A 135,245-nucleotide genomic window follows, 5' to 3' on the forward strand; every position below is an offset into this window, starting at 1 on the left:
TTGACTAGTAGTCCATTGTATGTGTATACCACATTTTCTTTATTCATTAATTAATGGATGCTTAGGTCATTTCCATATCTTGCCTATTGTGAATACTGCTGCAATGAACATAGGAGTGCTTATATCTCTTTGAGATCCTGATTTCAATTTTTTTGGTATATAATCAGAGGTGGAATTGCTGGATCATATGATAATTCTATTTTTAGAATTTTTGAGGAACCCCAATACTGTTTTCCATAGTGGCTGCACCATTTTGCATTCCTACCATCAGTGTGCAAGTGTTCTACTATTTCCTCCATATCCTCACCAACACTTTTCTTTTGTTTGTTTGTTTTTTAAGTTATCTCTACACCCAATGTGGGGCTTGAACTCATGACCCTGAGACCAAGAGTTACATGCTCCACAAACTGAGCCAGCCAGGTATTACCCCCCCTCCTTTTTTTTGATAATAGCTATCCTGACAAGTGTCAGCACCTGTTGAAAAGATTATCTTTGCCCCATTGTATTACATTTGCTCCTTTGTCAAAGATCAGTTGACTTGAGGCGCCTGGGTGGCTCAGTCAGTTAAGTGTCCAACTCTTGACTTTAGCTCAGGTCATGCTGTCAAGGTTGTGGGATCAAGCCTTGAGCCTCGAGCCACACTGGGCATTGAGCCTACTTATGATTCTCTCTCTCTCCCTCTCCTTCTGCCCCTCCCCCCTCTAAAAAAATCAGTTGTCTATATTTATGTGGGTGTATTTCTGAGCTCTCTCTTCTGTGCTGTTGATCTCTGTCTATTCTTTTGGCAATACCACACTGTCTTAAATACTGTAGTTTTACAGTAAGTTTTGAAGTTGGGTTGTATCAGTCCTCCTACTCTGTTCTCCTTCAATAGTGTGTTGGCTACTGTGGGTCTTTTGCCTCTCCATTATACATTTTACAATCAGTTTGTTGATATCCATGAAATAACTTGCTGGGATTTCTTTGTTTGGTTTAGATATCAGGATCAGAGTAATGCTGAACTCATAGAATATGTTGGGAAGTGTTCCTTCCTTGTGGTAGGTGGAATTCTAAGATGACCCCCAAGATTCTCAGTCCCTGGTATACACATACCTTCTCCTACTTACTTCATTAAACATGAATCCAGTTACTGTTGTGAAGGGATTTCGAAGATGTAACTGTCCAAAATCCAAAGCACTAGAAGCATTTGACACAGTTGCTGGCTCGAAGACCTGGAGGGCCACATGGCAAAGGATAGGGTGGCCTCTAGGAGATGAGAGCAGCCTCAGTTGATTGCCCACAAGAAAGTGGGATCCTCGGTCTCACAACTGCAAGGAACTCAATTTTGCCAACAAGAATGAGCTTGGAAACATTTTTCTCCAGAGCCTCCAGACAAGAATTTAGCATGGCCAGCATCTTGATTGCAGCCTTGTTACACCCTGAGCAGAGAGCCCAGTCACATCATGCTGGACTTCTGACCTACAGAAACTGAAATAATAAATAAATATTGATTGAAGCCATTAAGTTTATAGTAGTTTGTTATGCAGCAATAGAAAATTAATACATTCCTCTTCTATCTCCTGGAAAGTTTGTGTACAATTGCTATTATTTCTTCCCTGTTTGGTCAAATGGAATGGCCAGTGAAGCCATCTGGGCACGGAATTTTCTTTATGGAAACGAATGTTTTTAACTATGAAATAAATCTCTTTAAAAATATATGGTTATTCAGGTTGTATTTTTTCTGGAGTGAGTTTGATAGCTTGTATCTTTTAAGGAATGTGTAGATTTTATCTAAATTCCCAAATTTGTGAGCATAAAACTCTTTATAACGTCCTTTTCTTATTATCTCAATTTCTGTAGGATTTATAGTGGTGTCCCACATCTTATTCCTGATATTAGTCATTTGGGTCTTCTCTCTCTTTTCCCTCCTTGTTCTGGCTAGAGGTTTATCAATTTTATTGATCTTCTCAAAGAGTCAGCTTTTGGTTTCTTTGATTTTCTCTACTGTTTTTCTGTTTTCTACTTCAGTGATTCCTGCTCTTACCTTGTTATTTCCTTTCTTCTACTTATTTTGGGTTTAATTTCCTCATTTTATCATAATTTCTTAAACCGAGGTCATTGGTTTGAGACCATTCTTTTTTAATACATGCATTTAATGCTATATATTTCTTCCTAAGCATTGATTTTGCTGCATTCCATAAATTTTGATAAATTATAGTTTCATTTTAATTCCATTCAAAATACTTCCTAATTTTCATTATGATTTCTTCTTTGATTCCTGGTGTGCTGGTTGTCAATTTATTGCCTCTCAACTTCAAATTCACCCTTTCTGCCTGCTCTTTGACAATGGAGCATATTTTAACTATTTTTCCTTTGCCAGCTGACACTGAAGCTTTCTCAGTAGAGGGTGCTGGAGAGATATTGCAAGAGGAAAAGAGGCTTCCTTCCTGATTCCTGTGTGCTTGCTTGGCAGGCCCTTTCTGCATGGCTTTTTCTACATCAGACTCCTGCAGTGCTCACAATTTTTCCAGGGCCTGCTTCTTGCAGGGCATGGCGGCCAGTAGCACCCAGTGATCAGTAGCTTTTCCCTCCCCCTAGCACTTACCCTCAGGCACTTTGGTAGCAAGCTGAGTGCTTCTGGATCCTGCAGCTTCCCCAGGGCCTGGCTCCTTCCGTGCACAGAGGCCAGCAGCACTCAGTGAATCCCACGGCAGGCAGATTTCTGGCAAGTTCCAGAGAAAAGATTTCCAGCAAGTTCTACCAGTGTGGCACCACAATGAGTTCTCTGCCATTCAATGAGCTACAGTCATGCCTCTCCAACAAAATCTGGATCTCAGCCCCAGAGCATTGTATCTCAGCCTAGAGATAGCAACTACTTCTTATATCTGCTATTCCTATATTCTTTGGAGTTGTCTTTACATCTTCCTAGCCAACCTTTCATTATTCCAATCCCCTCTTACAGGTAATACTTTATATTAACTTTCCCTGTTACTGTGTATTACTGTGTCATTCCTCTGTCCAGATAGGACTCAGGCTGATGTAGAACTGCCGCCAAGAGTGGTCCCAGGAAATAGACCTGCAGAGATGAGACTTTGGGTTTGGTTTGTTCACACCTCTGGGCTTGAGCACAGTCCTTGCCAGTGAGAAATGGATGCTTGTAATCCATGGCATACGGTGGCATCACAATTAATCAAACTATGGTCGATTGTGTTGAAATGCCAACTGAAGCACATCCTTGGAAGCCTAAACGGCTGCTGCATTTGACCATTATGGCAGTAATCATAGCTATAAAGACTGTGATGTGGGATGGATTATTTTGAGTGCACTGAACACTTACAAAGAGAAAATGACAAGCTTAGGTCCATTAATTTCTCAGCTCAAGCCACAGTCTAAGAACCAGAGAGCTTTCATGATGCCTAAAGGATGCTCTTATTTATTGTAGCTATAAGGCTAATGTTGCTGAAAATCAAGTACAATATTTAATCGTATGGGTTGTTGAATTGCAGTGACAGTTGAATTCACAGTCTTGACAAGTTTCTCATGTGAAAGTTGGGGCACTGACTGGTAAAGAATGGGATCCTGAAACTTGGAATGGTAACATCAGTTTGGTTCCAGATGAAACTAACAATCTTAAACTACCAAGTCATCTGAGCCTCTCTTACTAATGGAAGTAGCTTGCCCTTCAGTGTCTTAGTCTAGCCTTTCTCTCCTTGAAAACACTGTAATAAACTCACCTGGTCCAGATGCCTTGAAAGCATATGACCATTCTCCTCAAGACCAAACACAACCACTACCTATTGCTGATAGAACCATAACTAAAGCCAAATCTTAGCACGTTCCAGGGGAACAAATGCACACTATGACTAAGGAAGAAACAGCTTATATACCTAAAGAATTGTAAGACTTTGCTAATATATATTGACAGAAACCTGGGAAATCTGCGCAGAGGCAGATTCTAAGGGTGTTCGATGAGGGATGGCAAAATTCATCGATATGGGTACACTTACTAGAAATTCTGGATTTAATGTGTCAGTACATGCAGCTGAAGGTGGCTCTAAGAGCTTACTTTGTTGATTGGCTGAAACTGGAACTCATTTGTGGCCCACATTAATGAAACTGAGATGCCGGAGGTGCCCTGGCATGATATGGAAGAGGGAATCCAAAAGCTTAGGGTGATAGGAATGCTAGACAAGATTTATAATGTATGACCTGTACACAATCCCCAACCAAGTTCCATGAAAAGGATCAGAAGACACCTCCTTCACATTAAGACATTAAGAAATCCATTAGTGAGAGGAGGACCTGCATCCTTGGAAGCTCTGTGGTTGTTTCCCTTTGCAGGCCAGGTATGACTTCAGGGGAAGAATGACCCTGACAACAATCCAGAGATCATCAGAGCTGCCTCTCTGATCATAGGCCCAGAGTACAAGGACCCTGGGGACAGAGTGGTTTCAAAGGAGAACCCCCCTCACATGGTGGTGGGTTCTGCTCCTCTACTCAGCACCGAGCTCCCCACCTACCCCAGGTATAGCTCTGGCAGCCCAGGATGGCATGGACTGCACCCAGCAGAGCCATGGGAACAAGGTGCCTCCACCCAGATTTCAATGGACCAGGTCTCTAGGCAAAGCTGCAGACTCAGGAGCGCCTGGGTGGCTCAGTCGGTTAAGTGTCTGCCTTCGGCTCAGGTCATGATCCCAGGGTCCTGGGATGGAGCCCCATGTCGGGCTCCCTGCTCAGCGGGAGCCTGCTTCTCCCTCTCCTCCCCACTTGTGCTCTCTCTCGCTATCTCTGTCACTATCTGTCTCTCTCTCCCAAATAAATAAATAAAATCTTAAAAAAAAAAAGCTGCAGACTCAGGACCCCAGCCAGGAAAGCCATGGGGTCCCAGCAGAGAACTGCCTGGGGGCCAGCTACCCAAAGCTTTAGGGATCCAACCCATGCCCAGCAAAGCTGTGGAGTAAGCCTGTCACCATGTGCCTCTCTCCAGTGTGTCTGGAAGGCAAGACATCCACCCCAGTGGGCCTGGGGGGCAGAGTGCCCAGCCAAAGAGGAAGACTCTTGAGCCTTAAGGTCTAATGGAATTTGCCCCATTGGATTTTGGACTTGCCTGGACCCTGACACTCTTTCCTTCTCTATTTCTCCCTTTTGTAATGGGAATGTCTATCCTATGTCTGTGCCAACATTATATTTTGCAAAGTACATGACCTGTTGGGTTCATAGCTGGAGAGCAATTTGCCTCAGGATGAATCATACCTTGAGTCTCACTCATATCTGATTTTTTAATTCTGTTCAGTTAAGCCACTGTATAGTAAGGGTATTATATAAGAAGGTATATTAGGGTTTTTTTTTTAATGTTTTATTTATTTATTCATGAGAGAGAGAGAGAGGCAGAGGCAGAGGGAGAAGCAGCCTCCCCACCTAGCAGGGAGCCCAATGTGGGACTTGATCCCAGGATCCTGGGATCATGACCTGAGCTGAAGACAGACACTTAACCATCTGAGCCACCCAGGTGCCCCTAAATCATTAGTTTTTAATGTAGTGTTCAATGATTCATTAGTTGCATTTAACACCCAGTGCTCATCACAACACGTGCCCTCCTCAATACCCATTAGCCGGCCACCCCATCCCCCCACCCCACCCCCTCTGAAACCTTCAGTTTGTTCCCCAGAGTCCATAGTCTCTCATGGTTCATATCTGATTTAGATAATATTTAGATGAGACTTCTAGATTTTAGAGTTGATGCTGGAACAAGTCAAGACTTTTGGGATTGTTGGGTTGGAATGAGTATATTTTGTATGTGAGAAGGACATGAATTTTGGGCGGTCAGGGGTAGAATGATATACCCTGAATGTATCCTCCAATTCATATGTTGAAACCTAACCCCCAGTGTGATGGTATTTGGAGGTGGGGCCTTTGGAAGGTGATTAGGTCACAAGGGTGGAGCCCTCAAGAATGGAATCAGTGCCCTTATGAAAAAGGCTCCAGAGAGATTTCTGCCCCTTCCACCATGTGAGGACACAGTAAGAAGACGGCCATCTATGAACGAGGAAGCAGGTCTCAACAGACACCAAATCTGCAGGTGCCTTGATCTTGGACTTCCCAGCCTCCAGAACTGTGAGAAGTAAATATTTATTTTTTTTTAAATAAACCACTCAGTCTATTATACTCTGTTAGGGCTGCCTGAACACACTAAGACAGGCTCCCTGTTTTCAATGGGGATGACAGATTCCCAGAGAAGCCGAGGCCAAGTGGCAACACTTAACTGCAAAAGACAAGGTAGGAACATCTACCATGAAGGGTAGCATGAATGTATAGGCAAACTGATCATGATGTCCCTAGCTATGAAATAAATGAATAGCTTACTACAATATTGCTAATCTATATAAGAAAGGTTCTAGATCTAGTAACCAGAAATCTGACTCAAGTCATCATAGTGGAGAGTCAACCTCTTGCTGTTTCCAGTCTCAAGTCAATTCGCAGACCCAGAGACCTTTGATTAAAGGGGAGGCCAGGTTCCCTTGAGGAAGGAACATGCATCATTGCTGCAAGAACATATTGCAAATCTTCTTCCAAACCTTCCCCAAAAGGACCTGTGGCCCTTTTAATAGAGTGAGTACCCACTGAGGAAAACGAAATACCCAGATTTTATGAGGATTCATAGGTACTGGCTCTGAATTGACACTAATTCCTGGAGACCCAAAATGCCACTGTGGCCCAACAGTCAAAGTGGGGGCTTTACTTTTACTTTACAAAGTGGTGGTCAGATGATAGAATTTTACCTCAGGTCTGATTCCCGTTGAGCCCAGTTGGTCTAGTAACCCACCTTGTGGTTATTTCCCCAGTTCTTAAATTATTATTGGAATAAAAATACTTAGAAACTGGCATAATCCCCACATCAGTTTGCTGATAATAATGAGGGCCATTATGGTAAGAAGGGGCTAAGTGAAAGTGAACTTTTTCTCGCTTCAAAGTTAGTAAACCAATGATAATGCAGAGATTAATGTTACCATAAAAGACTTTAAAAAGGAAATGTGGTGATAATTATCATGTTTCCCTTTAACTCACCAGTTTGGCCTATGCAGAAGTCAGCTGAATCTTGGATAATGACTGCAGACTATCATAAATTCAATCAGGTGGTGATCCAGTTGTAGCTGCTGTTCCAGATACAGTATATTTACTGGAACAATTCAATATAACTCCTGGAACTTGGTATGCAGGTATTGGCCTGGCTAATGACTTTTTCTCCATACTAAATTTCAAGGACTACCAGAAGCTATTTGCCTTAACTACCAAGAACACCAATATAACTTGGGGGCACCTGGCTGGCTTAGTTGGTAGAGCATGTGACTCTTGATCTCAAGGTTGTGAGTTCAAACCCCATGTTGGGAGTAGAGCCTACTTAAAAAAAAAAAAAAAAAGATCAACAGTATAACTTCAAAATGTTGCCTTAGGGATACACCAAATCTCCTGGTCTCTGCCATAATATAGTCTGCAGAGATCTTGATCATCTTGACACTCAACAAAACATCACACTAGGCTTCTATATTGATGAAAGGCTGATTCAATCTGGTGAAAAGGAAGTATCAAGTATCTTAGATGCCTTAGTAAGAATGACCCCAACAGAGCTCCATCCTGCCTTCTACTATGTGAGGTTACAGTAAGAAGAGAGCCATCAGTGAAGAAGCAGGCCCTTACCACACATCAGATCTGCCAATGCTGTGATCTTGGACTTCCAGCCTTCAGAAATGTGAGACATAAGTGTTTGTTGTTTATAAGTTACCCAGTCTGTGATATTTTGTTATAGTAGCCCAAATAGACTTAGATGCCGTGGTAGGCTTCTTTGGATTTTGGAAACAACACTTGAGTGTGCAACTTTGAACCATCTACAGAGTTGCCCACAAGGTTTCCAGTTTCCAATGGGACCAGAACTAGCTAAAGCTCTGCAGTTCAGACTTCAGTACAAGCTACTCTTCAACTGGGACCTTATGATCCAGCAGATCCATTGGCACTCGAAGTGTCTGTGACAAATAAGAATGCTGGATGAAGGTTCTGGCAAGCACTGATGAGAGAATCACAGTGTAAGCTGTTAGGATTTTAGAGCAAGTCTGTACCCTCTTTTGCAGATAACTATTCTCCTCTTGAGAAATAGATTCTGGCTTACTACTAGACCTTGGCAGAGACCAAACACCCAACTGTTAGGTATCAGGTAACCATACATCCTGAGAGTCCCACGTGGGTGAAAAAGACAAAAGTCTGACCCACATAGTCATATGGTTAGACATGCATAGCAGCAATTTATTATCACATGAAAAGAAACCAACTTGGGCAGGTCCAGAAGGTCCAAGCAAGTTATATGAGCAAGTGACTCAGACTCTTTTCACACCAAGTCCTGTAATATTGCCTCCTTTCCTTCAGTCCATGTCTATGGTATCATGGGGCATTCCTTATGATGAGTTGACTGAAAAAGACAAGACTCAAGCCTGGTTTATATATGGGCATGCATGATATGCTGATACCATTTGAAAGTGGAGATGTGCATTACAGACAGTGGTGAAGGAAAATCTTCTCCAGTGAGCAGAACACATAGTATATTTCGTTGTCTATTGTGTCTGGAGAGAGAAATAGCCAAAAGTATGGATCTACACTGATGCATGTGATCAGGGAGTTGGAAGGAATAGTACTGGAATATTAGTGACCAAGAAGCTAGGAAGAGAGAGGTGGATGGACATCTGGACACAGTGAAGATATGTGTATCCCATGTGAATGCCCACCAAAAGGCATTTACTGCAGAGGAGACTCTTGGCTCTGTGCACATCACTCAGCTTCTTTCACCAGCCACCCGTGTTTGGTAAAAGAAACAATGGGCCAGTGTACTAGTCTTCTTAGGCTATAATAACAAAACACCATAGACTGGATAGCTTAAACAACAGAAATTTATTTCTCACAGTTCTGGAGGCCGAGAAGTTCCAAAATCTGAGTGCAGGCAGATTTCATTCCTGTTGAAATCTCTCTCCATGCCTTGCAGACAGCCTTATTCTTTCTGTGTCCTCATATAACAGAGAGAGAAGGCTTTTTCACGTGTCTTTTAACAAGGGCACTGCTTCTACCATGATGGCTCCACCCTCATGACCTGATTACCTTCCAAAGGCCCCATCTCCAAATACCATCACACTGCGGGTTAGGGTTCCAACATATAAATTTTGAGGGACCCAATTCAGTCCATAGCAGCCCAGGAACAAAATGGTGGAGATGGAAACTATGCCTGGACTCAACAATATGGACTTCCCTTTACTGAGGATGGCTTGGTGAAGGCTGTTGCTGAATGCCTAACTGCCACCATACAGAGATGAAAATCGAGTCCCTGATATGGCACTATTCCTTGTGGGGACCAACCTGATGGCAGGTTGATTATATTGGACTGCTTCCATCATGAAGGGGGACAGAGATTCCTCTTTTATAGGAACAGACACATTTTCTAGATATGGTTTCCCTTTCCCACCCATAATGCTTGTGCCAACACCACCATCGGTGGACTCTTTTGCACAGCATTGCATCTGATCCAGAAACTCATTTCACAGCAAAGGAGGTGTAGCAATGGGTTCATGGCTATGGAAGTAACTGGTCTTACCACATACCACATCATCTGGAAACAGCTGGCCTAATTGAAAGTTGGCATGGCTTTGAAGACTCGGTTATAATGCTAGTTAAGGAACAACACCCTGAAAGGATGAGATTCTGTTTTATAGGATAGAGCATATACTTTGAATCAGAGACCATTATATGGTGCTAACTTCCCCCACACCCAGTTTAAATGGGCCCTGAAATCCAGGGGGAGGAGTAGGAATGGCACCTTTTACTATTACACCTAATAACCCACTCACAGAATTTTTGCTTCCCATCATGGCAACTTTGAGCTCTGCTAGTTTGGAAATCTATGTCCCTGTGATGGTTAATTTTATGTGTCAACCTGGCTGAGGCATGGCGTGCCCAGATATTTGACTAAATATTCTTCTGGGTGTGCCTATGAGAGTATTTCTGGATGAGATTAAGGTTTGAACTGGTAGACTGAGTAAAGTGGCCTCATCCAGTCCTTTGAAGGCCTGAATAGAACAAAAAGGCTGAGTAACAGAGAATTCACTCTTTCTCTGACTGGCTGTCTTTTAAACCAGGACATCAGTCTTCTCCTGCCTTCAGACTCAGATTCAGACTCAGACTCGAACTACACCATTGGCTCTCCTGGTTCTCAGGCCTTTGGACTGGGACTGGAACTATACCATTCACTCTATACTCTGTGTACTGTGTACTGTGTACTGTGTACTATATACTACACAATCTCTGCTGGCTACAGATCTCGGGAATTCTCACCCTCCCTAATCTCATGAGCCAACTCCTTGTAATTAATCTCTTTATATATAAGAATATCCTATTGGTTCTGTTTCTCTGAAGAACACTGACTAATACAGATTTTGGTGCCAGGAGTGGAGTTAGATGAACAGAATGTTAAGGCGGAGTTTTCTAAATTGGTTCTGGAGTTTCTGGAGTTGGCTCTCTAATCTGATTAAATTTAAAGATGCTAATGACTCAATTTCCAATATAAAGAGAGCACTGATAGAACATGGCCTGATCTGGCAATAGAGATACAGAAAATATATCCATTGGATACATCTAATCAACTTCTTATAAGAAAGAGCTCAGTGACAGTGTATATGATACTTTCAAACATTTTTAGAAAACAAATATAATGGGATTGGCCAGTTGCTCCTAATGTTGCTGGACAAAGTAGAGGAAGAAAAGGCCGAGCTCAGAGATTTGAATTCCCAGCTCAAGCACCACATAAATGACGTAAAATCTAGGTGTGCCTTGAAGAAGACCCCAATCTCCTGTAGCTGGAGAGCTGAGATTACTGAAAATCGACTGCAGTCTCATCCTACAATTGGCCAAATTATAGTGCAAATTGAACTTGCAACCTTGCAGGGTGTCTACTGTTAAAGGGTGGGCATTGATGGGAAAGGACTAGGGTCCTGTAAATTGGCATGGGTACATGTGAGAAGGCCCTAATGAAGCTGGAGACACTGTCCCTTAAATTTTGATGATTCTTTGCCAATGGAAGAAGCTTCTACCAGGCGGCACAACAATAGTTCTACTGAATTGGAAGCTGAGACATTTTGGACATTTTGGGCTCCTATGCCAGCGAAACTATAGGCAAATAAACATGGGGGGGGTGAGTTAATTCACTGGCTGGAATGATTGATTTTCATTACCAATGATTGAAATCAAGTTGCTGTTACATAATGGAGGCAAGGAAGACTATGCCTGCAACTCAGAGGATTATCTGGGGTGCCTCTTAGTACTACCATGCCCAATAGTAAAAGTTCATGGAGAACTAAAGCAACCCACAACAGACAGGATGATGTAGGACTCAGACCCTTTAGAAATGAAACTTTGGGTCACTCCATCAGAGTAAAAAAAGAGCACCTGAGGTGCTGGAATAAGGCAGAGGAAATACGGAATTGATAGTGGAAGAGGAAAGCCACAGATGGGAATTACATCAATTACAGAAATGAGTACCATTGTAGCTTTGCCTATTTTCGTTTTGCTTGTTATATTTGTGTTTATCTGTATATGCTAGCTATTTTCTTTTTCTCGCTCCTTCCCATTTTTATTTTATATACAAATAGCTGTTGGAAGTTAATCTTACAATTTAGTCTTCCAATATTAGAATGGCAGTGGGACTGTGACTAAATTGGAGGAATAATTAATATAGGCAACAATGGATACAATGACCCTTGGGACTGTATGTCTCATTTTGGGGAAAGAATGATAAATTCCTCTTTAAGAGAAGGAGAGCCATATATAGGTAGAACTAAAATTGTTTTGTTGTATAAGAATTTAAATATGTGTAGAGGGCTGCACATGTAAGCTGAGTAGTCAAGGGGTGGACTGTGCCACTTACTGATTTTTCCTCTTGGCTTCAAATTCACTCTATGCCCGCTCTGTGAAAATGGATCTGGCCCATTTAAATAGTTTTCCTTTGCCAGATGGCACTGAAGCTTTGCCAGTAGAGGGCACTGGAGACACTGCAAGGAGGAAAATGGTTCTGCTTCCTGATTCTGTTGTGCCCACTCAGCAGGCTCCTACAGCATACACAGCTTTCTCCAGCACCAGGGTGCCCCTAGATTCTCCAGTTCCTGGCTCCTGGAGTGCATGGTGACCACCAGCACCCAGCAGCCAGCAGCTTCTCCCTGAAATCCACCATCAGATGGGTTAGTAGCAGTTTGCTTCTGGCTTCTGAAGCACTCACAACTTCTTCATTTTCCAGTTCCTGAAATGCACAGCAGCCAGCAGTGCCCAGTGGCCAACGACTTCCCCTTGGCACCTTCCCTCAGGTAGTTTTGTAGCAGAGTGCCTCTGATGACACAGCTCCCCGTGAACAGCTTTCTTTGGCATCCTAGGGGGTGGCTTTCTGGCAAGTTCCACCATTCATTCAATGAGCCACAACTATATTCTCTCCCACAAGGACTGGATCTCAGCTCTGAGTTTTGGCGAGTGGAGTAGGGTCTTCCTTGGGTGTGGTATTTCAGCCATGCTCATGCTTTCCTCTACCTTCTCAAACATACGGATTATATTTATAATAGCTGTTTTAGTTATTTATCTAGTGTTCTATCATCTGGGTCATTTTTTAGGGATTATTTTTCTTCTCACTAGGGGTTGTATTTTCTGGCTTCTTTGCATGCCTGATAATCTTTTATTGGATGCCAGACGTTGTAAATTTTACCTTGTTGAGTGCAGAATTTTGGGGGGGGTACTTAAAACACTGTGTGTGTGAGCGGGGGAGTTCTGGGGCACAATTAATGTGATCCTTTTGAGGCTTGCTTTTAAGTTTCTTAAGCTGGACCTGAATGGTCTTTAGTTCAGAGCTAATTTGATAGTCTAGAGCTAATTTGGTACTGAGGCAACACCCTTCTGAGTTCTCTATTCAGTGCCTTGTAGATTTTTCCACTCAGACTGGTGTGGTGATGGACTACTACCTCTGAGGATTATTCCTCCTGATCCTTTTCAGTGGACTTTTCCTGGCCTCAGGCAGTTTCCTCACATACGTTTGCTGCTCAGTACTTGGTTGAAGACTTGAAGGGAACCCTCTGTAGATCTCCAGAGCTTTCTCTCTCTGTGAAGCTTCCTTCTCCATAGTACTCTGTCCTATTCTGAGAATTCTAGCTGTTGTGACCTCCACAAACTCTTACTATGTCTTTCAGGGATCATTTCTATAGTTTGTTACTATGTCTTCTAAACTCAAGGAGACCACCAGGTTCCTTTTGAGTCGCACCCCCCCACACACCCCACACAACACCTGGAAATTCTCTCCAGGCAGTCATATGGTTCACTCATCTGTTTGCCTTCTCTCTGGGATCATGGTCCCATCTGTCCTGCTGTCTAATGTCTAGTAACCATTGTTCCATATATCTTACCTGGTTTTTCAGTTGTTTAAGGCAGGAGAGTAAATCTAATCCCTGTTACATTATCATGGCTGTAAACAGAGGTCCCCAAACTCTCTTTTCTGACCCATCTGAGACATTGCCTTCTGCAACTCACAGTCATTACCAGAATCCGTACATCCTCAACCTCTTCGCTGAAGGTTGAATTCACCTTCTTGCTCCAAAGGGAACCTGAATCTTCCTGGACAATACTGTAGCTCGCTTAAGCAGTGAATTCTCTCCCATAGTTCTCATACCAGTAATTCAGGAGGCATAGGTGTCCTCCTTGAACTTCATGCACAACCCCAGACCATGCTCCTTCCCTCCTCAGGAAGTCCCCCAGCTCCTTTGAGGCACAAACATCAGGTTATATGGCCCTCTATGCATCTTTGTTACAGTCATCTACCAAGCTCCTCATCACCCCCCTTTGGGTTTTGAGGATTTTTTCCTGGATCACTGGATCACTGTGACTCTCTCCAATACCTCTCTTGTCCAGAATCTTGGTGATTTCAAAATCCAAATCGATGGTGGATTCAAAATACACATTCCAACCACCTAGCAATTTCCTGTGACATCAGCTGGGTGTCCTACGATTCAACTCAATTCTAACACTATCTACCTGCAGATAGTAGATCCCACAGGTTAGGGGCTCAGTCCTATAAGACTGCTCCACCCCTAAATTCAGATGCCAGTCGCAAGTCTAGGTTGTCACCTGTGCTTCTGACCAATAGGCCGTAGATATGAGAGTCTAATGACCCCCTCCTTGGGTTTGATTAACTTGCTAGAGTGGCTCACAGAACTCAGGGAAATATTTACTTATGTTTACCAGATGATGTGTAGGGCAAGGTAGGTGGGAAGAGGCACTGGGCTTCCATGTCCTCTCCACAGTTATGGCACTCTCTCAACACTTCCACACCTTGTTCATCAACCCAGACGCTCTCCAGACCTTGTACTTTGGGGATTTTATGGGGATTTCACCATGTAGGCACAGTCAATCATTAACTCCATTTTCAGCCCTTTTCCCTTTGCAAATGAATAGAGGGGTGGAGCTGAAAATTCCAAGTTTCTAATCATGGTTTGGTTTTTCTGGTGACCAGCCCTCATCCAGGAGCCATCCAGGAGCCCATCCAGAGTCACTTCACTAGAATAAAAGACACTCCTCCTATCACCCAGGAAATTACATGGGTTTCAGGAGGCCTGTGTCAGGAGCCAGGGACAGAGACCAATATATATTTTCTACTATCTCACAGACTTCAACGTATTTATTTGGAGGGGACACAGAAATTCAGTCTATAGCACAAAACAAGGAGGAAATACTCAAAATTACAGTCCTTGGTTCTGTAACTGGCCACATGGTTGTAGCTGGTATTTATAACCACCTTCTTCACCTACCTATTCCATATTCCCTCCCCTTGCCCTCAGCAAGCACCTCAACTGGTTGTGGTCCTTTACTGGTGGGGTGATCCAAACCTTCATTCCTGAAGGGTCTGGGCCATTAGTTGTCCTACCTGGATTGGGTTGTTGTAGTTATTCCATTGACCTTAATCACAGGGCCCTGTAACACTAAGAGATGCCCTAAGGGATCTTCCGTATTCCAGACACACTCTTCCTTATCTCTATTGTGGGGTAGCAGTCCAATTTCCCCTAGGTAGTCAGGATCAGTCACACAGCCAGTGCAGGACCTCCCTTCTTTACCTGTTGATTCAGAGGCATGGGCAGCCCAAAGGGGGCTGGGTGGCAGACTCAACTTCCAGTTCAATGGACTCATTATTGTGTCTCCTGGCAGAAGCATTTCACCTTTTGGAAACAAGACCTCTAGGCCTTCAGAGCATAACGTTATGGGAACAGGAAGCACCCTGTGGACCAGTCAAGTTGACTTATAAAATTAACCATCACACACTTCAACCCCATTAGCACCTTGAATTTATTGACTCTATTACCTTTTCACTGGTCCATACCTCTCTCATGTCCTCACTTCCCAATTTACCCAGCTTAAATTCTATGCTCCATAACTGTGTCCCTTTCTTACTTCGTTTAATTCACTCCAGCCTAGCTCCTAATGAAATCATGGACCCAAGCAGTGATCACTAATGGTTGTTACATCCCAAGAAAAGACACATTAGATATCATTGGTTGTGCATGATGATGTCCTCTTCTGTGTGCCTGTGTCTGACAGTGTTTTAAGAAAATTTCTATGGCTGGCTCAGTATATGTGACCCCAGTCTGCATGGTCCTCTGTTTCTCAGTACCTTTGTTTGTTGAGTGTGTACCTGTGTGACTGTGTCTACACAGATCTGGTTTGGTATCCCTGTATGTTAGCCTGTGTAGGCTCTGTCCATGTCAGTGTTCATGGGCTGTGTCTGTGCATGGCATGTGGGTCTCTATGTGACTTGTGTCTCTTTGTGAGTGACTGACAGTCACTATACTCGGTGTCCCTGGGTGACTGTGTCTGCATGTGTCTCTGTTTGCTGTTGCCATACATCAGAGTATGTGTGCTTGTATCTGTGTTTGTGTTGTGTGTATGTGTGTGTATGAGTAATGCATGGTCACTCTAGGTGGGTGTCTCTGGGTGATTCAGGGGCTGTGCCTGGCTGCCCCCTTTCTATGTATCTGTGCCTCTGACTGAAAAGAGAGGGTGGGGAGAGAGAGAGAGAGAGAGAGAGAGAGAGAGAGAGAGCAAGCAAAAAGACTCTGATCTAAAATTTTCTCCCCTCCCACTCTCATAGGCCAAGGTCACCATCTTGCAGCCTCAGGATATACTACAGGAGACAGGTGATCCACTGGGTGAGAAGCACCTGCCATCTGTACCCAAGGCTCTCCCCAGATGCAGGAGGGGCTTTCTCCCGGGAAGGAGAGAAGGAAAGAAAGGGGGAAGAAGATGAGGTGACCCCTTGGTATCCCCAAAGGGTCTAGGAATACTCCACCTCCCTGTCTACATTCCCTCCCTGACCCCCCATTCTAGCCCTGACTTACCCTCAAGTCTTAATTCTATTCTGACCCCATCCCCAGCAGATTCACTGAAATGCCATATACCCATACCTACCTCCTGTGCCCATGACCCTTCCCACCACCATCTGTACCTGCCCTGCTCCAGGAGAGCCTCTCCTCTCCTTCCTCCCTCTGTGCTACCAGACTGAGCCAAGCGGGAATGTGTGCCTGGCAAAAACCTGAGCCCCAAGCATTTCTGCCCTTATTGGATCCTAGTCACTAGCCAAGCTTATTTCCAACTCAAAACCTTTACACTGTCCTCTGCCTGGAATACCATTCCCCCAGATCAGTGCACAACTGGCTCCTTCAGGTCACCATTCCAGTCTAAGTTCATGTGTCACCTCAGAAAGGCCTTCTCTGATCACCACTGGTAAGTACCCTCCCTGCTTCATTTCCTTCAGGGCATTCATCACCACCTGACCTAATGTACTGACTTGTTTGTTTTCTGTTTGCTATCTCTGCCAGAATGGCAGCTTCCCTGGGGCAAGGGTTTAGGCCTATTTTGTTCACCAAGGTTTCCCCAGCACCTAGAATATATAGGTGCTCAATAAGGAATTGATGAATTAAAAGATCTCCTGGTGTTAGATGTGGGCCCTAATCGCCCCCAGCCCCCCACTGTGTGCCTCACTGCTAATGGCCCTAACAGAGGGCAGGACAGAGCTGGCTGAAGGTGAAGTCACAGAACCAGTTAGGTCAAGGGCACCAGGCCGGCCTGTACCTGGCAGTTCCGTGCTGGGCACACTCCCTGCACCCAGCCTTGGTTCCTAGGGATCTCACACCTGGGGAGCTGGTGCCCTAACCATGGCAGCTCAGATCAGCAACATGGAGATTTTGTCTAGCTGAGAAGCCTCTGGTGGCCTGGGGTAGGGGGCAGGCCCACAGTCCCTCTAGGGAGGGTAGCCCTGCCACCTCTCCTTCCCCCTGGCCCTGAAAGTGGCAGAGATGGAGGGCCTCTCAGAGTGCTCAGATGCCCACCCTGGCTCTGTGATGAACAACTGCATTCATTTATGGTTTATTCTTCCTAGGTTTCTTCTTTGCAAAAATAAGCAGATACAAGTCTATATTCTCCCTTTTTAAAGATTTTATTTATTTATTTAAGAGAGAGAGAGAGAGAAAATGCAAGCAGGGGGAGAGGGAGAGAATTTCAAGCAGACTCCACACTGAGCATGGATCCCAACAAGGGGCTCAACCTCACAACCCTGAGATCATGAGCTGAGCTGAAACCAAGAGTCAGTGACTTAACCGACTGAGCCACCCAGGTGACCCGATACATGTCTATATTCTTATTTCTTCTTTATTATAAAAAGATAACACTTTATTTTTATTTTTTTAAAGATTTTTATTTATTTATTTGAGAGAGTGTGTGCGCATGCGCGCGCACGAGTGGGGGGAGGGGCAGAGGGAGAGAAAGAAGGAGACTCCCCGCTGAGCAGGGACCCTGACAAGGGGCTCGATCCCAGGACCCTGGCATCATGACCTGAGCCAAAGGCAGATGCTTAATCGACTGAGCCACCCAGGTGCCCCAACACTTTCTTTTTAAAACCCAATAGATGAAATGGCCAATTCACCAAACCATCAAGCCTCCTAGAACCCAACTGATGAAAGCTAATTTACTGAAAAACCAATGTGCTGAATTCTTGAGAATTTGGGAAAATTTGAGTTCCACTCAAGTCCTGGGTGGTCAACCAAATCTAGGTCAATTCACTGCAGCTGTTCTGCTGCCAGAGGCAGCAGCATGGATGATCACAAACCAAATCTTGGGGGGGAGAAAACCCAGAAATGGGTTGTCCTGCTCACTTGGCAATTGGGCACCAGGGGAGGATCCCAGGCAGCAGAGTAGCTTCCTCCCATGGAGCCCAGAGCCAGGGTGAGGCAGGAGTCAGATAGTGAAGATGAGGGGGAGCAAGGTCCATCTCGAAGTCAAACTTTTCTAGATACTGAGAGCCATGAGCTGAGCCTCACCCCAAGAAAAGGCTCTAGTAATCTTAATGATCTCAGGTTTGACAATGAAGTCTTAGGTACGACACCAAAAGTACAGAAAACAAGAGACAAAATAGAAAAATTGGATTTCATCAAAATTCAAAACTTTTGTGCATCAAAGGACATTATCAAGACAATGAAAAGACAACCTACAGAACAGAGCAAAGTATTTATAAACCATATATCTAATATATATTCAAAATAAGTAAAGAACTCTTGCAACTCAACAAAAACAATCTGATTTTTTTTAAAGATTTTATTTATTTATTTTCACACAGAGAGAGAGACACAGAGAGAGAGGGAACACAAGCAGAGGGAGTGGGAGAGGGAGAAGCAGGCTTCCCGCTGAGCAGGGAGCCCGACGTGGGGCTCGATCCCAGGACCCTGGGATCACGGCCTGAGCTGAAGGCAGACACTTAACAACTGAGCCACCCAAGCGCCCCAACAATCTGATTTTTAAAGTGGGCAAAGAGCTTAAATAAATAGTTCTCCAGGGGCTCCTGGGTGGCTCAGTTGGTTAAGTGTCTGCCTTCGGCTCAGGTCATGATCCCAGGGTCCTGGGATTGAGTCCTGCATCAGGCTCCCTGCTCAGTGGGGAGCCTGCTTCTCCTCTCCCTCTGCTGCTTCTCCTGCTTGTGCTCTCTCTCTTCTCTCTCTCTGTCAAATAAATAAATAAGTAAATAAAATCTTAAAAAATATATTTCTCCATAGGTATACAAATGGCCAGGAAGCACATGAAAAGACGCTTAACCGCATTCATCATTAGGGAAATACAGATCAAACCCACAGTGAGGTACCATCCCCACTAGGATAACTGTAGTACAAACAAAGAAGCAAAATAAGTGTAGGCAAGGATGTGGAGAAATTGGAACCCTTGTGCACTGCTGGCGGGAATGAAAAATGGTTCAACCACTGTGGAAACTGTGGAAGTTCCCCAAAAACCTAAACAGAATTACCACAATTCCAGCAATTCCACTACTAGGTAGACACCCAAAAAAAGAACTGAAAACTGTTACTCAACAAATACATGTACACACACATTCACGGCATCACTACTGACAATCGCCAAAAGGTGGAAACAGCCCAGATGTCCATCAACAGATGAATATCGGATAAACAAATTGTGGTATAAACAGACAATGGAATATTATTCAGTCATAAGAAGGTATGAAGTACATGATACATGCTACAATGGGGATGAATCTTGGAAACATTATGTAATGTGAAAGTAGACTCAAAAGGTCACATACTGTATAAAAATCTAGAATAGGTATGGGGCGCCTGGGTGGCTCAGTCGTTAAGCATCTGCCTTTGGCTCAGGTCATGATCCCAGGGTCCTGGGATCGAGCCCTGCATCGGGCTCCCCGCTTGGTGGGAAGCCTGCTTCTCCCTCTCCCTCTGCTTGTGTTCCCTCTCTCACTGTGTCTCTCTCTGTCAAATAAATAAAATCTTTAAAAAAAAAATCTAGAATAGGTAAACCCATTGAGATAGAACACAGATTGGTGATTATCAGAGGCTGGGGATGGAATGGGGAGCGATTGCTTAATGGGTACAGGATTTCCTTTTGGGGGTGAGGGAAACGTTTTGGAGCTAGATAGAGGTAGTGACTATACAACATTGTGAATATACTAATTGCCACTGAATTGCTCACTTTATAATAATTTTATTACAAACTTTTAAAAAAAGGCAAAAAGGAAGAAGAAAGAGGAGAAAAAGAAGAAAGGGAAGGATCGGGGTGGATCCAAATCTTCTGGTGGGGCCTGGGAGAATGGGTTTTCCTTCAGACATTTTTTCCAGCTTTATTTTTTTAAGATTTATTTATTTATTTGAGAGAGAGAGAGAGAATGAGTGCAGGGGGAGGAACAGAGGGAGAGGAAGAGAGAAACTCAAGCAGACTCCATGCAGAGCAGGGAGCTGACACAAGGCTGGCTCCCAGGACCCTGAGATCACAACCTGAGCTGAAACCAAGACTCAGACACTTAACTGACTGAGCCACCCAGGTGCCCGTTTTCCAGCTTTATTGAGATATAATTGACATATAACACTGTAAGTTTAAGGTGTACGATGTATTGATTTGATACATATATACTGTTTGATACATATATACCTTATCACAATAAGGTTAGTTAATGCCTCCTTTACCTCATATAATTACCACTTTGTTGTTGTTGCTGTTGTCGTTGTGTTGTTATGATGAGGATATTAAGACACCATTCTCATAGCAACTTTCAAGTATACAATACAGTGTTACTAACTATAGTCACCAGACTGTACATTAGATCCCAGGAATTTATTCACCTTATAACTGAAAGGTTCTACCCTTTGACCTTTACACATTTTTATCACAGTAATTCATGAGCATAGGAATAAGTCCCATGATCCCAAAGGGCTTTTGGTGAAAAGCAAGATTTCTGTCTGCCCCTCCCCACCCCATACTGCAGCCCCATAGACAAGCACTTTTACCTCTTTGACTTCATTCTGATTTTAGTTCTTCCAGTGCTTAGAATTTTCAGAATATAGGTCTTTCACCTCTTTGGTTAAGTTTATTCCTAGGTATTTTATTATTTTGGGTGTAATTATAAATGGAATTGTTTTCTTAATTTCTCTTTTTTTAAGATTTTTTTTATTTTCAAGCAATATCTACATCCAATGTGGGGCTCAAACTCACAACCCTGAGATCAAGAGTTGCATGCTCTACTGATGAGCCAGCCAGGTGCCCCTTATTTTCTCTTCCTGATGCTTCATTATTAGCGTGTAGAAATGTAACAGATTTCTGTACATTGATCTTGTATCCTGTGACTTTACTGAATTCATTTATCAGTTCTAATAATTTTTTGGTGGAGTCTTTAGGGTTTTCTATATACTGTATCGTGTCATCTGCATACGGTGAAAGTTTTACTTCTTCCCTACCAATTTCGATGCCTTTTATTCCTTTTTCTTGTCTGATTGCTGTGGCTAGGACTTCTAGTACTATGCTGAATAAAGGTGGTGAGAGTGGACATCTTTGTCTTGTTCTTGACCCTAGGGGAAAAGCTCTCACAAACCCCTCAGTTTTTTAAAAGATTTAAGTAGGGCGCCTGGGTGGCTCAGTTGGTTAAGCGACTGCCTTCCGCTCAGGTCATGATCCTGGAGTCCCGGGATCGAGTCCCATGTCGGGCTCCTTGCTCAGCAGGGAGTCTGCTTCTCTCTCTGACCCTCTTCCCTCTCGTGCTATCTCTCATTCTCTCTCTCAAATAAATAAAATCTTTAAAAAAAAATAAAAGATTTAAGTAATCTCTACACTGAATGTGGGGCTTGAACTCATGAACCCAAGATCAAGAGTCCCATGGTCTTCCAACTTGAGCCAGCCAGGTGCCCCCAAAACCCCTCAGTTTTAATGCACATGTTATGAGAGTCCTGATTTATCAGTCATCTACCAACCCTCACATCTCTAGAATTTTAGTTCCTAGATTACTATCACTGTCTCCAATACCACCTCTCCCTTGAACCTTGATGATTTCATTCCTCCTTAAATGACCTTCCATCTTCACATAGAGACCTGGCCTCTCACTTTTTTGACCTTCTTTCCTCCAGTCATCTTCCCATCCACTCACATCCATAAAAATAACCTTGACATTGTTACCCAAACTGGAACAAGTACAGTATTAAGTTCATGCATCCCACTCTCAGACAACTTCTTCCTGTTGTTTCAGCTCATTCTCTCTAGTACCCCAACTATAATAATCACCACACCCTAAGAAACAGACAGTGAAACACCCTAAAGGCTTTGCACCCATGGAACAGACACCTAGGCATATGAGAGACAACTTGCCATGGAAACATCACCCCAAATCATTCTGACTTCAAATTCTGACACAGATCTATGAAAATCTCAGAAACCTCCTACATGGACAGAACTCCCAAAACTCAGGTATGTCACAGACTGGACACAAATCTCCAAAAGCATCAGAAACTTCACACCCTGGGACACAGACCACTCCCAAAAGTACAGGGATTTCACAACCTGGGACACAGACCCCACAACAGCACAGATCTCATCCTCTGTAACATATCTGCAAATAACTTAGATACCTCATACATCAGATACATATCCCTTAAAAGTTCTGAGACTTCAAACCCTGACACAAACCTGCCCAAACCTCAGAGACCTCAAAACCTAGAAGGAGACTCCCCAATCTTCTCAGACACCTCACACACCAGGCATGAATGCTCAAAGGGCTCAGAGGCACCACACACCAGACCTAAACATCTTAAAAACTATGTACTCTGAAACACAGACCCACAAAAAGCTCATAAACCACATATGGTGGGCACAGACTCCCAAAAGCCGATACAACTCATGCTATGGACACAGAATCCCAAACCAATTTTAGACTTTACACCTTGGGACACAGAAACCCTGAAAGAATGCAAACATCAGATCCTAGAACAAGAAACTTTAAATCAGCTCAAAGATTATCATTAGATGGCCCATCTCCACAAAGGCATAATAGAGAATTTAACACCTAGAGACACCACCCTACAAAGAGTTCAGAGACCACACATGCTGAAAAAGATCCCACAAGAGAGACATCTCATTCTATGATAAAATCACCCAAACAGCCTTAGATACCACACATGTAGGGATATAGACCCACAAAGTGCTTGGGTGCTATCATCTCAGACAGAAACCCAGACAGCTGAGTGACCTCACATTCTGGATGTAGGTACTAAATCAGCTCAGAGGCCTGAAACATACCTCTGAACAGTAATCAGGAATGAAAACCTTGGGGCGTCTGGGTGGCTCAGTTGGTTAAGCATCTGCCTTCAGCTCAGGTCCTGATCCCAGGGTCCTGGGATCGAGCCCCACATCGGGCTCCCTCAGCCGGGGAGTCTGTTTCTCCCTCTCCCTTCCCCCACTCATGCTCTCTCTCACTTGTTCTTTCTCTTAAATAAATAAAATCTTTAAAAATAAAAATAAAAAATAAAAAAAGGAATGAAAACCTTAAAATGCCAGAGCCTCCACACTCAGGGACACAGACCCACAGAATATTAAATCTTCACCATCAGGGAGAGTCTCACAAAGGTTGAGAGTCCCCGCACCCTGGATAGCAGAAACACAAAGAGCTCAGAGGCCTTGTATCCAGGCAGAAAATAAACAAATCACCTTGAAGAATTCATAACCTAGAAAACAGGGTACCAAAAAACTTAAGAGACCTCACACCTGGGACACAGGCCACAGAAGAGCTCAGAGATTTCACTCCGTGGAACAAAGACTCAAATAACTCAGATACCATACACCATGGTATAGAGACTCTACAGATTAGACTACAGATGAAAGATATCACAACTTGGATAAAGTCCCTCAAGCAGCTCAGACACCTCATACCCTCATACACAGAACACCCAGTTATCACCATATGCTAAGATGCCTCCATCAGCCTTTGAGATTTCACAACTTGGAAGAAAGAGTCCCAAAATTACTTGTCCATTTAATATCCTGCAAAGAGACACTAAAAAGCTCAATGACCTCGCATTTTGGACATAGTTGCTAAATCACCTCAGAAACCTGTCACAAAGCTAAACACACCTTGGAATAGCAACATGGCCTTAAATCCAAGGAGAGAACATTCAGAGATGTTTACAGTGAGGGATGCTGACCCTCAAAACATCAAGTACTTCACAATAATGGAAACGGACTCAAAGATTTCAGAGAATTCATGCTACAGTCAAAAGTAAACCAGCTCAGAGATTGCACATACCAGGAAGTATGAGATGTCACACATTGAGAAGTAGAACCCCCCAAGGTTTCAGAAGCCTCATAGCCTGAGGCATTCTGAAACTCGGATTCCCAAATATCCCCAGGAGTTCACAGCCCCGAACAAAGAAGCACAAACATCTCAGTGACCTTACATTTGTGACACAGACTCCCAAACACATCCAGAACCTCATGCCATGGGTCAGCAACCCCAAATAGCTCAGCAACCCCAAATATCTAGAAACATAGACCCAAAATACTCAAAGTCTTCACATATTGGGAAACAGAACCCCAAACAGTTCACAGACCCCAAACTCTAGGACACAAATCCCCCAAAGAACTATGAGCTCTCATACTAGGCTTAATATTTAAGGGACCAAAGAGAAGCCTCACACTGCCCCCTACAGATAAAGGACACAGTCTAGGTGGTCTGGCCTTGTGGCTGTTGTCTCCCTCCTCCAGCTCTGGGGGCAGGGAGGGAGCTTTCTCTGAATTCTGCGTTATCCTTCTTGTGAGACCCTAGTGGAGTTCCTGGAGTAAAAGCCTGCACTCACTCCACAAGCTTCACAGTCTCCTTCCAGTTGGTCTCCAGCAATTTGTCAAAATTTCTTTTAATGTTCTTCTTAGCTCACTTAGCTCACTTAGCACCCAGTGGCTTCCTACTCAGGTGAACAAATGCTCTGGTCTTATGTCTCCCTGGGGGCAACTTGTTTCTCTCCAGATTTCAGGATAGCCATCTCTCCTGTGATCTCAGTTCTCTGATGAGTTTACATAGTCTTCAATTTGCTCCTATCTTTCTTGTAAGGATGGGAGTTTTTTTCTGCAGTTCTTGACATGTCCAAGTTGAAACCAAACGTCTTTTATTTTTTATCTTAAAAACTTTCCTTCTTTCAATTTATTTTTTTAAAGATGTATTTATTTGAGAGAAAGAGAAAGAGAGTGCAAGCTGGGAGAGGGGCAGAGGAAGAGGAAGAGAATCTCAAGCAGATGCCCCACTGAGCTTGAAGCCCCACGGAGGGCTCAATCCCTGAGCCCAGGTCAGATGCTTAACCAACTGAGTCACCCAGGTGCCCCTCCTCCTTTTCAATTTAAAAAAGGAGGGTGGAGGGCTTCGGAGGCTGACTCAGTTAGTGGAGCATGTGACTCTTGATCTCAGGGCTGTGGGTTTGAGCCCCACGTTGGGTGTAGAGATTACTTAAAAATAAAATAAAATAAAACTCTCCTCCTTTTTATGTATTTCTCTTAAGCCATTATCTGTTGTGTTTCTTTGCTCTGGTGGTCCTTCTAGTTTAGTCATTTCTTTTTTTTTTTTTAAAGATTTTATTTATTTATTTGAGAGAGAGAGAGAATGAGAGATACAGAGCACGAGAAGGAAGAGGGTCAGAGGGAGAAGCAGACTCCCTGCTGAGCGGTGAGCCCGATGCGGGACTCGATCCCGGGACTCCAGGATCATGACCTGAGCCGAAGGCAGTCGCTTAACCAACTGAGCCACCCAGGCGCCCTCTAGTTTAGTCATTTCTGAAATAATTTTGTTCAGTTGGGGTGCCTGGGTGGCTCGGATGGTTAAGCATCTGCCTTTGGCTCAGGTCATGATCTCGGGGTCCTGGGACTGAGCCCCGCATCAGGCTCCCTGCTCAGCGGGGAGTCTGCTTCTCCCTCTCCCTTTGCCCCTCCCCCTGCTTGGGCTCTCTTTCTCTCAGATGAATAAAATCTTTTTTTAAAAAAAAAGAAATAATTTTGGGGCGCCTGAGTGGCTCAGGCGTTAAGCGTCTGCCTTCGGCTCAGGTCATGATCCCAGGGTCCTGGGATTGAGCCCCGCATCGGGCTCCCTGCTCGGCGGGAAGCCTGCTTCTCCCTTTCCCACTCCCCCTGCTTGTGTTCCCTCTCTCGCTGTTTGTTTCTCTCTCTGTCAAACAAATAAATAAAATCTAAAAAAAAAAAAAAAGAAAAGAAATATTTTTGTTTTGTTTCTAATTCTTTCTTGAATTCTACTATCTCATTTCTGAATTTTTCTCATTCTGATTTATACTGTTCTTTCATATCTTGTATTATTTCTTAATCTATTAGCTCATTTGGAAATACTAAGATGGAGTTTTCATTTGTTTTATAGGCACGTCTTTCTGGCATTCTCTCATTGCCTATAGGGACGTTATTCTGCTCCTTATCCTCTTTCTTCTTCCGATAAATTTACACGGGATTTGACCTCCATTCTTTCATACGGAATTAATTTTCTTGAATGTTTAGAAGGGAGGCATGGTTCAAGATAACTTTTCTAACTTCATAGCTCTATAGCTCCCTCTTCTGTTTTTGTAAAGAGCTCAAAACTGTGGGAGCTGGCTTTTGGAGGTATTGGGGCTTCTGTTCTCCCTCACTTTTACGTGGAGCTTCTTCTTTCCTTTACTCCTAATTTTTACTCCAGGTGTTAGTAATTTGAATTCTCACTCCACCCCCACCCTCCCAATCAGTCCTACTAGGAGTTTTCCTATTTCATTGACCTTTAAGGGGTTCCTGGCTGGCTTGGTCCATAGAGCACGCAACTCTTGATCTCAGGGTTGTAAGTTCCAGGCCCATGTTGGGTGTAGAGAGTACTTAAAAATAAAATCTTTAAAAAAAAAAAAGAAGAGGTAAGAAAGAAGAAAAAAGAAGTAGGATTCAAAAAGTTACTTGGTAAAAAATAAGTTCAACTATATTAATAATTTTGATACTTTAAACAATAAAATAAGGGGTGCCTGGGTGGTTCAGTCAGTTAAATGTCCAACTCTTGATTTTAGCTCCGTTCAGGATCTCAGGGTCAGGGATTGAGCCCCGCCTTGGGCTCTGGGCTGGGTGTGGAGCCTGCTTAAGATTTTCTCTCTCTCCCGGGCGCCTGGGTGGCTCAGTTGGTTGAGCGACTGCCTTCGGCTCAGGTCATGATCCTGGAGTCCCGGGATCGAGTCCCACATCGGGCTCCCTGCTCAGCGGGGAGTCTGCTTCTCCCTCTGACCCTCTTTCCTCTCGAGCTCTCTATCTCTCATTCTCTCTCTCTCAAATAAATAAATAAAAAATCTTAAAAAAAAAGATTTTCTCTCTCTCCCTCCCCTCCCCCCGCTCTCTCTATTATTAAAATAAAATAATTAGTAAAACTTGTTTCATAAAAAAAGTGCCAACATACTGTCATATGCTGCAGGTAGGAATGGTAAATAGTACAAGACCTGTGGAGGACAATTTGGCAATATCTATTGAAATTACAAATGCACATATACCCCTTGACACAGTAATTCCATTTCTGTGGCTATGCAAAATAATGCACATACAAGATTATTTATTACAGCATTTTTATAGTTAGAAACTGGAAACAACCCAAGATTAAGTAAATTATGGTACATGAACACAAACATGTTAAGAAGCTGCAAAAAAAGAATGAGGAAGCTGTCTGTGCAGTGATATGTATAGATTTCTAGGATATTTAGTTAATAAAGCAAGATGCAATGCCGTATATCTAGTGTGCTACCTTTTGCGTAAGAGAGAGGGGGGCGTATACATTTGTATTGCTTGTATGTGCATAAAGATATTCTGGATGGATACACACTAAACTAATAAAGATGGTTACAGAAGAAAACCCAAGTTCTTTGGCCTGGAATACAAGTCCTTCTAGGATATGCTTTGAAGCCAGACTGCCTGACACTTCTTTTAGTATACAAGACTTTGGTCAAATTAATGTTTCCTCATCTGAAGCATAAGGATAATAGTACCTATACTCACAGGGTTGTGAGGATTAAATGGATTAATACACATAAAGTGTCTGGCACATAGTTAACATGCAATAAACATTAGCTAATTTATCATCTCTGTTGTCTGGCTCTAGCCTAACTTTCCATCCGTATACTGAACAGCTCCCTTACGATTCTCAAGCCCAGCTGCATAGTAGGATCACCCGGAAGACCTTTTAAAAAATACTGAAAAAATACTCTTTGCAGATGACATGATACTATATATAGAAAAGCCTAAAGACTCCACCAAAAACTATTAGAACTGATAAGTGAATTCAGTAAAGTCACAGGATACAAGATCAATGCACAGAAATCTGTCACATTTCTACACACTATAATGAAGCAGCCGAAAGAGAAAATAAGAAAGCAATCCCATTTACAATTACACCAAAAATAATAAAATACTTAGCAATATACTTAACCAAAGAGGTGAAAAAACCTATATTCTGAAAACTCTAAGACATTGATGAGAGAAATTGAAGGTGACACAAAGAAATGGAAAGACATTCCATGCTCATGGCTTGGAAGAACAAGTATCGCTAAAATGTCCATACTACCAAAAGCAATCTACACACTTAATGCAATTTTGATAGGGATCAAAATACCAACAGCATTTTTTACAGGACCAGAACAAACAATCCTAACATTTGTATGGAAACACAGAAGACACCCCCAAGAGCCAAAGCAATCTTGAAAAAGAAAAACAAAGCTGGAGGCATCACAATTCCAGACTTCAAGCTATATTACAAAGCTGTAGTAATCAAAACAGCATGGTGCTGACACAAAAATAGACACATAGATCAATAGAACGGAACGGAAAACCCAAAAATAAACCTACAATTATATGGTCCATTAATCTTTGACAAAGGAGGCAAGACTATACAATGGGAAAAAGACAGTCTCTTCAATAAATGGTGTTGGGAAAACTGGACAGTAACATGCAAAAGAATGAAACTGGACCACTTTCTTACACCATACACAAAAATAAACTCAAAATGGATTAAAGACCTAAATGGGAGACCTGAAACCATAAAACTCCTAGAAGAAAACATAGGCAGTAATTTCTCTGACATTGGCCATAGCACCATCTTTCTAGATATGTCTCCTGAGGCAGGGAAACAAAAGCAAAAATAAACTACTGGGACTACACCAAAATAAAATCTTCTGTGCAACAAAGGAAGCAATCAACAAAACTAAAAGACAACCTACTGAATGGGAGAATATATTTGCAAAGGACATATCCAGTAGAGAGTTAGTATCCAAAAAATATAAAGAACTTATACAACTCAACACCCAAAAAACAAATAGTCCAACTAAAAAATAGGCAGAGGACAGGAACAGACATTTCCCCAAAGAAGACATCCAGATGGTCAACAGACACACGAAAAAATGTTCGACATCACTCATCATCAGGGAAATGCAAATCAAAACTACAAGGAGATATCACCTCACACCTGTAAGAATGGCTAACTTTAAAAACACAAGAAACAACAGGTGTTGGTGAGGATGTGGAGAACAAGGAACACTTGTGCACTGTGGGTGGGAATGCAAACTGGTGCAGCCTCTGTGGAAGACAGTATGGAGGTTCCTCAAATAGTTAAACAGTTAAAAATAGAACTACCCTACAATCCAGTAATTGCACTACTGGGTATTTACCCAAAGAATACAAAAACACTAATGCAAAGGTTTACATGTACCCCCTATGTTTTAGGGGCATTATTTACAATAGCCAAATTATGGAAGTAGCCCAAGTGTTCGCCGATAGATGAATGGATAAGGAAGTGGTATATATATATATATACACACACAATGGAATATATTATTCAGCCATCAAAAAGAATGAAACCTTGCCAATTGCAACAACATGGATGGATCTAGAGACTATAATACTAAGTGAAATAAGTCAGAGAAAGACAAATACCATATGATTTCAATTCTATGTGGAATTTAAGAAACAAATGAACAAAGGGAAAAAAAGAGAGAGAGAGAGAGACAAACCAAGAAACAGACTCTTAACTATAGAGAACAAGCTGATGGTTACCAGAGGGGAGGTGGGTGGGGGAATGGGTGAAATAGGTAGTGGGGATTAAGGAGCACACTTATCACCATGAGCACTGAGTCATGTATAGAATTGTTGAATCACTATATTGTACGCCTGAAACTAATATAACACTGTATGTTAACTATACTGGAATTAAAATGAAAAGCTTTAAAAAAAAGAGAGAGAAAGGGGGGTGATGAACTGGCTCACACATCTAGTGTATTTGTCAACCATTTCCGTGTAATTAACAACCATGCAAATTTCAAAAAAAAAAAATACCGATGCCTGGGTCCCACCCCCAGACCACATAAATCAGAATCACTGGGGCTCTGGGGAAGGGGAGGCATTGGAGCCCAGGCATGGATATTTTTTTTTTAAAGATTTTATTTATTTATTCATGAGAGACAGAGAGAGAGAGAGAGAGAGAGAGAGAAGCAGAGGGAGAAGCAGGCTCCCCGCTGAGCAGGGAGCCCGATGCGGGACTCGATCCCAGGACCCTGGGATCATGACCTGAGCCGAAGGCAGACGCTTAACCATCTGAGCCACCCAGGCGCCCCGGCATGGATATTTTTAAAAAGCGCTCCAGATGGTTTCACTCATTTGTATCGGATTATTGGTCCCCTCGATGCACTGACACACATCAGGCTCATTCCTGCATCCACACTTCCCCCCACCCCTGCTTGGGAAGCCTTCTCCACCCCACATCTCTGCCTCTTGAGTTTCTATCATTTCCAAGCCTTAAATTAGATGCCCTCTCCTCCATGAGGACCTCCTCGTTCTACTCTTCTCTTTGATGATTCCCTGATGCCTACAGGGTAAAACCCGAACAGGCCTCATCACCCACTTCTGTTCCACCACACATTTATTCCCGGTGCTTCTACCATACCAATTTGCCCTTCCACAACCACACTTATGCCTAAGCCTTTGCATGTGCTCTCCCCAACCCCCAGCCTCAACAATGCCCTCAACAAACTCCTACTCACCCTTCAAGACTCAGCTCGGGCAGCACTCCTACAAAGCTCACTCTGAGCCCCTCTGCCAGTCTCCCCAAGACTCCTCTCTCTGCCCTCTGTTCCCTAGCACTTTAGATTTATTACTGGCACTCAGCACATTGTGTTAATTGTCTTGTATTTGCCTGGGTTGCCTGTGAGTCTGTTTCTTGAAAGCAAGAATTGTAATTTTTCCATCTCTCTTACTTCCCTGCAGCACAGACCTTGCATAAAGGAAGAACTTACAGAACGTTTGCTGAATGCTATTACTCTGTAGGGGGTTACTGGTATTCAGTGTGAAAACTGCTGGTCTCCCCTTCAAGTTAAAGCCCGATAACTGAACACAATAGTCTAAGCCTAGTATGAACAGCACTGAGGAAACTGGATTATTACCTCTCATTTTAGCCCATTTCTTTCCATAGAATCTAGGGCTAAGATCTCAATACCTTATTTACATCCCATTATCAAGCCAGGCTTTGAGGTCTAAGATCTTATTAATGTTAATAAGCCAGTCTTTGAGTACCGCCTCCTCAACCAACTCACTGCCTGATAAATTGCTTTGCCTAGGCGATGGTTCAAAGCCTCGGCTATACATTCAAAACCAGCTGGGGAGCTTTTCGACATCCTGCAGCTCAGGCCGCCCTGCAGGCCCATTACATTAGATCTGGGCGTGGGTCCCAGGCATCAGTGTTTTCTGAAGCTCCCAGGCAATCCCGAAGAGTGGCCAACAGTGAGAATCACTGGTAGATCTGAAGCTATACAGCTCCTTCCGTCGGCTCTGCCCTTTTATTTCTTCCTCCCCTGTCTACCTTTCCTTCCTATCCTCATCTCCACGCTCCTCTCCTCCCCCTCCCACTTGCTGCTCTCTGGTCGCTCACACTTGTCTTGCTGACACAACTCACATTATCAGCCGGATGGCAACGGGGTAGTGGAAAGTGCACTGAGCTAGGAATAGTAAGCCTGGGCCTCTGCCCCTTTGTGGTCCTGGGGCAAGTCCCTTCACTCTCTCCATCTTCGTTTCTTCTTGAGTCAAATGGGGATCATAACACTTGGTCTGCCTCCTCAGGAGGCGTATGTGAGGATCACAGGAAATAACGGACCCTGAAGTCCTTTGGGTGCTGGTGAGCACCATGTAAATATCGAGAATTCTAGAGCTTTGCTACCAACATGGGGGCCATACAGTGTTAACACTGCTGGCACAAAACAAGACTCTATTGTGTTTACAAAATACTATGAAACATTTATGGATGCATTCACATCAAGTTGGAGAACAAAACATGCATGAGCATGATGAACTCCAGATTCAGAATAATGGTAACTGGGGAAGGAAAGGGGATGTACCTGAAGGAATTGCAGAGGGGGGTTCAACTGCTTTGTTAATGCTCTCTGCTTAAAAAATCAAATCTGGGGGCACCTGGGTGGCTCAGTCAGTTAAGCGGTTGCCTTTGGCTCAGGTCGTGATCCTGGGGTCCTGGGATGGAGCCCCGCATCAGGCTCCCTGCTCAGCGGGGAGCCTACTTCTCCCTCTCCCTACCACTCCCCCCTGCTGTGTGCTCTCTCTCCCCCACAACTCTCTGTGTCAAATAAACAAACAATCTTTTAAAAAATCAAATCTGGGGGCACCTGGGGGTGCAGTCAGTTGAGCTTCTGACTCTTGGTTTCAGCTCAGGTCCTGATCTCAGGATCCTGGGATTGAGCCCCACGTTGGGCTCCACGCTCAGCGTGGAGTCTTCTTGAAATTCTCTCTCTTCCTCTCCCCCTCCCACTCATGTTGTCTCTCTCTCTAAAATAAATAAATAAAATATTTTAAAAAAATAAAACATAAATTAAAAATAAAAAATAAGATCTGAAGTAAACATGCTGAAACATGAAGATCTCATTAAACTGGGGATGTTTTTTATTAACATCTGCCTTTCTGCACACTTGAAAAGAAGATAATAAAATAACTATATCCAACATAAGTATCCAATATAAACATTTTAAAGCAAAATAAATAGGTGCACCTGGCTGGCTCTGTTGGAAGTCTGCAACTCTTGATCTCGGGGGTTGTGAGTTTAAGCCCCACGTTGGGTGCAGAGATTACTTAAAAATAAAGTCTTTTTAAAAATAAAATAAAGTGAAATAAATAAAAAGGGATTCTTATCATCTTGCCCTAGGTTCATTCTATTGTCCACCTTAGTATAGTGGCAGGAAAAGATAAATCTTGGAATTAACAGCCACTTCAAATCCTTTACATAAGATAGAAATGTATAAATTAGTAACTCCATAAATTTAGAAAAATGTGTCTGTGTCCTCTACCTGATTTTGGAGACATCAGTGAGGACATTTTTTGCATGCACTGTACCAAGTAACGAATGCTCAATTCTGCTGAAATAAACAAAAGGAATGGGAAAGAGAGACCCAGAAAGAGCCCGACAGGGGAAAGGGAAAGGGATGCAGCAGGGGGCAAGAGGGGCTCAGTTACCTGAATGAAGTCACGCTCAAGCATCAGTGAGTACCTGGATGCATCACACTCTCCCCTGTTCCATCCTCACTGCTGTTTCTCCATGGAGGGGTTGAACACGCCCACTGGACTACCGCTATGGGCCCTGTAATCAGGTAACGTACATTCATTGTTCATGGCACTGTTTTGTTTTGTTTTTTAAGATTTTATTTATTTATTTGAGAGAGAGAGAATGAGAGAGAGAGCATGAGAGAGGGGAGGGTCAGAGGGAGAAGCAGACTCCCCGCCGAGCAGGGAGCCTGATGCGGGACTCGATCCCGGGACTCCAGGATCATGACCTGAGCCGAAGGCAGTCAATTAGCCAACTGAGCCACCCAGGCGCCCTGTTTTGTTTTGTTTTTTAAGACAGCTGCTTAGATGCTTCAGCTTTTTCAATAACCTTACACCTGGTCTGCTACCCTAGCAATTACTAGCTCAGCGCCTGGCACACAAGCCACAGCTTGCCTGGCTAGTACCTTCATTCTGTTTAGACAAAGGTGCCCTTCTGGGCAGACCACCCCTCCTGTTCACAGTGTGGCCAGCCTGTGGTTATTAGAAGAAGGCACCCCTCTCTCCTGGCTGATGCAGCCCTGCACAGCTGGGTGACCACAGAAAGGGTTAACTTTTAGATTCCTGTCCTCATTCCCTCAGTACAAGGTGTCCTGTACAGTAAATATGTGTGTGACCTCACTGGGTGGCCCTGCTGGCACATAAATACTAGTGATTTGGCCCCTGACTGTCCCTAAGACCTCAGACTTAATTATCCAACTCTCCCCAGCCCTGCCCTGATGTGCTGCATTCACTGTGTGTTCCTGCACCCCGGGTCTTTTCACTTGCTCTTCCCTCCAGATTGCTTTCCTTCCCAGACCTTGGCATATCTGGGTTCTCAGTTCACCAATAGAGTAAATTCCTTCTCCAGGTCTCCCAGGTCTTCAATATCGTCACTACCTGAAAGTCTTCTCTACGTGTTTGTTATCGGTTCCATCTCCCTTGAGAACTGCAGAAACTTTCCGCACAAACCCTCCATTCAAACACTCCCACTCCCCCTACCCCACATTAAAGGATTTGACGAAACTTTGACTTGGCTTCTAGCAGCCTAAGGCTGCAAGCTGAACCGGCCCAGCCCTTTTTTGAGTTCCTGTCTGAAAAAGCTCAGGACTGTCAAAAAAATTTCCCATTTGCTCTAGCCAGAACCTGATGGTGAGCCCATGACCCCCCTTTCTTAGAGCATTTGCTAAAAATGGCTTTCAACTGTGAATTCTTCCTTTCCCTTTGAGATGTATATGTATCTCCTACAACTCAGAAAGTGATTTCTTAAGGACCTGAGAGCCATTCCTTTGAAATGTAATCATAAGAAAGGCTAGGGCCTCTACCTCCCAGTCTCTGTGGAGGAGAGCATCCTAACTTCCTTAAGTGCCCACTAGCAGACACAGCAGGCCTAATTGCTTTTATACAGACTAAACTTCTTACCCGATTTTTGTCATTTTTCACTTCCCTGACTCTACTTGAGCCCTTGCCCCCTCCTCCCTCACCCTCCCTTTAAAATAACCAGTCACGGGGCGCCTGGGTCCAACTCTTGTTTCGGGCTCAGGTCATGATCTCAGGGTCGGGAGACAGCCCCGTGTAGGGCTCCCCGCTCAGCAGGGAGTCTGCTTTCCCTCTCCCTCTGCCCCTCCCCTCCCGCCCCCCCACGGAAATAAATAAATAAATCTCTAAAAAATGAAATAAAATACCCAGTCACTCCTGCACAAATTGGGACAGAGCTCAGCTCTTTCCCCTACTGACAGTAGTTACTGAATAAAATTTGTTTTCACTGCTTTAACTAATATCCAGTTTTGTTTGTTGTTGACACCCTCCACCTTCACCCTCCCTCAGAGACTCAAGGACAGGGACCATGTCCGTTTTGGTCACTGCTGAATCCTCAGTGCCTGCAAGAACACCTGGCCCAACACACATTGGCTGAATGAACAAATAAATGTTTGTTAAAATGTATGTAGTAAAAAGGCCCCAAGATTGAGAGACAGGAGAACTAGATTTTAGTCTCATCAGTTGTCTCGGTTAACTAATTTGTTAACTGAGTCAACTTGATTCAGCTTCTATTTACGTGACCTGGGCAGGATACAGAACCTCTCTGCCTCAGTTTCCTCCACTTCCTTCCTTCCAGAGTTGTTGGAAAGATTGAAATAAGGTGAGAGAAACACAAAAGTGTGAGAGCAGGTGCTCAGAAAATGATTTCCAATCTTCACCTTCTACTGGGTTTCTCTTATGTGATCTCACCCAGAGCAACATAAGCTTGTGCTCCTAAGAGTGCCCACTCTGGAGTCTGACTGCCTGTGAGGTCCTGCTTTGCTCTTTACTAGTTATGTGACTTTGCGAAGGGGCTTAACTTTCCAGGACTTACTTTCTTCATCTGTAAACTGGGGGTGATTGTAATACCTACCTCATAGGATTGTTGTGAGGATTAACAGAGTAAATACACTCACAACAGAGCCTGACCCAGCGTAATACAATGTCAGATGGTATGACTGGACCTCGGGATCCTCATTCATAAAAAGCATTGGGTTTTCAGGTCCCCGACGCCTCTGTAACTTTGCACCTGCAGCTGGAGAAGCCAATGGCTCTTTTCCCTTTCTGTACAAGGGTCTGGTATCAGAATCATTAATTTAGTCGCACACTGGGTTTCTGCGCACCTCCTTCAGGCTTCACTTCCTGATCAGTGGTCTGAGGTCACTCTCTGGGCGCTTGCCAGGCCCGTCTGGCGTCTTCCTCAGGCCCAGTGGCGGATGAGGAAGCAGGGGTTCTTCCCAGGCCACATAGGCGGCTCCATCGCAGGTCTTTCAACCCTGCCCCGCCCTCACGGAACCCCCCTTTTTTATTTAGAGTCCCCCAGGGTGTGGGGCGGGGCCCTGGAACTTCCTGGAAGACTAGGGGTGGGGTGCAGCGCAGTTACTGTCCAAATTTAGATTTTTCTGCCGGGGGGGCTGACCTGGGGGCGACCAGACTTGATGGGGTCCCTTCTAGGGCCTGGAGATGTAAGGACGGAATCCAGAGGTGTTTCCTCCGGGGTTTCACACACTCACTCCCTTCAGTCCTCTGGTTTCCGGTCTCCTCCAGGGGACTGCAAAGTGCAATCCAGGCGAAAAAAGCAACCCCGAGTGCCCTTCTACCTCCGAGGACTCTGCGCCAGCTTAAACCGCCCTTGGCGGCCGCACTTAACTCTTCCGCCGTCTGTGACTTGTCGCTGTCACACACCCCTTCGTCCAAATCCTCTAACAGCCGCCTACTATAGGCTAGTCTACGGTCCTCGCACTCAATAGCCCCGCCAGCTCCACAGGGTACTCCCCCAACTCCACTGGGAACTTGATTGAGCGGGATACGCATGCGCGGACAGCGCCTCCACCGAGTACAGCCCGACCCCTTGGGAAGGCCCGGTCGGAGGGCGGAGAGCGCATGCGCGGATGTCGCGCGCCTCTCCAGCAGGCAAGGCGCTGCCAGACAGCGTGGCAGCGCCAAGCTGAACTGGTGCATTTCCTAGCCCCCTGACGCCCTTCTTCTTCTCCCTGGGTCTTGTCTTCCCACACTAATTCAGGTCTATAGGCCCCGTATTGGAGTCTTGGTGTGAATCCTTCCGTTTAGCTAGCAGTCCCTCTAATAAAATAAGTGACAAGGACAGTGAATCTAAGGTGACTTTGCTTAGAGGGGGTGCAGCCTGTAGGTCGCCATACAATCCTTGGTCCCAGAGCCGGCGTCTTTCCCCACCTGGAAGTCGCAGAAATAAAAAAGGAATTTGCCGCCTGCCCAAGCCCCTTCACCAGAACTTTTAGTTTCCCTCAGGCCTTCTGAGGGCCTGAGCCACCTTTGGGCTCCCTGTGATGACGAATCAGTGTCTCCTCACTGTGCCCCACACTCCCACCATTGGGATAGTCTCACATGACGCAAGTGGACTAAGATAGAAGGCACAGCAGTAGGGATGATCGTTACTACTCACTGACCACCTTTTATGGCAGACATAGTATGCTCAGATAAAGCAAATGAGTATTCATATTCCCATTTCACAGAAGAGGAAATTGAGGCTGGGAGACGAAGACAACCCGTGTCCCATGCGTGCCCCTTCAGTGGGTGCGTGGTCAAGACTTACTACAGACACTTCCTCTAAATCCTCCCACCCGGAATGGGCACCCCCACATTATGGGCCCCCCACTTCTGGGTGCTGCTGCCCCAACCAGGCTGACTCATCTCCCCCACAGTTATTTATTCTGTTCCAAGTCTTTATTAAACTCCACCAGTTGAGGAGGGGAGGGGATTATCAGAATCTTTCCCTAGTCCACGCAATTCGGGGGCTGGGGGAGTTGGAGAAATTAGTCAAACTGATGTAGGAAAGACGTTAGGGTTCGAAGCCTACAGCCAAGAAAGAATTCTTGAGACATCTTTGGTGCAAAAAGGTGATGTTATTATAGCATGGGGATAGGACCTGTGGGCAGAAAGAGCTGCACTGGTGTCATGAGAAATGGCCCATTTATATACTTTCAAGTTGGAAGGGGGTTGGGGATAGCATAAGTCTCTAAGGAATTTTGGAAGCCAGGTTTTCAGGACCTTGAGGGGAGCTAGCTATTGTTAGGAAAAGGTCATTTATTACCGTCTAATAAAACCGTAGTCATGAGACCCTTCAGATGTATATCGGTGGGCCATATGCTTGGGGGATGATTGCCAACATGTATCTTGGGGGAGGGTGGGTTAGAGATAAAGGAAGTTTCCAAAAGAATTTTTATTAAAGTAAGCTTACAGGATCCTGGCGTGGGGGGCGGGGGGGGGGAGGTGGAGGGAGGGTCCGGCTAGATTGCCTTTTTCCCTTAACAAAGTGTCAACATTGAGGCAGTTGAGTCCCTAGAGGAGTGTCACTCTACCTGTTTCAGGGACTTGTCAATGGGCTGTGGGTAGTAAGGAAATTTAATAATTTTTCTTCTGCCTTTGTTTCCCACATCAAAACTCCCAGGCTGGAGAGCTAGGAGGCCCAGAGAGGGCCAAGCCCCGTGTGTGCCTCTGCCCATGAGGGTGGGGGGCTTCTGCTCTGCCTCCATTAGGAGGAGAGGTGGTGTGGCACCCCTTGAGGGAGAAGAATGGTCTCGCCCACGTTGCCAGAGCCTCCCTTCTCTGGTTCCTGCCCCCTGCCGCCTGGCTCTACTTCTCCTCTGGTGCCGACTGGCTCCTTGTTTCTAGCCTCTTCATTCCTACCTGCTTGCTTCTCTGCCTTTCCTTCCACATCCTCTTTCCTTCCTCCCCCACTTCCTCCCTTGCTCCCGTCCTCTTTGCCTTCCTTGACCTCCATATAGCCAGAATAGGGGTAGTCTTCCACCCACTCCTTTTCTCCCTCTAAAAGAACCCTGAACTGGTCCTATAATGGCTATAATGGCTTCTCTAAGCCTGCAGATGACTTCTGGCTTTCTAGCTTGTCTGCTGGGTGGATGTGTAAACCTTGAGATAATGCTTCCAAAGCTGTGAAGGGACGGTGGATATAAGTGAAACTGATACTGTGTACTGATCATAACACTTAATGATTCTGTAAAAATTAATAAAAGGAAACCCCATTTAGAATGGATTTCGGGGGGCGCTTGGGTGGCTCAGGCGTTGGGCGTCTGCCTTCGGCTCGGGTCGTGATCCCGGGGTCCTGGTATCAAGCCCCACTTGGGCTCCCTGCTCAGCGGGAGGCCTGCTTCCCCCTTTCCTGCTCCCACTGCCTGTGTTCCTGCTCTCGCTGTGTGTGTGTCTCTCTCTCTGTCAATTAAATAAAAAAAAAAAAAAAAAAAAAAGAATGGATTTCGGAGGCTGGCAGGGGGAACTCTCACCCTAGCACTAGTTATCAATTGCAGAACCAAAAGGAGGAAACACACTTTGCAAGTCCATACTACTTTACTGACCCAGTGGAAGGAAGGAAAATTGCTTCCTACTCTGCCAACAGCCCAGCCAGTGAGAGACAGTGACAACTCAGCCAATGAGAAGCCACTATACTTCTAACTCTCAGTTTACTCCAATAGACTTTTAATTTATAACAGCTCTTCCCAACATTCACCCCACCCCCTTCTTTTCCTCTACAAGAGTTTCAGTCCTTTGTTTTCCAGACTTGCCTATGGTTTTGTCTTAGCTTGTAATTCTCAGCTATTCCTTAAGAAATCCATTTTTTTGTTGGTAAAATAACTGAGAGTTTTATTTGTTTAAAGATTTTATTTATTCTTATTTTAGAGAGAGAGCACCAGCAGCGGGGGGAGAGGGATAAGCAGACTCTGCACAGAGTGCTGAGCTGACCCGGGTCTCTATCTTGAGATCACTACTGGAGCTGAAACCAAGAGTTGTGGGCTCAGCCGACTGAGACACCCAGGCACCCCCTGAGAGTTTTATTTTTAAGTTTAACATTACTTGGTGGCCCCAAAGGGTATCCAGAGAAGACACACCCTCCCTGCCACAACTCCAAGGCTGGTGAACAAATAGGTATCTATACGCACAGAGCCCATTGGGCTCACTGCTTTCTTGCAGACCTGAGGTTTTGAAAGTAAGTTTTCTCCTGGTTTGCTAGCTGGATGCTTTGTGTCTGAGCTCTCCAGAATTTATTCAGGATCTATTTAAGGCCTTGTTTGTTTGTTGTTGTTTTTAACTCTCTGGCAGTACTCATTTGTCCTGGTGGAACTGTGCTGACCTTTAGTCTCAATACTGTTTGGAACCAGACTGTTCCTGTTGGAACTGGTGCCAGTTTGAAATGTGTAGGACTTTGGACAAACTCTATTTTGGGATGGGACTGTTCTGGTTGGAACTGTTTTTTTTTTTTTTTTTTTGGAACTGTGCTGGCCTTTGGTCCAATTCCTCTGGAACTGGGCCTTTCCTACTGGAATTGTGCTGACCTTTGGCCTGATCCTTCTGGAACCAGGCTGTACCTCTCAAAAGTGTACTGTTGAGGAATTGTCTCTTTGCTCTAGAGAAAAACCTCTAAGAAATGGGATTCCAGTTATCAAAATGCTTTGAGAGCACTCCTCCCTACTGAGACTCTGGCTGGTTTTATGTTTAAAAACTATGGTTCCTCCACATGCACGTTCATAAGTCAGTGGACTGACTTAACTAAAGAAATTTAAAACTTTAATGAACATTATCTTGAGCTTTTGATCTCCCCAAACTTGCTTCCTCAATTAAATCAGAAAGCTGCAGTTCCTAAAAAGAAATAAATTTCTTTAAAGGGCAAAAAGGAGGAAAAGAAGAAGCGGAATGCCTATTTTAAGTGGTACCTGAGGCTTCCAGATGTTTTCAGGATTCTAAGTTTGTCTCTGCAAAGGACTATTTCTAAATTAACTGAGGAAAACCATTGAAAGAAGCCAAAATGGCTTCCAAGGTCTCTTTTTCCCTTCCCCCATTTTCTTTGATACCTGCAGATACATGGTGGCCACCTCATGCTCAGGCCCTGCATCTGGCTCCATTTTCCTCTATTCTGTCTGCTGAACTTTCCTTTTCCTCTGAATCTTTCCCCTCTTGCTCCTCTCTTGAACCTATTGAAACTTACCTTTTCAAAGTTAAGTCTTCTGAGGATCTAAATAAACCTCCAGTTATGTTGCCTGGATTAAGTCCAAATTGTGAGCCATAAAGAATTTCCTAAAGTGACTGAGGACATGCATAAGTTTGCCAAAGAATTTAACATAGCTATTCAAACTTATCAGCCTGGTTTGTCAGGTTTCTTTCTTTTTTTTTTTTAAAAGATTTTTTATTTATTTATTTGAGAGAGAATGAGAGATAGAGAGCACGAGAGGGAAGAGGGTCAGAGGGAGAAGCAGACTCCCCGCTGAGCAGGGAGCCCAATGTGGGACTCGATCCCGGGACTCCAGGATCATGACCTGAGCCGAAGGCAGTTGCCCAACCAACTGAGCCACCCAGGCGCCCTGGTTTGTCAGGTTTCTATCAATAGTCCACATGTTTGTTGGTGAGGACCAAGCCAAACTTTGGATGAAACTAGCCACAATGGGTCATCCCGAAGGGGATTTAGAGAAACAAACCATTAAATTTTGTCAAGATGCTAGAACACTTGCTGGAAATCTCCACTGAGCAATTACAGTAACTTTTCCCAAGTACACTAATTGGAACAAAATTCAGCCTTGTATACAAAAGCTTGAAACTGTTCATGACTATTACAATGAATTCCAAATTGTCTTTTAAGAATATTCTGGTCTGGGTGCCTGGGTGGCTCAGATGGTTAAGCGTCTGCCTTCGGCTCGGGTCATGATCCCAGAGTCCTGGGATCGAGTCCCGCATCGGGCTCCTTGCTCCTCGGGAGCCTGCTTCTCCCTCTGCCTCTCTCTCTCTCTCTCTCTCTCTGTCTCTCATGAATAAATAAAAATCCTTAAAAAAAAAAAAAAAAGAATATTCTGGTCTGGGCACCTGAGAGGCTTGTTAGTTAAATGTCTGCCTTTGGCTCAGATCATAATCCCAGGGGCCTGGGATCAAGTTCTGAGTCCAGCTCTCTGCTCTGCAGGCAGTCTGCTTCTCCCTCTGCCCCTTCTCCCACTCGTTCTCTCTCTCACTCTCTCTCAAATAAATAAAATCTTTTTTTAAAATTTATTTTACTTATTTTATTTTTTTAAAGATTTTATTTATTTATTTGACAGAGAGGGACACAGCGAGAGAGGGAACACAAGCAGGGGAACTGGGAGAGGGAGAAGCAGGCTTCCCACGGAGCAGGGAGCCCGATGCGGGGCTCAATCCTAGGACCCTGGGACCATGAACTGAGCCCAAGGCAGATGCTTAACGCCTGAGCCACTCAGGTGCCCCAAAATCTTTTTTTTTTTTTTAAGAATATTCTGGTCTTCCTTTATATGTTGAATCCACTGGGTGGCATTTAACTCTAAGTTTATTAACAGGCTGAACTGGGCTCTTTCTCTTTTAGTTAAAAGGACCAGGACAGAATGGGAAACTGTGTACTCCAGATTTAGTTAATATGGCAAACCAACTTGCTTGCATCCTAGGTGAGTCACCTAAAAGAAAGACTGCTACGATTCTCAATTTTCAGCTCTGGCAAATGAAGATCCCTAAACAAAACCAAAAACTTTCGAGTTTCTGTTATTATTGCAAAGAGCCAGACATTCAAGATAATGTTCTTATTAAAAAGAAAGATTGTTACAGGCGCCTGGGTGGCTCAGTCGTTAAGCGTCTGCCTTCGGCTCAGGTCGTGATCCCAGGGTCCTGGGATGGAGCCCCGCATTGGGCTCCCTGCTCAGCGGGGAGCCTGCTTCTCCCTCTCCCACTCCCCCTGCTTCTGTTCCCTCTCTCACTATGTCTCTCTCTGTCGAATAAATAAATAAAATCTTTTTTTAAAAAAAGAAAGATTGTTACAACTTTAAGTGCTCCAGGCACCTTCTGTCCTCCACCTTCTGTCAGTCTTTCCAATGTCTTCCTAATTCCCAGTGACTGGGGCTCTGAGGAACTACAAGGCTCATCTCAATCTCCACTCTTAATTGGCCTAGAGAAACCATTCTCCAGATTGGGACTGAATCTTTGTCCTTATTGACACCAGAGCTATAGCCTTGTTGCTCAATCCCACTGCTATAAATGCAGCCCCTGCCTTGGAGTCCTAAAACAGTTCAAATAGTGGAGATCTCTAATAAACTTCAACAGGTTCCTGTCTCTGAACCTAATCCCTTTTGTCTAGGTCCTTTAAGAGCTACTTAATCCTTTTTTTCCTTCTTTACTCTGCCCCTATTCATTTATTGGGGTGATATTTCTTAGAATAGTATCATGCCAGCATTTCTCCCAATTGGGGGGAAATAATTCTAGAATTTGACAGTAGTAATCAAAATAGCCAATTTGGGGAATTAAATGATTGTTTGACATCTTTTATTTGTTCTGTCTCTGTTGCCACTATAGGTGAGCCCAGGGACACTGATCATTTGTTCCTATTGGATCAGCTACCATCCTCTTTATGGGCAAAAGTCTCAACTGATCTTGGCGGAATCCACACTGCACCTCCCATCAAGATTCAAATAGATCCCTCAAAACCTCTTTCCATCATTAATACCCTATAAATAAAGAAGCCCTTCAGGGCATCAAGCCCATAATAGAAGATTACAAGGCTCAGGGCCTCATTATCCCCTGCACTAGTTCCTGTAACACTCCTATTTTACCTGTGAGAAAACCCAATGGCCAAGGTTGGAGGTTTATTCAGTACCTCTGAACAATAAATAATACTGTTATCCCTCAGCACCCTGTTGTTCCTAACCCCTATGTGCTGTTAACATCCATTCCCACTGAAAGCAAATTTTTTGCTGTAACTGATCTATCATTGCATTTTTAGTATTCCAGATGATAAGGATAGCCAATATCTTTTTGCCTTCACTCGGGAGGAATGGCAATACACCTTGATAGGTGTACACCTGTCCCAGGGTTTTACAGAGAGTCCTTACTTTTCACAAACTTTAAAAGCCCATTTGGATGATATAAAGTTTTCTGCAGGCTCTACCTTGTTATAATACATAGATGATTTGCCTCTCTGCTCCCTTACTCAAACCTCTACACAGGGGACAGCATCTACCTGTTAACACTTTTGGCCTTGGACCCCGCCAGAGCCACCTCTGCCAGCAACATGTCTGGCAATTCAGGTCTGTGGGGCCAGCCAGTCTGTGGGGCCAGCCAGTCTGTGTCTGCTCATCTTGAGTCTATGCATCATCTAAAAAGGACTCATTTCACACAACTTCCCTGAGGGTTAATGAGCTTTCATTCTAGTCCATTCCCGAGGGTCAATCTAAATATGTGGGGGAGCCAAGGACCCAACTTGATGAAAGCATCTCACACCTCCAACATTACTGTGAGCCATATACAAGTTGGTGTCAGGAAATGCACTCACAAACTAAGCCCAAGATGCTGAGCTTGGTTCAATAGGGGTTAGGTAGCTATGAATATCTCCAAAATGTACCTCCTGGATTTTTTCCCAAGACTTGGTGTTATTGGTTTTGCTGGCATTGTTGGACTTCTTTTGGCTAGAGGTTCAAAAATAAGGAAGCTGGTGTATCCACCTGGGTTCATGGGAGTAGCTGCCTCTGTTTATTATCCACAACAAGCCATCGTATTTGTCCAGGTCAGTAGGGAGAAATTATATGCCTGGGGTTTACGAGGATACATAGTCGTAGATTTGTGGAAGAAGAACTTTCAAAAGCCAGGAAGTGTGAAGAATTCACCTGGAAATTAGTAGAATGCTCCATGCTCTGCTCATTTTTTTTTCACGGGGCCTAATGCGGGGCTTGAACTCATGACCCTGAGATCAAGACCTGAGCTGAGATCAAGACTTGGATGCCCATGGGACACCTGGGTGGCTCAGTTGGTTAAGTGTCTGCCTTCAGCTCAGGTCATGATCCCGGGGTCCTGGGATCGAGTCCCGTATCAGGCTCCTTGCTCAGTGGGAAGTCTGCTTCTCCCTCTGCCTGCCGCATCCCCTGCTTGTGCTCTCTCTCTCTCTCTCTAATAAATAAATAAAAATCTTAAAAAAAAGAAAAAGAGTCAGACGCCTGACCACTTGAGTCGTCCAGGCATCCCTGCTGTGCCCATTTTAGTCAGTTACAGGTAAATATTGGAAACTCCATGCAGTAAACCAATATTTCTACAGAAAAATGGCAGAGAAGTCAGTACTGAATGTAGTAAATTGGCTTTCTTCTTCACGAAAAACTATACTAGGCTTCTTTGTTATCTTGGGTAATGCCATACTACAAGTGGACTATTCGAAAATCCTTTCACCTAGAGATAATGTCCAGCCTTAGAATCCCTCCTTCTCATGTTGCTATTTATGTACATAATTAAAATTCCAAGGTTAAAAAAAAAACCAACTTTTGGCCTTAAAGGGACATAAAGTCTCCAAAGAAAAATTAGTTTGTTCAAGCTCAGGTTAGATAGGCATCTGATCTCAGAGTAAGGGCTACAACTGGACCCAGGTGAAACCCCTCATGACTGCTTGACATTGACAGATTACCTTTTGACTCTCCGTGACACTACAGGAAACTCATGACTAATGCAGATTTTTCATGGTTTACTGATGGTTCTTACTTAAAGGATAAAAATGGTAAATATTGTGCTAGGTATGCTACTGCATATTTCCTTTTCAAAGTCATTGAAATAGCACCTTTACATTTTGGTTACTTCAGCCCAATAGGCTGAATTATACTCTCACAAGAGTTTTTACCTTAGCCAAAGGTAAAACTGCAAACATTTATACTGATAGTTGGTATGTCTTTGGGGTAGCTTGTGACTTTGGAATGTTATGTAAACAATGAGACTGCCTTACCTCCAATAGGGATGAACTTAAAAATGGCTTCTATGCCCCAAATTTATTAGATTGCCATACTTTTGCAGGTGGCTCTAGCTGTTGTTAAGGTTCCTGGGCATTCCAGACTTGACTTTCTGGAAGCCAAAGTAAACCACCTCACTGACATTTCCTCCAAAATTGCTACTCTCAAGGAAACCAGTAGCCAAACCTCTGGTCTAAGGGGATATTCTGCCATATGATTTTGGAAAAATTGACCGAGAGACACCCAAGAATTTGCCGCAGAAAGGAAAAAACATTAGAAATCTAGTAATTGTTGGCTTGATAAAAAAGAGAGAACTCTGGTTTGTGCCAAACAACAATCCAGCCCTACCAGAAATTCTAAAATTTCCACTGTATATGCATCAAACCATTGGTCTTTTGAGGAAACGATGGCATTCATGAACCAGTATTGGTGGGAAAAGTTTAATAAGTCTGAAGAAAGTGCCTCTTTCATCTGTCCCACCTGTCCAAAGTATAATTCAGGGAAAGTTGAGTCCCTCCCCTCAACTCCACGCGCAAGGTCGTATCCCGGAAGTGAAGGGGCCATGTTGGTGGGTGACCCCGGGAGAGGTACCTGGCGAAAGGCAAATCCCGAGGAGTTGTAGCGTCCAGTCCGTGGCTTGACGCCCAGCCCCTGCCTGTCCCCCATACCTCAGCAGAGCTGAGAGGCAGTGCTCAGTCTCTACTGGGCCCTGCTGCGCCAGGGTCTAGAGATTCGCTACACTGATGGAGACTTCTATCTTGCCTCCATCTCCCGTGAGCGAGAGCAGGCTCTGGTGAGCGCAAAGGCAAGAAGGATGACAATGGCATTGGCACAGCCATTGATTTTGTGCTCTCCAAGTGACTGGCTGGTGCTGGGGGTGGGTGGAGCAGCCATGTTGGCAGTTAAGCAGATGTACAATAGGGCAATCAGTACCCCTAAGCCCCACCCGCCTAAGCCATTGGGGGTAGGGGAAGGAGCTGGGAAGAATGGAACTGGATGGGCTTCCCCCCCGCCCCGCCCCGTTGCTGAATAAGGACAGGAAGACAGGCCGTACCTGCAGACCCTTCCCACAGACTCCTCGGCCTTTGACATGGATACATTCTTCCTGCCCTGGCCCAAGCCATTGGCCAGGAAGGGCCAGGTAGACTTGAAGAAGTCACGACTCTGCATGTCCCTGGAGGAGAAGCTTCTTAATGTGATCCGACCAGCACCACCCCCAGAAGCCCTGACTTTGGAAGTGCAGTATGAGCATGACAAGGATCTTGTCATTGACTTCCTGCTATCAGGGACTCTTGGCGACACCGTCTTGGTAGCCAGACCACACCAGCTGGCACAGTATGGCAACCTATGGTGGCTGAGCCAGGGTCCTGCAGAGACGGCACACCTACGGGCTTTGGACCAGGATGATTTAGGCTGCCAGTGTCTGTGCCTCAAGATCCTCAAGGCCATATGCAAGTCCACTCCAGCTCTGGGCCACCTCACTGCCCGCCAGCTCACCAACGTCATCCTCCCCTTGGCCCAGGAGGAGGCTGACTGGTCTCCAGATATGCTGGCCAACCGATTCTTATAGGCACTGAGGGGACTCATCAGCTACTTGGAGGCCGGAGTCCTGCCCAGTGCCCTAAATCCCAAGGTGAACTTATTTGCAGAGCTCACTCCTGAAGGTATAGATGAACTGGGATATACTCTCTATTGCTCATTATCTGAGCCAGAGGTGCTGCTGCAGACAGGGCAGGTGAAGGTGGTCAGACCCTGGCTTCTCTGTTAGAAACATGTGGTTGCATAGTTGGTGCCTCACAGGGTCTCTAGGTGCCTCCTATCTTGCTGGTCATTGCCCCAGTCATTTCATGCTGATCAGAATGCCATCTCCTTGTCTCCTATTTTCTCACCCAACCTTCTATTTTTGTTACCAAACACTGTGCTCCTACTCCTCCCCTCCCTCTTGCTCCAGGCTAATATTTCTGGAATGAATAGAGAAGGTGGAACACTGGCCTGAGCTGGTGTTTTCCATGGTGGTCCAGGTTTTCTGTTCCTGTCTGCCCTGCCCTTTGGCCTGTTTCTTTCCAGTGTCTTCTCTGTCTTTTCCCCTTGTTCACGCCTTCTGTTTTGCTCTTTCCCCTGGAGTGTATCTGCCTAGTCAAGATGTTGCCTTTTTGTTGAATGTCACCGAAGAGTTCTGATTGCACGTTTCCGAACTGAGCTCTGCAGAGTGAGTGCTCAGACAGTATTTAGAGTTTCTGGGGGTAAAGCTAGCCTTTGACTCAGGTTCCTGGAGAAGAAGCCCATTTCCCCTGCTTCCTGACCAGCTCATATTCCTAAGTGCTAAGGTCTCATGGGAACACTGTTATTGACCCACACAGGGGTGAGGCTCAATATAAACTGGATGCCAAGTTGCTTGGAGATTGTGTTCTTTGGTGGTCATCACTGAGACTGCAGTGGGGGAGCTGGTGGTGGTGAAGAGGGCCTAGGGAAGGGTGTGTGTGCTCGATGGCTGAGCCTCACCCTTGGCTGGTCAACATCAGCACTGCTGTGTGAGCAGCCGGGGGGGGGGGGGGGGGGGCGGGGGGAGGCAGGGGAGGAAAGGGGCTGTCGGGACAGTACCTGTGCGAGTGCTCTTGTTCAGCCCCTTCCTTGCCTTATTGCCAACTAGGACGAGGCCTTCAAGGACACAGCTTTGTGGTAGAGTTTGAAGGGAGGTTGAGAAGTGGCAAACACCGGCTGAAAAATCCAGTCACTGGTTAAGGCTTGGCAACCACGTTTCTTCCCCACGAGGCCCTGCTTTCCAGGACGTTGCCTGAGCGCAGGAACAGGCCCACAGCCAGCCCTTCATTCTCCAGTGTCTGCCATAGGAACGTGAGGGGGCATTTGCTGAACTCTCCAAGCCCCGCCAGAGTCCAGAGGGCAAGCAGCCTGGCGCTGACCTCTTTCCCGTCCTGTCTCACCTCGAAGCTGGGGAGACTGGTGCTACCCAGGAAGAGCATCCAGGGGTAAGACACATAGGAGAGGGAGGCTTGGTCTTCCTATGCTCCTTCTGGTTTCCGGCTGCTAAAACCCCGCTGCGTATTGCAACGTCAAAAGTAGCCTGAGGGTGGGGAGGAGGGTCTCATACACTTCATTTCCCCTGCTGGGTTAGTATAGTAGTTTCCATATGTAAGGTCCATCTCCTCCTGTTGAGTCTGCAATGGATAACTAGTGGGGGTGTGTGTGAGAGTTACCCCTACCAGCCTCCCAATTCCATTCTAAATGAAGTTTCCTTTTATTAGTTTTCACATTTCCCCCTTTTGATCAAGATCTTTCTTTGAAAGCACCGCTGATGAATGTTCAGGTTGTTTATATTTAGTGGTTTTGTCCCTCAGTACCAGGAAGCTCCTTTTCTGACTGTCATGTTCTACATTGGAGGGAAAGTGCATAGCATTTGGAAATCACTTAAGGCCACCTTTGAGCCTATGATAATTGTCTTTCTCTGACTGACTTATTTCACTTAGCATAATACCCTCTAGTTCCATCCGCGTCATTGCAATGGTAAGCTTTCTTTTTTTTTTAATATTGTGTGTGTGTGTGTGTGTGTGTGTGTGTGTGTGTGTGTGTATACACACACCACATCTTTATCCATTCATCTGTTGATGGACATCTGGACTCTTTCCATAGTTTGGCTATTGTGGACTTTGCTGCTTAAACGTTGGGGTGCAAGTGCCCCTTTGGATCACCATGTTTGTATCCTTTGGGTAAATACCTAGTAGTGCAATTGCTGGGTCATAGGGTATCTCTATTTTCAACTTTTTGAGGAACCTCCATACTGTTTTCCAGAGTGGCTGCACCAGCTTGCATTCCCACCAGCAGTGTAAGAGGGGAGGGTTCCCCTTTCTCCACATCCTTGACAACATTTGTTGTTTCCTGACTTGTTAATTTTAGCCATTCTGACTAGTGTGAGGTGGTATCTCATTGTGGTTTTGATTTGTATTTCCCTGATGCCGAGTGATGTGGAGCATTTTTTCATGTGTCTGTTGGCCATTTGTATGTCTTCTAAAAGTAACCTTATCTTAACAGCAGCTAGCCCCTCAAGGTCCTGAAAGCCTTGCTTCCAAATTCCTTAGAGACTTACGCTATCCCTAACCCCCACTAATTAAAAACTATATAATCAGTCACTCCTCACAATCCCAGTGCAGCTCTTTTTGCCCACAGGTCCTGTCCCCATGCTATAATAAAATCGCCTTTTTGCACCAAAAATTTCTCAAGAATTCTTTCTTGGCCATTCACTCACAAACCCAAAAACTTCCAAATTTCATCAGTATCAAGTAGTGCATTGTTGCTGGAAAGTACAGTGTTATACAGACTGAAGTCAGACAGCAGGCAGCAGATTATCGAGAGCACTGAAAACAAGGGGATTTAACACAAGGATGCTAACATAATAAAATTTGAGTTTTATTTTTTAAAATTTTTAAAAGATTATTTATGTATTTATTTGTTTGACACAGAGAGAGAGAGACAGCTAGAGAGGGAATACAAGCAGGGGGAGCAGGAGAGGGAGAAGCAGGCTCCTGGCCGATCAGGGAGCCTGATGCGGGGCTCAATCCCAGAATCCCGGGATCATGACCTGAGCCGAAGGCAGATGCTTAATGACTGAGCCACCAAGGCGCCCCAAGATTTGAGGGTTTTTTTTTTAAGATTTTATTTATTTATTTGACAGAAAGAGACACAGCGAGAGAGAGAACAGAAGCGGGGGAGAGGGAGAGGGAGAAGCAGGCTTCTGGCTGAGCAGGGAGCCTGATGTGGGGCTTGATTCCAGGAACCTGGGATCATGACCTGAGCCGAAGGCAGACGCTTAATGACTGAGCCACACAGGCACCCCCAAAATTTGAGTTTTAGAAAGAGGCTTCTGCTGGCTTCTTGAAGGATCCTTTTAAGTGGGATAATTGTGAGATCTGACCAGTTGCAATAGTACAGACAAGAGATTTGGGGTGGTGATAATTGGAAGCTAGGAAAGAGGAGGTGCCAGATTCAAGAAGTATGCAGGAGTTAAATCAACAGGATCTGGTAATTGATTAGAAAGAATGAAGAGGGCATCAGTCCCAAGATCTAGCTTGTGTGCCTGGAGAGATGATATTACTACCAGCTGAGATAAAGAAGTTTTAAGGGGCAATGATTGAGTTTAGTTTAGGACATGTGTTGTAGATGCCTGAGGGACATCTGGTGTAGGGGGCCAGCATATGATTGGCTACCTCATTCTGAAGTTCAGTGGAGAAGGTGAGCTGAAGGTAGAGATTGCGAAATCCTCAGCAGAGAGGCAGTATCAAAACTAAGAGACAGTTAAGCTCCCCAGATACAGGGGGTGCAGAAGAAAAGGGGGTGCAGGGAGAAGGCCAAAAGGAACAATCAGGGAAGTAGGAAGAACCAGGAGAGTTAGGTGTCATGGAAACCAAGGGGAGGGCGTTTCTAGGAAGAGGAAGTAATCAAACATGGCAAAATGTAGCCAGAAAGTTCTGATTATACCAAGGCTAAACAATGGCTGTTGATTTGGGCAATGGTAATTCATGATGAACTTAGGCTGGAATCACACAAGTTCATTCAGACATTAGTCGCATTTATTCAAATGGTAAACACTCAGCCAGCATGCATCCTTAGCACACTCTCAGATGCTAGCCACATTCTCATGTTCCACACACGCCTTCAGAATTTAAACCATTTATTCAAATTGTGCCCCAACAGGCACACATTTGGATGCCCCCACCCCCATAATTTGGGGTCCCTTATATTTTCCAATGCCACCTCGGAGTCAGCTGGAGCCAGTGCAGCTCTGTTTTTGCAGGGGTAATGGCAGGTACCCATAAGGGTTAAACGGGTTATCTTGTGGTTTTTATCTCCCAGGGGCAAAACCACCTTTGTTTTTCTCTCATCTCCTGGTAGAGGTAATACCCCCTGGGGATTGTGAGGTAATGCTGGATGTTGCTGGTTCTGGTGACATGCTCCTTTGCTCACTTCTCGCCCACATACCCCAAATGTGATGATTATCTGTTGTGTGCAAAAGTTGGGTTTGCTCGATTCCCTATTTTCTAATGATCTTGAGACAGAGTTGTGTACAATAAAGAGAGAGGATGCTCAATGGCACAAATACCCAAGCAAATGGAAGTGGCTGGGACGAAAAGCCCAGTGGGAAGGGCAAGGCCCAAGCAGGACTTCTCTCCTCTGAGACCCAAGGAAAGGATGGATAGTGTGGGTAGAGACATTATTGGAGGTGACAAGAGAGGAAGTGTTCACTTAATGGCCTCCATTTGCTCTAAACACAGGAGTTCTTAACCCTGGGTCCACAGCCCTTTCAGAGACTGTAGGGAGAATTCAAGCAGCCCATGGACTTGGATGGGGGGAAATTGCATCTTTATTTTCACTATCACCAACACAAGGTGTAGTATGTCCTTCTATGGGATGTAATAAACTACAATAGTATTAGCAGTACCTGTGGTTTTGTTACCAGTGGAAATCAGATTTTCATAGCATATCAGAGTTGTTACAGATCTCTTGAAATAACATCACTATTTTGAAATCATGGTAGTCATGAGACCTGTTAATAGAGCTTGGGATTTAATGTATAAATAAAGAAGCACATATATTACTACATTACAGATGTGTTTCTTTTTATTTTGGTAATTATATTTCTCTTGTAATCCTATTTTTATATCCTATCTAATGCATGCATTATTCTGTGAAGGGATTCCTTAGACTTCACCAGACTGCCAGAGGTTTTCACAGCCTAAAAAAGGCTAAGAGAGGGCGCCTGGGTGGCTCAGTCGGTTGAGCGACTGCCTTCGGCTCAGGTCATGATCCTGGAGTCCCGGGATCGAGTCCCGCATCGGGCTCCCTGCTCAGCAGGGAGTCTGCTTCTCCCTCTGACCCTCCCCTCTCTCATGTGCTCTCTCTCTCTCTCATTCTTTCTCTCAAATAAATAAATAAAATCTTAAAAAAAAATAAAAAAGGCTAGGAGACACTGCTCTGAAGAGTAACAATAGCTAACATTTACATAGCTCTTGCCAAAGGCCAGATACTGCTCTGAGTACCCTTTTTTCTTATATAGTCATTCACTCATTTATTCCTAACAACTCTACAAGATAGGTGCTTTGACTATACCCATTTTATGAAAGAGGAGACCGAGGCACAATAGTTAAGTAACTTGCCTAAGGTCATTCAGCTAGTGAATGATGAAATTGAGATTCAAACCCAGGCCTTCTGGCTTCAGAGTCTGTGCTGAAAAGTGAAGAAGTTGAATTAGTAGGATGTCAAGGGACAAATGGTTGGAGGGTGCCAGCAAGAATGGTTAAAGAGAGAAGGGGAATGAGAGAGGGTCTACACTGGTCAGAAGAAAAGTAGGAAGAGACAGCTAGGTGGAAAGAAAATGGAAAGACCCATGGAATAAGAGGATTCAAGGAGATACAAGAAGTGTGGAAGGGAGGAGAGCCAAAATGACTGGGACAACATGTTCAGAGTGAGAGATGGTGGTGTGTAGATGCCAGGGAAGTGAGGGAGTCATTCCAGGGCATGGCAAGGTTAATAATGTCGCCTAGACAGAAGTGGTTAAAATCAAGAGGAGGTGAGGGTCCCTGGAGTTAAGCAGATGAAGGAATCATGAAGCTGGGCCCCCAAATTCTCCCAAGATTGTTTGATTGATTGCCTGATTGATTGATCGATTCATTCATCGGTATTGAGTGTCTAGTACATGCTAGGCAGTGCTTTGGGGATTGGGTAGCCAAGTGGTGAACCAGTAAGACAACACCCTGCCGCTGTGGGGCTTACCTTCTAGCAGGGAGAGAACTACACAACACACACACACACACACACACAAATAAGACTGGGTTAGACAAGGCTCAAAAGCCTTTAGGCACAATTCCATGACCCAAAAGTTCTGAAAAGCATACTTTGGAGCCCAAACCCATTAGGTGACAAAACCTGACCCAAAGTAATGTGAGGCTGCCTATAGTTTTGATTCACACTCAATGTTAATGTTCATACTTTTCACTCTAAAATATTAATGTTTAATTGTAAGTGATGCTCTAGACCTTTCTCAGTAGTTATGTAGTGTAGAGTATATGCAGTATACAGAGTTATGTAATCTAGAGTAGGTCTTCCTTTGTAAAATTGAAAAAAATAGCTGAATTCCAAAACACACCTGGCCCCAAGATTAGAAAAAAAGATTACGGGTCTGTAAGTGCTATGCAGAGAATTCAAATATGCAATATGTTGGCTCACAAATTGGCCCCTGTACATGGAGAGCATGGAGAGACCAAAGATAGAGGCAGACTGCCCCAGATTGGTAGGTGGCAGATTTAACAAGCAAGGGAATTTACATACAAAGCTTCTCTTGGACAGCTGAAAGACGAGTAGATCTCTGCACCCACCAACTGGAATCTTAAAAATTTATATAGAGGCTTTAGCTGGGTTCAGTCATGTGTTCAGTCCAGATGGTCTCAACAACATTTTACTCTCTCAAGGCTGTGTCCCTGAAATGGCTCCGGCCATGGGAACATTGCACAGAGCATACATTCCAAAGACAGGGGAAGGGGTGCAGAGATACCCATTGCCGGCTCCAGCTCTCAGGTCAACCAGTGGTCACCTCCTCGATAAATTCCTCTGACACAATGGAATAATAACTAGGTGTCTACAGCTTGAGTGGTCAGGGAGAGGAGGTAACATTTAAGCTTAGTTCTAAATGATCAAAAAATTAAGAAAAAGGCAGTCATGTGAACATCGGGGAGAGAGAATTCCAAGCAGAAGGAACAGCTAATGCAAAGATGAACACAAAGAGGCCATGTGGCTGGAACATATTGGGCCCAGCCAGGAGTGCTATAAATTGCTGGGAGGACTGCATGTAGTCAGAAAGATTGTGAATCTTATACTGAATCCTTTGATGAATATGGCATAGTGACCATGAGTGCAGTGGTTATCAACAACTAGGAGGCCCAGAGGGAAGTCTTTCTGGGTGGGAAAGCATGTGGGGAGATACTTCAGATAGAGGAAACATAAAGCTGAATGGGGCTGAAAATGTAGACTAAGATTTATGGCTCGAAGACCTTGGTTTGGGGAAGAAGTCAGGGAGGAAGTCAGATTAGGTAGATTAGGTGGGCTCAAGATTCTAATTGGGATGCTGGCTGAAAGATGTTCTAGGGTGACCAAAGACCTGGGTCTAAAATGACGGTGTCTGGTTGAGGTCCCCTCGGCAATGTGTGGTTTGGGCTTTGGGATTTAAAATAGGTTTGACACAGATAGAGGACAGTAGAAAAGACTGAGCTGATGAAAGATGTTTTTGCTTCTCTGTTTATACCTCTCTGGGCTTGTGCTTCTTAAGAATGTCTGTCTCAGAATGTCTGTCTCCTAGCTTCTCTGTCTCTTAGTGGCTCTCCACATCCATATCTCTGTGATCCTGTCTGGCATCTCTGTTCCTCTCAATCTCTTCCTTAACATATTTCTCTTTGATGGCTCTCAGAATCTCCATCTTTGGATATCTATGTCTATGTCTCAGAATCTTGTTCTCTGTCCCTTCCTTTGTCTGTGTCTGTACTATAATTATCTTTTCCCCCAACTGAACTGTGTTCTTCTGGAAGGCATGAACCTTTTCTTATTCCTCTTGGTATCCCCAATGACCCGCACACAGCCTGGAATATAGGGGTCTCTCACATGTTTATGCTTGAATGAAGGCTTTTTCTGAGGAGTAAGGAAAACTCTCAAATCTCCTGTCCGCCTACTGCCCGCGGAGCTGGCCGCCTGCCCAAAGATCAGCTAGAGAGTCTGGCAGTGAGCGTGGCTGGTATTGCGCTGCCGCAATCGGGTTCTCTCTCCAGGTGAAGTAACTCCAGAGGCACCTTGCGCAGGGCTCGCCCTCTCGGCCCGGGACGCGCGCAGCCGACGCCACGCCCCGAAATCATGCTCAGCGGCCCCCTCCCCCCACACGCCTCCGCCTCGGCCAATCAGCGCCCGCCCGACCGTCTTGCCCGCGGAGAGTTCGGAGCAAGATGGCTGCGGCGTGCCGGGGCGTGAAGGTAGGGGGTTCGTCGCTCCTCCCGGCTGCTCCGCCGCGCCAACTGGGACCGCGCGGCCGTGGACCTAGGGGGAAGAGATCGGTGCTGGGAGAAAGGGTCACACTTGTCTAAGCCTGGTAGTGCGGCGGTTGGGCTTGGGAGGTGAAGGTCAACTCTCCGCGGCATATGTGTGTGTGTGTGTGTGGGGGGTGACTGGATGGGCTGTTGGGGCATGAGACACCGGAGGTCCCATCCTGAAGGAGAGGAAACACACCGCCGTCGCAGAAGCCTGGAGAACAGGCAGATGAAAGGGTGGGGGTGGCCTGCGCAGTCTACCGTTGACCGTTCCTTTCTTCACAGGGCCTGGTTGCTCTAATAACCGGAGGAGCCTCTGGTCTAGGTCTGGCCACAGCAGAGCGACTGGTGGGGCAAGGGGCCACTGCTGTGCTTCTGGACCTTCCCGACTCTGATGGGGAGGTCCAAGCCAAGAAGTTAGGGAAGAGCTGCGCCTTTGCCCCAGCTGATGTAAGTTGTGGGCATGAGGTCACCGAAACCGGCCTGGGAACCCGTGGGGTCCCCTTCCCTAAGGGTGCTATCTGTGTGGACAGTGGACCCGTCTCCTTGTCCCTTTTGGCCTGAGCCATCGGTCCAGCACTGTGGGAGCACCTGCAATAAGGAATGTACAAAGCCTGGATCCCCAGCAGTGGGGATCGGAATTGGATATATCAGAATCTCCTGGAGGGGGTATGTATAGTTTGAAAATGCATATTGTGCCCTGCAATGTTATATTTACAAAGTTGAAAAACTTTTCATGAAACAAACTACAGAAAGTAACGCTTGATAAAATCATCTTAGCAGGTAGAGGTACAAAAAAGCTGATATCATATCAGCAGTTCTCGAAACTGCTCTGGTCCACAGAAATCTCCAGAGGTATGTGAATTTATCAAAAGAGAGTATAGATTTGAAAACAGTTTTGAACACTACAGCACCTAACATTTTGACTTTTGCCCCACTCTCGTGTTTTCTTTTGGCCTCCTCCTTGCTTACACAGTTCTGTTGTTACTCAAAGACTGGACCTGCTCTCCCCTTGCCCAGGTTTAGTGGTGAGTGTGTGTCCTGGGAGATGAATACTTTTCTCCACCTCTCCCTTTGAAGGTGACCTCAGAGAAGGACGTGCAAGCAGCCCTGACTCTAGCAAAAGAAAAGTTTGGCCGTGTGGATGTGGCAGTCAACTGTGCAGGCATTGCAGTGGCCATAAAGACGTACAACTTAAAGAAGAATCAGGCCCATTCCTTGGAGGACTTCCAGCGAGTTCTCAATGTAAGGCCTTGGAGGATCCCCAGGGGTGTGAGTAAAAGGTATTTGGCTGTGGGTACCTCCAAAGCTTTTAGGGGACAAAAGGCCCTACACCATGTCTCTGCTGGTCTTTCAGGTGAATCTCCTCGGCACCTTCAATGTGATCCGCCTGGTGGCCGGTGAGATGGGCCAGAATGAGCCAGACCAGGGAGGCCAGCGTGGGGTCATCATCAACACTGCCAGTGTGGCTGCCTTTGAGGGCCAGGTGTGTGGGCGAGGGCAAGGCTTGTGCCTCCTTGGTGACTTGTTAGGGCCCTTCCACATGTGACCTCTGCTCCTTCTCCAGGTTGGACAAGCTGCATACTCTGCTTCCAAGGGGGGCATAGTGGGCATGACCCTGCCCATTGCTCGGGATCTGGCTCCCATGGGCATCCGAGTGATGACCATTGCTCCAGGTAGAGATAGTCCCTCCCTGCCACACCTGGGATTGGGTAGGATTCATGGGCATTTGAGAAGGGAAACTATCTACCAGCTAAGCAGCAATAGCCTTCCATTTCTGGGCATCGGGAAGTACCATAGGTAGAGCTAAGGTGAGGAGGGACCAGGTAAATATGAAAGGAAGGGTGGGCCTCTGATTCTGACTGTCTTGTCTAGGCCTGTTTGGCACCCCGCTGCTCACCAGCCTCCCAGAAAAAGTGCGCCACTTCTTAGCCAGCCAGGTGCCCTTTCCCAGCAGACTGGGTGATCCCGCTGAGTATGCTCATCTGGTACAAGCCATCATCGAGAACCCATTCATCAATGGAGAGGTCATCCGGCTGGATGGGGCCATCCGCATGCAGCCTTGAAGGGAGAGGGCAGAGAAAACACATGCTCTTCTCTCCCTGCTTCCCTTGGAGTACTTTACTGCAGCCTGGGAGGAAGTCCCACAGTCATCTTGTAACTCTGCCCAGCAGTCACACTCTGTGCCTAATAAAGTCTATTTCTCACACGGAGCATATAATGCTGTGTGCTGGGGAAACTGGCATGGGGAAGAAAGGTGGCTGGGTGAAGACTGACAGGGTCAGATGCTCCAAGCCCGGGGGTGGGGTGGGAAAGGCAGTACCTCATACCTTTTGTGTCCCATGACAGCACACAGCCTTGATTTTACTGGTGACTTTATTACCTAGGGTCAAAGGTAGGGATAGTGGTGGAAGGAGTTGGGGGAGAGGGCCTGCAGCATTTTCCTCTCTGACTCCCAGGCTTCATGAGCTTGATGAGGAAGAGAGAGATGAGCATCCTGAGCTTAGTGGCTGCTGGTGTTGAACTGTAGGTGGTATTGGGCCATAGGTTGATTGGTGTAGATTATAGAATTCAGATAATCCTGCCTGTGAAAGAAGTACAGAGGCATCAGCTGATGAGCTTTCCTTCTCTCCCTGGCCCTTCCCATCCCTCCCTTGGCATTCATCCACGTTGCCACCCCCTAGAACTCACTGGGCTTTTTGCTCCTTAGCCAGCTGCTGATTGAAGGATCCTAGCCCCCTTCGATGTTCAGCACTAAGTTCCCTCTCCTGCTCTTGTAGCTCCATTGTTGCCTGGGCCAAGCACAAAGTCTGGCTTCCCCATTTGGCAACCCGTGCTTGATCGGCCTGGCGCTGTGCCTCCTCTTCATGGCGTTGCACCTCCTGGACTTTCCTGATGGCAGCTCTCTGCTCTGGAGTCATGCCCTTCCAACAATAGGGCAGGACCTGGTGGGGAGCCACAGGGTGCTGGGCAACCTGGGGGTTCTCCGTCAGTAGGTCACTCGTGATCTGGTTCTGGATCTCCATGAAGTTGGCCTCCTGTTCATGCTGCCACTCACGGCGCTGTCGCTCAGCCAGTTCAGCTGCCTGGTGGGGCCCCTGAATATGAGCATTTGGGTACCCAACTTCAGGGAGCTCTCAGTCACAGGGGAGGGGAAGACATGGCCCTACTCTCCTCCATCTCTGGGAGAGAAGGACCAGCTCTCGCCTGGCCTTTGAATGACCTAACATAAGGGGAGGGGTGGAATGGACAGGGACCTTCCCTGCCCTCTGGAAACCCTTAGACTGAGAGGCTGGGGAAGGGAGGGTGGTGTTCTGCTCTCAGGTCATCCTGAGTCTGGATGTGGGGAAGAGCATCTTCTGCTCTAAGAGGGGCCCTAGGTGAAAGGGGATGTCCTCAGGTAGACGAGAGGGCTGGTGTTGCTTCAGGAAAGGTTGTGTGGGCGAAGACATGGCTAAGTTCCCCAGGACTTTGCTCAAGGGGTAGGGGAGAGCCCGGTGCACTGAATGGCCCAGGCCATACCTGAGCTTTGTTGGTATTGGCCATAGCAGACATCACGGCCACGCGATGGGACTCCTCTACCTTGGCCATTTGGGTGGACCGCATGTCCATGGCTAGGCGCAGCTGGTCACTGAGCATATCTGCGCAGAGAAATATGGCCAGGGCACTATACTGGCCTGCCCCATTCCTGGTTCACTCATTCAGCCATCTGTTCAACAAGCTTGGTGGATGTGTGGATGTGTGTGCTTAGGAGGGGAATGTCCTAATTGTAGGGATGTGGAAGGAGTTACTCTTTGAAGCTTAGGGATAGCCAAGTAGCAGCAACAAGGGTTTCTCAAGTGCCTAAGTGAAAGCTGCAGGGAGATGGATCAAACATAGATCATACCACCATGGTAAGGGCAATGACAGAGGTGTACACAGGGCATTATGAGAGCTTTGGGTGGTGGGTGAGAGGAAGGCTTCCAGGAGGAGGTGATCCTCGAAATGCGAATTGCATATAGAAAGAAAGCAAAGGGCATGCCAAGCCATGTTTTAGTCTAGCCACATTGGCCTTGCTGTTTCTAGATCATGCCAGATACTTCTGCCTCAGGGATTTGTAATAGACGTTCTTCTTGGCTCCTGCTTTCTTGCTTCCCCCGGGTCTTGCTCAAATATTGCCACCTCGTTGAGGCCTTTCCTGTCTCTCCTACCTCAAATTGCAACCTTCCTGTCCCCAACATTTATCCCCCTTCCCTGATTTATTTTTCTCCCTACCATTTGTCACCATACTCTACATTTCACTGATGTTGTCTATTGCCTGTCTCTCTCCTCACTAGGAAGTAGCCTTGTTGAGGGCAGGGATTTTTTTTTTTAAGATTTTATTTATTCATTTGAGACACAGAGATACAGAGAGAGAGACAGCATGAGCAGGGGGAGAGGCAGAGGCAGAGGGGAGAAGCAGGCTCCCCGCTGAGCCAGGAGCCAGATGTGGGGAGCCAGGACCCTGAGATCATGACCTGAGCCGAAGGCAGACGCTTAACCATCTGAGCCACCCAGGCGCCCCTTGAGGGCAGGGATTTTGTCTGTTTTATTCACTCCCATGCCCAGAACCTAGATCAGAACCTGGCACATAGTAGGGGCTCAATAAATATTTGTCAAATGAATAAAGGAAACCAAGAAACAGTATGGCCTGTATCTGAAACTACAAATAGTCTGCTCTTGCTAGAGCATAAAATGCAAGTGACTAGGGAGCTTTGCAGGGGCCAGACTAAAGGCCAGAAACTTGCCCCAAAGGTGGTGGGGAACATGGAAGGATTTTAAGCAAGGGGGCGACACAATCAGATTTGTATTTTAGAAAGCTCCTCCTGGGGGCCGGTATAGAATACAGTCAGACTGGTGGGAGACAATGGAGGTAGGGGAACCATCTTGGAGGGCTCAAAGCAGGCCCAATATATAGAAGGGTTACACCAGCAGTACGTGATGAGAGTAAAGGAGGGGGGCGGATTTGGATGCTTCCCAGGGTCCTGGCTCGGATGACTGGGTGCACGGTGTGGCCACCACTGGAAGTAGAAGATACAGAATGAAGAGCAGGCTAGGGAACATGGATGAATTGTTTAGGAAGGCTGAGTTGAAGGTGGTCAGCAGGCATCTGGATATCTGATTCTGCAGGTAGAGAGTCCTCAGCACAGAGGTGGTGACATGGCAGCTGAAACCAGAACGAGGGCTGAGGGCACCTGAAGTAAGTATGCAGGGGAAGGAAAGCAGTGTGCCAGGGACCAAGTCTCAAGAAAGAAAGGTGTAATGGAAAAGGAGCCCACAAAGGGCAGAGAGGGAATGGTCAGAGAGCTAAGAGCAGAATGTACTAGTACAGAAGCCAAGGAAGAGAGAAGCTCAAGAAGGATGTGATCAGAGTCAAGTGTACCAAGAAAGGTCCAGTCAAGGAGGAAAGACTAGATAGAGCCTCTTGTACTTGATAACACAAAGGCATTGGTGGTTTTAGTAAGAGTAGTGTCAGTGAAGTTGGTTGGGGAGAGAGGAGATCTCCCAGGGGGTTGAGGTGTGACTGGAAAGGAAGAAAAGACAGCAAGCGGAAGCAGATTTTTCAAGTATGGCTGTAAAGGAAAACAGCTAGCTCACAGCACCTAGAGGAATCACAGGGTGCAAGGAGGCTTTAGTTTTTTTAAGAGGGGTTAGACTGGGGCGCCTGGCTGGCTCAGTCGTTAAGCGTCTGCCTTTGGCTCAGGTCATGATCCCAGAGTCCTGGGATCGAGCCCCGAATCGGGCTCCCTGCTCCTTGGGAAGCCTGCTTCTCCCTCTCCCACTCCCCCTGCTGTGTTCCCTCTCTCGCTGTGTTTCTGTCAAATAAATAAATAAAATCTTTAAAAAGAAAAAAAAAGAGGGGTTAGACATAAGCATGTTTACAGCAGGCACAGAAGGAATCAGTGGAAGGGGAAATGTTGAAAACACAGGGCAGGGGATACCTGAGAGAGCACAGCCTGGGGGCGGATGGAGGGAGTGTCAGGGGTAATGGGGGTCCCCTAAACACAGGCTTAAGGCTTGGCTTTGAGGAGGTACGAGGACACGGACTTCAGAGGCTCGAGGGTGGCAGGGGCTAGGGAGGATGGATAGGGGTGCGTGGTTTCATTTCATTCAGCACGGCAACCTGGAGAGGAAAGGAGCAGCACCATTTTTCAGGTGGGGAACACTAAGAGGTCCGGAAGTGAAGTAAAAATGCCCAAGGTTAATAGTCAGCAAGTAGTTGGTTGGGAATTGAAGCCAGGTCCCTTGAGGGATCAGCCCACGCTCTTTTCACTACACTACTTGGACGCTCCCTTGGTATTCTGCTGTCCCTGTTGCCTGGCTCTGCCTTCTCATACACCCGCCTGCTGCTGGCCCCGTGGTGCCTCTGCAACTGCTCCAACAAAAATCACCAGATACTCCAAATTTCAAAATCCAATAGACAGGTTTCTGTCCTACCTAAATTTCACCAGAGCATTTGCCATGATTGATGGCTCCCTTTCCGAAACGCCTCCCTTGACCTCTGACTCTGCTTTTTCAGGGTGACCAAGAGAAGGCAAGTCTGGTGGTGTGGTCGAGTGTGGGCTGTGGAGCCACCTTGCCCGAGTCCACTTCCCGCCTCCATCCCCCACTAGCTGCCTGCCTGGGCAAATTATTTCACATTTCTGTTCTTCAGTTTCCTCCACTGAAAATGGGGATAATACCAGTGCTTGCCTCATGGAGTGGCTGGGAGGATGGCATGAGTCACGATGTGGTAGCAAGCTTAGCACAGTGTCTGATACACAGCAAGTGCCCAAGAAAGGTTAGCTATTATTATTTTATGCATCTTTTATCCTGCCTCCCTGATCGCTTTATTGTGAGCTCCTTTTCCTCTACTCATTCATTCACTCAAGATACATTTACTGAGCATCTACCACGTTATCAGGCAGTGTGTAAGTCACCGGAGTTGTAACAGTAAGACAGCTCCAACCTCTGTCCTCACAGAGTGTACTATTGGCTCACCCTTTCCCCAGGCTCCATCCAGGCTTAGTATTCTGTTCCTTTGCAAACCCTTCCCCTCCTTCGGGCCTCCAGATCTCTCCCTGCAGCCCAGACCAGTTCTATGCCACCTTAGGACCATATAGATACATGGCTGCCTGTTGGCTGCCTCCTCGTGGCTGCAATAGTCTTCTTTCTTATCTCCTTGCCTCTAGTCTTCCCCTCTAAGCCAATCTCCACAACGGCTGGCAAAGTTTTAAGTCTAAAACACAAATCCTGTGGCCCCAGTGCATGACACCCTCCTGTGGCTCCTACCTCACTCTGTAAAAGCCAAAGTCTGCATCATGGCCTGGAAGGCCTACTGGATCTGGCCCCTTCACCTCTCCGACCTCATTTCCTATCACTCTTCCCCTCACTTGGTCTACTTCAGCTACTCTGGCCCCACTGCCATTCCTCAAACATTCCAGACACCCTCTCTCCTGTGGGCCTTTGTACTAGCTACCTCCTCTACTTGGGACTGCTCTTCCCTTGATTGTTTGCATTGCATTGCTCACTCCCTTGTCTTCAGATCTGTATTCAAAGGTTACCTCAGTGAGGTTTTCCTTATTTAAAATGGCAACTGTGCACCCCTCTCCCAAAGTCCCCACGTGTCCTCCCTTTTGTGCTTTATTTTTCTCCCTAGCAACTATCTTAACCACCTTATACAGTTGACCCTTGAACAATGCGGGGCTTAGGCAACTATATCTTTAAAAAAAAGAAAAAAAGAAAAGAAGGGGCGCCTGAGTGGCTCACTCGGTTAAGCGTCTGCCTTCGGCTGAGGTCATAATCCCAGGATCCTGGGATCGAGCCCCACATTGGGATCCCTGCTCAGCAGGAAGCCTGCTTCTCCCTCTCCCACTCCCCCTGCTTGTGTTCCCTCTCTTGCTGTTTCTCTCTGTCAAATAAATAAATAAAATCTTAAAAAAAAAAAAAGAAAATAAAAGAAGACCATAGGGGAGAGAAAATACGTTTATAGTATTGTATTTATTTTTAAAAATCCACATATAAGCGGACCTGTGCAGTTCAAACCCATGTTGTTCAAAGGTTCACTGTATATTTTACTATTTTATCTTGTTTATTGTCTGTTCTCATTAGAGTGTGAACTCCATGACAGCAAGGATTTTTCTATTTTTTTCACTGTGCCAGGCACAAAATAGGCGGCTTAATATATGCCGAATATTGAAATGGTCTTGTCACTCTGCTTAAACTCCTTAAATGGTTAACCACTGCCTATGCGATAAAGTCACAATTCTTTAGTTTGGTGTAGAAAATTCTTGCATGTTTTCTCTTCCTCCAAGCCCTCAACCCTAGGCTGCACTAACACTAAACTGTTCATGCATCCTAAACCCTTGGACTATTCACAGCCCCAGTTCTCTACCTCTTGCTGCCCCCTCTGCCTAGAATGACCTCTTCTTGACCCTCTCCCTGACTTGGAAAAATTGTACCCAACTTTCCAAAATTGATTCCTAACAGCTGACTTGTGCCACCCCCCATCCTGCTTCCTTTTCCTTGTGAGAATTGACCAATCCCATATTGATGTTCCCCCCGTGTCCTATAAACACTTCTGTCACAGTACCCATCACAGCACCTACCAGTGTCAAAGCATAAGTATTTGCTGATGAATGACTTGTGCATATCTTTTCCTCTTTTTCTAAACTGATTTTCTAGAAGGGACATGGTTCCGTGAGGTCATGGAGGGCATGGTCACGTATAGTGTCACAGTAATAGTAGCTACTGGTTACTGAGCACTGATGTTTGTGCTTTACATACAGTATCTCATTTCAGTCTCATTCAAGCTCTACGTGGCATGGATTATTATCCCCATTTTAAAGATGAGAAAGCTGAAGCACTGAGAAGAAAATTCATTTGCCCAAACCAGGTGGTAAGTGGCAGAGCCGATAGGTCTGTCTTCACTATGCTGCCTCCACATAATGGAGTTCCAGGCTGATTGGTACCAATGGCTATACTGTCAGTTACTGAAGGCAGTCAGGGAGTTTGGGGTCTGCTCAATCTAACCTTTCAGCATCAGCTCTGTGGGTAACTTGGCCTCCCCACTCCCTGGGTGCTGTACCTGGCTCAGAGCAACTCCCCACCAGGCCTCAGGGCTCAGCCTGGAGGGCGCAGCTACTTACCTACACACTTCTCATCAGCCGTGACTTGCCATTGCTCCTGCAGCTGCCTCTCCAGGCCGTATGTGAACTGCTCCTGCTGCATTTTCAGGCACGTGGCCCTCTCCCGGTCCTCCCTAGCAAAGCACTGCAAGCTGGCTAGGCCACAGGGAGGATCACTACGGCCAAGACAGGCTGGAAACTCCATCCAGAGTCGGCTAGGATTCCAAAGGTTATACTGTGGCCTGTTCCTGAGCTGCTGCTTTTGCTCCCGAAATTCTTGCAATTTCTTGGCCAGCCGACGTGTCCGTTCTGCCTGTTCCTTCTCTAGCAGCTGGGCTACCAGATCATACTGCTTCTGGTAGGTACCTGGGGGTGGTGGGCAGGGACATGGAGAAGGCCCCACAGGAGAGACAGAGCCCACTCAGCAAGGCCTCTGCTCCCAAGGCCCATCGAGTTTGTCCCACCACAGCCCAGGCCTCAGGCGCCACTCCAAGGCAGGACTGTCCTACCTCAGCCCACTCAGGCCCTTACACTATCCTTCTTGGCTTGCCCTTAGCCTTAGGCTTTTACCGTAAGTTGCCTCCTTGCTCTGTTCTGTTGTATCTCGAAGCTTTTGCTCTTCCACTTGGCTGTTGAGGGCTTTGACATCCACCTGATCCCAAAGAAATGAGCTAAATCAGGGTAGGGGACCACGGGTGGGCCTTGAATGCTCTAACACAAACTGCTCAGAATTTACCCTCTTCAGAATCCTCCTATAGATCCTCAGTACCTACTGGATAAGGGTCTACCATCTGAACATGGTTTGTAAGCCCCTCACTGGTCTAGCCTCTGCCTCCTTCTCCAGCCTTATCTCAGTACCTTCTTCCTCTGCCCCACCCTCAGAGCTCTGTGCTTACAGTTCCCTGTGACATCTGAGGTTGTTTGGAACAAAGAGCCTTTGCCAGCTACTCCCTCCACTTGGAACTCTCTTTCTTCCTCTCTTTACCCAAACTCCTATTCATCCTTCAAGACCAGCTCAGGCCTCGCCTTCCTGATTCCTTATGCAGGTGCTACTCCCATAGAATCTAGGACCCACTATCCACATTATATTGAAGTTTGCCTCTGTCGATGATCTCCTCCACCAGACTGTGAGCCTATTAAGGAAAGAGACTGGGCCTTAGTCAGCTTTGTACCCTACTGCCCAACCTAGTTCTTGGCCCAGACCAGACCCTGAGGAAACGCTTGCCAACCGGATCTCAATCACACCACACATCTCTCAGCCAACTACTTACTTGGGTCAGGCACTGAGCCACCACCATATGTTAATATTCACTTTCACACTTCATTTAGCTTCATTTTACTGAGAAGGAGCCTGGAGCTCAGAGAAGATAGATGACTCATTCAAAGCCACACATCTAGTAAACAGCAGACCTGGCCCTTGAGCATAGGTATGAGGTCTTTTCCAGAATACCATGCTGTATTCCACCCCGCCCCCCATATCCACCTACCCAGCAACCTATTTTTTCTTAAACTATCAATATTTTCTGTTTATTTTTTATTTTAATTCCTTTAAAACATTTCAAGAGAGTGTGAAAGGGAATACAGTTTAGTGAAGAGTAAGTCCCTCCCATCTCTGTCACTCAGCCTGGTTAACAGTTTCTTATGTAGCCTTCCAGACAGCATTTAGGCATACACAATACCAAATATTCTTCAGACTTCTTTTGGCTCCATGTTACCTGTCTCTTGAGAACCTGGCCACTCAGCCCAGAGCTGACTGGAGGAGAGTCACTGTCACTGGCTCCTCTTCCCCCAGTCTCTTCCCCTGCACCCCCAGCCTGCTTCCTTCCCTCACCTGGGAGTAGATGCCTTCTCTCTCTCTCCTTCCTTTCCAGCTGGAGGGCCTGCTTAAATCAATGAGGGCCGTAACAGACACTGCTACATTCCTCTGTGGGTGTAGGAATGAGGTGACCCCTGGTCCGAAGAAAGTCCCCGTTGCCTACTTACCCCCATGCCTCGGGTCTGCACATTGAAGAATCGGCTCTGTCGCTCTTTTTCTCGATTTCTTCTAGCCTCGATGGCTGCCATCTCCTTGGGATCTGGTGACAGGTCTACCTTATACATCTGGAGCAAGTGTGGGGTGGAATGGCCAATCAATGCTGACCACCATTCTTGACTACACCCCCACCCTCTTCCTTTCTTCCTATAGCACCAATAACACCAGTTATTGATTCCTACTGATTTTACCTCCTGATATATTTCATACCTGTGTCCTACATCTATGCTGTCACCACCCTAATTCAGGCCTCACAATCAGGTGCCAGACAGTATCCTCAGGAGCCTCAGTGGTCTCCCTTGCTCCAGTGTTACCCTCTCTACTCTTTTCTCTGCACTAGCTACCAGAGTGATCTTTCTGAAAGCAAATCTGACCATGGCACTCCTCAGCTTAAAACCATTAAAAGCAACAGGGCACCTGGCTGGCTCAGTCAGTGGAGCATGCGACTCTTGATCTCAGGGTTGTACGTTCAAGCTCCACATTGAGTGTAGAGATCCCTTAAAAATAAAAAATCTTAAAAAAAAAACCTTTAAAAGCAGCATTAGGGGTACCTGGGTGACTCAGTTGGTTAACCTCAGGTCATGATCCCGCCAGCGTTGGGCTCTCTGCTCAGCGGGGAGTCTGCTTCTCCCTCTCCCTCTGCCCCCCAGCCCCGGTCATGCTCTCTCTCTCAAATAAATAAATAAATAAAATCTTAAAAAAAATAAACAAAAGCTTTAAAGCAAATGGCTTCCCAGTGTTTACAAGATAAAGTCTAACCCCCTTTGCTAGATTTATAAAAGTCTTCATGATCTGACCCTTGCTGATCTTTCCAAGTCTCACGCTCATTTATAACTCTCCTCCCTTCATGTTATGCTCTATTCAGTTTTCCCCATTTTAGTAAATGGCACCACTATTTCCCTTTTTATTTGTTACCTATTCTCTAGTCATGTGAAAGGCTAGAGGGCTTACATTCACCTGTTCTTTCATATTTTGGGAAGCCCACTTTTGGCAACTGTGGCCAAAACCACAGCCAAAAACACTTTTGCAAACATAAATCTGATCATGTCTCTCACCTGCTTAAAATCCTCCACTGGTTTCCCACTGCACTTAGAATCAGATCCAAACTCCTTACCATGGGTTTCAAGATCCGGCTCCCGCACACCTTTCCAATTCATCCCACATCACAGTCTCCCTCACTTAACAGTCCTCCAGGCACACTCGTCTCCTCTCAAGTCCTTCAACACAACTATTCCCATCTCAGGGCCTTTTTACATGGCGTTTCTTTGTTCAGAATACCATTCCTCAACTCCTCCTATAGCTAGTTTCAATCCTTTATTTATTTATCCTTTTTTAAAATTTAAATTCAATTAACATATAAGGTATTATTGGTTTCAGAGGTAGAGCTCAGTGATTCGTCGGTCGTATATAACACCCAGTGCTCATTACATCAGGTACTCTTGTTAACGTCCATCACCCAGTTACCCTATCCCCCCAACCCCCTGATCCTTATAACCCACATGCAAGTGAAGAAGCATGATAAAAGAGACCCATGAACCAACTCCCCAACTTAAGAAATAGAACTTGATCAATATTATTAAAGTGTCTTATGTCTCTTCTCCCTCATCCTTACCCTAAGAGATAACCACTGTGCAAATGTGACCATTTGCTTACTCATAGGCATTAATATACTGTGCATGAACTGAGGGTTGCCGGAGGGGAGGGAGGTAAGAGGATGGGTAAAAATGTCTAGAATTTTGCCTTTCTCATTTAAGTTTTTAATCCATTTGGAATTGCACTTTATATACAGTGTGAGAGGTAGGGATCCAATTTGATTTTTTTCCAAGTTCCATCTCATCTTTTTAAATGGAACACTAGTTCCTGTCAATTATATGAGATTGCTGTCCTTTGGTCATTTTGTTCCCCTAGCCCGATTGTGACTGTTTTTCCCAGTTGAATTCATTTGTGGTTGCTCTAGTAGATTCCATCAACCAAGCTTTCTCACTTTCCTGGACTTGCCATAAGACTTTTAGACTCTTCCCAGCCTCCAGATGTCATTTTAGAAGTGGTTTCAGGAATGGTTATGGCAACCACCAGACCCTTTCCATGTCTAAGTCTAAGCACCAACCCCAGCCAACTCATTCCATTTGTCACCACAATGTAAGGTCATTGAAGGGAAAGATTTGGCAGATATTTTAAGATTCTTGAGTTGCTAAGGCCATGACCTTGTAACGAGCAGGTGGTATAATGTGATAGGGGGATGAAAGTATGAAGGAGAAGGATAGAAAATTCGGGGAACAGAGAGGGGAAAGGGACAGAGGGGGCAGAGTGGGGCGGGGGGAGGCAGAAAAGGAAAGGGGAAGGAGGGCAACAGGGTAGCAGACAGGAATGGAGGGCAGACAGCAAGAGAAGGGGAAGGAGGAAAGCAAGGGAGGGGGCCAGAGGGGGATGGAGAGGAGGAAATGGGGTGGGGATGAAGCACGAGGAGAGATAGATAAAATGGGGAGAAAGGAAGAATAGAGGTGGAGAGCAGTGGCTTAGGGACCCTGACTCCCGGGGGTTCACACAAAATACCTTTCTTAGCAAAGAGTATCAGTTTTGAAGCTCCCAGGTTGGGTCTAGGTTCAAGTGGCCAACAAGTGGCTCAGGTCCAAGACCATTCTTAAACTACAGCAACAGTCTCTGGACTCTGCTTGGAGAAAGAGGAGGGAGGCAGGGGATAGAGGCAGTACCTCTGGCCATAGCTTTCCCCAGCTCGTGACCCTGTCGCTCCAGAGTACCCTCATCTCCCTTCAAACTCCATCCCCCTTTTCACCCCAGCCCCCCTCCCACTCCACCCCATCCCTACCCCCATTCCACTGCACTTCCAACCCTACTTCACCCTCAGCTTGGTCTGAGCTCCCCTAACACCAAATCCTCCGGCCGGCCCCTCCTTCCCGTACAGCCCTCACTCCCTGGGGCCCTTCCAATCCCCGACCCTGTTCTTGTTTGAGCCTTCCAGCAGGCTAGGCTAAAGCCACAGCCAAGCTCCCACCTTTCTCTTGCCCTGGAGGGCATAGCCCTGCTGTGACTTGTTTCAGCAAGCAAGGACTCGCCTCCCGCCCGCTTCCTCAGATCCCAAAAGCGGCGGCGCTACTCCATGATTCAGTAGGCAGGGTCAGCGGTTTGCGTTGCCACGCAACAAGAAAGGGGGGCGGGGCCCAAACTCCTCTTTTAAGCTCGCGCCCTGGCAACGGATTAACAAAACTTCCACGACACGCCCCTGGTTCCGCTCTCACCGGAAGCCGGAAATCCCGTTAGGCCTGGACTTATTCTCGCGAGGTTTGTCGTACGCCCGGCCTGCACTGCGGTGTTTCCCGCGCGGGCTACCCCAGTTCCCGGGCGTACGGCGCGGCCTTTTGTACAGCCGCCGGCGCCGTCGCCGTCATGGGTTTCCTGAAACTGATTGAGATCGAGAACTTTAAGTCGTACAAGGGTCGGCAGATTATCGGACCGTTTCAGAGGTTCACCGCCATCATTGGACCCAATGGCTCTGGTGAGATAAACCTGGCTGCGGCCCTGCGCACGTCCCAGCCTGGACCCCCTAATCCGGTAGCAGAGTAGTACAACCCAGCCCGTGCGACCTGAAATGTCGCGAACCCTCACAGGTTCCTTTCCCTCCGGAGCGTGGTCAGGCCGAACCCGCTTTCCCCGCTCGGGTGCTGTGACTCGAATCTCTTCCCCAGGTGTCACTTGTCTGCTCTTTGCGCGACCCCCGCCCGTGAGCGAGTGGTACGGGCCGATCTGTACGTTACCCCGCCCACTGCCCCCTCCCGCCAAAAGTGGCGCGTCCGGAGTTGTCCGCCAGCCGCGGGCCGCGCAGTTCCCCGCCGGACCTGCTGGATCTGGCTACTTCCCCTGCTTTGTTTGAACTCTCCGGAAAGTGTGGGACTGCTGGTAGCCCTCCCAAGGCCTCCGGTCCCCAGCGGTACACTTTTCCCTCAGCCCAGCGCCCCCTCCCGCCTCGCATTGGTATGCTCCAATTCCTTCTTTTTTTTTACTTTCCTCCCGAGGCGGCACTTTTGAATTTCTGACCCTGCGCTCCCGTCTCCAGCGGGAGTGCTTGGGGTGTCCACCCTCCACCTCCATGTCAGAGGTGGGGATGGTTTGAAATACCTCCTTTGTTACCACTGGAACCATTGAAAAGAACTCATTCGCTTGCCAAATTTATTGAATGCTTACTGTTTTATAAGGAGTTGTTCAAGGTGCTGTGGAAACAGCGGAGAATAGAGTAAGCCTTGCTCTCAGGGGACTTGCATTCCAGAGGGGAAAGACAATAATAAAGGAGAAAATAAGACAACTTTTGGCTGTGATGAATGCTATACAGGAAATTAGGTTGATGGGATACAGTGACTTGGGTGGTGTCTTTAGAAAGAGCGGTCAGGAGATACTGTATTGTATATTTGAAAGTTGCTGAGAGAATTGATCACAAGGAAAAAATTGTTTATGTGAGGTAATGGATGTTAACGTATTGTGGTAATCATTGCTTGGTATATGCAAATGTGGAATCATTATGTTGTTACTTGAAACTAATACAATGTTATATATCAGTTGTATCTCAACAGAATTTGGGGGTGGGGGAAGGGCGGTCAACTTAACTCCTCTGAATGATACGCTATTGGAGCACCTGGGTGACTCAGTCGGTTAAGCATCAGTTAAGCGTCGGTTAAACTCGATCTCAGCTCTAGTCTTTATCTCAGGGTGGTCAGTTCAAGCCCCCCTGGGGAATGGAGCCTACTTAAAAAGTAAATAATACACTATGGATTTCTCCCATCTACCCCACAAGCAGTCTGTTTGGAATCCTGTGGTGTTCCTCCACCCCAGAAATGTTATAGCTAAATCATTTCCTAGCATGAGGGGCTGCCCTTGATGACATACCTCAAACTCATGAACCTTCGCTGGAGTTTTGCCTGTTTTTGGTGCTCTTTGTAGAGCAAGGTTTCTCAACAGCGGCACTGTTGACATTTCTAGCAAGGTAATTCTTTGTTGTGGGGTTGGTCCTGTGCATTGTAGGATGTTTAGCAGCATCCTGGGCTTTTACCCACTAGGTGGTAGCACCCCCACCCCTCAGGTATGACAACCAAAAATGTCTCCAGACATTGCCAGTGTCCCCTGGGAGGTGGGATAAATCACTCCCTGCTTCCCCTTACCTTGATTGAGAACCACTGGCCTAGAGGGCTAATGCTTGGGGTTCCACTTCAGTTTCTTAGGATTTTGGTGTGGTGGCCCCTGTGAAAAGAGCCAGAATGCACCTCTGGGCATTCACTCCTTTCAGCATGGGTAGATTTGTATATGCAGCTGTTCCAAAAAGACCCTTAGTTTGGACCCCCTCCCCCCCACTTCAAAGCCCACCTGCACAAGCCATTCCTTGGGTCCCCTCAGTGAATTACTCTTTTTCTCTGGCTCACAGTAGATACTTGGTACATGTTAATGTTTATATTTTTCTGTCTTGTATTCATGGGATATGTTTTTGTATCTTCATCACTGGTTTATGAGTGCCCCCCCAAAGAAGACATTCCTTAAAACATTTTATCAGTATTCAGCTCATAATGCATGTTATAAAAATGTTTACAGTATTGAGTGATTGCTAGTAGGGAGGGCTTTGGTTGTGAGACATCCTTACTATCCCTGGAGAGCATGGGAGAAGCCCAAAGGTTGGGAGTGGACGCCTTGAAGTCTGACTCCCGGTCTGCTTGTTGTGTTAGCCCTGCTCTGATGAGGGAGCCGGAGCTAAGAGTTCAGACCTGTGTTAGGATGGGACTGCCATTTATTGAGCGCCACTGTGTGTCAGGTACTTTATTTATTGGAACCTTTTACATTTAAATTCTCAAAATGACCCTATGAGGGAGATATCATTGTCTTGGTTTTATAGGTGGGAAGGCTGAGGCACAAACAGTTATAACTTGCACACTGATTCTCAGAGCCAGGGTCAGAACCTCTGCCTGTCATACTTCAAAGCCTGTGCTTCTGCCACTTCAGTCGAGAACTGTGTGCTCAGCATTATTTTAAAGGCTCTACCTATCAGTCATGGTTTTTTTAGATTTTCCAGGTGAGGGAATGGAAGGTCAGCTAAGAATTAGTGAAACTAAAAACCTGGTCTATTGGACTAGAATCCGAGCTCTTCTTTTTTTTTTTTTAAGATGTTATTTGAGAGAGTAGGAGCGGGGGCGGGGTGGAGCAGAGGGAGAGGGACAAGCAGACTCTGCACTGAGCATGGACCCTGACATGGGGTTCGATCCCACCACCCTGAGATCACAACCTAAGCCCAAATCAAGAGTCGGATACTCAACCGAATGAGCCCAGGTACCCCTAGAACCCGGGCTCTTAATCACTGTTTTGTACTGCCTCTGTGGAAGGAACCAGGCTGCCATTTGTATAGCTGGGTAGAAAGGTGTGGGAAATCAGGTCCTCAGTTCAAGGTCATATAACATGTTAGGGGAGAATCTTGAGATAGAATTTATAGAGATTGGCCTGTTCTCCACTCCCCTGACCCCAGCCTAAATTGAAAAAAATTTTTACCTGAGCCTAAAATGAAGAAAGTAACAATTGTGACTCCACTATTGAAAAGATAACCACTCTTTTTTTTTTTTTTTTTAAGATTTTATTTATTTGTCAGAGAGAGAGAGAGTGCACAAGCAGGGGGAGCAGGCAGAGGGAGAAGCAGGCCCCCTGCTGACCAAGGAGCCCAGTGCGGGACTGGATCCCAGGACCCTGACTAGGATCCCAGGATCATGACCTGAGCTGAAGGCAGACACTTAACCAACTGAGCCACCCAGGTGTCCCAAAGATAACCACTCTTAATGTTAAGAATCTTACTTATTTGAATAGCTCATACATGCACACAATATAAAATTCAAAAAATCCCAAAGGATAGACAGTAAAAAGACTCCCTTCCCTGACCTGTTACCTATTTTCCTTTGGGAAGCAACCACTGGTTACAGTGTTTACATTTTCATGTATTTTTTCCTATGCCTTTGCCTCTCCCCAAGTTTTTATTATGAAAATATTCAAACCTACATGTGTGTTTTTGCTTAATCATTTGAAAGTAAGTTGCAGACTTAATGGCATTTCACCTCTAGGGATTCAGCATTTGACTCCTAAAATTATCATTTTCCTGTGTCACCACTAGACCATGATCACATCTGGGAAAACTAATTTCCTTGTTATCTAATTCGTATTCAGGCTTCCCTAATTGCTCCCCAAAATGTCTTTTGGGGTTTTTTTTGTTTGTTTTTTTAAGGGAAACTGGAATTCAGTTAAAGTTTGTGCACTGCCTTTGCTTGTTTCTCAGTGATTGCTTTCTTTAGTGGTTCTCCAAACCTTTCTTTTTAGATACTTTTTTTTTTTAAGATTTATTTATTTATTTGAGGCGGTGGGGAGTGATTGTGTGCGGATGGGGGATGAGGCAGGGCACGGCAGAGGGAGAGAATCTTAAGCAGATTCCATGCTGAGTGGGGAGCCCCATGTGGGGCTCAATCCCACAACCCTGAGATCACAACCCAAGCTAAAATCAAGAGTCTGACACCCAACCAACTGAGCCACCCTGGTGCCCCTAGGAATATGCCTTTTAAAAAATTATAGTAAAATATACATAGCCAGATTTGCCATCTTAATCCTTTTTTAAGTGTACAGTTCAGTCGTGTTAAGTATCTTCACATTATACAACTGATCTGAACTTTTTCATCTTGCAAAGTTGAATTTGTACTCAATAAACAGCAACTCCCCATTATTACCTTCCTTCAGCTCTTGGTTGGTTTTGTTTTGTTGTTGTTACTTTTTTTTTTTTAAAGATTTTATTTATTGAGAGAGCGAGCGAGCGCACAAGCAGGAGGAGCGGCAGGCAGAGGGAGAAGCAGGCTTCCCACTGAGTAAGGAGCCCAACGCGGGACTCCATCCCAGGACCCTGGGATCATCACCTGAGCCAAAGGCAGACACTTAACCGACTGAGCCACCCAGACGTCCCTGTTTTTTTTATTTTTAAACTTGGTTGAGATCATACTGTATTGAGTTTTATATCTGCTTATTTTTTCTATTGTGGGCATTTCCCCATGTCATTAAAAGTTGTAGAACAATCCATTGTGTGAATATGCTGTTTCCTTAGTTGGGGTTCTAGTCTTTAACTGCATAGGGACTGTTTCTCTAAGCTGTTAAACCAAGGCTTTGGTGGGGCCGAGTTGTGTTTCCTGATTTCCCCTCCTTTGCTTTGCCCTCTGCTCCCTTAGGTAAGTCAAATCTCATGGATGCGATCAGCTTTGTGTTGGGTGAGAAAACCAGCAACCTGCGAGTAAAGACCCTGAGGGACCTGATCCATGGAGCTCCTGTGGGCAAGCCAGCTGCCAACCGGGCCTTTGTCAGCATGGTCTACTCTGAGGAGGGTGCTGAGGACCGCACCTTTGCCCGTGTCATTGTTGGTGGGTGAGGCTGGCCAGAAGGCCCCCCCCGGGTCCTGGGAGGTGACTAGACTAGTTGGCTGGGATAGGAGGGAGGTCTGACCTTCAGCCAACTCATGCACTGTCTTGTAGGAGGTTCCTCTGAGTACAAGATCAACAACAAAGTGGTCCAGCTACATGAATACAGTGAGGAATTAGAGAAGTTAGGCATTCTCATCAAAGCTCGTAACTTCCTCGTCTTCCAGGTGAGCATTTTTAACAGTTACTGGCTATCTGCTGTTTGCTGACCCTTGTCTCATTCTCAGTGGGCCTGCTCCATCTTGATCTTCATCTCTTCCCTGAACTAATGGAGCAGCTTCCTCACTGGGCTTACTGACTCCAGTCTGGCCCCTTCCAGTTCATCTCTTGGGCTAGGTTCATCTTATGAGGGCACAGATCTGTTTCTTTCCTTTTTCTCCTTAAAGCATTTCAGTGATTTCTCATTGCCTTATAAGGTGGTTGTCAAATTGTAGTCTCTGGATCAGCATCAACTGGGGACATGTTAGGAATGCACATTCTCTGGTTCCATCCTAGACCTCTAGATGTAGAGACTATGGGGTGGGGCCCAGCACTGGGTGTTTTACCAAGCTTTCCAAGCTATTATGCATGTTGAAGCTGGAGAACCATTGCTTTAGCATAAACTCCAAACTCTTGTCATTCAGGAAACATCCTTTGGTTCTTGCCCACCTCACTAGCCCCTCATCTGCTGGTACTTTTCCCTTCCAACCCTGCATTCCAGCCCAATTAAACCATTATAGTTCCCACAATTCACCTGCTTTGTTTGGCCTGCAGGCCTTTGCATATTAATTGTCCTTTACATGATATAACCTTCTCTCTTAACTTTTTTGGTTCTTCCCCATCTTTCAAACTCAGCTTAGATGTCACCTTTGGGAAGCTTTTCTGGACAGACACCCCTGCCTGTCTCCCACCCACAAGCTTCTTTTAGTCCTTTTTCTGTGCTACTTCTGTCACTGCATGTAACACATGGCATTGTCTTTGCTTTTGTCCCTTTTGCTTCCTGAGCACCTCAAGAGGCAGGGAATGTGTCCTTAAAGCCCAGTGTGAAATGTGACACCTAGTGCAGGGAGAGGGTCAGTGACCTTTTTCTGAATGATCCAGTGGAAATGGGTGGAGGGAACTGGGCCGGCTAGGCTCTAAGCGGGGAGAGTGTTTTGACCTTTACTAGGGTGCTGTGGAATCTATTGCCATGAAGAACCCCAAAGAGAGGACAGCTCTATTTGAAGAGATCAGTCGCTCTGGGGAGCTGGCCCAGGAATATGACAAGCGAAAGAAGGAAATGGTGAAGGCTGAAGAGGACACACAGTTTAATTACCATCGCAAAAAAAACATCGCAGCTGAACGCAAGGAGGCCAAACAGGAGAAAGAAGAGGTAGGCGGCTGGGCTGCCTGTGGGCTCTTAGGGGCCAGGGTGGAGCCAGTACCTTACTGATGCACCCCTGCTTCCATTCCCTCGTTTGCACAGGCTGACCGCTACCAGCGCCTGAAGGATGAGGTGGTGCGAGCTCAGGTGCAGCTGCAGCTCTTTAAGCTTTATCACAACGAAGTGGAAATTGAGAAGCTCAATAAGGAACTGGCCTCTAAGAACAAGGAGATCGAGAAGGACAAGAAGCGAATGGACAAGGTAGAGGATGAGCTGAAGGAGAAGAAGAAGGAGCTGGGCAAAATGATGCGGGAGCAGCAGCAGATTGAGAAGGAGATCAAGTAAGAGGCAGGCCTGGGCCTGCAACCTGTGGGAAACCAAGAGGCTGTGCTGTTTCCTAGGGCTCCTCTGAGCCTAGAGTCCAGTGCTCGCACTAGTTTGTCTTCCTCTTGACTTGCTTTGGCCAGAACCAAGCACATTTCTTGACTTGCATTTTAGACAAATAGAACATTTTAAGTATTCAGACTCTGGGAAGATAGATGGGTACTCCTAAAAGAGAGGCCTTGAAAGGGGTGGTGACCTTGGGAAGTGAGAGGAAGTGATGGGAGGCCCAGCTCCTAGAGTGGCTGGGAATGCCTTCCTGGAAGAGAAAAACTGGAGCTAGAAGTTTAAAGGATGGGAATTTGAGATTTTATTTTTTTTTTTTATTTGAGAGAGAGAGAATGAGAGATAGAAAGCATGAGAGGGAAGAGGGTCAGAGGGGAAGCAGACTCCCTGCTGAGCAGGGAGCCTGATGTGGGACTCGATCCCAGGACTCCAGGATCATGACCTGAGCCGAAGGCAGTCGCTTAACCAACTGAGCCACCCAGGCGCCCAGGATGGGAATTTGAAAAGGTTAGATCAGATGGGGGCAACTAAATGGGCACAGGGCATTCTTGGGAGTTGTTCCTGAGGGGCCTGGCCTGGCTAGAGCTGAGGCAGGAGTGGTAGCTTTACCTAATGGAGTGGCTGGAATGTCAGGCTGAAGCCATCAGTTCCAGGGAATAGTCAGACTGGCCCTTTTCCGAGGGTCTGTGCAGCATTAGCCCCTTGTTCTTTAGGCAATTCCCTGAGGCTGGCTGGGGGCCTCAAGTCCCCCTTTGGGTAAAAAGCCTGGGAACCCCCCCATTTCTCCCACACTGCTAACTGATATACTCCTCTCCCCTCTGGCAAAAGGGAGAAGGACTCAGAGTTGAACCAGAAGCGGCCTCAGTACATCAAAGCCAAGGAGAATACCTCCCATAAAATCAAGAAGCTGGAAGCAGCCAAGAAGTCTCTACAGAATGCTCAGAAGCATTATAAGAAGCGTAAAGGTGACATGGATGAGCTGGAAAAGGAAATGCTATCAGTAGAGAAAGCCCGGCAGGAGTTTGAGGAACGGATGGAAGAGGAGAGTCAGAGTCAGGGCAGAGACTTGACCTTGGAGGAGAATCAGGTAAGCTCCGGGAGGGTTGGGGGTGGGATGGGGGATTGCTCTGCTGACAGAGACTGATTTGGTTGGTTGTTCCTAACACAGGTGAAGAAATACCACCGGTTGAAAGAAGAAGCCAGCAAGAGAGCAGCTACCTTGGCCCAGGAGCTGGAGAAGTTCAATAGAGATCAGAAAGCTGACCAGGACCGGCTGGATCTGGAAGAGCGGAAGAAAGTAGAGACAGAGGTGGGCATGTGTTACAAGATGAGGGATAATGGGCCAGAGAAAAAGAAGTGATGGTAGTCTTAACAGTAATGACAATAGCTAACAACTAATGAGCACTTACTGTGTGATAGGCACTGTATTTTACTTGTATCCAGTCACTTAATTCCTCGTTTTCCAAATGAGGAAACAATAGTACAGACGTGAAGTAATTTGCCTAAGGTCACATCACTATGAAGTGGCAGAACCAGGATGTGAACCTGGGTAGTCTAGCTCTGAAACCCACACTCTTATCAAGTATACCTTGTTTACAGCCTTCCTAATAACAATAGTAGTTGTTACAGTGCTCCAAGAAGAGCCTACGATGTTTCAGGCATTCTGCTAAGCACTTCCTTTAAAGATCTAAAAGAAGGTGGTAGGCATTAATATTAATAGCTATACTGTGTTAAGCACTTAATATGTGCTTTATGAAGGGGAGGTCGCCTACATTTTACAGATGAGAAAACAGGTGCAGAAAGGCCTGGAAAGCTTTACTTTGCCTTGGTTTGAGCCTCCCTGTTTGGTGAGGAAGCTAGCCTGAGCTAAGTAGAACACCATGAAAGGGTCTCAGGGATCTGGGAGGCCCATCAATTAGCAGATCCACACTGAACACTGTTGTGTGTCTGCTTTTTAGTAGGTTTCCCCCATTAGTGACAGATTGTCCTGGACTGTTGGGCTCTTGGATGAGTGGGCACATAGCGGGTATAAGCCAGGGCCCCGTGGTCTTGGAGTTAACTTGCTCAGCCTCTGGTCATGGTGTGTATTTATCTTTCTTCCAGGCCAAGATCAAACAAAAGCTGCGGGAGATTGAAGAGAATCAGAAACGGATTGAGAAACTAGAGGAATACATCACTACTAGCAAGTATGTGGCTCTGCAGCCTTTCTTCTTCTTCTATTTATTTATTTATTTATTTATATATATTTTTATTTTTTTAAAGATTTTATTTATTTGAGAGAGAGAGAATGAGAGATAGAGAGCACGAGAGGGAAGAGAGTCAGAGGGAGAAGCAGACCCCTGCTGAGCAGGGAGCCCGATGCGGGACTCGATCCCGGGACTCCAGGATCATGACCTGAGCTGAAGGCAGTTGCTTAACCAACTGAGCTGAGCCACCCAGGCGCCCTGCAGCCTTTCTTCTTATTTCCAGGCTTGTTCTTGTGAACCCTGTCGGTCCTGCCCCTCCCCAGGCAGGATCAGCCTGGAATATTTTCTCACCAGCCAGGGTAACCCCTGTGTTCCCTCACTTTGTAGGCAGTCCCTAGAGGAGCAGAAGAAGTTGGAGGGGGAGCTGACAGAGGAGGTGGAGATGGCCAAGCGGCGTATTGATGAGATCAATAAAGAGCTGAACCAGGTGATGGAACAGCTGGGGGATGCCCGTATCGACCGACAGGAGAGCAGCCGCCAACAGCGAAAAGCAGAGATTATGGAAAGCATCAAGCGCCTATACCCTGGCTCTGTGGTAAGAGTGGAAAGGGAACTAATTTCCTGAGCACTTACTCTCCCACTCACTGTCAGATAATTTTCCCAGCAACTCTGTGAGGACAAGGTTGCTAATCCCTTGTTTATAGCTGGGGGAACAGGCTCAGAGAGGTTAAGTGACATGCCCAAAACAGCACAGCTTATAAGTGGAAGAACTACAGTTCAAACTCAGTTGTTCTGACTCGTGACCTAATGTTCTTTTCATCACACCAGTTGCATCTTCCTGGAGGTTTTGTCTTGCTGTGTCCACTCCTCTATGGAAGACGGGGAGACTGGGTAGGCCTTTCAAAGGGGGAGGGGTCACAGGACAGGAATTAGTCTTCCAGGAAGTAACTGCAGGCTTCTATATATGATCTCCCTTGGCATGTACCAACTGATTCGTTTGCTTATAGGGACATTCTAGGCTTTATCAGAGCTCTTGGCCTCTTGAACCAAATCCTGAGTTTCCAAGGTTCCCTGAATATTATCTCTCTCTTGCTATAATTCCGTCCCTGGGTTCAACTTAATTTGTTTCCACAAATATTTCGTGATCTCTCCTCTAGACACTGCTGGGGAGTTTATAAGGATGAATTAGGCTCATTCCCTGCCCTTGAAGATCTTACCCTTTATCTGATAGTCCTTAGGGAACCACGATTGGTTTAGAGGGCATGGGGGACGTGAACTGGAAAAAGATGTAGTTTGCTGGGTGCTTGTGAGAATTTGAGGTATAAGGTATCTGACCTAGTGCCTGGGGCAGCAGTGGTCTGTGAAATGGTAAAAGTGAGGCTTAGAAAGATGCTTTTGGGGTTCAGGCATGACTGAAGTGATTGTTGCTTTGGGGCCAGAGTAAGGTTTTCCTCCATAGCACGGAAGCTGTATTTCTCACACAGATTTTGGTCTGCCCCTTTCTGAGCTGGGAATTGGGGTTCTTGAGCCAGTTCCCAAAAGCTTCATGCTTTAATTCTCTTCTGACTTTCCTCAGTATGGCCGCCTCATTGACCTCTGTCAGCCCACACAGAAGAAGTATCAGATTGCTGTAACCAAAGTTTTGGGCAAGAACATGGATGCCATTATTGTGGACTCTGAGAAGACAGGCCGGGACTGTATTCAGTATATCAAGGAACAGCGTGGGGAGCCTGAGACCTTCTTGCCTCTTGACTACCTGGAGGTGAGGCTGGTGGGGATGGGGTCAGGGCAGTGTGAGAGGGCCCCTCCTCCTAGCCCTCCGTGTTCTGCCACTTACTGAGCTGTTTCCACAGGTGAAACCTACAGATGAGAAGCTCCGGGAACTGAAGGGGGCCAAGCTGGTGATTGATGTGATTCGCTATGAGCCACCCCACATCAAAAAGGCCCTGCAGTATGCTTGTGGCAATGCCCTCGTCTGTGACAATGTGGAGGATGCTCGCCGCATTGCCTTTGGAGGCCACCAGCGTCACAAGGTTTGGATTCCCTTGTCCTCATTGGAGGTGGAGAGTCCTTGTCCACATTAGTATTGGAGATTCTCCTATTCATCTTCTCCTCCTCTTCTCTCTTCTCCCTACTGTGTGTAGACAGTGGCACTGGATGGGACCCTGTTCCAGAAGTCAGGGGTGATCTCTGGTGGGGCCAGTGACTTGAAGGCCAAGGCTCGGCGCTGGGATGAGAAAGCAGTAGATAAATTGAAAGAGAAGAAGGAGCGGTTGACAGAGGAGCTGAAAGTAAGTCAAAGGCAGCACCGTCCCTAGGGGTTGGACTCCTAAGGCCAGGCCGGCCAGTGCCCTTCTTACCCCCTACCCCTTCCCTGTCGACTTCAGGAGCAGATGAAGGCAAAGCGGAAAGAGGCAGAGCTACGTCAGGTGCAGTCTCAGGCCCATGGACTGCAGATGAGGCTCAAGTACTCGCAGAGTGACCTGGAACAGACCAAGACACGACATCTAGCCCTGAATCTACAGGTGGGGCCTGGCCTTCATCCCTGTCCTCCAAAGGCTACCCTCACATGGTATTCCTGGCTGAGGTTTCTTTGGGGGTGTGGGGGGGTGGGAACTTGTCCCATCTCCCTCTACCCAGCCTGCTTCAGGGAACCAAGCATAGCAGTCAGCCAGCCAGGGTTTCAGATCTCAGCCCTGTATGACGGGAGGCAACTTACTTAATATGTCAGTATCAGGTTTTCATCTGTTTGTAAAATGGGAGTCAGAATTACCACCTGCTTTATACCATTCTTAAAAAGATTGAATGAATTCATACATGTAAAGTAATTAGACTGATTCCTTGAAGCCAGTAAGTGCTCAGTAAATATTAGATGCTATTATTAGCATCATTTATTCAACAGATACCCAAGCTGTTTCGAAAAGTGAACTGAAAGTAAGTACAGGCATTTCAGTCTCTGTGGGTGGGAGTTCTTCTAGGTGTGTTAATGTGTTTGATCATGGGGTGCTTCCCGAGACCAACCTGGAGGCATTATGTAAAATGTAGTAGAAATATCTTTTTACCTTTTTCTAAAATCAAAAGTCTCAATTCCAAGGGTTATACATAAGGGAGTGTGGACCTATAATTGACGATGTTTACTGTGTGCCCAGCCCTGTGAGTTGAAGCTGGCCGACTGGAGGCCGGGGAGGAAGCTGTGTGATGGTTCACGTGGGAGATAATGGAACCTTTACTGGGTAGTTCTAAGCCACGTTTTCTCAGCATGTTGGAGCGCTAGCTCTTCCTGTCCAGGGGCCAGTGTGCTCAGAGTGGCTTTTTCCTTCAAGGAGCCTGGTCTCTTTTTTCCCTCAACCCTGTTTCCTGCAGGAAAAGTCCAAACTGGAGAGTGAGCTAGCCAACTTTGGGCCTCGCATTAATGATATCAAGAGGATCATCCAGAGCCGAGAGAGGGAAATGAAAGACTTGAAGGAGAAGATGAACCAGGTTGGTAGGGGCTGAACCGTGCCAGCATATGCAGTGGGGCAGGACGGGGCTGGCAGCAGCACTCTGACCTGAAGGACCTTTACCCTCCCTCGCTTCTCCCCTCAGGTAGAGGATGAGGTGTTTGAAGAGTTTTGTCGGGAGATCGGTGTGCGCAACATCCGGGAGTTCGAGGAAGAGAAGGTGAAGCGTCAGAATGAAATTGCCAAGAAGCGGTAGGTGGAAGTACGGGTACAGGAGGACTCGGGGGTGTCCTTGAGCCCCCAGCCTGATATCCTGGGAAGTCACATGGCATCATAAGACAGGGAGCAGCTCTTAGAACAATGGGTGTTTACTGTAGGTCAGCTTTAAAGAACAGGGACATCAGGGAGGTGGTGTGGCATAGTCTTGTGGTTAGAGTGCCAGCTTTATTTATCTATTTATTTAATTTGTTTATTATGTCAGAGTGCGCGTGTGCGCACAAGCAGGGGGAGTAGCAGGCAGAGGGAGAGGGAGAAGCAGGCTCCCTGCTGAGCAAGGAGCCTGATACGGGACTTGATCCCAGGGCCCTGGGATGAGGACCTGAGCTGAAAGCGTTCGCTTAACCGACTGAGCTATGCAGGCGTCCCAAGAGTGCCGGCTTTAAGCATGGTTTACCTGGGTTAGAATCCTAGCTCCCCAACTTGTTATCTTGGGCAGTGAGTGACTCGACCTCTCTGTCTCTGAGCCCTAGTTTCTTTATCTGTAAAGTGGATTAATACTGATGCCTATCTCATGGCATTATTGGGCAGATCAGATGAACTAGTCTTTCTAAAGCATTTAGCATAATACTTAGCACCTACTAAGAGTAGTAAATGCTAGCTTTTATTATTGTCATTTTCCTGATAGGCAATGGGGTGGGGTCTGGGAGGAATGAAGTTCTAGGTTGGAAGAATAGTAAGAACAAAGCAACAGTTTCTCTTCTCTTCCCCTCTTTAGTTTATCCATTCATTTAACAAACTTCTTGAGTACCTATGTTGTACCAAGTTGTCCTGTGCTAGGTATTGGTGGGGAGATAGGGGTGAGACAGACAAACATGACAGTCTCTGAAAGAGGTCACTGCCTGGACCCTGGGACTCAGTCTGCAGTTCATGTAGCCCATGGCCCATATAGTAAATAGTCATTGCCCTCTACTCCTAAGCCAGGCTCAAAGGATATAGAATGGACTCTGAGACTGTCCCTGTCCTCAGAGAGTTATGGAATAATTGGGAAGACAAGTGGGTCAACAATTTCAGAACAGTGTCCTTGATGTACATAGAAAATACAGAGGAAATGTTCAGAGAACTGCAAATCAAGAGGAAAAATAAAAACGGGAGACCCAGTAGAGAAATGGACAGAGGATGTAGTTAGCATTTCATGGAAAAAGAAGCACACATGGCTGATAACTACAAATTGATGTTTAGTCTTGTTCCTAATCAGCAAACTACAAATTAAAACAGTCTAGCAGTGTTTGGTGAAAATAAGTCTACATAAGCTCTGTGACTTAGCAAAGCCACTCCTGGCTGGGTATATATCTCAGAGAGTCTTGCCACTGGGTCACAAAGAGACACATTCAGGCTTGTCTGTCTTGGCATCATTTGTGGTAGTAGGATGTTGGTGGCAATGTGGACAGCCATCACTTATGGAAAATACAAGTTATAAATGTGATGAATATACAGACTATACAATACTGTGTAGCAGTTCAAAGCAGGAACTGGATTTATAGGCAGTAACATGGGTAAATTTAGAACACTGCGTTTGTGTAAGTTTAAAAACAAGTATATTTACAAGGATATGCATTCTTAAGTCTATACATGTACGTATGTATGTATACACGTACATCACTTTGGAGTACATGCTCACCATAGGGAAAATAATGGGAGTGGAAATCAGGGATGGAGACAAGGGTCTTGCACAGACAGCGAACATCAGTGTGTAATGAACTGTGGGATATAATTAACTGCACCAAAAAGGGAGAAAGCCCAGAAAAGTGTAATAGAAACGAAGAACCTGCTCACAGCTGTCGGGAAAGCTTTTACAGAACAAGAAGTGATGAACTAGATGTCTGTAGAGTGAGTAGGACTTAGCCAGCTGGGCAGCAGACAGAAGGGAGTTCCAGGCAGTGAGAACAGCATGCTCAGAGGTGTGAGAGAGTATACCTTGTACTGGAAACTAAGTAGTTTTTGAATGTCTGGAGCATATAAATGGGGTCAGGAGGAAGGCGGGGGTGGTGGACAGGTCAGCAGGGGCCAGATCACAGAGGGCTTTATGAGTCATGCTTAGGAGATTGGACTTAAAATTGCATAGCTCAAAATTATAGAGTTAATTACATTCCATTTGGATTATAGTGACTAATAGGTTTAAGCTGCTAGCATGACATCTGGCAGCATCTGTCACACCATATTGGGGGAGTGGGGAGGCAGTTGGAAATTAGTCCTGCCTGGCCTGCTAGTATCTGGATGCTGGTTATATACTCTTGAGTTTCCGAAGAGACAGGGAGCAGGGCAATGGCAGGAATCTAGTATGTTCTCCATGGCTTTTTTTAACTACCCAAGCTCTGCTCCTTGAAGGTTCTGGGATATGGGTGTGTTGGGGGGGGGTGGTGATAGTTGGAAAGAATCAAAGCCCATGAGCAAATGTGAGCAGAATGCAGCCAGTATACCTGTCAATAATGATGGTAACTAAAATTTATTAAGTTCCTACTGGGTGTCCAGCATGCTTCTCAGGACTTGATGCATATTAATTCATTAAAAAATCTCCCAATAACTCTTGAAGTAAGTACTATTGTTATTTCCATTTTACACATGAGACAGAGGCGTGGAGAGTATAACTTGCCCGAGATTACACTACTAGTAAATGGCAGGGTTTGGATGCCAGACCTCTTTTCCCATCATATTATATTGCGATGGTGCCATAGGAGAAGGAGCCTGGATTTTGGTGTTAGACCTGGCTTCCAATCTCACATGTGCCCATTTACTAGCTGTATGGCCTTGGGCAAGGTCTTTTACCTCTTGGCCCATGTTTCCTTATTTGTAAAATTAGGATGATAATGCTTACTTGTGGAACTATTAATTAGAGGATTAGAGGTAATTATGTAAAGTACACAGAAACTTAATAAATAGGAATTATCATAGCTGGTGGATTCAGGTGGACGTTTTTGCACCTGAACCGGGGAGGGCTCTGGAGTCTTCCAGTATATAAAAGGGGATTAGCGGAGTTTGGCCCAATCTCCCCTGCCTTGTGCCATATCCACAAGGTTAGGCTGAGGGACTTAGTTCTCCATCTTTAGGGAACAGTTTTATGTGGATGTGAAGGCATGAGCTGAGTGGTGACTGAAATTCAGCAGTAACCGAATCCCTGCATCCTGGACCTAGTTCTCCTTTCTCCCCACAGTTTGGAGTTTGAGAATCAGAAGACTCGCTTGGGCATCCAGTTGGATTTTGAAAAGAACCAACTGAAAGAGGACCAGGATAAAGTACACATGTGGGAGCAGACAGTGAAAAAGGATGAAAATGAGATAGAAAAGCTCAAGAAGGTAAGGAAGGAGAGCATAAAAAGGCATACTAAAAACTGGGAGGAAAAATTGGAAGAGATATGATAGAAGGATAATATCCATAACTTCAAAAGCCCCATTGAAATAAGGAAACACCAAGACCTAAATAGGGGAAAAAAAAATGAGTAAGAGGCACAAACAGTTCAAGATGATTCAAATAGCCTGTAAACACATACACGTAATTTAGCCTTATTAGAAGTCAAAGAAATGCAAATTAAAGCAACAGTCAGATGTAATTTGTTTCCTATCACCTTACCCAAGATTAAAAAAAAAAAACAAAAACCCAGATGATTAATACTGGCCACGGTGCACAAGACCAGCATTCTTATGCCATTTGGCACCATCCATCAAGAGTCTTCAGGATATATTTATCTCCTCTTAGTCAGTAATACCTGAGGAAATCCAAAATGCTGGCACAGCTTCATGCATGGAGGTTGATGTTTATTACAAACATTTATAGTTCCATATTGGAAACTGTCCAGTGTCCTCTGGGAGTTAAGAGTTTAGCAAATTATGCTACGTTCATATATGTATTTGCGTAGTTTAATGGTCTTCAAATTTTAGTAATACACAGACCCCATTTAAAGACCTAAGATCTTTTTAAAAATATCCTTGATGTTAAATACATACATACATACTTAGAGCTCTTCACCAAAAAGCGAGGACAGACTTATAACTTAATTTTTATAATTAACCACATTAATTTAGCACAACTGATGATGGTGTTTTGCTGAAACCTAGTCCCTCTTCATATTGCTCCAGTGCTGCTGATGGCCACGGCTCAGTTTGAGTCGAGCTTGCCTGAGTCACTGGGTATTGTCTGACGACTCACTTTTCCTACATTCTTTCTCTTTAAATTCCTGTGAAACCTTTGTTCTTCCTACAGCATCCCCTCCTGAGGTGATTTGATCTCTTCACTTGGCTTAAACCTATCATTTGACTTTTATGTCTGCCTATGTTTGTTGTTGTTAGGGAGGTGTGTATGTATGTATGTGTGCGCTTGCATGTGTGTGTTTTCATTAAACCCTGATAATTAAAGTAGTCCTCTTTACTGTCACTGGAATCTTAAATGCAAATGCAGATCGGGCAGGAGTAAGTGGACAGCTAAATGATCCAGAATCCTATTTCTATGACTTTTTAACTTTTTATTTTGAAATCATTTGAAACTTAGCAGAAAGTGGCAAGACTACTACAGAGAACTCCTGCCTACCTGCCACCAAGATTCACCAATCACTGACATGCCATATGTGTTTTTGCATTGTCTGTGTATGCATATTTTTATGAGCCATTTGGGAGGAAGTGGCAGATATGTCCCCTTTAAGTGACTTTAAGATCAAATTGAAAACCAAACGTTCTTCCTTTTAAAAAATCAGATCTATTAAGTAAGACTACAGTCCCCTTGACTGACCACTCTCAATGCCACTCCCTTTCCTCTTCCTGGAGCTAATCCCATGTAGTGGGTATTCTTCCAGACCTTATAGGCATTTAGTTAAATACTTGTACATTCATGTCCGTGTACTCATAGAAAATACATAGTATTGTTTGTGTGTGTGTTTTTTTAAACATTGATGTTATATTGCCTGTGACAGTAATTTTAATGTGGAAAAGGTGCTCAAATATAACATTAAGTCAGAATATAGAGTTTTAATTGCAGTCTAGTCTCAACTCTGTAGAGTCTGTCTGTAAGTAGAGTTAGGAGGAAATAGGCTAACATGTTAATTGGTTGTCTCTGGCTGGTGGGATTACGAGTGATTTTTTTTTTTTTCTACTTGATACTGTTTCAATTCTTTGTACTTTCCTATATCAGGCAACTTGTATAATGGGGTGTGGGGGGAGGGCAACCAAATTTGAAAAAAGATAAAGAGACACCTAAAGGGTGATGGTGGTATGTGAAAGGAGAGCTTCCTGAAGAGAGGCTCTGACATGCCTTGGAGGCTCCTTCTGCCTGGTGGAGAGGGTAGGGGGCAAGGGGAGAGATCTTAGAGGAGATGAGGAAAACGTTCACTTCTTGTCCTGTTCCCCCTGCTGGGACCAGGAGGAGCAAAGACACATGAAGATCATAGATGAGACCATGGCCCAGTTACAAGACCTGAAGAATCAGCACCTGGCCAAGAAGTCGGAGGTGAATGACAAGAATCATGAGATGGAGGAGATTCGTAAGAAACTGGGGGGCGCCAACAAGTGAGTGGGTTCAGGCCTGGGGTTGGGGGACCTAGGTAGAGCAGGCAGCCTGCTGGATTTGGATCTCACCTCTCTATCTGGACCTTTTAGGGAAATGACCCATTTACAGAAGGAGGTAACAGCCATTGAGACCAAGCTGGAACAGAAACGCAGTGACCGCCACAATTTGCTGCAGGCTTGCAAGATGCAGGATATCAAGTTGCCGCTGTCTAAGGGCACCATGGATGACATTAGTCAGGAAGAGGTGAGTATCAGATCACGGCTGGTGGTGGGACTGGCAATGAACAGCATTAACCAGGGATGGGGGATGAAAGTGACTGGGGGCGGCGGGGGGAGAAGGGGGAAAGGGAAAAGGATGGTGGGCAGGGGTGGTGGGGGACAGAAGGAGGGATGCAGGGGAGATGAGGCAGGGCGAGGCTGTGAAGGCAGGTAGGGGAAAGGTAGTAGCCTTGGTATGAAAGGGAAGTTGAGTTGGTGGTGCTGGATGGGAAGCCAGGAAAAGATGAAATCATTCTGTAACCTTAGGGACTTGAGCTAAAAGCTCTAGCAGGTGTTGGATATTGCTAAGAGTGGCAATTGAGGGACATTAGCCAAGAGCAAAGGAAGATGGAAGATGGGGGACCTGAGAGATGATGGCTGAGCTGCAGTGAGGGAGGTTGGCCAGGAGAGGGTTGGGTAAGGGACATCAGCAATGCAGAGGTGACAAGGCTTAGTCATAGGAAAGGGAGGGACACTAGCCAATAGAGGAGCCAAGGCATTTTATGCACTGAAGGTGAAGATTGGTAGCAAGGGGTGGGAACATTAACTGAGAGGAGCTTTGCATATATCTGTCTTAGACCTGGGCATGTATCTCAGCCCCACATGTCTCTCTCCCTCCCTCCTCCCAAATAGCGTTTCAGTTTAATTCAGCAAAATATTTTGAACACCAGAAATGTGCCAGGCGCCATGGTAACATGCGACATAATTACTCCTAATCCTAAACACAACCCTGCCAGGCAGGCAGTATCCCATGTTACAGTTGAGGGCTTGTTTAAATCAGGTTTCCGGTGTCAGGATCTGAGCCATGACTTGCCCAGGATGACAGTGTTAGTCAGTGGTAGAGCCCGATTTTGAACTGAGGTCTTTGTGCCTTCAGAGCTGCTGTCCTGCCACAGGTGCTCCAGCAAGGTGCTTCGAAAAGACTTTGAAGGCTACAAAGGAGTGCCCCCCCCCGGCCCCCTTTAGAGGGGCATTCTGTGGCCAGTGTGCTCCATTGGACTCTCCCTCTCACCATTGCAGGGTAGCTCCCAGGGGGAGGATTCAGTGAGTGGTTCCCAGCGAACTTCCAGCATCTATGCACGAGAGGCCCTGATCGAGATTGACTACGGTGACCTGTGTGAAGACCTGAAGGTGAGGATCAGCCACGGGGGCAGCGACATCCTCCCAGCTGTTCAAAGGGAGAATCAGCCCACCCGGGGGCCCCATGGAGACCACAGCTAAAAAGAGGGGCAGGCTGGCGAGGAAGGGAAGGAGCTGTGCTTTAGGGGAACAGATACAGGCGCATCTTCCACCACCACCCTCAGTTGCCCCTGTCCCTGCCTGCTGCCAGTCTTCCCCTTCCACGCATGTACACTTCTCAGCCCAGGTGCACACACAAAGGACATGCTCCTTTACAGCGAGCAGATGGGCCTTGGGTGTCCTCGGCGCTCTGTCCCCGGCGCCCTTCCCTTCTCACTTTTGGCATTCTCGCATCCTGGGTATCTGTTTTACCCCCTTGGCCCCAGCTGCCATGTGTGCTATGCTCCACAGGTACCTCAACCCCCAGCCTTCCCAAATCTGCTCTTTCTCCTCAGTGCCAGCCACAGGTTCAAACCAGAAATCTGTGCCTCATCCTCGACGACTCCTCTCACTTTGCGTATTCATTGAATTACCAAGCCCTATCCGTTTTACCTCCTAAATATCTATTGAATTCTACCTTTTTTCTGTTTCCACTGTCTCTCAAGTACAGGCCATTTCACCTCTCACATGGCCTACTGCAGGAACCTCCTAAACACTTCCTGATGCTTTCCCATCCATCCTTACGGCCAGGGGGACATGATTTTTTTAAAGAAATCTTTATTGTGGAAAATTTCAAACATACACAGAAATAGAATAATATAATGAACCCCAGTACCCATCACCCAGCTTCAACAGTTAGCAACATATGGTATCTCGTTTTCTATACCCCTCCCTTTCCAATTGGCATATTTTAAATCAAATTCCAGGTAACATTTCATTCATAATTATATCTCTAGAAAGAAGGACATTTTAAAAAACATAACGGTATCATACCAAAAAAAATTGAAGACTAACTGCAATATCATTTAATATTCAGTAAATGTTTGGATTTGCACGAATATCCCATAAATACCATTCTTTTAAAAAAAAAAACCTTGGTCTGTATTTAAATCAGGATTCAAAGGAGGTTCATATGTTAAAAGTGGTCTCTTCTAGTCTGTACCATTTTCTTATCCCTTTTTATTTTTTTTATACCTGTTTATGGAAGAAATTGGGTCATTGGTCATGTACAATTTTCTACATTCTGAATTTGGCTTGATTATGTCCTATGATGTTATTTAACGTGTTCTTCCATTCCCTGTATTTCCTGTAAACTGGTACTTAAATCTAGGGTTTGATTGGATTTGGTTCATTTTTTGTTTATTTTTGGCAGGAATATATCAGGTGGTGCTGTCTACTTGTGAACTTTCTTTTGCGTCGCATAAGTTGACATTGAATGTCATTTTGATCTTTGTACTAAGTTTGGTCAGTGTTCAACATTACCTGTGAAATATTCTTGTCAAAAACTCCCACAAGGATCTGATCAAGCTTTTATGGCCACCAATTATATGAAACACCAGTGCCAGAGAACGTGTTAAATAAAAACACAGGGATGCAGTTAGCTAAATCCAGACTGTGGGAAACTATGGGCCTGGTCTCTTCCACTGATAAATGAAAGAAACCAAACAGAGGGAAAATTTTTATTGGCTATGAGAGACAAATCAACCAGCGGGAATATGTGGCATTTCTGTGAATCCATTGCAGAGAGGAAGGGGAATTTAGCTATTAAATGAGACTTAAGAGACAGATCAGCTAATTGCAATGTGTGTACCTTATTTGAAACCTGCTTTGAAAAACCTGTGAAGAATTTTTTTTTTTTAACAAAACAATCAGGATAATTTGAACACTGACCAAAGAATTTATGATGTTCAGAAATTGCTGTTACTATTTTTAGGTGAGATGATGGTATTGTGGCTTTATTTTTTAAGTAGCCTTATCTTTTATAGCAGTGGTTCTCAATGGTGCATGGGTTTTGCCTCCCCAGGGGACTTTTGGTAATGTCCGGAGACACTTGCAACATCCACTTGTCATAATTGGTTACTGACGGTGTCTTGTAGGTGGATACAAGGGATGCTGCAAAACATCTTACAGTGCACAAAGGACAGCCCTCACAACAATGAGTCATCTGGTCCAAAATGTCAATAGTGCTGAGATTCAGAAACCATTTTAGAGATATACTGAAGTATTTGTAGATGAAGTGGTATGTCTGAGATTTGCTTTAGAATAATTGAAGATAGAAAGGAATTGAGTATAGATGGCAGAGTATTGGCCATGAGTTGATAATTTTTGAACCTGGGTATTAAGTACATGGGGGTGCATTATATTACTCTCTGCATTTTTGTGTCTGTTGAAAATTTACATAATACAAAGTTAAGAGAAAAATAATCCTGATCAACAGGTTCAGGTATTGTTAGCCTGTCAATTTTTATAAAGTTCCTTGTCAGCCTTTCACAAGTTGGTTTTAGTAGCTTTTTTTTTTTTAAAGATTTTATTTTTATTTATTTATTTGAGAGAGAGCGTGCATGTGTGAGCTGGGGGTGGGGGTCAGCGGGACAGGGAGAGAAGAGAATCCCAAGCAGACTCCCCACTGAGCACAGAGCCCAATGTCGGGCCCGATCTCAGGACCATGAGATCTTGACCTGAGCTGAAATCAAGAGTCGGGTGCTTAACTGAGCCACCCAGGCGCCCCGGTTTTAGCAGCTCTTAATGATCATTGCCTAGCTTTATCAAGGGTTGCAAAATGGTAATTTCCTAATTCTTCCTTTCCTCCTCCATTTATTTATTGGAATTCTAAAAAGAATTTTCCCATATCAACTATTTGGTTCCCTTGAAATACAGCCAGTACAGAAAAGGTAGGATAAATACTTCATTCTTTTCCTTTATTTACTAGCTTTCGGAATGAGGCGGTTGCCCTTGTAACCTTTAAAGGTTTTTAATTTGTATTTAGTGTAAACTTAACTGTTTAAATGTATTTTGATGACTCTGTTGGAGTCATTTTTCTTCTTGATGCCTCATATTGTCCCATCCTTGTCCAGTAGGAGCCACTTCAAGTTGATTTTTGTTCTTATTTTTAGATTTTTATTGAAAATTTCACATGGCAAAAGTAAAATAGCACAGTGCTATCTTGTATAGCCATCACCAATTTCAGCAGTTAGCAACTCGTGGCCAAACTTGTTTTATGTGCACCCCATCCACTTCCTCCTCTCTCCCCACCCCTGGGTTATTTAAAAATATAGTCAACCCTTGAACAACACGGGTTTGAACTGTGCGGGTCCACTTATACATAGATTTCCTTCAGTAAATATAGTACAGTACTATAAATGGATTTTCTTAACGTTTTCTTTTCTCTAGCTTACTTTACAATATGTGTTAATCACTGTTTATGTTACTGGTAATGATTCCAGTCGACAGTAGGCTATTAGTAATTTAAGTTTTAGGGGAGTCACAAGTTAATATATAAGTGGATTTTTGGCTGTGTGGGGGGCTGATGCCCCAACCCTCTTGTTCAAGGGTCAGCTGCAAATTCTGGACATCATGGCATTTTATTTGTAAATATTTCAGAATGTATCTCTAAAAGATAATTCTTAATATCTAGAATCGTTATACCAAAAACCCAATAATTTCTTAATTTTGGAGCTAATTATAAAATAATTCCTTAGTATTATAATTAGTATTCACATTTCCCTGATTGTCATGCGCACACACACAGCGTACATACACACACACACACGTATCCATTCATCTGTTGATGGACATCTGGGCTCTTTCCATAGTTTTTCCAGCTATTGTGGACATTGCTGCTATATACATTGGGGTGCAGGTGCCCATTTGGATCATTGCATTTGTATCTTCGGGGTAAATACTGAGTAGTGCAATTGCTGGGTCGTAGGGTAGCTCTATTTTCAACTTTTGGAGGAACCTCCATACTGTTTTTCAGAGTGGCTGCACCAACTTGCATTCCCACAGTGTAGGAGGGTTCCCCTTTCTCCACATCCTCACCAACATCTGTTGTTTCCTGACTTGCTAATTTTAGCCATTCTGACTGGTGTGAGGTGGTTGGTTGATATGACTCTTAAGTCTCATTTAATCTATGGTAGTCCCCCCTTGTCTCTGCCTTCGCTTTCCATGGTTTCAGTTACCCGTGGTCAACCACAGTCTGAAAGCAGATGATCCTCCTTCTGACCTATCATCAGAAGGTCAGTAGTAGCCTACCTGGTGCTGTGTCACAGTGCCTATGTCATTCACCTTACTTCATCTCATCGTGTAGGCTTTTTTTTTTTTTTAAGATTTTATTTGTTTATTTGACAGAGAGAGACATAGTGAGAGAGGGGGAACATAAGCAGGGGGAGTGGGAGAGGGAGAGCTTCCCGCCGAGCAGGGAGCCTGATGCGGGGCTCGATCCCAGGATCCTGGGACCATGACCTGAGCCGAAGGCAGACACTTAACGACTGAGCCACCCAGGCACCCCTATGTAGGCATTTTTTATTATCTCACATCATCCCAAGAAGAAGGATGAGTACAATACAATAAGATAGTTAGAGAGCGAGACCGTTCGTGTAACTTGTAATACAGTATATTGTTATAATTGTTCTATTGTATTATTGCTGTTAATCTTTTACAGTGTCTACTTTGTAAATTAAGCTTTATTGTAGGTATGTATGTATAGGAAAAAACACAGTATGTAGGCTTTGGCACTGTCCATGGTTTTAGACATCCACCGGGGGTCTTAGAATGTACTCCCGTAGATAAGGGGGACTACTGTATAAGATGCCCCTCCATCAGTTTTTATTTTTCTTTGCAGAATTTTTTGTTTTTGAAGAAATTGGCTCATTTCTCCTGAAGGATTTTTCACATTCTGTACTTTGTTGATTGTATCCTATGATTTTTTTTAAAGATTATTTAAGAGAGTGTGTGCATGTTCTTGAGCAGGGGGAGGGACAGATGGGGAGGGAGAGGGACAGGCAGACTTGGTGCTGAGTGCAGAACCCGATGTGGGGCTCGATCCCATGACCCTGACGGTGACCTGAGCTGAAACCAAGAGTCAGATGCTCAACCAACTGAGCCACCCAGGAGCCCCTGTATCCTATGATTTGTCTTGATGTTCCCCGAGAACAAAGCACAAAAATAGTTCTGGTGTCCCCTGTAGTTCTTCCTATAAGTGGGTAGTTAGATCAGTGCTGTTAAATAGGGATATAATATGACCTACATGTCATATTTTAAAAAGTAAAATTAATTTTGATGCTGTATTTTTGCTTAGCCCAGTATATCCAAAAATTATTTCAGTGTATAAACACATAAAAATTATCGATGGGGTATTTGACAGTCTCTTTGTACTAAGTCTTGAAAATACAGTATCTATTTATGCTTCTGGCACATCTCAATTTGGATGCTGTATTTTCCTCAGATATATTTGATCTGTATTTAGCTATCTTAAACTTTACGATAGAAAAAAAGAACCACATACCCATGTTTGTTCCAGATACACTTAAAAGTTTTCTAGTAACTGGGTATCAGTTTTTAAATGAGTCAACAGTCATTAAAATCAGTAGTCACATGTGGGCTTATGGCTACCGTATTGGACAGCTCAGATCTATAGGTTTGATTAGATTCAAGTTTGGGGGTTTGTTTTGGTCAAGAATACCTCATAAGTGACGTTGTTAACATCCATCAGGAGGCTGGTAATGTCTGGTTGTGGTTCTTTTTGTGTGATTTGCAGCTGTGGTGGTTATTGCCTAGATTGATTAATTTGTCTGTGGTTGCAAAATGGTGATCATCTTACCCTATCATTTCTTTATTACCTGGAACACTGTAAAGAGAGATTTCCTCTTACCAGTCATTTGGTTACCCTGAGATGCAGTTTATGTAGGAAAGGTGGATATATATGCACTTGATTCTTTTATTTACTAGTTTATAAAATAATGAGCCAGTTTTCTGACATTCTCAAGATTTGTTCACTGAGTTGTTTTCGTATCATTTTGAACTTATGGATTTAAACACATGAGATATGTTGCACTCTGTTGTGGTTATTATTCTTGTTGATCAAGTTGTTGCATCTTTGGCCGGTGGGAACCCATTCAGGTTGGCTTCTGAATCATTTTGACACAACTCTACAGTCTTTTATGTCTTCCCTGCTTGGTATGTCCAGTCTCATCCTTTACATTTCCCAAAATCTGGCATACCCCATTTCTCACTGAGGAGCGCTGACTTCTTGTAGTGGGAAATGCTGTTTAACAACTACCATCTGAACACCGGAGTGCTCATGACTGCTGGGTTGCTCAGTGCTTCTAGAATATTTCAGTATACTGGGCTACAAGATGCATTTTTTATTTTGAGGGAAAAATGTATCGTGAGTTCATATTGATACTTCAATTGAAATTGTAATTTTCACAGTTTAACGTCATTGATTTTATGTTTGTCTCCCCAGTTATTCTTGCTGAAAATCTTGGTTCCTAGCAACACTAACGTAATAACATATTTACTTTATTCTATTCTATTCTGTATATAATAGTTTGAAAATCACAATGAGGTATTATTAGTAACAACTTGATTATTGAAGATTTCCTTGAGGTCCTTTTTGCCGTTAAGCTAATAGCTAATTGGGCATGTACAGCCATGTTCCTATATTCTTAAAGTAATTTGAAAGAATTCTCTGAATGTTGGGCGCCTGGGTGGCTCAGTCGTTAAGCGTCTGCCTTCAGCTCAGGTCAGGATCCCAGGGTCCTGGGATTGAGCCCCACATTGGGCTCCCCGCTCAGCGAGAAGCTTGCTTCTCCCTCTCCCACTCCCCCTGCTTGTGTTCCCTCTCTCGCTGTCTCTGTCAAATAAATAAAATCTTAAAAGAAAAAAAAAGAATTCTCTAAATGTTTAACCAGCTTAATATATTGTCATGTTTATTTAGTTTTCCATTTTAAGGGGGTTGCTCATTTTTGCATTTTAAAGATTTATTTTTCCAACTTTATTCTGAAAATTTTCAAACCTACAGAAAAATTGGAAGTACAGTACAGTGAACACCCATATACCTTTCACTGTAGAATATTTTTCTACAATGATTATTTTTCCAGTTTTTTTCTCTCTCCATCTTAGTTGATTCCCTCCCTCCACACTACAGTTTTTTTTTTTTAAGATTTTATTTACTTATTTGAGAGAGAGAGGGAATGAGAGAACACGAGAGGGGGGAGGGTCAGAGGGAGAAGCAGACTCCCTGCTGAGCAGGGAGCCCGATGTGGGGCTTGATCCTGGGACCCCAGGATCATGACCCGAGCTGGAGGCAGTCGCTTAACCAACTGAGCCACCCAGGCGCCCCCACGTTTTTTGCTGAACCATTTGAAGGAAGTTACAGACTTGAACTCTAAATACTTCAGCATGCTAAGAACAAGGGATTCTGTTCCATAACTGCAATTCCATATTACACCTAAGAAAATAATAATTTCATATCTAATATCGCCCATATTCACATTTCCTTAGTTGTTCCAAAGTGTTTTTTATAATTGTTTGTTTTAAACTGTGATCCAATCAAGGTTTATGTATTGCTTTTGGGTGTTCTATCTTTTTAGTTTCTTTTAATGTGGAGCAGTCCCCTCACCTTTTTTCATGACACTGATCTTTTGAAGAGTCTATGTGTTGTCTTGAATGGATATTTTTTTTTTTAAGATTTTATTTATTTATTCATGAGACACAGAGAGAGAGAGGCAGAGGGAGAAGCAGGCTCCCAAGGAGCAGGGAGCCTGATGTGGGACTTGATCTCAGGACCCTGGGATCATGACCTGAGCTGAAGACAGACGCTTAACCATCTGAGCCATCCAGGCGCCCTTGAATGGATAATTTGTTTCCTATCATTATTGCTTAATTTGTTCCACCTACCCTTGTGTTTCCTATAAATTGGAAGTTTGATCTCATCTGGAGGCTTGATGGATTTGGGTTAAGTAATTTTTTGGCCAGAACATTTCACTGGTGATGCTGTGTACTCTATATTGCATCTTGCCATGAGGTATGTAATGTGAGGATGTGAGGATTCATGATGTTAAGTTTGATCCTCTGTTAAGGTATCAATTGCCAGATTTCTTACCTTTGTAAGTAGTAAGTAATCTTTAGGGGGATTCTTTGGTATCTTGTGAATATCTTGTTCCCAACAGTTTTTTGGCCCTGTGGTTTTCACATTTTGATTTAATTTTTTTGGTAATTCTGTAAAATCTTCATATGCTTCTAAAACCAAAAGTATACTTACAGGTACATGAAGAGAAGTTTCACCTTCTTCCTTGTCCCCTTCGCCTCCATTCCTCTGTGTGTAATCATTTTAATTAGTTTTTGGAATTATTCTTTTTTTGTTTTATGTTAAAAATATGAATATATTTGTATGTAAATATACTCATATTCCTTCTCTTAGATAAAAAATTGGCATTCTATTGTGTACCTTGCATATTTCACTTAAACGTGAAATATCCAAGAGACCTCTTCATAACAGTATATAGAGATTTATAGAAGGGCTTTTCTAAAAAATATATATATTTATGTATACATTTGTGCATATTCATGTCCTTCCTGTGCTTGAAGTCATTCAGTGGTACCTCACCTCCCTTGGGATAAAGTCCAAACCTCTTTAAGACTTAAAAGGCCCTTTATCATTGGGCTTCTGTACGTCTCCAGCCTTGCCTCTTCCCCCCAGTGTGCATGCACATGCATGTGCGCGTGCACATGCGCACGCGCGCGCGCACACACACACACACACACACACACACACAGTTGCTATTATTGCCATACTGAATTGCCCTTTTTTTTGGCTTTTGAAATTTATTAAAATTGATTACTTTTTTGTTTTGTTTTAAGATTTTATTTATTTGACAGAGAGAGACACAGCGAGAGAGGGAACACGAGCAGGGGGAGCGGGAGAGGGAGAAGCAGGCTTCCCGTGGAGCAGGGAGCCCGATGTGGGGCTTGATCCCAGGACACTGGGATCCTGACGTGAGCTGAAGGCAGACGCTTAACGACTGAGCCACCCAGTCGCCCCCAAATTGATTACTTTTTTGAATTGCTTTGATTTCCTTGAATGAACCATGAGCAGATCCTTGATTTTGCATGTGATGCTCCTGTCTGCGTAGACTGTTCCTTCTCCCTGTCCTTACTATTCATCCTGTGGGCCTGAGCTTAAACATATTTCTGGAGGCCTTCCCTAGCCCGAGTCTGAGTTAGGTGTCCTTCTTATGTGCTGACCCAACACCATCTGTTTATCATTGTTTTGGTGTTCACTGTACAGTGTTCTGATTGTTTACATATATGCCTTCCTCTGTTAGTCCATGAGCTCTGTAAGCACAGGAACCATGGCTCACAGGATATGAGGGCCCCAGTGCCTGGCATTTGGAAGGCATTCCGTAAATATTTATTGGCTAAAAGTGGCAGAAAGGCACAAACCCAGACATGCATTGTAATATCCATAAGACCTAAAACCAAACTCAAATGGAATTTGCTCAGATGTGGTGATCTGAGAAGAAAACGTGAGTTGCCTTATTCATTGTGTAGCTGTAGTCCAGACCAGGCTGTGTGGGAGCCTCTAGGTCACCCTGGGATGGTGCTGGCTCATGGCCTGGGCTGAGAGCCAGAGAGGGGCACCACCAGCTGCTCCTCCTGAGAGACAGAGAGGTTGACAGGGCCTGGGGGAAGGGCTAGAGATGAGAAAGTGGCATCAGCCTGTAATTTCCAGGGATGGTGGGAATGGTTACTGTAGGTAGGACCTGGTAGAAGGAGCCGAGCTAGGGAAGAAGAACCTGCCTTTGGCATGGGAGCAAGTCCTCAGGCCCTGCTTGGTGGAGCATCTCTTGTGGGGGCCTGAGCACAGGGACCTGGCCCTTCCTGATGTCGTTGGGCCTGCATTTTACAGGATGCCCAGGCTGAGGAGGAGATCAAACAGGAGATGAATACACTGCAGCAGAAGCTGAATGAGCAGCAAAGTGTACTCCAGCGTATTGCTGCCCCTAACATGAAAGCCATGGAGAAGCTGGAGAGTGTCCGAGACAAGTTCCAGGAGACCTCAGATGGTAAGATTTTCCCCTTTTACTTTTACTGTCTAAGGGGAAGACAGAAGGCTGGAGTTACGGCAGGGGACTGTTACACATCACAGCAGCTCCCCTTTTTATGTGCTTTCTGGAAACTCCCAAGAGCCCTAAACAGTAGGGGTTAGTTACCACACCTGTTTTATGGAGTAGAAAAACCTCTCTGAGGTTCAGAGAGGGTGAATGGCCTACCCAAGGTCTCACAGCTGGCTGCTGGTTGAGCCCAGGGTAGAATTCATGTTTGTGTGGCTCCAAGCCCACGTTTCTTCCTTTGTGCTATGTGGCTGGCCCGATGGTTACAAGTGATTGTGGGGCCATTTTCCTGGGGCCCTCCCCAGACATTCCTCTCCCTTTGGGATGTCCCTGCTCTGTGGATTGTCATTTACAGGTCATTCTTGCCAGGGCGTGGTCCTCTGCCTTGGCAGAGCCTGGGCACTGAGGGGTCACCTGTCTTTCCCTCATGGCAGAGTTTGAGGCAGCCCGAAAGCGAGCCAAGAAGGCCAAGCAGGCATTCGAACAGATCAAGAAGGAGCGCTTTGACCGCTTCAATGCTTGTTTTGAATCTGTGGCCACCAACATCGATGAGATCTACAAGGCCCTATCCCGCAACAGCAGTGCCCAGGTAGGCTGGAGTCCCTTACCTAGCTAGCCCCCACCATCACCTTGCCCTTCCTTTTAGGCTTCCTGTCCCTGTCCTCATCTAGACCCAAACCCAGATCCTGACCCATCTGCCTTCTCCCTAGGCCTTCCTGGGCCCCGAGAACCCTGAGGAGCCCTACCTGGATGGCATCAACTACAACTGTGTGGCTCCTGGCAAACGCTTCCGGCCTATGGACAACTTGTCAGGGGGGGAGAAAACAGTGGCGGCTCTGGCCTTGCTCTTTGCCATCCACAGGTAAGGCTGCTCCTCCCAGAGCAGTTGACGGAGAGACTGAACTGAGGCCGCCAGAGGCTCTGGGGCCCAAGGACATGCAGAGATCTGCAGAGGTGAAGATGTTCTGGTGGAATCTGGATTGCGTCCCTGTTTCCCTACCTACTACAGCACATCTGGCCTTGGTTTCCTGGACTTGTCTTTCCCATCCACCCTCATCCACTCAGCATGCCCTCACTGGCCCCTGCATGTATTCAGTCCCACCACCAGGCTTTTGCTTACATGGTTGCTGGCTAATTAGCCCTTTCTGTGCAAATCTAGCTTGACCATCACCACGCCTTCACATCTCATTTTCCTCCTCCTGTTCCTCTAGGAAGCCTGCTTTGACCAGCTGTGGCATACCCTGACCTCCCCCTCCTGAATGCCAGTAGTACTTGAATCTGACCCCCACAACTTAATACTTGATTGTACAGTGTCATTCAGCGAGCATTTCTTGAGGGCTGCTCTGTACCAGACTCTGTTGGGGGATTAGGGACACAGATGTGTCAGACATGGTCTCTGTCCTTGAGGAGCTCATGGTCTAGTGAAAGCCAGATGTGTAAACAGTGAGCTAAGTGTTGTAACCGGGTGAGTGTGTGTGCTATGGATGCACAGAGGAGGGACACCAACCCAATGCGGGGGAGGGTGTGGGTGGCCAGGAAAGGCTTTCGAGGGCAGGTAACACTTGAGCAGGAAATGCAAAGGATGAGTAGAAGTTAGCCGAGACACCAGGAGGCGTTCTAGGCAGTGGGTGCCGCATGTGCCTAGAGGCAGGGAGCCACAACAGCATGGCGCAGGTGGGTGGGGTAGACCTCCAGGTAGCTTGGACAGTGTGGTCAGAGCCTAGGACAGCTTTATCTCCCCAGCCGGTCTGGAAGCTCTGGAGAGAACCATGTCTTCTGGTTCTGTAGGATCCTGGAGCATAAGGTTGGATGCACAGGAGGGTTCAGTTGGTAAACTGGCCTTCCGGGGCTCAGGCAACGTTAAGACCTGAGTTTTTTAGTCTCTGAAGAAGTGGAGGGGGATGCTGGCCTTGTGTGATGGGCCCTGGGGCTATCCTGCCCCACCCCTGCCCCCATCAGTGTCAGCTCACCTACTGGTTCCCTCCCAGCTACAAGCCAGCCCCCTTCTTCGTCCTGGATGAGATCGATGCTGCCCTGGATAACACCAACATTGGCAAGGTGGGTGCAAGGAAAGTGGGGCCCGGGAGGGAGGCCCCTAGGTTGGGGCTGGGTTTCAGGGAGCAACTCCTGAGTGTGCTCTAGCCGTTCCTGCTGCCTGCTCTCTGTGCCCGGGAGGCTGGGCCCAGGGTCATCCATCCACGCCGTGCTAGTCAGTGGCCTCTCAGCCTCTCTTCCCCTTACCCTCCACCCCTTACCCCATCCCTCTGCCTCTGGTTCTGACTGGAAAACACAAGGGAGTCTTAAGGCTTCAGCCCTGCTAAGTGCCTGGCGGCCCCTCCCACAGGTGGCAAATTACATCAAGGAGCAGTCGACTTGCAACTTCCAGGCCATCGTCATCTCTCTCAAGGAGGAGTTCTACACCAAGGCTGAGAGCCTCATTGGAGTCTACCCCGAGGTAGGGCGGGCCTGGCTCAGGAGCCAGCCCCACTCTCCCTGCCTGACTCCCCAGGGCAGGAAGGGAAGGCTGCAGTGGAGGGCCACGGGGGCGGGGGAGCATAGGGACTCAGGTCCTGAACAGCCATCTGGGCTTGTTGGAGCCCTGCCCTAGAGGCTTAGCCTGCCCAGCTGGGCAGGGCTATTGCGTCTGGGGACAGGTGGAAAGGCCAGGCAGAAGAGCCAGACAGCAGAGAAAAGGAGGAGAATGCAGAGGTAGGCAGGGAGAGAAGGCACATGGGACCGAGCACATCCTCTCACACCCAGAGAGAACCATTGCCTGGGCTTTGGGCAGGTATGTAGGGAGGAGGGTTTGAGGCCCCTGGTCCTGGGGCGCTAGACCCCCCGCCTTAATTCTCTCCTTACAATTTCATTTTTCTTTTTCTCCCTCCTCCTTCAGCAAGGGGACTGTGTGATCAGCAAAGTCCTGACCTTCGACCTCACCAAGTACCCAGATGCCAACCCCAACCCCAATGAGCAGTAGCAGTAGTTCTGCCCTCCTGCCCTGTCTGGATCCCTAAGCTGCCCCTCTCCCAATCTCTGGATATTTGGCTCCCAACCTTCCCCTACCTCCCGTCCCTGTTTGGTATAGTCATGGGATTTAGGCACTGCTGTCAAGCATGAAGAGGAACAGAGGTGATGTTAGGTCTGGAGCAAAAATTCCTGAGCTTCAGGGAGCATCCTGGCCTTTGGAAGGAGGTGCTGAGCTGAACTGAGCTGAACAGGGCCATCTGTCCATTCCCTACCTTCCCCTCTCCCAGACCTCCCCCCCTCCCATCACCCATAATCATGGGTCCCTTGGGCCCCTTGCATCTTGCTTGTGTGTGGGTATGTATGTGTGTATATATGTGTCCGCGTGTGTGCATATGGGCGTGCTTGCAAAATAATAAAGATATTGGAGACCCATTTTAGAAGGAGCCTAGGCTGAATTTGATTCCAAGAGAGCTTAGTATGACAGCACCCCAGAGCTGGGCAAAGGTATTCAGGACCTCATAGGAATCAGTCACATGAAGTTGCCCTCATTTACTCATTTGTGTTCTCATTCATTTGTGTATTCGTCAGACATATATTGAGCACCTTCTATTTGTCAGGCTCTATTCTAGAAATACAGAGCTAAATCAGATATGATCTCTACCCTCCTACCGAGGAGATGCAGTGGGTTCATGGTTTCCCATGGTCAGCTGAATCATATTTATAGGTACTTTGAATTTGAGAAGAAGATGATCACCTCCAGGCTTCCTGGAGAAGGTCACATTTGAGCTGAACCTTGACAAATTGGTAGGATTTGGTTGGGCACTAGGAGCAGAGCCTGGGCTCTGGGGACAGACATTTGTGGGTTCTAGTCCTTTTTTTAAAATCACTTACTAGTTTGATGTTGGGCAAGTCATTTGACCTTTCTGTGCCTCAGTTTCCTCATCTGTAAAATGGGGCTAACAATATTACCTACCTCATAGGATTTAATGATGTCAAGCTCCTCACTGGGGGCCTTATCCCTGCTTGGAGCCCACTAGGTGCCGACCCCTCAGAATATAAGCCTTCTCATACCTAGACCCCTGAGGGCTCTAATCCCAATTGTTGGGGACAGAAGGAACCTCCAAATATGGGAGATGCTAAATGCCTTGGTTACTGAGAAAGTTCCAGGGCACCAATGGGGTTTACCCGGTAAGTGAAGGGCCTAACGAAGCCTATAGCTTCAGTCATGTAACCAGGTGCCTGGGCCCCAACCCAGGTCATGAGGAAGTCGGGGAGAGGTAGCCTGGGCCACATCCCGGCCGAATGTGTGTGAAGTTCCCTCTGGGAACTAACCCGTGTCAGCTGCAGGGACCGTGCAGAGGCAGCAGAGTCTGCTGCCATGAGGTCAGCCTTTGCTCATTCATATACACTGTCAGACCATCACCTTGTCCCGATTGTATACTGCATTGTTGTTTCTTCAAAGTTAAATCTGTTCTAATTACTCAAGTGACGCATGAATCCATTCTCTAAGACGTTAGATTTATAAGTAGAGCTAGCCTTGTTTGACTACCATTGCCCCTCCCCCTCTAAACTGCTGTTATGTTTGTTGTACATCCATCTAGACTGTTTTAAGACTTTGACATATATGAGCTCATTGAAAATATTGTGTATTTAATACAAATGGTATATTGAGTTCTGCAATTTGCTTTCTTCGTTTAACAGTGTTTTTGAGATCTGTGCATGTTGTTTTTGCTAAATGTAGATTCAATTCATCCTTTGTAATTGCCGTATGGAGTGCCATCATATGACTCGTATCACATCGTACCCTTTTCTTTTGTGATAGCTAGTTAAGACTGTTTTCTCTTTTTGCTATTACAAAATACGACACAGGAACATTTGTGTGTGTGTATGTGCCCGCGCGCGCATGTGTGCGCGCGCGTGCGTATATGAGTTTATCTAGGGTTGCTTCCTAGAAGTTGAATTGCAGAGTCATAGACTATTTATATTTTTGTTTTAAATAGATACTTCCAAATTGCCCTCCTGTACTATTTACTCGATATTTTTCTTGAGGTTGTCTTAGGTGTAACGTTGTTATCTACTTCAGTTTCATCCTAAGTAGTGATATCCGTGAAACCACGGGTTTGATGTGCTAATTATGTATTTTTCTAATACATATTAAAAGGCATAACTCAAAATAAATTTGTCTGTGTTCAACCAAAGAAGTCACATACCACCAGTGGTACATGTGCTGAAGTTTGGGAAATGCTGGCATATCTGAAAGCACAATTTGGGAGTCGCCCTGGTTCAAATCCTAGCTGTAGAAACTTGAGCTCATTACTTCACCTCCCTGAATCTCAGTTTCCTCACGTAGAGAAGGACTTAATATGTGCCCTACTTTGCAGCAATGTAGGGAAGATGAAGTGTGCTGGAAGCAGTTTGGCTGGCACCTAGATCATCACAGGCCTTTCAGGGTAGCAATCACTATTCTCCCCACTTTACAGATGAGGAAACTGAGGCCCAGGAAGGTTAAGTGACCCAGCTACCAGGTAACAGTAAGGATTTGAACCCAGGCCCCCCCCGATTCAGTCTTGTGCTTTCTCCACTACAAGGGTGGTTATCAACCTTGGCTGTGCACCAGAATCACTTGTGAAGATTTTTCTTTTTTCCTTTTTAAAAATCAAAGCAATATATACACTGGTTAGGAAGTAAAATAGTACAGAAGGGCTTATAATGCAAAGCAGCTGTTCCCTGCTGCACCCCCACATCCAAAGGGTGTGGAGCTCCTTGCTCTGGTCCCGCCCCTGGAAATATAATTCAGTAGGTGTGGATAATAATCTGGATAACTAATTCTTACCTCACAGGGTGGAAAGGATTAGATGAGATGCCTTGGACTAAAGCCCTGGCCCACAGGGACGCAAGTGCTGCAGAGGACTTAGGTCCTGGGGCTCAGAGAGGTGAGAGGCTTTGTCCTAGATCCCAGTGGTTCATTGGCAGAACCTAGACTTCAACCGGGAGGGATCTCTGTGCTTGCCCAGTGCTTTCCCACTGTGCCACACTGCCTTCTATCATCACAAAGGAACCACGTGTTCAGTGAAGGCTGTGCTCAGGTGAGAGCTGACGCCACAGTGTGTTTCCAGGAGTAAGCTGGATCCAAATAGAATCCCTAGGGCTTGTTGGAGGACACTAGGTTGACTCCCTTATACTCTGGACCCAGAAGCCTTGGTCTAGGGAGTTGAAGAGTGCTCCGTGACCATGTTTACCTTTAACTGGGCACTTCACTCTGGGAATCACTGTGTTGCCCACCAGGGACACAAACATGAGTCAAATCTTTACCCTGCCTTTGAGGAGCTCACTAGGGGAGGCGATTCATAGAACAGCTGTTAACCATGTAGTCTGATAGCCCTCTGACAGGAGCATGGAAGAGGAAGGGCCTGTAGCTTATGTAGAGGTTCAGGGAAGGCATCCTCTAGTCTAGGAGGTGACACCTGAGCTGAGTCTTGAGAGACTTGTAGGAATTACCCAGTTGAAATGGAAGGAATTTCCAGGTAGTGGGGACAGTATGCACAAAGACCTGAAGGCAAGAAACAGCAAAATAGTTCAGAAGTACCAAAACAAGGTTTGACAGTTCAGATTTATCTCATGAGACATTGTGGTTCCCAAACTGGCTGTGCACCAGAACCACGTGTAGCATCCCAGGCCCCAGCCTCTCAAAATTTGGTTTTTGTAACTGGGGTGAGGCCTCAGGATCTTGAGTGCTTAGAAAAATGAGCACATGACTGTAGGGTGCAGCCAGGTTTGGGAACTGTGGGAACCATGGGATGGTTTTAAGCAGGGGAGACGCTGGGTCAGATGCAAATTTAATAAACCTCTTTATGGTCAGCCACTGGAAATGGATTAGGTTAAATGTGCATACTGTATGCTCCCATGCCTGTAGTTTCCCTGTTGGCTCAATTTCTCACACTGTGTGTTTGAATAAGCTGAACGCACCACAGGGATGGGCCTGGGGTTATCTTGCTACTGGCATATCCCCAGCAAAAAGCACAGTGCCTGACCCAAAACAGGCACCCAATAAATAGTTTTTGAGTGAATGAATGCGTGAGTGAATGCATTTGTGACGGAGAATGGAGACAGGGAGATCAGCTAGGAAGCTTTTGAAAAGCCCGGGAGGCCTACCCAGGGGCAAGGGCAGTGGGAATGGATTGGAGGCAATAAAAGTGTGAGCCAGACTTGGTGATTGAGGATTACTGGATGTGGAGGGTGACTGAGAGGATAGAATGCGTGCCCATTAGTAGCCCAGGTTCCTACCCTATCCCAGTCATTCTCTTTCTTCATCCAAGTCAGAATCTCCTTCCAGCCTCAGCCACTGGAATTCCTCCCTCAAGTTAGTTTTTTAAACGTTCTGTGTGCTGTGTGGTCCCCACCCTCCCCTCCCTTCCTCCCAGCCATTGATCCATTCATCCAGTTCAATAAATCTTGGCTAAGCACCTCCTGTATGCAGTGAGGCTCTTCCAAGCCAGGACTCTGACTCCCTCTTTCCTACCTCAAGAGATGTTTTTGAGGGCTTCCCCAGGTAAGACTCCCATTCCTTAGACAGTAACCTAAAGTGAGATGCCCAGATGTCAGACCCTGTAAGGGAACTTACAGACTTTGTCCAACCCCCTCCTGAGGCCCTGGGAGGGGAAGGAACTTGCCCAAGGTCCCATTACTAGAAAGTGTCGGAGCCAGAACTGGAACCTGAGTTCCCTTTCCCCATCACCACTAGAGCCTTGATCTCTCCCATCACAGATCAGGACAGGCAGAAGTGGCCAGGGAGAAGGTGGGACTAAGGTTGGCCTTGAAGGTCAGTGTACTGGACAGGCCAAGCAAGAAGCTTGCCAATTACACTGCCCCCTTCTGGAAACCCTCAGCAAACCTGCCATGCCCACAGTCCCTTCTAAGGGGTTTCTTAAGCACGAGTTGCCATGCTCTGTACCATGTGACCTCACAATCCTGGCCACAAATGGTTTGGGATAGTATGTGACTCAAGGACAGCCAATCTCTAGGCTATAGCCTATTAGGTGGACGGATATAAGAACTCCACCTCATAGGGATGGCCTGTATCAAATGGCCTCCAGGGAGGCTAAACGTGAGGCATTCGGAAGTGAACAATTAATTAGCATTTAGCAAGACAGAAGTGGTGGTGGATGAGGGGTGCCAGAAGCTGAACAGCAAAAGCAAGGAGAAAGCTGCAGGGACCATGAAACATTTATATCATGAGAACACGGGGCCACAAGGTAGCAGAAGCCATGAAGCAGCAAGACAACAATGGGCCAAAAGGACACAGAAGCCATGAAGCAATAGGAGCCACAATGTAGCAGGAGCCACGAGGAACAGAAACCATGAGACAAAATCCTGAATGTGAGATCCACAAAGCAGCAGAAGGCTTGAACAGACAAGATCCACGAGGCAGCAGAAGCAATGAGACTCTCAGAGCCACAAGGTAGCAAGGCAACAGGAATCGAAGAGGCTGCAGGAATGACAGCAAACAGAAGCTGCAACACAAGAGAAGCCCTGGATGAACTAGAACCGAAGCCCCAGAAGCCAGGAAGCTGCAGGAGCCAGGAGGCCAAGAAGCTGTGAGGCCCCCGAAGGCCAAGTGCTAGCGAGGAGGGTAGCAGGAAAAAAAAGAAAGAAAGGTAGTCTAAGTAGCAGTAGGAGGAGTATAAATACAGCCAGAAAGAAGTTGAGTCACCATTTTGGGAAGCACTAGAGAAGGGAGCAACAGATGCCTGCAGCTGAGGGGGTGACAAGATAAGCCAGGCTCTAGAGCTGCTTTGGATCATGAACCATTTTTGAGTTTCTGTTCCTCCATGAGGCTGCCTGTGTAGCTGTTTTTGTCTTCCTTATTTCCCTATGAATGCTTCAATAAATCTCCATCACTAACCTGAGTGTGTCTGTTCTTGTAATCTAAAAGAAGTTAACACTGTGGTGTGCACTATAGATGGGTGGAAAGCAGGGCAGAAGGTCTTCCAGGTGGGTTTTAAACAAGACACAGGTGGGAATTCACTCATTCTTTCTCTCACATCCTCACTGGCACAGCACTTCTCATTCATTTACGTACTGGCTTCTTTTTCTCATTCATCCACTCATCGTCCATTTGTTCACCTATTCCATGGAGAACTCACTCATTTTCACATATTAACTCCTGCACTCAGGCAGTGATATAAGCATTCACTCATTTGTTAGCTCATTTGTTCTTCTCGATCCACTCAGTCATCATTTTTGCACCCGTTTGGTCCACAAGCATACATTGAGTTCCTGCATCATGCTAGGTTCTGGGGATGAGATATACTCCCCGAATTCTAGGAACTCATAGTTTAATTGGGGACGCAGATAAGTAAGCAGGTGAGTGCACCAAAGGCGAGAGATTATACAGCAGAAATCTAGATGAGGCAGGGTGAGACTATAGGACCATTCCTCTGTGGGGTGGGGAAGGATGGAGGGAGTACTCAGGCAAGCCTTTATAGAGAAGGGGCGTTTGAACTGAATCTTGAAGGAAGAGTTGGTGTTTACCATGTAGAAAGGGGCTATAGAACGTTCCAAGCAGAAGAGCTGCCTAAGCAAAGTTCTTTGAAGAGTGTGGAAGTGCATGGATTTTGGGGGGAATGGGCATTGTCTCATGTGGTGGAAGAAGTGGCGGAAGCCAGGCAGTTGAGCTTAGCTTTGACCCTATGGGCAATGGGAAGCTGTAGAAGGGTTTGAAGCAGGGAAGTGACGGAGTCAGATTGGTATTTTAGGAAGATCACTCCGGTGATTTTCACACCGGTGAAAGATGGTTGCAGGCATGAGATACTGACCCAAGTAATATACTTGGAGAGAGAACATGTGTCATAATTTGAGCCACGAATGAAGACTTCAGAGTCCCTGAGGAGAGGAAAAAGTTCTACCAGGGGACCAAGGAAGACTTTTTGGAGGAGGAATTTGAGCTGAGCCTTGAAAAATAAATAGGATCCCAACTGATAGAGATGAGGAGTAAGGGCTTTCCAGGCCTGGGAGATGAAAACAAGCCAGGAGGTGGGGGTAAATAAGGCGACTGCAGACTAACAAAGCTTGCAGTTTGACTGCGGAAGAGCTGCATGTAAGGGAGAGCCAGGAAGGGAGACTGCAAGTTTCCCGAAGTTTATTCTATTCTGCTGCCATTAGGTCTGCAGGAACAAGGGAATTTGGAGGGAGGAAGTGGTGGGCAGGAGTGTCCTTTTTCTGTGTTTTTAAAAATTAAATACATGTTCATTTTAAAATAGAAGTAATGTAGGCACATTATTTAGAAGACAAATCAATAAACTTAAATCAGTTACAAAAGGTCATGAAAAGTGAGTTCTACAGCCCCACTCCCACCCTACCACTTTTCATTATTAGCAACCACTTTCAGTTATTTCTTCTGATTGTGACCTCCATATCTAAATATTGTATTATGTGAGCATTTGTCTTTTAGCAATTTCAGACATTAATCCATTGGTGTCCTGCTATGACGAATGATTTAGATCACACCAAGTTCGACTCTTGTCTTCCCCACTTCTCATATAATTTAGTTTCTGTACTACTTTTCTGAATTTAAATAACACCTTTATTTCATTTTCCATGACTTAGAGGCAATATTTCTTGACCAGAACTTTTGTTAGATGAGAATGTCTTTTCTTTTTTGCCCCCTTCTCCACTGTCAACCTCCCCAACTTCTGTCATCTGGTCTTATATATTGTCAAAGTTGATAACATTGAATTCTGTAATCATGAGTAAGGTTTTTTTGGTATGCGTGTTGTCTGTAGTTTGATAGTTTGATTTGAAAAGTTGAAAAGTGGTAAGCAATTAATATGACTAAATATTGTTCACTGAAGAAGCCATTTAATGTACTTTTTATAATTTTTCCTTGTAGTTTTTCATTTTTTCCCTCAAGTTTCTAATTCTCTTTTTATCTTTCGCTGTTTTACTTTATAATATGTTCCAATTTTTTTCTTCTCAAAAATCTCTATTACATTAAATATTCCATCAAGCCTACTTTTTTTTTCCCCCTCCAGGATACCTTCTTCCTGGAGCCCCCTTATACTCTTTCTCAAATCTGAACTAGTTGCTCTCTAGCCCTGATGCATGGGCTGTCATTTCAGGACCTTCCTTCACTGCTTTCCTTGCTTAGATCCACTATTTGCTGGCTCCCAGGGTTTTTGTTTTGTTTGTTTATTTTTTTGTCATTGTTTTGATGGAGCACATCCTCAAGTAACTTTCTCAGAAAAGTTTGTAGGAGTTAGACTTCCCGAGTCTTTGCATGTCTGAAAATAAATTTATTCCATCTTTATATTTGGCTATAAAGTTTGAGGTTCAACATCATTTCCCCACAGAACTTTGAAGGCATTGCTCCACTTTCTTCTAGTGTCAAATTTTGATGAGAAACAGTCTGATAACAAACAGTCTGAGTCTCATGGCTTTATAGGTAACTTTCCGTACATCTTTGTTTTTTCCCCCTCCTTCCAGGATCTCAATGACACAAATATTAGATCTTTTGTTACAGTTTCACAGATCCCTAAGGTTCTGTTCACTATTTTTTCCGGTCTGTTTTCTCTTTGTTTTTCAGATTGGGTAATTTCTATTGTTCTGTCTGCAAGTTGATGTTAGCCCAATCCATTGAGGTTTTTGTTTTGGTTATTGTATTTTTCACTTCTAAAATTTCCATTTGATTCTTCTTTTTATCTTCTGTTTCTTTGCTGACAGTTTCTATTTTTTAATTTGCTTTAAGCATGTTGTTAATTGTACGTTGAGGCATTTTTGTGATGGCTCCTTAAAAACCTTTGTCAGATAATTTTTAACATATCAGTGTTGGAGTCTAATGAGTGTCTTTTCTCATTTCACGTTGAGATGTTCTTGGTATGATGAGTAATTTTCTGTTGAAACCTGGGCATTCTGTTCAGCTTGCTTCCTCAGACACTGTTCCAGCAGTGAAAGAGGGGACACTGCCTCATTACTGCCAGGCGGGCATGGAAGTCTAGGATTCCCCACTCAGTCTCTGTCGACAATCCAGAAGGAGGGTTTCCTCATTATTCTTCGGTGGGGAGATGGGAGTTGCTGCTCCCTACTCAACCTTCTCTGATACCACCCCAGCAGGAGGGGAGAGGAGTGACTTTTGAGAGCCAGCGAGGGTAGAAGTCTAAGCTCCCCACCTGGCATTTGCTGGTGGGACCACTGTTTTCTGTAGTGTTGGGCAGGAGTGGAGTTATCTAATTGACACTTTCTCTAGCACCAAGTCTGGGGTGTGCAAGTCAAAAAGCAAACCGAGGGAACTCACCCCTGTGTCACTTCTCTGCACCAAGGTCTCTAGCATGTTTGCCTTCTCTTCACTTCTCAGAGTCTTCTTAGGTTTATATACAATGCCCCAGGATTTTAGCTGTAGTTGGGGAGAGAAATAGGGAAAAGTACTCTCCACCCACCTACCTGCCCCCACTTTAAATAGTTATTTTTTAAAAAATTATATTCTTGGTGTTCTGAAATTTTATAATTATGTGTTTAGGTTTGGGGATTTGTCATTCATTATGTTGGTCACTGGTAGGTTCCTTCATTCTGAAGTTCTTTAACTCTAGGGAATTCTCTTATTTGTTTAATACATTCCTCCCTTCCGATTTCTTTGTTCTCTCTGGGAACTCCTTCTGAATTGATCTTTTGTAGTTTTTATTTGTTCTCTCCCTCAATCTCGTTTTCCCTCCCTCGCTTCCTAGTTCTCTCCTGCTCTTCCTTTTGGGAGAAGATTGAACTTTTATTTTTCAACTCTTCTATCTCCACTTCTTTTCATTTTGACAATAAATTTAAAAAATTTCCAAATATCCATTCATGTTCCTTTTCCTTTCTTACAGCATCCTGTTCTTGTTTAATGGATGCACTAGTAGCTTGACTCTCTGGGTACAATAGAGGTATTTTTTATATATTTTTTCTTTTTTTAAAAAATATCTGTTTCCTTTGAGGTTCGTTTTACCCTGTTTGCTTATTTTGGTCTCTCTTAATTTGCGGTCATTTCTCAAATGCCTGGTAATCCATGGTCATATACTCATATTTAGGAATGTAGCAACAAATACTTGATTGGAAGCTCTGTGTATGGGGGACAGTGCTAGTTGACTGGTGGCTTCCCTTTAAGATGATTGGAGGAGAACATGACTGCTATGCTGCAGAGTCCCCAAATGCCAGAATACAAAGATCTTTTCTCTGAGGTTGTTCGGTTTCCTTAGTTAAGAACCCTCCGGGTTTTGCCTAATGGGTAGACACTTGGCTGCTGTGAACTGTACACAAGGGGTGGGTTAATGGTTAGATATACAGCCTTCCAATTAATCTCCCTGTTTTCAGCCCAACATCTCACTCCCACTTTATATCATACCTGGCATTGTTAAGACCCAAGACACTCCAGGCTTCTGCAAAGAAAGATCAACTCCTTCCTCGATGGCATCATCTCCATGCATACTCCAGGCTATGGCTTCCTCCACCATGCTCCATCAGTTACCATTCCTCCATTACTTTCTATCTTCCAAAAATGTGTTGAAATCTCTCTTTTGCTGATGGACCTGCTCTCATTCTCTTCATCATTGTGTTTTTATACCTTTTTTTAAATTCCTTTACTATCATTTTAACAAGGTCTCAGGTGGGAGTGGAGATAAACACATGGTAAGTCTGCCATCTTGACCTGGAAATCTGGTCGATAACGGTTTGTTTTTAATTTTTCTGGTAATTTTCTTAATATCTCTAAATAATATGCAGATTTTTCTGTTTATCAACTTATTTATCACTTTTAGACATTGTCTGTTGACTTCCTGCTATTTAAATCACCCAATGACCCTCCTCCTGTGCACCCAATATAGCTCTATTATTAATTATATATTCTCTATTCCTTACCTTTGTACCTTTAAATAATAGACTTATACTCCTTTCAGCCTCTCAACTTCTGTCATTTATACTTTTATATTAATAAGATTAATAACATTTACATTCTGGTCTGTAACCATAATTAAGTCATCCATACTTAGCCGACAGATCATTCTAAAAGTTTAAAGTCAATAAAGTGTTTATGTTATTATAATTATGTAAATGTTGTTCCCTGAAGCTCCAATTAGTGTACTAGGATTACATTTCTTTTCTTATGCATTTTTTTCCCTGGAGTTTCTAATTGCCTTTCTTTTTTCCTTGCATTGTCTGACTTTATCTCCTTCTTAAGTTGTTCCAAATTCTCAAGGAAAGTATAAAATCATTTGAATCCCCTTTTTTCCCAGATACCTTCCTCCTGGAGCCCTCCGTCTTCCTGCTCCAATTTGGACTGATTGCTCTGTAGGCCTGCAGCACAACTGTCATCCTGGGACGTCCCTTCATTACTCTTCTGGGCTGGACCCAATCTTTCCTGGACCCCATATCTTCCTCTTTCTTAGTTTACTCCTTTGTAGTGGACTTTGTGGTTGTTTTCCAGCATCCATTCCTCTCCTCCCCCATTGTATGACAACTATACAATTTGAGTGGGGTTGACCCCACTGCCAGCTCTAGGTATAGTCCTTTATTGGTATAAACCAATCTGAGTGTCACGCCCCCTTGCCACAGTGATGATTGGTTCAGGGATGATCCAGTCACACTGAAGTTTAGGACTTTTGTTCAGTTTTTGAGGGAAGAGGTGGCCTATCTTCCCTTGGATATGACCAAAGAAGCATGTAGCAAAGAAGCATGCAGAAGGCCTACCTGAGGATGGAGCTGACAAATGGAGAAAGCAAAAGAACCACAGAGAAATGGAACCATATTCCTGATCATACCATGCCTGAAGTCTTCCCTGCCTACGAACTTCTCCCAGTTAAGTGAGCCAATAAATTACGTTTGTTATTTAAGCCGGCTTGAGTCGAGTTTTATATTGCTTGCACCTGAAAGCATTCTTACACTTTTTTGCTGTCTCCTTTTAGAGAGGGAATGAGTGTGTTTTGGGTTATATGAGGCACTAAGGGTAAGTGGAAGCATTTTTGTAGAGTAACTTTGGGAAGAAGGGTGTATGTGGATGTTCGGCAACCAAAAAAGTGAACTCTACCAGCTGCCTGGCATCTAAATCCTCATCCTGTTTGGGAGATTCCCCACTCCCGTGAGTCCTGGTGGGAGGCAGGGCTCCACTTCCTACTGTGGAAACTGAAGGAGGTCAGAAACTTCCTTTCCCTACCCACCAGGCAACAAGGGTTGAATACTCTGTTCATGGCCTTGAATCTAGAGTCAGCAGTACAAGGGAGACAGGAATATACAAAATTAACATATGGATGATAGATTAGGAGAATATATTTGCAATGTGCAAAAGTGGCAAAAGATTAATAACTAGAAAAAGAAGATAGTAAACCTAATAGGAAAATGGGCAAATGATACAAAGAGTAACTGACAGGAGAATCTTGAATTTACACAAGGGGAAACTTGAATATATTAAGACATTTTCAAATGCACTAATAATTAGAAAGATGAAAATTAAAATAACAAATTGCTACAAGAATGACAACATGCAGAAAGTCAGGTATTATCAAATACTGATGAAGATGTGAGGAAAATTGTGGGTGGGAGCATGAACTGATACAGGTATTCCAGAGATTAATTTGGCAGTACTTCCTGAGGTTCAGTCTGTGTAGATCCTACAACATAGAAACTGCACTCCTGAATATATATCCCTAGGAAATTCTCACACAGGTCCTTAAGGAAATATAGTTGAGGTTGTTTGTTCTAGCGTTGTTTGTGTTTAGTGAGGAATTGGGAGCAATTTAGGTGTCCATCACCAAGGGACCAGTTAAGCAAACTGGTATATTTATAGGATGAGAAATATAAAACAATAAAAAGAAATGAGCTAAATTTACTATAGCCATACAGATAGGTCTCCAAAGTCTAGCATTGAGTGAAAAGGTAAAAACAACATGAGATTTACAGCAGAACACCATTTACGTAGTCACACAACCCTGTCTGTTTTCATGGGTATGCATATATCTAAGTAAACATATGGAAGATGGCTTGGAAGTGTATAAACATGAAATACACTCGAGTAGCTCACTGAGGTGGGCTGTAGAATGGGAGTGGGGATGGGAACTGAAAGGGAAAAATAATAATACAATGAAATAAAGCAAAAGAGGGGCCTTGAATGAACAGAGGAAAATAACATGCCATGGATTGAAGAGCATGAGTAAGACAATGCCGAAGTTGACCACAAATAACTGGGACTAGACAGGAGGGCTAGAGTTCATCCATAGTGGTGTGTGGTGGTAGGATGACATCCAGGGGTTGCAGCAGTGGGGGTAGCAGGACCAGTGGCAGCATTGTAACATGGCTGTTCACTGAGGGTGGCCTTAGCTGTGGCTTCCGTGTCTCCAGGCTTCTGTGAACTACATGATAACCTAGTAATAAGTCCCTTTTCTCCTTAAGTTAACTAGAGTCAGTATCTGTTACTGGCATCCAAGAATCCTGACTGAGACGTCATGCATTTGGTTGGAGAACATCCTCAAGTAACTTCTTGAGAAAGGTAAAATTTGGGGTCTTTGCATGTCTGAAAATGTAGCATTATTTTATCTTCATATGTGGATGATAGTTGGGCTTTAGAAGTCTATGTTCAAAATATTTTTTCTTCTGCATTTTGAAGGTACTGCATTTAGCGTGTAGTGCTGCTGATTAGAAGTTGTGTGCTAATATTCTCATTCCTTTCTTGGTGACGTTTTCCTCACCTCTGGAAGCATACTGTTTTCTTCCATTGTGTTTTTGAAATATCACAATGATGAGCATAGGAGTGTGTTTTTTTTTCCCCCATCTGTTTTGCTGGGCACCTGGTGGTTGGGCTCTACCAATCTGAAGACTCATTCCTCTCCTCTGAGAAATCACACTGTTTTCTTTCTTCGTTAATTTTCTGTCCTTTATTTTCTCTGTTCTCTCATTCTGGACCTCTTAGTAGTTGGGTGTTGGATCTCCTGGATGATTGTCTTTGTCTTTTTATTTTCTCTCATATTTTTCATGTCTTTGTTTTTTTATTCTGCGGTCTGGGACATTTTCTTGAATGTATCTTCTGTTGTACTTTTTTTTTTTATTTTGGCAGTCATTTTAAATTTCTAAGCTCTCTTATTCTCCAAAGATGCCTTTTTCATAGCATCCTTTTCTTTAATGGATGCAGTATCTTCTGTGTGTGTGTGCTTAATAGAGCTTTACTGGAGTCTTTGGGATTACATGATAATTACCAAGTCAGGGAGGAAAATTGTAAATGAATATCAAATGTTACCTCTCCAAGAGAATGGCGCCCATGCCCCTCTGAACGGGGCTGCATCCTGGCTGTCCATCTTCTTAACCCCCAGCACTGATACCATGTGTGGGCAAGATGATCATCCAACAACTGGATGGTTTTTGGCCATGTGCTCAGATCTCCAGCTCTCACCTTGTCATCAGAGAGAGGAGGTCATTGTTCTGTTCCCCACTCCCAGGCCTACAAGAGGCAATCAGAATAGTCAGCAGCACATCTCACAGAGTGGATTGTTTTTAACATCAAATAATATATATGGTGAAAATGACAATCCTGTCTAGTTCCTTTTTTGCAACCTTTTCTTCAACAGAAGCCAATAGCAATCCAAGCCGGCATCTCTCTTGATGTGGTCCAAACTGAGTTGTCTCCTGTGAGCAAAGATCTGGGCAAAGATATGCACACGTATCTCTCAGGAACAAATAATTTTCAGGGACGGTCCAGTCCAAACCCATGTTTGGGATAAAAAACAAACTGAGTGGAAGCAGAATGCTGTTAAAGGACACCCAAATTATGTCACTGCTCAGAACATTTAACATTTGAATCAGAGTGGATGACATTTGCTGAATGCTTACTCTGTACCTGGCACTCAAATTACCTTCATTTCGTGAAGAAGGAAAGTGAGGCTTCCAGGTGTCACTCAGTCAGGGTCACAGAGCTAATAAATGGCAGACAGGAAATTGCGCCAGGACTGTGTAACCACAGCCACCCCATGCAAGTGCTACACGGTGTTGTACTGGTTTCCACCAGTCACGTTACGGTTAATGGTGATAGCACAATTCTCTCTAAGATCAGGGGGTGGATACCTGAGATACCTTAGTCTAAGTAACAAACTTATTCTGCTAAATTTGCTTCCAAGGTGAATTGATGTCCTTTCCTCTGGAGACAGAATACTGCTACCAGCTTTTGTTTGTTTTTAATATGTTTCTTTCAGAGAAACCATAACACTTTATTTCTAAATTTTATTTTTTCATCAAAGTAACACTTGCATATGCTTAAAACAATACAGAATTGCTGAAGAGCTCACAAGAAAACCCAGCAATACGCTGTCTCCTCCCACTGCAAGCCCCTGCTTCCCAGAGGCAACTACATGAAAGGATTTTACCAGTCTTTGGCTGTTTCTTCTGGCATTTACCACTCCCAGCCCCCTTCCCCTTTGTCATCTCCCAGTCAGAGGATGAAGAGCCAGATACTTTCTTAAGCTTCCTTGCAGCTAGAGAAGGTTATATGTCCCAGTTACAGCCCTGAGAGGTTTGCTGCGGCGGGGCGGGGGGGAGGCGCTTCTGGAAAGGCTTTTGCTTTCCGAGACACGCAGAGCTGACACTGTCCCTTTCCTTCTTCTCTCTGCCTTGATTAGAGTTGTGCTGCCTGGAGCTGTGACAGCAATCTTGTGACAGTGAGGGGATGAACATGAGGGTGAAGACGCAACACATGAAGGAAGAAAAAGTTAGAGCCTGGTTCCCTGATGGCATCATTGAGCAGTTGAACCCATGCCACGCTGTTGTTAATAATAAATTAACTTCCTTAAAAATAAATAAATGAAGGAATAAATAAAGCCATATGTGTTCAAGGCACTGTCATGTTGGTTTTGTGTTGCTTGTAGCTGAAAGGATTTTTAACTGAAGGACCACCATGTTTCTATATAATATGTTTATACTATTTCTTTTTTTTATTGAAGTATAGTTGACATACAATATTATATGTCTACTATTTCTTAACTTAGCAATTTGAGACATTATCTCTTGACATCTCCTTATAGAAGAGCATTTTATCCCCCTCCACACACACATCCCTATATCCCCTCCCTTTACTCGTCCAGTATGTTTATATCCCAATTTCTAGTAAATCAGTTGTTGCCACAGAGCCAAGAAATGTAACTATAATGACCTGGATTTATTTTGCCTTTTTTTGTGTGTTCCTAACCTTAATAATTGCTTGGTATTTTTTTTTTTCACTTGAGATGGGCACACTTCATCAGTTTGTTCATAACGCTATTAGCATAGTTTTTCACAGATGTTCAAACTTGCCAGCCAATTGATTTAAGAAGAAACCAATAGAAAGTTGATTGGTTGGGAGCCTGTGTAAGACGCAGAGGTTGGTCAAGTCCACTACTAGACTTTCCTTTAAGGTGAGTGGGTGGGGACCCGCATATTCTGCTGGAGGACTCCTAAGTCTGGAAAGTGGAGGCTTTGCTCTGGAACTGTTTGATTTCTTTAAGAAACCCTCTGTATATTGCTTAAGTGCAGATGCTTGGCTCTTCTGATTTCTGCCGACACACATGGGGAAGGGCAGAGGGAGGGTGGGGGAGTCAACTGTTCCAACATACTCTGAATTCTCCCCCTGTCGGGGGCTCTACGTGTCATGCCTACCATCAGGATAGCTCTTCTGTGCCAGAGCCTCGCCAGGATTTTGCAGGGTAGACCAGGGCTCTCCTTCGCGGGTCCCCCTCCCCCATGGGGACTGTGCCTCTACCCTTCCCTGTCCTGCTTTCTCAGTTACCATCGCTCCAGCCTCTTTCTGCTTGCCAGAAAGTTGGTGAAATCTCACCCCCATCAACGGGACCTCGTCCAGCTTTTTTTGGAGATGGGCGTTTGTACACGATTCCTTTACTCTTATTTTATAGGGTCTCAGGAATTAGAGGAGACAGATGTGTTCCACCTTCTTGAAGGGAAGTTAGAATCTGAATTTTTAGCTGCCCTAGATTATCTGGATATGCCCCAAGTGTGTAGACCAACATTTGTGAACCACTGGCAATGGAAAAAGCCTGGGTTTGGGAATCTGATGCATTTGAGTTTGAATTCTGACTTCTCTGACCTCCTTACTCAAGTCACATCCATGGGCCTCGATTTGCTCCTCTACAAAATGGGAATAATAATGCCTATCTGATAGAGTTCTGGGAAGATTTCTTAGCTACTGTGTGTAAAGCATCCAACACAGGCCTTGGCAGACAGTAGGTGTTCAAAATAGGAGTGATCACTCTTGAATGGGAGCAAGTGGGAAATGTGATTGGGAAGATTTGAATCAGGTTTTAGGAGAGCCTCAGACACTGGGACTTAGTCTTGTGACACTGAGCCCTAGCAGGCTTGTAATCAGGAAAGTCACTTGAGCCCAAAGAATATGTCAGATTGTTCCCTCAGTCTGGTGTGGGGAGGGAACTAGAAGCCCTTGGACCAGCAGCTCTTGGGTTAAAATCTTTGTCTGCATCTGAGTTATTTGTAACCCGTTGTCATGGCAACAAGTTTGGCAAGAGAGCCAGTGCTGCAAGCTCCTGACAGTAGGGAGGGGAGGGCAGTGGGAGAAGACGGAAGACTTGGAAGGGGGGGTCGTCTGTGACCAGCGCCTCACTTTCCTCTGATTTGTCTGAAGCATTCTGCTGAAGATGAGGGTGAGCGTCCTCCAGGGACAATCATTGGACATTGGAGAGTCTCCTGCTCAATCTCCTGATATTCCAGATGTGAAAATAGGCCCAGAGAGGTCCAGCAGCTGGCTCAATGCCACACAGTAAGTCAGGGATGGAAACAGGATTCGACTTTTTTTAAAAAGGACTCAGGGTCATAGAACTAAAGCATAACACACCTGGAGAAGACCTTTGGAAACATTTCATCCACCTTCCCACCAACACACACATGCTTTCACTGTTGTTCATACGGGAAACCTGGGACCCAGAGTGGGTTAGAACTGACTCAGGGTCACACAGCAACTCGGGCGCTGACTTGAGATCAGAACCCAGAGGCCTCAGGCCTCCCAGGCCTGGGTACTTCCTGAGGAAGTGGCTGTCTCGGGTTCATGATTCAGAGAGACTCTTCACGGCTGACTGCCAAGATACAGCCTCCCAGGGTAAGATTCACTTAACTGACTCGGCCTTTGACCCTCTCCAATCCAACACACATGTACTCAGATCACATCCCCCTTCCTGCACACTTTCTTGTTCTGCAGGTATGTGTTTCCCTCTGCTGATGGTAATGCTGTTGCACAAATGGCAGCCCAGCCTCACCCCTCCCTGGACCAAACCCACCTGCCACACACCTCCCCGTCCAAATCACCCACAGGGCTAGGCACTTCCTAAACATTCTTTTATGTGATTCATTCCTCACAGTTATCATTCTCTGCCTCCTAAGTTAGCAGGTGGACATCTAGCCATATTTCTTTCTTTCGTTCTTTTTTTAAGTAGGCTCCAGGCCCAACATGGGGCTCAAACTCACCACCCTGAAATTAAGAGTCACATACTCTACTGACTGAGCCAGCCAGCAGGTAGAAATCTAAAGAACCAGAGGAAGAAAAAATGACTGGCCCAAGGTCACAAGGTGAGTCTTAGCCAGAATCCCTCCTTGTCCAAAAAGGTGTTTCTGCCCCTTCTAGCCCACACTGATCTCTCAGCCCTCAGAGTTTCTCCCGCCTTTATCTTTGCCTTAATCATCCCCTTGGCACTTGCACAATACATTTCCCCTGTGTCCTCTGCCTATGTGCATCCCAACCCCCCCTTCTCTCATCAGAGCCAATCCCTCATCAAGTCCAGCTCACCAAGTCCAGTTATCCTTTCTGTCTCTCAAATCCCACCTTTTCTCATCCTCTGCCACTGCCTTGCTTCAGCCTCAACATCCCTCATATGAGCGACCCCAAATCGCTGTCTCCCTGCTTCCAGACTGGCCATCTTCAACCTACTATTTTGCATACCAGCAGTGAGAGAGCAGTGATGCAGAAACTAGCACATCGCTTTCTTCCTTCACATCCCCCCGCCCAAGTAGCATTAAAGTTCTAGCTCCTTGTTTGGCAATTAAGGCCATCCAGAGTTCCGACCTCTGCCAAACCTCTCCAGCCTCATCTCTTGCCACACTTAGCCTCACACGCTGTGCTCTGACCACTGAACTAACGACAAGTGGTTGCTACAACGTACCGGGCTCTCTCTTGTCTAGGTGTCTTTCCGTGGAAGGCCTTTACACTGAATTCCCAAACCTGATGAACTCCAAGTGTCACTTCTTCCAAGCAGCCTACCTTGATTCCCGAGTGATATTGGATCACCTCCTTTGGGCTCCCACGGCCCCCAGAACTTCCCCACCTCCACCCCGTCTGCCCCCATGTGTTCTCTCTCCTAGCAGCTCAAAAGTTCCTTGAAGGCAGGAACTCTGTCTCCAGCAAAGCCCGGCACCTGAACCCCCCAGGAAGGGTCAGTGAATATTTATTGCATGCATTCAGGTGCATGAATGGTTGGATGAGGAATGGAATTTGGGTTCAGCCCTGTGGTCGCACACTCTTGCCTCAAAGGGCCTGTGAGATGTCACTAGTTCCTAGCAGGTTCCTCTGGGCTCCAGGGCATGGTTTCTCTGGGAGGGGGCATGGAGTGGGTCAGAAGTTGCAGGGTGAGGCCAAACCAGCCAAATTCTGAGCCTGAAGGTGAGCATGTTGGAAGAGAAGGGGTGCCAAGCGAGATAGAAAGTGAAGGTGGCCACTGAGGTAGGTGCTATTATTTTCCTTCTTCCTTATAGGTAAAGGAACTGAGGCACAGGTTGTCTTAGGTGACTTGTCAAAGCCACACAGGTAAATATGGTCGTGCTGGGACTCCAGCTCTGTTCAACTCCAAGTCACTTTTCCCCTTGTCCCCGTCTCTCCCATGATTCACCGTCTCTCCCACGATTCACTTTGGAAAACAGGTTTGTAGTAGATGATGGTGGAGTTGTGCCTCCAACCAGGGTCTTAGAGAAACAATTGTCAAGGCAGAAAAGAAAGAAGAAATCATATCCTGAACATCTACTGTGGGGACATCAAGAGCAGTGGGGGCCTGGGGTGGAAAATGGAGCTTGAACGTTTCTTGAGCTTGTTACCTGCTCGGGTCTCTCTGTACATAACCTCTTAACCCTTGAAGTAGCTCCTTTATGTGGAAATTATTAATATCATGATTCACCTCTGAAAACCTGAGACTTCTAGAGAGGAAGTGACTTACATAAGTTTAGCCACCTAATAAGCAGCAAGGGCAGGACTTGCGTGGGTGTATCAGGCTCCACAATGAAAGGGGACGAGCAAGGCTCCAAAGCAAATTAGATCACGGCTTTGCAAGGGGCTGGGACAAGAGTGGCAGGGTTGAGAGTGGCCTGGAGGACAGGAGGGACTGGTGGGGACTATACTTCGAGAAGGAAGGGTGGAGTTTGGCTCTGGAAGGCCCAGAACTAGAATTCAAGGCCCAGACTGGGCACTTTCTGTTAAAAAGTAATAACAAATATATAAATATAGCACATAAATATTATATTCTCTCTATATTATATTATGTTACATAATTAATGTAATATATAATTACATATAAAGAATACATATTAGATATAAATAAGCATGTTCTCTTTATAGAGAGAGAACATCGATAATATATATCTATATATTATTTATATATTGAAACATGTTTATATTTCATATATATTAAAGAGAAAATTTTCTGATGCTAAAAGTAGAACTCACTGAATACACTTAAATGTTGCTTTAAGGGGGGATGAGAGTGAGTGTGGGGTGTGGGAATTCTGGAGAATAAATAAAGTGAACAAAGAAAGGAATCAAGAGGAGACAGGAAGGAGCCAATGATGATAATGTGCCTGATCCAAGGCCATGAGTAACCTCACCCACTACCCAGAAGTCCCCAAACAACAAAATAAATGCCCCTCCCTCCAAAAGTAATACATGTTCATTGACAAAAAATTTGGAGGAAAAAAACATCCTACCGCCCAAACACAATCAATGTTAGCATTTCAGTGTACTTAGGCTTTCTTCTAGTCCTCAAAAACCTATTTGAGATCATGCTGTACATTCAGTTATATACTGCCATTTTCACATAAACATTTTCCCATTAAAATTGTTCATAAACATTATTTAAATGGAGCGAAATATCCTATTGAGTGGAGATACTTATGGAATTCCTTTCTGGGTGGGTTTTGGCATTCCTTTTGTTACTTTTATTTCTTTCTTTAGAATTGTTTGGCCAGGTTTTAGATTTGATTTCTTCTGTGTCTTATTTTGGGAGATAGCAGAAAGAGAGATCATTGTTTGAGAGAAGTTGGGAAAAGCAGGGTAGGCTTGTTGGAAGCAGTAGTGTTTGAGGGAAACTTTGGAGTATGTTAGGCATGCACAGGATAAAACCTTGAAATGATACAAGATATTCAGTGAAAAATAGGTCTCTTTCTCACCTCTCACTTTCATTCTGCTGTCTTCTACTGGGGATCCACTGGTAGCACTTTTTTGTATGTCCTTTTTGTGTGGATATTCTAAGCCTATACAAATGTGTGTGTGTGTGTGGCCATGTTTTTATTTTTTTAACGGCTTTATTGAGATATAATTCACCCATTTAGACTGTGCAATTCAACGGTTTTTAGTGTATTCACAGAGTTGTGCAATCATCACTGCAGTAAATTTTAGAATATTGTTATTACCCCAAAAGAAACCCGGTGCTACTTTGCTGTCACCCCAAAGTCCCCATCTCCCTATCCCTAGACAGCCACCAATCTACTTTCTGTCTCTATAAATCTGCCTATTCTGAATGTTTCATGTAAAAGGAATCATGATATACAGCCTTCCCCAAATGACTTCTTTCACTTAGCATGTTTTTAAGGTTCATCCGTGTTGTAGTATGGATCAACACTTCATTCTGTTTTATATATATAAACTTTATTTAAAAATTTTTTTATCTTTTTCAATTTTTTTAAGTAAACTCTACCCCCAACGTGGGGATCAAACTCACAACCCCGAGATCAAGAGTCGCATGTTGTACTGAATGAGACAGCCAGAGGCCCCTAAACCTTATTTTTTTGAGCAGCTTTAGGTTTAAACAAAAATTGGGTGGTAAGTACAAGAGTTTTCCTATATACCCCCTTACCAAACCCAGTTTCCCCTGTTATTAACACTGTGCGTTAGTGTGGTGCATTTATCACAATTGATAAACCAATAATGATAAATTTTTTTCTTCTTTTCAGCTTTATTGAGATATAATTGATGGATACATTAACTAAAGTCCATAGTTTACATCAGGGTTCACTCTGTGTTGTATATTCTTTGGGTTTTGACAAGTGTATAATGACATTGTATCTACCATAGCAATATCATACAGAGCAGCTTCACTACCCTAAATCCTCTGTGCTCTGCCTATTCAGCCCTCCCTCCCCTGACCCCTGGTAACCACTGATTTTTTACCATCTCCATAGCTTTGCCTTTTCCAGAATGTCGTATGGTTGGAATCATGCAATGTACATAGTCTTTTCCCATTAGCTTCCTTCACTTAAATAATATGCATTTAAGGTTCTTCTGTGTCTTTTCATGGCTTGACAGCTCACTTCTTTTTATCACGGAATAATATTTCATTGTCTGGATGTACCACAGTTTATTCACTCACATACCAAAAGACATTTTGGTTGCTTACAAGTTTTGGCAAATGTGAATAAAGCTGCTATAAACATTCATGTGCAGGTTTTTGTGTGGACATAAGTTTTCAACTCATTTGGGTAAATACCAAGAGCATGATTTTTGGACTGTATAGTAAGAGTATACAAGTAAGAAACTGCCAAACTGTCTTCCAAAATGGCTGTACCATTTTGCTTTCCCACCAGCAATGAATGAGAATTCCTGTTGCTCCACCTCTTTGTTAGCATTTGGTGTTGTCAGTGTTTTGGATTTTAGCCATCCTCATAAGCATGTGGTGGTGTATCACTGTTGTTTTAACTTGCATTTTTCTAATGACATAGACGTGGAACATCTTTTCATATGTTTATTTGCCATCTGTATCTCTTCTTTGGTGAGGTATCTTTTGGAGTCTTTTGCCCATTTTTAAATTGGACTGCTTGTTTCCTTATTTTTGAGTTTTAAGAGTTCTTTAAAAATTCTGGATACCAATCTTTTATCAGATATGTGTTTTGCAAATATTTTTACCCATTCTGTGGTTTTTCTTTTCATCTTCTTAATAATGTCTCCCACCAATAATGAAGCCCAATTTATTGATTTTTTTCTTTCATGGATTGTGCTTTTGGTGTTATATTTAGTCATTGCCAAACTCAAGGTCACCTAGATTTTCCCCAAGTTGTCTTCTGGGAATTTTATTTTTTGTGTTTTATTGTGTTTATTTTGTGTTTGTATTTATTTTGTGTTTATTTTATAGTTTTGTGTTTTACACTTAGGTCTGTGATCCATTTTGAGTAAATTTTGGTGAACGGTGTAAGATCTGTGTCTAGATGAGTGTCTTTTACATGTGGATATCCAGTTATTTCAGCACCATTTGTTGAAAAGACTATCCTTTCTCCTTTGGCTTGCCTTTGTTCCTTTGTGAAAAGATCCGTTAACTATTTGTATGGATAAATTTCTAGACCCTCTGTTCTGTTCCATTGATCTATTTGTCTATTCTTTTGCCAATACTACACCACCTTGATTACTGTAACTAATAGTAAGTCTTTTTTTTTTAAAGATTTTATTTATTTGACAGAGAGAGACACAGTGAGAGAGGGAACACAAGCAGGGGGAGTGGGAGAGGGAGAAGCAGGCTTCCCGCTGAGCAGGGAGCCCAATGCGGGGCTCAATCCCAGGACCCTGGGATCATGACCCGAGATGAAGGCAGACACTTAACGACTGAGCCACCCAGGTGCCCCAATAGTAAGTCTTGAAGTTAGGTAGTGTCAGTCCTCAGACTTTAGTTTTCTACTCCAATAATATGTTGGCTATTCTGGGTCTCTTGCATTTACAGATAAACTTTACAATAAGTTTGTTGATATCTACAAAATAACTTGGTGGGATTTTTATTGGGATTGTGTTGAATCTATAGATCAAGTTGGGAAGCACTGACATCTTGACAATATTGAGTCTTCCATCCATGTATATGCTCCATTTATCTTCTTTGATTTATCAGAGTTTTATAGTTTATATAGATCATATACATATTTTGTTAGATTTATACCTAGGTATTTCATTTTTTCAGTGCAAATGCAAGTAGTATTGTGTTTTTTGTTTAAAATCCCAACTGCTTATTGCAGTATGTAGGCAAGCAATTGACTTTTATATGTTAACCTTATATCCTACAACCTTGTGATAATTGTTTATTATTTCCAGCAGGTTTTTTGTTGATTATTTGGGATTTTCTACATAAACAATTATGTCATCTGTGAATAAAGACAGTTATAATACTTCCTTTGCAATCTGTATACCTTTTATTTCCTTTTCTTGTGTTATTTCATTAGTTAGTTGATTAAGAGTGATAAGAGCAGACATCCTTGCCCTGTTCCCGATCTTAGTGGGAAAGCATCTAGTTTCTTACCATTAGGTATGATGCATGCTAGCTCTAGGTTTTTTGTACATGTTCTTTAACCATGTTTTCTTAATTAGGAATTTTTCTCTTAAATTTTTATTTAGACAATTTCAGATTTACAGAAAACTTCCAAGAATAGCCCAAAGAACTGCTATATATTTTTCACCCAGATTCCCCAAATGTTAACATTTTACCACATTTGTTTATCCTACTCTATTTCTCTCTCTGTCTGATATATATATTTCTATATTTCATATATATATTTCTGTGTTTCATATATATGTATATTTCTTTTTTCTTCTGAACTAGTCAATTGCCGACATGATGCCCCTTTACCTGTAAATACTTCAATGTGTATTCCGTTTTTTAAGATTTTATTTATTTATTTGAAAGAGAGGGAGAGGGAGAGAGAGCACAAGCAGGGGGAGGGGCAGAAGGAGAGGGAGAAGCAGACTCCCACTGAGCAGGGAGCCCAACGCGGGGCTCAATCCCAGGACCCTGGGATCATGACTTGAGCCGAAGGCAGATGCTTAACCAACTGAGCCACCCAGTCGCCCCTCAATGTGTATTTCTTTTTTTTTTTTTTAAAGATTTTATTTATTTATTAATGAGAGACAGAGAGAGAGGCAGAGGGAGAAGCAGGCTCCCAAGGAGCAGGGAGCCCGATGCGGGACTCGATCCCAGGACCCTGGGATCATGACCTGAGCTGAAGGCAGACGCTTAACCATCTGAGCCACTCAGGCACCCAATGTGTATTTCTTAAAACAAAGAATTATGTTACATAATCACAGAGCAATTATCAGTCAGGAAATTCACATTGATACAATATTATTATAAATATAACTTACAGAACCTATTTAGAACTGACCAGTTTCCTCAACAATGTCCTTTATAGCAGAAGAAAACTCTTAATCATGTGCACTCAGTCATCATACCTCTTTAGTCCCCTTTGATAGGCAAGAGTTCTTTGTTTTTTCTTTGTGTCTTCTGACACTGACATTTTTGAAGAGTGCAGGCTATTTTTAGACTGTCCCTTAATTTGGGTTTGTCTGATGTTTCCTCATGATGAAATTCATGCTATAAATTTTGGTAGGAATATCACAGAAGTAATGCTGTGCATCATATCAGAAGGCATGTAATGACTGTTTGTGTTTCTCCACTATAAAGTTACTATTTTTCCCTTTGTAATTAATGAGTATTTTGTGGAGAGCTACACTGAGATTATGTAAATATCCTGTTTTCCTCAAACTTTTATCCACAAGTTTTATTATTCACTGATGATTCTCAAGGTTGTTGAATGGTGATTTTCAAATGCCTTCATTCTTTTGACATGGATTAGTTGACTTTCCACTATAAGGAAGAGCTCTCCCTTCTTCTAAATGTATTTGTTTATAACCCCATGAACTCATTGTTGTCTATTGTATTCAATGGGTTAAAACATATCAGTATCATTCTTTATTATGACGTTCAAAATGCCTCAGATTTGGCCAGCAGGAGGCCCTCCAAGCCGGCTTCTGTGTCCTTTTGGCAGGTCTCCATCTTTGAGAACTTCCTTGTTTTCTGACACCACAAGATGCCCAAGGGCCATCTTGTACTTTCCCTTCCCCAGCCCTGGAATCAGCAATTTTTCAAGAGTCCCAGTTCCTTTTAGTTGAGAATGGCATTTAGGAACCAAATTTGGGCACTAGATGTTATATATAGCTATACTTTTGGAATTTTGGTTTTCTATTTTGGGGAAAAAGAAAGCAGAAGCCACACCACTGGCAACCAAACGCTCTTTGTTAGAAGTGTTGGGAGGTGGGCAATGTCTGCCTGTAGAAGTTGTTGGGTGTTGGTGTTTTTTGAAAGCATGTTGAACCTTGGGTTGAGGTACCACAGAGATTCATGGGAAGGAGCAAAACCAAAGATGAGTAGCAATGAGACTGGCCTGGAAGAGTTGAAAGAATAACAGCCAATAGATTCTATTTAGTGAGATCTTGCTGTGTGCCAGACAGTGGGTTAGGAGCTTTACAAACATTATCTCTGCTTCCCCACAGTAATTCTGGAAGGTGTGGTGAGGTTGACTGACTGGCTAGTAATAACTGAGCCATGATAAGAACACCGAGAGGGAGGAAGAAGGTGGGAGAGGCTATCGAAGAGAAAAAATAACATATCTCTGTGCTTGGAGAAAGCAGTCTGGTGTAATAGGTTAAGAATTTGAAGACTGAGACTCTAGTCTCAGCTCTGCCACTCATTGTGAGATCTGAGGTGGCCCTGTACTCTCTTTGAACCCTAGTTTCATTGCTTGGCCACCTCACAGGATTGTTATGAGAATCAAATTAAATGATGGCTCCAAAGCAGACTTGTAAACCCTGAAGCATTACACACATGGAAATGGTTGTTATTTACCTGGCCTAATGAGCCTGGAGTCCCTTCTTCCACCAGAGACCACAATTCTCTTGGAAATGCAATTGATCTAAGTTACAGGAGAACCCTGAAGACCCATATTCCTTCTTATCCCCATGCTCCAGGGCACTTCTAGGACATTCCCTTGGCAAATTGTGACTCTTGGTATTCACATCCTTGTGTAATCCCCTCCTTGAGTGTGGGCTGACATAGGGACTTAATTCTAACTGATAGAAAGTGGCCAAGGTGATGGAATGTCACTTAGGGATTTAGCTACATAAGACTGTGACTTCCATCTTGCTAATGGACTCTCTTTCTTGCTGGCTTTGATGAAGCAAGTTGCTGTGTTAGGGAGGTCCATGTGCCAAGGAAGTGAAGGCCAACATCCAGCCAGGAACTGAGTCTCTTAGTCCAGCAGTCCTTGAGGAACTGAAAATCTGCCAACAATAAGGTGATCTTGGAGGTGCATCCTTCCACTGTCAGGTTTTCAGATGAGACCCCATCCATGGCAGACATCTTGATTGCAGCATTGTGAAAGACCCTGAAACAGAGAACTCAGCAGAGGACCTGGACCCAGCTAAGCCCACAGAAACTATGAGATGAATAAATGTTGTTGTTTTTTTTTAAGCAACCAAGTTTATAGTTATCTGTTACTCAGCAATAGGTAACTAATTATAGTAACCATCACTTATATAAATAAGCTCCTCTAATCATCTATTCTCTCCTGTATTTCATACAACTCTGTGCTTTCCCTCCCTTTAGCCAAACTTGAAATGCCTCTCTTCCTCCAAAACCTTTCTACTGTACCCTCTGGAAACTTCATTCTATAGCTAACAAGGTCTCCTGTAGGTTAAGAAATATGTGAATAAACAGAGAGACATATCTAGTTCCTGCATGGTCATACTCAGTATTATAAAGATGTGAATTCCCCTCAAATTAATTTATAAATCTAAATGCAACCAAAATCATTTTTCATTCACATTACAGTCCTAAATTATATACAGTTCTAAATTATATAGTAAACATCCAGAAATAACCAGGGAAATTCTGAAAAAGAAGAGTAATGAATACCAATCAGTGTTACCACTTATTGAAACACATTGTAAGGCTACAGCAATTAAAACACAGTGGTACTGATTCAAAACCAACAATTCAATCAATGGGACACAACAGAAAGCTCAGGAAAAGGTCATTTGGTCTATGGGGAATTTAGTATATTAAAAGATAATATTTTAATTCATTGGTGAAAAGATAGATTATGCAATAAGTGGTTTGGGGATAATTGGCTTGTGATTTGGCAAAAAAAGTTGGATCTCTGTCTCATTGCTTACACCAAAATAAGTTTCAGATGTATTAAAAATATCAATGTTCAGCCTTCTCCCCCCAATACTTTATTCATAATCACACAAAAAGACTGAAAACAAGGGCACCTGGGTGGCTCAGTTGGTTAAGCGTCTGCCTTCAGCTCAGGTCATGATCCCAGCATCCTGGGATTGAGCCCCGCATCGGGCTCTGTGCTCAGCAAGGAGCCTGCTTCTCCCCCTCCCTCTGCCTGCCTGCCTGCCGACTTGTGATCTCTCTCTCTCTCTCTCTGTCAAATAAAGAAATAAAATTTAAAAAAAAAGACTGAAAACAACCCAAATGCCCATTAACAGGTAAATGGATAAACAAAATGTGGTACAGCCATACAATGGACTATTAGCCGACACTAAAAAGTAATGAACTAAAATGGACTTTGACTTGGAGAGATTATGCTGGATTATTTGTGGGGGAGATCAATGTAATCACAAGGGAGGGAGGAGAGTCAGAGTCAGAGAAGATGTGACATCAGATGCAGAGATCAGAAAGAGAGAGATCTGAAGATGCCTCAGTGCTGGCTTTGAAGATGAGGAAGGGTCCATGAGCCAAAGAATCCAAGAGTAAAAGTGTAAAAGCTGGAAAAAGCAAGGAAATAATTCTTTCTCAGTCTCCAGAAAAAAAAAAAAAGTCTTTGATTTTAGTACCAAAAGGATCATTTCAGACTTCTGATCTCCAGAGCTGCAAGATAATAAATTTGCACTCTTTTAAGCCAGTAAGTTTGTGGTAATTTGTTACAGCAGCAATAGGAAGTCTGATGTATATAGTTAAAAAAACCAAAACTATATAAATAGGTGTACACTGATATGCAGTGCTCGTACCCTGTCCTGATTCACTTGTTTCCCCTTGAACACTATAGATAACTGATTTTATTAATTTCTTGTTCATTCATCCAATGTTTCCTTATGCCAATATGAGCAAATGTGAATATTTATCCCTATTTTCTCCTTTCTTACACAAAAGGTAACATACTATACATACTTTTCTGTCTTTCATTTTTTTCCCCAAGTAACAATGTAAGGCTAGGTAAATTTAACTGTGTACAACTGTACACTTCAATTTAGTGAGTGACACTGTACATAAAGTCAAAGGATACACTTGGAAAGACATTTGCATGTAAAAATAAAAAGCTGATTGTCCACTGATAAGGAATTACTCAAGTAAATTATGTTGCATTCATAGAATGGAATACTATGTAGTCATTCGAACACATGTGAAGTCAAGGAAGAAATTAGAATCGGATGATGGTCAAAAAGAACTTTAGCCTTACATTAATGCTTCAGAATTTTTTAAAGGATCATCTACTCCTATATTACTTGTATAATTAAAAATTATTAAAACTAAAAACAGGGGGGAATTAACAAGAAAGTATATATCTATATAACTCAGAATAATGTCAAATATATAGTGTTCAGTGAAGAAGGCACTTGCAAAATAGTAACCAAAGTATGATCCTGTTTTTGATAAAACATACTATTAGCATAGAAAAATATGTAAAGACTATATAACAAACTTAATAGTTATCTCCCAAGGGTGTGAGATTATGAGGGACTTTTGGTTTTCTACATTAAATGTTTATGTAATGTTCAAATTTTTAAACATGTATCACTTTCATAACCAGAAAAAAATGAAGATATATATATTTAAATATTCTAACCACCTATATCTTTTACTAGTCATGGTTCTTGATTATAAATAATGCATTGCATCACTTATGACTTTGGTTAACTGTAGCAGAAAATGAAATTACTGGCAGGTGTGGCCAAGTCATTTACCGTTTGCTGGATATCCTTGTGCCTCCCCACATTTCCCAGTCCTCTCAGAGTTAGATGGGGTCATGTGAAGAGTTCTGGCCAATAGTGCATTGAAGAACTGATGCTCAATCCTTCTGCTCTCTGTTCTGCTATGGCAACTGTGGAGGCCTCAAGTGCTAGATGAGACAACCACAAGATGTCAGCCTGTATCCCTGAGTTCCCATTTGGAAAAGAGCAGTCTTGAAAAGTCACAGAACTTGCTATAGATTTTGCATGAGCAAAAAATAAACTTGTATGTGTTGTTATTGAGATTTGGGGTTCATTTATTATCAAATCGTAAACCATCCCATCCTGACTAACAGAAAATGGTGTCACATATTTCATGGGGTCCATAAGAGCCTGGAGAACAAGATAGGGTCAGGAACCAAAGGTGGCATGACATGACACAGCAAAGATTTTGTTGCCAGAATGGTCTTATAGCATGATGCTGTTGCCTCCATTGCCAACTAATATTTACCACTACAGCTGGACCCTGTTGTCCCTTGATGCCATTGCTGTACTATCAGATTTTTTACTTTGCTGGTTGAAAAATCACTGACTGCACACCTTTGTATCACTCTCTCAACATTCAAGGTTCCAGGCAGGATCATGTGATTTGCCATCCTGAGGTCACATGGCCATGCACTAGCCATGAGGGGATGGAGAGAAGAAATATGTGCCCCCCTCCCTGGTTTTAGTAGTGCATGGTAGGGCCCTGCTTCCACACCTATCTTGTGATTCCTCCCAATTAGGAAGAGTGTTTGAATGCTGAACAGCCAAAATACCCATGTTCACTCCATTCTTCAGATCCTTCACTAACCAATCTGTTACCTCCTGACTTAAGTGAAACATGCCTCTCTCCCCTGAAAAGTGGAAATCTGCCCAATCTGCCATTCTCTAGCCAGTAATATCCTCAATCATATGCCTTATTGTCCTTCCATCACAGCCCCAACCCCAGATGAATACAACTCTCTGCCTTCTCTATATTAATCCTATGCTCATACAATTGCTTAGATGGAAACCAATAAAAAGTCAAGGTCCCCAACCTCTACTGCACCCTGGGAATCCTGTTTCCCTGCTCTCTTCTCCAAGTCTCCATAGCAGCTTTGCCAAATCTCCATTTCCTTAGCCCTCTTACACTTTCCTCTTCCCCCTCGCTTCACTTCCTACTGAACTTAAAATAGAAGATCCCAAGCAGCAGTGCTCTCAACAAACTACCTGCAAACTCATGAGCATCTACACCTGACGAATCCTTGCTCTTTCCCTTCTGTCATAGTGAAGAGATGCCCTTTTTCATTCTGACTAATCCTTCTGCTGATGTTCTGTGCCCCATGCCCCACTACTTCCTCAGGAACCTTGACTTTTTAGTTTTCTCTCTCCCTCCTCTATCTTCAGTCCCTCCCTCTCTACTGACTCAGCCTTTAAACATGTTCAAGTCTCTTGCATCTTAAAAAAATTGCAATAACATAAAAAATAATATAGTTCTTAGGAATAAATTTAACAAAGATATACAAGAGTTGTACACTAAAAACTACAAAACATTACAGAATTAAATAAGAACTAAATAAATGGAAAGACATCCCATATTCATGGATTGGAAGATTTAACTTTGTTAAGATGGTGATACAACCCAAGCCATCTATCAAAAAAATGCAATCCCTATCAACATCCTAATGATCCTAATATAGCATTGCATGCCAACTATGCTTCAAAACTAGTCCCAATGATCTTTTTTGCAAAAAAGGAAAAGTTAAGCCTATCATTTATATGGAACTGCAAGGGACCCCACATAGCCAAAACAATTTTGAAAGAAGAAAACAAAGTTGGAAGACTCACACTTCCCAGCTTCAAAACTTACTACAAAGCTACAGTAATCAAACAGGGTAATACTGGCATAAGGATAGACATATAGATCAATGGAATAGAACTTTGTGTCCAAAATAAGCTGAAACATCTATGGTCAATGGATCTTCAACAAAGATGCCAAGATCATTCGATGGGGGAAAGAACAGCCTTTTCAATGATGGTGCTGGAATAAGTGGATAGCTACATGCAAAAGAATGAAGTTGAACCCTTTCCTTTACATCATATACAAAAATTGACTCAAAATGGATCAAAGACTTAAATGTAAGAACTAAAATAATACAATAAAACTTTTAGAAGAAAACTAGGGGTAAATCTTCATGACCTTGGATTTGGCAATGGATTCTTATATATGACACCAAAAGTACAGGCAACA

At 44.7% G+C, this 135,245-nt stretch overlaps 3 protein-coding genes, 1 long non-coding RNA gene and 2 pseudogenes across 9 annotated transcripts; 4 read left to right on the forward strand and 2 right to left on the reverse strand.

The window, feature by feature from the left end:
- Positions 1-505: 505 nt before the first annotated feature.
- Positions 506-36,757, reverse strand: LOC113931522. Its single transcript, XR_003522736.1, has 4 exons — positions 35,858-36,757; positions 33,400-33,523; positions 2,585-2,701; positions 506-1,467 (listed from the first exon to the last, which is right to left on the reverse strand). It is a non-coding gene; the product is annotated as an uncharacterized LOC113931522 (long non-coding RNA).
- A 7,266-nt stretch (positions 36,758-44,023) lies between these two features.
- LOC113930397 lies at positions 44,024-44,626 on the forward strand (annotated as a pseudogene).
- Positions 44,627-46,806: 2,180 nt separating this feature from the next.
- Positions 46,807-47,484, forward strand: LOC113930396 (annotated as a pseudogene).
- An 8,154-nt stretch (positions 47,485-55,638) lies between these two features.
- Positions 55,639-58,001, forward strand: HSD17B10 (hydroxysteroid 17-beta dehydrogenase 10). 2 transcript variants are annotated; one of them, XM_027608973.1, is made up of 6 exons: positions 55,639-55,738; positions 56,078-56,242; positions 56,873-57,037; positions 57,150-57,278; positions 57,360-57,468; positions 57,668-58,001. In XM_027608973.1, exons 1-6 carry the CDS (start codon positions 55,712-55,714, stop codon positions 57,856-57,858), a joined length of 786 nt encoding a protein of 261 aa, XP_027464774.1. In that variant the 5' UTR covers positions 55,639-55,711; the 3' UTR covers positions 57,859-58,001. The 2 variants fall into 2 exon arrangements, with proteins under 2 accessions (XP_027464774.1, XP_027464775.1); XM_027608974.1 differs by lacking the exon at positions 55,639-55,738 and adding an exon at positions 56,326-56,461 and having other exon boundaries at positions 56,083-56,242.
- Positions 58,002-58,138: 137 nt separating this feature from the next.
- Positions 58,139-70,118, reverse strand: RIBC1 (RIB43A domain with coiled-coils 1). Of its 3 annotated transcripts, XM_027608971.2 has the most exons (8): positions 69,963-70,117; positions 69,503-69,617; positions 66,901-67,017; positions 65,488-65,569; positions 64,939-65,283; positions 59,315-59,433; positions 58,484-58,890; positions 58,139-58,377 (listed from the first exon to the last, which is right to left on the reverse strand). In XM_027608971.2, exons 3-8 carry the CDS (start codon positions 67,015-67,017, stop codon positions 58,296-58,298), a joined length of 1,152 nt encoding a protein of 383 aa, XP_027464772.2. In that variant the 5' UTR covers positions 69,503-69,617; positions 69,963-70,117; the 3' UTR covers positions 58,139-58,295. The 3 variants fall into 3 exon arrangements, with proteins under 3 accessions (XP_027464772.2, XP_027464773.2, XP_027464771.2); XM_027608972.2 differs by lacking the exon at positions 69,503-69,617 and having other exon boundaries at positions 58,484-58,878; positions 69,963-70,118; XM_027608970.2 differs by lacking the exon at positions 69,503-69,617.
- A 127-nt stretch (positions 70,119-70,245) lies between these two features.
- On the forward strand, positions 70,246-118,780 carry SMC1A (structural maintenance of chromosomes 1A). 3 transcript variants are annotated; one of them, XR_003522528.2, is made up of 27 exons: positions 70,246-70,463; positions 75,190-75,378; positions 75,490-75,602; positions 76,583-76,786; positions 76,880-77,118; positions 77,993-78,251; positions 78,333-78,473; positions 79,268-79,350; positions 79,738-79,945; positions 80,927-81,112; positions 81,204-81,383; positions 81,495-81,641; positions 81,738-81,875; positions 82,714-82,830; positions 82,936-83,042; positions 86,218-86,359; positions 88,413-88,558; positions 88,649-88,802; positions 89,837-89,947; positions 99,786-99,942; positions 100,425-100,579; positions 100,701-100,852; positions 101,979-102,048; positions 102,335-102,445; positions 114,210-114,776; positions 116,359-116,455; positions 118,572-118,780. XR_003522528.2 is itself a non-coding variant. In XM_027607653.2 (25 exons), exons 1-25 carry the CDS (start codon positions 70,355-70,357, stop codon positions 102,965-102,967), a joined length of 3,702 nt encoding a protein of 1,233 aa, XP_027463454.1. In that variant the 3' UTR covers positions 102,968-108,858. The 3 variants fall into 3 exon arrangements, 1 of the variants encoding a protein (XP_027463454.1); XR_003522527.2 differs by having other exon boundaries at positions 114,210-116,455; XM_027607653.2 differs by lacking the exons at positions 114,210-114,776; positions 116,359-116,455; positions 118,572-118,780 and adding an exon at positions 102,884-108,858 and having other exon boundaries at positions 70,355-70,463.
- The last annotated feature ends 16,465 nt before the right edge of the window (positions 118,781-135,245 follow it).

This window comes from Zalophus californianus, chromosome X (genome assembly GCF_009762305.2).
Source record: "Zalophus californianus isolate mZalCal1 chromosome X, mZalCal1.pri.v2, whole genome shotgun sequence".
Taxonomy (NCBI): domain Eukaryota; kingdom Metazoa; phylum Chordata; class Mammalia; order Carnivora; family Otariidae; genus Zalophus; species Zalophus californianus.

Bases quoted from the DNA above. Each gene is read 5' to 3' on its own strand.
- SMC1A (XM_027607653.2), top strand. From the start codon at position 70,355: ATGGGTTTCCTGAAACTGATTGAGATCGAGAACTTTAAGTCGTACAAG. The intron at 88,803-89,836 runs GTGAGTATCAGA...TCACCATTGCAG, and splicing joins ATGACATTAGTCAGGAAGAG to GGTAGCTCCCAGGGGGAGGA. The intron at 100,580-100,700 runs GTAGGCTGGAGT...CCTTCTCCCTAG, and splicing joins CCCGCAACAGCAGTGCCCAG to GCCTTCCTGGGCCCCGAGAA.
- HSD17B10 (XM_027608973.1), top strand. From the start codon at position 55,712: ATGGCTGCGGCGTGCCGGGGCGTGAAG. The intron at 56,243-56,872 runs GTAAGTTGTGGG...CTCCCTTTGAAG, and splicing joins GCGCCTTTGCCCCAGCTGAT to GTGACCTCAGAGAAGGACGT. The intron at 57,469-57,667 runs GTAGAGATAGTC...TGTCTTGTCTAG, and splicing joins AGTGATGACCATTGCTCCAG to GCCTGTTTGGCACCCCGCTG.
- RIBC1 (XM_027608970.2), bottom strand. From the start codon at position 67,017: ATGTATAAGGTAGACCTGTCACCAGATCCCAAGGAGATGGCAGCCATC. The intron at 65,570-66,900 runs GTAAGTAGGCAA...CTTTGGGATCAG, and splicing joins TGCAGACCCGAGGCATGGGG to GTGGATGTCAAAGCCCTCAA. The intron at 59,434-64,938 runs GTAAGTAGCTGC...TTCTCTGCGCAG, and splicing joins GGCTGATGAGAAGTGTGTAG to ATATGCTCAGTGACCAGCTG.